The sequence below is a fragment of the Dermacentor variabilis genome, chromosome 1, assembly GCF_050947875.1.
Source record: "Dermacentor variabilis isolate Ectoservices chromosome 1, ASM5094787v1, whole genome shotgun sequence".
NCBI classification, from domain to species: Eukaryota; Metazoa; Arthropoda; class Arachnida; order Ixodida; family Ixodidae; genus Dermacentor; species Dermacentor variabilis.
Window position 1 is genome coordinate 264,349,287 of NC_134568.1, and position 144,179 is coordinate 264,493,465.

The window sequence follows — 144,179 nt, forward strand, 5'->3', positions numbered from 1 at the left end:
TTCACGGCCGCACTTATGCAACGTCGCTCTCAACGAACGCTTCGCCGTAAACGCGCTCTTTGAACGTCCTCTTGCTGCTGTCTTTGTTCGTCTTCGCTGCGCATTCTGAACGGAAGAGGGACCGAAGAGCCTTAACGCCTTACAACGCCTCCCTGTATGTTTAGCGACTCCTGCTCCCAGCATGAACGCATGGCATGAGCGCACCCCACACGAAACGTTCCGCTAAGGCGAATAGTTTAGCGACCATGTTGCGAATTAAATTTTTTAGCCCGCACATTCGTGAAATTATTTCGTGGGGTGTTGATAGAGCTTCAGCCGACAATTCTTCGGCGCAACGCATCGGGTACATGAGCTCGGGCTACTTGATACCGGAGCATTCTTTGCCATTTGCGCCCAGTCAAGCCGGCGGAAAGAGGGGCGTCTTCAGGCGTATGACACCCCCCCCCCCCAACTGGCCCCTTGCACCCGGGGCCCACGGCCCCCCGGCCCCCCCTGTTGCTACGCCACTGCGTCTGTTATAGTGGAACGGCGAAAGCCTAACTGTTTATTCAACTGAAATAAAACGATCGCTTCGCTGCAACTATCTACTGTCAAGTTTCACTTCAGTTGGCAGCGGAGTTTCTCGAGTAAAGCGGGGTCAGCATTTTTTATTTTTTTATTTATGAATGGCTGCGGTCTTGAACACAAGACCACTGCAGGTGGGTATACATATTTGTACATTAACATATTGAAACAGAAATGAAATACATTCAGGCAAAGGCTTCAACAACAGACATACATAGCAGAAACTTGTTCACCAATATGTCATCTTTCGCAACACCGTAACAGAACATTAACTTCAATGCAGCATTTACAAGCACCGAATATGGCTTAACATGCAGACAAAAAATAAAATAACTAATTACTGAATATGCGCCTCAAACATTAATAAGCAATGAAATGAACTGTACCGAGGACTTTTGAAGAGTGAAATGCTCAGACTCTATTCACTTTGCCCATGTGTGTTGCACACCTCATCGCTTCTGCCGATGAAAAGACTCTTCAAGAACAGCAGCTGACGCTGCAGAGGTATGGTCCCTGGAATATTGGCCAGTATTCTATGGACCATAGCAGAGGCATCAAGTACGACGCCATCTTGAAAACGTCGCATGACGAAGACTTTGTTTGCTTCTGTGATTGGCTAGCGGAGTAACAGAACGCCGCGCGGTCCGTATGCCTTGGTTTTTTCCCAACTGTTTTTACAGTGAAGCTGTATACCTCTACCGTCCAAAGAAATTTTCGTGTCGTTGTGGTAAGCAAAAAACTCCCCATACGTGAGCTGATCTCGGAGATAATGCAATGCGGGGCCGAGCCGCGGTGGAGATGAAGCAGGCGTTAAGCACTCCCCATACGTGGGCCGATCCCGAAGATGGTGCAATGCCGGGCCGACCCGCGGCGGAGGTGCAGTTCGCCATTAAGGGTCCCACATACACAGCTTCGCTGGTCATCCTTCTAATAGAGTGGACGGGCAATGAGATTTTTTTAAGTTGTATCCTACTATAGCTGGGACACCATATATATATATATATATATATATATATATATATATATATATATATATATATATATTGTGGGCATTTATTGTGCGCTTCTTCATCATTGTATATTGTCATCATCATGTGTGTGCCCTTCTGCTTCATGGGGCGGGTAGTCGCATCATCATAGTGGACTATGCCGAGGGTCCTTCGCCGCGTCTCTCAGGCTCAATAAAAGTGGTGGAGGAGCTTCTTAGTCCCCCGTGATCTGCTCGCCTGGCCTACTCGCAGGAGCGTCGTTCAGGTCGCCGCTTGTGCCGACTGTCCGCCAGCATGTCGCAGGACGAGCAGCCCGGCGCTTCTACCGTAACCATCTCGACAGCGCAAGCCGCACCTTCTCTGATCATCAGTGGCCACCAGCGTGATCCCCATCTGTTCGCTGGTCTTCGCGGTGAAGATGTTGAGGACTGGCTAGACGATTACGAGCGCGTGAGCTCTGCTAATCGGTCGGATAACCTACTCAAGCTCCGCGAATATCTGTCACAATATATACATATATATATATGCGTGCGTGCGTGCGTGCGTGCGTGCGTGCGTGCGTGCGTGCGTGCGTGTGTGTGTGTGTGTGTGTGTGTGTGTGTGTGTGTGTGTGTGTGTGTGTGTGTGTGTGTGTGTGTGTGTGTGTGTGTGTGTGTGTGTGTGTGTGTGTGTGTGTGTGTGTGTGTGTGTGTGTGTGTGTGTGTGTGTGTGTGTGTGTGTGTGTGTGTGTTGCAGACTTTGTCCTCCCCTGGCACAACAATAATTCGTATGAGTGAGTGAGTGAAGAAACTTTGTTGTGAACGCCTGCAGAACGGTTAGCCTTCGTATACAAATTTTAAACGCTAGGGAGAGTCACCAGATGAAAGTGCCTCAATGCGCACCTCCTCCGGCAAGGAGGACATCAAGACACCCTAACAGTGGAAGTTGGAAGGCACCGTCTAGGAAGTGTTTTACTGAAATATTTTTTTTTCTTTTTTAAATTGGTTCATTATTAGACACATAAGAAATTGAAGTGCCGTGTTACTATGATGGCAAGAAGAGAGCAGTGTGACGGGCGGGTGTAGTAGAGCAGCAGCTTACAGGTTTGTTTTATGCGGACCACATCGTGTTGCTAGCTAACAAGCAAAGTGATTTGCAACGTCTGGCTAATATCTGTGGACAGGAAGGGGAGAATTTAGGTTTAAAGTTTAGCGTTAGAAAATAACGTGTTATGGTATTCAATGAAAACAGTGAACAGACAGTGGCGATACAGGGCCAGGAAATACCTAGGATAAAATAATATAGATACCTTGGTATATGGATACACGAAGGCAATAGGTATATGGAATCACAGGAAAAGCAATAACAGTAAAGGGGAAGATAAATGCAGCCATAATGAAGCACAGAGCGCTATGGTGATACAATAGGTAAAAGGTGCTCCGTGGTATGTGGAAAGGTGTAATGGTTCCAGGACTTATTTTTGGAAACGCGGTTGTTTGCTTGAAATCAGGGGTACAATTGGGACTCGATGCCAACCAAAGGCCAGTGGGACACCTCGCATTGGGCGCTCACGGGAAGACTACAAATGAAGATGTGCAGGGTGATATGGACTGCACTAGTTTTGAAGTGAGGGAAGCTCACAGTAAAATTGATTATGAAGAACGACTGAGGAATATGTAAGAAAGTAAATGGGCTGGGAGAGTGTTGAGGTTATTGTACAGGAAAAAAATTGATTCACAGTGGAGGAAAAGAACTAGGAAGCTTACCAGCAAGTATGCGGCCTGTAGGGTGAACAACACAGCAACGAAGAACGTCAACGGGAAAGTCAGAGAGTCAAATAATTTCATGGGTGGCGGCAATGGAAAAGAAGCCTGCCATGAGTAATTACTTAAGAAGAAAAAACGAAATCAGAAAAGAAACAATTTATGACAACTCAAAGGGAAGCTCATTACCTTTCGTAGCGAAATCAGGGGAGGTATTCTGTAAGAGTCCACCTAGTGGACACGTACATTTCTTCTGCTGTTGAAGCTCCGATTGGCTGGGCTGGGCTGCGCGTCCGCGGCAACCAGACGCCACAACCAATCAGTACTTGAGCAGCAGACGAAATGGACATGTCTACTAGGTTACAGTGTACTAGAATAGTTCACTATAACTAGGTTGACTCTTTCAGAACACCTCCCCAGAATGCCTTAGAACACGCACCTATAAATCGGGATATAAGAAGGAAGAAGCATGTGCTTGCTGCGGTAAAGCTAGCGAAACGATGGAGCATGTTTTATTACAATGTGAAGATATCTGCCCAGCGGTCGATTTAGGCACCACTGGCCTCCTTGAAGCCCTTGGGTTCAGCGAAAGCAGGGGGAAAGTAAACATGTCCGCAATAGAGATTAGTAAGAGGCGATTGGAAGATTCTTGGAAGAAAAGTAGGGAAACGACCAAACACGGAGACGTACAAAAACAAAGTTCACAATAGGGGGTCAGAAAATTTTGTTATGGGAATTCATCGCGGGTTTCTTTTTCTTTCTTTTTTAACCTACAGGTAGGACATTACATAGTATAATAGCAAGAGCTTGGTGTCGCAACCCACCGCCCCCTTCCAAGGGGGACGCTCATAATATCCATCCAACCATCCGCACATCCAGATAAGAGTTGCAATAACTCTACCAAAAGAAACTCTCTCCCCCTTTGCCTCGACTAACGGCCGCTAGCGGCCTTCCTTCCCCGCCTTCTCCCATACGTAGCTATTCGCTAACTGGTACTAACACAGCCAAACGCAAAATAGCTAAACGAAAAGAAGGCGACAATGGGCGACATCGAAAGAGGAGAGAACGGAGATCCAACACGAGGGGGTAAGGAGAGTGTGATGGAGATAACGAGATTTTGAATGGCTGGAGGACAATGGCGCGCTGCCATGAAAACATGCCTGAAGGCAAAATTCGCGTTTAAGCCGTCCCAGCTGACCTTACGGCTAAACGTTAGCGCACGCGCGGATCCACCGTACATGGTGAAGGCGCACCGCGAAGCGGTTAACTATATGATATAAAATTTCGTCTTCTGCACCGCGTTTTGCAGCATAGCTGGATGGTAGCCGCCATGGGTGGATGCCGCTGCAGACTAATTAGCAATAACGCGTTGCTACTGCGAATTCGTTTTATTGTAAAATATTCGTCTTACTTTTTCATTGTGTCCACGTAATTACTACAAAAATAATTTAATCATCATGCAAGAAAATGTTTAAGTTTAGCCGATCGAGGCGACTGCGACTAAATATGCGTCTTATCTGCGTTGGTTGCAGTGGCGTACCAACTAATCCTCGAGTGGGGGGTGGGGGGGGGCAGCAACAAACCATCTGACCTCTCTCCCTCTCACTCACTCACTCTCTCTCTCTCTCTCTCTCTATATATATATATATATATAATTGCTATTACAATAAGTGAAAGCCCCTGGAAATGCTTATGAACCATGGCGGGCTCGAAAAATTATATGAATTAGCATTTCTTGCAACTATATAATATTGCAAAATGATGCAGGGACAAACGACAATGAGTGCCTGACAGAGGTCCCCGATTCCACCCAGTAGCAACAGCACAGCTCACATAAGAAATTCACATTTGCTACGAACAATTTTAATGAATACACAAGGAATTGTACTTGGTATGCAAGTCTACAGCACAAATGTATCACTAGTTTAGGTAATAGTATATTTAGGTTATACACAAAATAGTACAATAATATGGATGACTTGCAATATTCAAAAGAAAGAAAGACGGATCTGTGCGACCTTGGAGAATTACAACCCAATTTCCAGGGAAGCTGTTTCTTTTGGACAGTTGCAATGAAAGTTTCTTGTAGTTATATTGCATATATTTTTATAAACGCACGTGTTGTACTTACGCGCCCTCCCCTGCCACCTCTCCCCTCTCATTTTCACTAGATTTGATATCGGTTTTCACAGTGCTCCCAGGGCAGCAGAATAAATACTGCTTTGTTCGTAAAACATTCATAAAGCTCTGGATTACTAGCACATGTCATAATTAGCCCCCTTTCTTTGAAGTTTTCCTACATATTACCTTTAATGGGCCCTTTAATTTTCGCCAAATATATATGAGTGTCTTGTATAGTTCACCGAGGGCATCGCTGAAACCAAGTAGGAACGTCTTATGCTTGAAAATATAGTACAAAAAATGACAACTCAGTAATTATTTGCAACGCCTCCAACCAGACCAGCAACGTAAAAATTTTTCCCCCAAATTGCACTTACCATGACCCCCCTCCCCTTTCACGAAATATAAACCTGTTGCAACCTTCGGCTATGTCGGGTCACTGCACTCTAAAAACTAGGAAGGGTATCGCAGGAGTGAAGCTGCCGGTTCACTCTTCAAAGCGTCGTTTTACTCTCGCAAAATGTCGAGGAGAGTGAAATGCATTGTTCACTCTGTCACCAAGGAGAGAGTGAAATGTGCTTTTCACTCTCCCCTTCAGAGCTAGAGAGTGAAAAGACTCTTGCGACAATAGAAAAGAGAGACTCTTGCGGCAATAGAAAACAAAACGTAGCGTAATCTTCTGCTTCAACTGTAGGTGGCTGGCCCCGAACATGGCAATGTATCATTCATGCACGCTGAGCAAAGACCACATCGTTTTGCTTCTAAGAGAACAGGCCGCCGCAGTTCAAAGGAACGCGTAGCGAGCGCTCTACTTTTTCCCTCGGAGTGGCTCCACCGCGCGCGCGCGCGCTCAAGATCGCGGAACAACACAGCACCGGAGAAAGGTGACCCGTCCAGCGAGCAAAGGCCAGCCGAGGGAGATTGTGTGTTAGCCATCTCGCGTCGCCACGAAAACACGACAGTCGTTCGTCATGCCTTGGATATAACAACAAATCCTCCACGGTAAGTGAATTCTAACTTAGGTGCACATTCTCCGTATATGTCATGCTATCGCCAGGAAGTCGTCGCTGCGCTTAGCCGACGCGATTGACAAAGGACTAGGCGTGCGCGCTGTCTCTCGATGTCAATCTAAAAAGCCAGTCGTCGCGATAACTGCATGTGATTTTATCACTTTGCCGTTGTCCGTAAGAGCTTTAAAAATCGCAAACGCTGCCAGAACTATGGTATGTTCAATAAGACGCCAGGCGAGAGGACGCTTAAAATGGTTGGTTCACCAGCCCGTGATTCCGAGCCTATGCGGAGCGTGATTAGCGTGCGTTTTGTGTGTTTGAATTTATTCAGTTTGGCAGTCTACTGTGTACGGAACGCTGTTGAACTAAGGAATCACATAACAGAAGGCGTCATTTTGCTGGCAGGATGCTTTTTTTTTTATAAATAAACCGCGCGCTTGACGGTGTCTCGCGCAGGGGGAATCTGCGAAGTTACGTGCAGCACTAGTGCTAGTTAGAAACTTTGCCGCAGGCATTCAGCTGCATGCTGCAAGAGGTCAGTTGGGCGCGTTATCTTGAACTTGCTGAAAACGCATGAGGAATCCATGTTTTATGCTGAAAAAAGTATAAACCCCATATAAGCGATCTTGCGCGCGGCAGCTACAAGCGACGCGACGGAGATGGCTGTCGCGTTCGCTCGTCGCCTACAAGTCGTACTCCGTGCGAGCGACGATTTTGAGCGACGCCTCCCCGGTGTTGCCGGCATGAGGGCTGCAGTCACGCGTGACGCGTGCTTTAGTAATTTACGTTGATGTATTTTACTATAAAAAGTAGCATAAAATATTTCCGGAGGTCTTGCAGTACGTTCTTATCCTTGCACGTATAAAAATTGAATCATTTGCTCGTTCCGCGCGACAATCGGTAGTATTTGAGCGATGTATGTACATCCAGTTCCGGCTTCGCGCTATTGGCTAGTCGCTCATAGCACTTCTGGGCGACGAGCGACGATTTCTAGATTTCCAGAACCGAGCCATCTGTTCAAGCGACGGCCCGTTTTGTCGCTCGAAGCCGTCGCTCGTCGCCGTCGCGCACTAAATCGCTCTCACAGTGTTTATCCCTAAGACTGAACTGTTTTTGCTCATGTTGAAATGGTGTGATTATAGGTCTGGTTTTGTCTCCTGTTGCGGTTTTCGTGCACGGTGCGAAACTGAAAGGATGCTTATGTCTACGAACTCGGTGAATTGTCAAGCAGCTAGTTACGCATCGGCATCGAATATAACGGCTGCTGTGTGGAATTACAATTGCAGGGGCGCTTTGCATACGCTTATTGTTTTGGACATGCCTGTGCATTTGCTAATATGAGTTGGCGTGTCAGAGTTATGTCATATGAACAGCTAAATCAGCCTTCCTCTGGGGGTTACAAGCGTAATGTGTGCATTTTGCTATAGCATGGCAGATCAAGATGTGTTTATCGCTTGAATATTTTTAGTAGAGAAATAAAATATCAAAATAAAATGTTGCTTTAATTCCGTGTTACCAGTCTGTCGTACACAGAACAATAGGTTGGTGTAATAAACTAATAACTGCGGTTTAACTGCAACTTTTACATGCCTACAAGAATCTAAAATGCTAGATTTCAAACTGCAGCAGTAGTCGGGTCTGTCAAAAATGAACTCCACTGCGCACCTCATGCATGAAAATAAGTTCATGCCTTTTAGTAAGCTTAGATGCAGGCCGCAGTGAACTTGTTAGTATTGAAATGTGGGTAAGCTTGCCATAAAAAGCCTTGTTGCCCTTTTTTATAGGCACATCCATATATCCATTGAGCTGAAGGACAATATTTTCATCCCTACTGAGCATCATGTTTGCAGCTATAATCCTCAAATTATGGCTTCAGCAGTGGCACAACCAGGGATGGTGCGGGGGAGGGGGGGCACACTGGGCACTTGCTTAGGATGTGTCACAAGTGGTGTTTGCGATACACCAGACTCATGACAGACCTATGACGTCTGAAAATGACCAATATTCTATTCATTAGCAGGAGTATTCTAACATTCATGAAAAACAAGGATGAACTGTGGTTTATTTGTTTTTTTGCTTAAATCTAAAAATTGAAGTTAGTTTAGCAGTTGACTGTTGCAGTCATTTGGATGTTTTGCATGCATTTCACTAGGAAGACTAAGAGCTAAGACTTTTTATTGCCATGGCCTTGACTGTCTTGTTGTTTTGCACCATGCCCTTGTGTTGACTTTTGCATACGATATTTTTCAGGCACCCGCTTTATATAACGCAAGAAGGCAGCTGCAAGGACACGAGGATGTGAAAGAGCCAGTGCAGCGCGACTTCACGTAGTGCAGAGGAGCCAATGCCAAAAAATCAAAATACATTGGCATGTTATTTGGACAAGAAAACTAGTATGTGGGTATATCGGGTGTACCATTTGACCAAATGTCAACAAAATCAAGATACAGTATGTTACACGAAGATGAAAATTCTCACGTGCTCCAGGCAGTCATCTTAACATGGTATATTTATGTAATGTCTCTGATTGGAAAGTCAAATCAAGTATGCTCTCTGGAGACAAACACATAGCAGCAAGTGTCATTGAAAAGTTAAAAATGTGTTTTAAGAAAGCTGATTAGTTCTGAGAAGTGACTGCTTTTTGTCTTGCCTCTCAACAAATATATCCATGTGATAAAAAATAGTGATACAATGAAATTGCATATTTGCTTAGCGACATGATACATACTTGCAATGAGCACGATGCCTGTGTTTACTATAAAAAGCAACAGTCCATGCTTGGTTAGGTTAGGCCCACTACAACATGCAGGCATGGGTGATTGGTGCTTTTTTTTATTTCTGTGTCGTGAGGTTTATTGACGTGCGTATAGGTGCAGTGGCACGCAGTATGGCTAGTACAAAAGGGGGGGGGGGCAGATATATGTAGCTCACTGTACACGACACAGGGCAAAGGAAATCCGTGTTCAGCAACTATGTTAAATGCCATGTACGTAAATTTTACAACGCTACTCGTTCGAAGCGCGCACAGGTGCATATTGAAGAAAAGTTTCCAGGGTAGATAATTTAGTTCGTAATTTACACTAATTTTGCTCTAACCACGAGACATAATAATTTGAATATACTGCACGGAAAAACCTAGAGCGAATTAAATTGTGTCAGCTTCGTGTGTATACATATAGTCTTTCCTATGCATTAGGTTTTTTGCGTAATGCATTAACACTTGACAGCCTATCTTATGATGTGTACTCTGTTTACATTACAGTTCTTTATTAGTTTACTCGTTTGTTTTGCGACTGATGAAATGCCGGCATATATATATTTTCAACATTTGACATAACCCTGTATGTTTTGCAGGGACAACCCAGAATGTGCATTTCTCAGCACCCAGTCAACTGCCAAAAGTGACTCAAACACAGGCCACCAGTAAGTCGACATCAGTTGCAATTTCACATTATGCAGTTGGCGGCTGCCTTGTACGGAGGCTTTTTTTTTTAATGAGATGGTGATGTCGTTCTAATGTACATTTTGACCACAAAGGTGCGATCATGTCTCACAGAGGCATATATGGTTGCTATTCTCTGCGAGGGACGTGTTCTTGTGTTTGTGAAGCATTTGTGTTTGGCAGTATTGTCGCCCAATGAGTCGGATATAAACACTAACTCGCCACTGCCAGCAAGTAGTTGCGAGAAACGCATTATGACGCTGTAAAGTTATTTCATTAATTCGAAGGAAAGTTTTGCAGCAGGAAAAAAGGTTGCTATTCCAGGTAAACATGTCTTTTTCTCACAGGTTATTTAGCCAAACTGTGGATGCATGAAATTCGTGACTTATGAATAGATTTTAATTTATTTAGTAATGCTTCTAAAGGAGACTAGAAATAGCATGTGACTACCTCTGCAATCAGCAGACCATACATTTACAGTCATAAGTGGCAGTTCCATGCAGTCTCGCATTTTATATAACCTTTCCTTTCAGCAGCATTGGAACTGGTGGCTGCGTTTTCAGTAGGAGAAGTGTACTTGACACTGTATGTGTATGTGTGAATTCGGTTTTCTTTGTATGTGTCGGCTCACTGACAAACGGTGCAAAAATCTGTTGTACCATGAGCCTGACGACGCCTTCTGCTGGTAGAAATGCGGCACTTCGTATTTTATAGTACTGCATGACATTTAAATCAAAGCTACCACATAAAATGGTCAAGAAAACTAACCGATGTTATAGCTGTTTTCCTCAAAGAACGCTTGTCCTTTATGGGCTGTGTTAATCTGAGCTCTCCACCGATGTTTCAGTAGTATTATCCCTTAGTGAGTGAGAGATTGGGGGCAATTAATCGTGTTAGTGTTTAAGTGGTGTCCTAATTATGTGCATTTGTTCCAACAAAGTTGTCTAGATTACTTTATTGTGTAGTGTAAAGCTTATGAAACCATCAGCAACTACTGAGTTGCTAACACGCATATGGATTTGTCACTATACAGGTGGAACTCGGCTGTACCACTGCACTGCTGCGGAAATTGCCTTCACCAGCGGCTTTGCAACAGCTGTTTCGCAGCATGTCGGTATGTGTTAATTTATAATTATGTTGGGATGGGCTAGTATTATGGACCACTGCTACTCTGTATTGTGACAGATCCATATGATAAGGGATGTAATGGGCACAGCGAAAGCCTTTGAATTTTTTACTATGGTACATAAACAGGCTCTCCTTTTCGTCACTGGAGCAGGAGAGAAAGGCATGCAGGCATTCCTGAATGTACATATATTTCAAAACATGAGAGAGACACACACACACACACACACAATTAAACTAAAGGCAGGGACGTTCCATCTTTCATCTTGAATTGAATTGTGCAGCGCAAAAATACAACACAGACCACAGAGAAGCACACATGTTAACAGGTTTGATACACACGTTAGTTCAACAGATTTGATACTTCAAGTGTGCTATTTTACACAAGGGGGAAGGGAAAGGGGAGATAATCTGAAAAAAAAAAGTGGAGTGGAAAAAAAGGAATCGTGCCAAAAAGCATGAGAAGCATCGCGCAGCCAGGATCACCAGCAGGACATCTAAAAAGCACTCTGATAAAATTACATACAGGACAACCTTACGTATAGTTTGTTTCAATCAACTCAGATCACATGCAGCCATTACTGCAATCATGTTGTTTCCTTATGTCATATGGGGGAATGATGTGGGCCCAAAAAACTGTTTAGAGCTGAAGGATTATGTTCCATTCTACCCTCATTGCCTGCTTTTTTATCATATTGTTATGAGCTGCTTATGTTAGGGACAAAAAGTAAGAGTACGAACTGTTTCCCGATTCTCCATTCCACACAACATGTCTTTGTGACTATATGTACATGCAGATGATCCATAGTTGAAAAATATTCAGCACAGAAGAATCTCATTACAAGATGCACTTGGTTGTAAGAGACATCTGAAAATGGTTTGGTTGGTTTTCCGATGTTTGCCACGTTAACAATACTGTATACAAGAGACACCTTTGTTACCAAGGATGACTTTTTAAGTATTCACTACTTCGAAGGGACACAACCCAGACACATTCACTTTGTGCACCTTGTGTGCTCCGAAGGGCGTAAAGATCACGCAATCCTTACACAAGTCAATCGCGCATGTCTCTTTTAGCATGAACCAGAAAAGGAGGGCAACGAGGACAGTGCAGGGCAGAAAGTGTCGGCAGTTGAAGCTGACGAGCGTCTAAGAGCACCTCAAAGGTACTGCGAGCAACAAGGCTTGCAAAGTGAAGCGTTTAAATTCCAGAAGTTGGGAAGGAAGCTAACACAATCTATAGTCACTAAAAAGCTGTGAATGTCTTCTTTAAAGGGCCCCTAAACCACCGAGGTTGAAATTTAGTTGCGGTGTTGCAGTTCTACACAATAAGGCAATGAACAGGTAGCCACGAGAATTTTTCGAAACGGTGCAGTAATAGTGGAGCTACGTGTGTTTGATTATCGAAAAGTAGTCCCCACTCATTTTACTCTTTCATCTGGTACACGCCATATGGACAGTATCGTCTTTTCCTTGCCTAGTACACCTCCAAATGTTACGGGACAGGCCAACACCAATGAGCTCTGTTGCTGCCGCACTGGCCCGTCGTCCTGCGAGGGGTGGCGCTAATACAACGGAACTGTATGGTGACTCGTGTTGAAGAGCCTCATAGGGAGACCCTTCTGTTGGCGTTTCTGTTCTTTGCCCCCATTGGCTGCCCACAATAGCATCGCACGCAACGCGACGAGGAAGAAGGAGTGTGTGTATTTGCTTGCAGGCCTTGCCGGCAGTCGTACACTTTCGTTCGACCAATCGACAGCACCGGAAACTGGTGACATCATCAGGGACAGCCTGGTGACGTCAGGACAAACTGGGGGGTGCAGGATAGGTCCAGAGAGGCGCACGGGGTCATTTTCTTCATATTGTGGTGCTCCGGCAGTGCTACGCACTCTGGCATTTGGCTTCGTCGATCGTGACGGCATTCTGATTTCGATACGCGTGTTTACTTGAAATGTTCAAAAAATGTCGAGAAGTGGTTTAGGGGCCCTTTAAGGCACCCTGAGCATTTATTCCTTCAGATATATCAAAACATACTTTAGTGATGATGCATAATAAAGTGATCTAGTCTGGCTCCTCAGTGTCTCAAAATTTTTGGTTTCGAGAGACATGTTTCCCGTGCCTCTTGAATATCTTCTGATGAGGCTTTACTGTAATATACACAAACAATTGTGTAACTCCTCCTGCAAGTATTATTCATTAAGCCCGGTCACTTATGTGCAAAGCTTGTGGTTAAGTCTTGATGTCCGTACTCTTTAGAGCTATGTTTATTAATTCATGCTGTTCTTATTGGTTCTTCGATGCAGGAGACAATGCCTACGAAATTATTGGCCCTGATCATGAGAGCCCTCAAGGGGCAAACAACATCTCTGTTGCAGAAGTGAGCCCGATACCACTTGGAAGTTACCATGACAGATGACACGGCAGCAATAGATACACAGACTGCCATGTCTACTGCAGCTGCAACAGTGTACGAGGCAAGCAGCAGCGCGTCAGCATCAGCAGCAGTGTCAGAAGGAACCACACCAGGCCTGGTAGAGCAACATGTGTGCTATCACTGACTTTTTTTGTAGTGGATACAACTCATTTGCTCAACATACAAAAGCTTTTCACCACGACTGTGAGCCAGTGTTATTGTGGAGCAAGTACAAGACTAAGTTAGGTGTTATAACACAGTACAAGCATCACTTTAATATATGCAAATGCAAACATATTACAGTTGTTGCCTCCCCAGCCAGCCCACATAGTGACAACAATGTGGAACACATGGTGGGACACACCTCTCCCCCATTACAAGATAGTAGAGACTGTCAGTGTTGTTGCTAGATTGACTGGTCTTTGTAGGCAACTAGAAGGACAACACAGGTGTCATAAGATTGTTGTTGATGTTGTTGTTGTTGAAGAGGTAAAAAAGAAGTTTGATGGGAGCTGAAGTGCCAACTGATATTGAGCAAATCAAAAGCAACCACCTGAGAAAGCAACACTATCGAAATTTGGGTATCTATGTGCCGCCAACTCTGGTAAGAATGGCATAGGACAGAAGTGTGATGAAAATCACACAGACACTGCTGTTGCATCACTGGCCACAGTGAGCAGCAACTTGTAGGGCAAGAGAGTCAACTGAAACTAACATTATGATATAGTGTCATGATCCCATGTGACCACTTTTCAAGTTATTTTGCAAGATACAGCTCAACCTCCAGAAACGAGACTGCAACTTGTCTGTAAAAAAGCTTTCACAAAAAATTATTCATAACACTATTAACATAGCAGTATATTTTTTTTTGTGTCGGTTCGAGGTTCCCGGCTGTCCATCAATGCAAAAATTGAGGAAAAAAAGAACATGTCGTACTTGCACCTTTTTAACAAGTACGAGGGGGACAGAACTTTTCTAGTCATGCATCTTCATCATACTATCAAGTTTTGAAATGCCTTTTATAATTATTATTACCAGTTATATCTGAGTGCATTGTATGCATGTAGCAGGTGTAAAATCAGGTCAGTTGGATCAGATGCCTTATCTGCAAGCGAGCCCTATATTCAAGAAATTTGAATTAAAATAGTTACGTTAGAGACGCAGTCTTTCAGCACTTTATTGCCTGTGGTTTAAGCATTGCTCAATACTTTTGTGGGTGGCAATTTCAACCGGCACAGCACTGCGCTTTGCCAGAGTCACATTTGTCTTCAAAGCGGTTTTTGCCATTTGTGTTGATCTGTTTGTGTATGCATAGAGCAAGTTTTTAATTTATATTTTTCTGCATTCTTGTGCTTGCACTAAGCTTGTATAAGGCAGTTACAACTATAACAAACTGTTCTGTTGAGCTTACACTTGCAAATAATCGTGTTCAGATGGCCGCACTTCTATGCGGGTGCACCGCTAGCTTTGTGTATGTTCTCATGTTTGTATAAAGCTTATATAAGCTAGTTAGAAAATGTATGTCACTAAGCATTGTGATATTCTTTAAAGAACTGCTTGGTTGGTTTTACACTTGTGAATTAGTATTGAGGCGGTGGTATTCCCATGTATGCCCACTGCTAGCTTTCTGTGTCCTCACGTGTTTGTATTAAGTTTCTACAAGGGAGTTACAGCATGTACGTCACTAAGCGCTGTGATATTTTTTAAAGAACTGCTTTGTTGGTTTTACACCTGTGAGTAATAGTACTCGGGTGGCACTAGTCATATGTAGGTACACAGGGACCATTTGTATACATTATGCTCATGTAAAGCAGTTACAAAGTGTATGTCACTAATTACTGTGATATTTGTTGAATTGCTGTGATGGTTTTACACATGTGAATAATAGTGGTCAGGACACAGTACTTCCGGTGTATAGTTGAATTTATACACTGCTAAGACATGGGCTGTATACGTACCAAAAGAAATGTATGTCATTATATTGTTGTGATTATTACTGTTTGGATTTTATTAAACTGTAATAAAATTGTTTCTTGTATCTATTGAGGTATGGCAATTTGTCATGCAACCAAACTGAGGACCTGAACTTGTGCATACAAATAAACAGCTAATTTAAGAGTATACTGCTCATATTCTGCTAAACCAGTTTAACAAATCTTGTACTACAATGCTGGAAAAATGACAGAGCTGACTCGGATGTACAGAAAAAGTTCTGCACTGGCTGAAGGACTGCCCCACACTGGAGTTCGTAATGTTGCGTTTATTGGAGTAGAACAGAAAGTGCACTTCTATTAAAAATGCGACAGTCGGTGCAGAAACATAAGGCAGACGAGCGGATGTGGCACATTTTTTTCAGGGCCCTCCATGCCTACTACTGCATTTCTAGTCTTCCTGTGCTCTGCATATAAGCCCCTGTTCAGCCAAGGTTTTTACTCCATGACAGTTGTTCTACTGGGTTCGTAGCAATATTGAAGAAAAAAATTCAATGGTTTTCAAGGACTTTCGAGGCCCCGACACAGTAACTTCAAGGACCTCGTGCAATGTGTGTAGTAGTTTGGACAGACAATAACTTGTTCAAGAACACCGTTAACTTTAATGCAAACAAAAGAAAACAAAACAAATCGCATTTCAGTGATTTCAAACATTTGAAAGACTGCTAATTTGCCTTTCACTGCCCACCACTAAACGCACACAAGGAAGCATTTCAAGAAAGCGCTCAAAGTTTTTCTGCAATAGCACAATTAACTACTTGGACCTGCAACATTTGCAGTTTTTGAATACTGTTTGGTTTGACAGTGTATGTGATGTCATCTGTTGCCTCAGCTTTTTTCACCATCAAATAAGCAATAGTCATTTCTAATTTCTTTTTATTGTGTCTGTCGCTCTCAATTTACTCTTCACGGCTTCTCTTCGAATGCCTCAACTGTTGAGCTTCCTGCTTCTGCTCCTCCAAGCACATTTGTCGCCGGTTACATGTGCTTAAAACTGGTATCTGCAGCTCCTTTGTAATTTCAACTTTAAGGATGTCGCTTTCCTTCTATTACCTCCAGAGACAATTTTCTGTGACATGCGAAAGAGTGTCACAGAAGGGAAAAAAAGCGCTTGGCAATGTCTGCTAAGTCTAGCCAAGTGTACAAGTTTAAGGACTTTCCAATACTTCTAAAAATTCAAGGGTTTTCAATGCCTTGAAAAATGGCATTTTAGAAATAAAGGATTTTCAAGGATCGCTACAAACCCTGGATTCTAGCACCTAAATAATTTTACAAGCTTATTTTGGCATGGAGTTAGGAAATTCATGCTTTCTAGCTAACGCTGCACTATCTCTGTACAGTGAAGCCACGAGAGCGCAACTATATTGGAGTAAAGAAAAATACTGAAAGCTTTTAATACCACTCTTCTTTTTTTCTATGGAGCTTCGTAATGCCTAGTTAAGCTTACGAATGTGCCTGTTTTTGGCGGGCGTTTCTTCGACATTTTCTGGAAGAAGCAGATGTCTAGCCCCCGTATTCAGAAATGTATCTTAATACAAAGCTCATGCTTGACTTGATATAAACGACGCCTGGTGCGAACGTCCCCGAAGACGCTCACTGCCTTTCTTTTGGTGCGTTCACGACTTGCGTCGTTTAGATCAAGTCAAGCATGGGCTTCAAGTTATGATGCATTTCTGCATATGGGGGTAAGCGTGCACAATTCCGGGCAACGCACTGTGACATTGACACTGAGAGAAAACGGGGAAAACAGAGTTAACCACTTATGCTCCTAAACTTTCGCGTACCTGTGGTATGCGTGTATCGTGGAAGAAGAAGCAGCGCAAACACAAGGACGAAAAAAAGCATCAACCACACCAGCGCTTCGTGGTGTGGCATGTTTTTGCGTCGTCCTTGTGTTGCGCTGTTTCTTCTAAAATGCTCAACCAGCTAGCCGGCAAGTCCATCCTGTGCATATATAAATTGAACACACGCATGACTGTAGATGGTCTTCGAAGCTTTTAGAACGAGCACTGCCACAGGATACGAGCAGTGCACGCGTAACAAGTGGACACATTAGTCATTTAAACATGCGTGCCAATGCATTTGACGCGGCTATCGGCATAAGCAGTCTCCAAATGCTGGAATGCATGCGCTTCAAAACGCTAACGATCCGCTGCTAATGCAGGACAACAGCTCACAGCGGACTGAACCAAACTCCAAACTAATGCACTTGAAAAGAACGCCTACACGGCAGCGTGAGGCACGTCGAAATGCCTGGTACTGGCGTCGCAGTTGCTCACCAGTATACGCGCGAATTAAATTCACATACGTGGATGGTTGGCGCAATACTTTGTATCTGCGTATTTTGAGAACATGGACTGGAGAAGCACTCGATCATGAGCTGAACGGCACATTTGTTATTTTCCTGCGGTGACGACAAGCCGTGAATAGTTCTCACGTTGTCGTCTACGTTGTCTTCCTTCGTTAGTCGTAGCAAGGAATGGAAATGATGCAAACGCACACGTATTCCAGTACACAACAGCACAGCACACTGCAGAGAAACCCCACCCACCGCAGCCGATTCATCAAATACGTTTGGTATATATATAACCTCTAAAGGAACACGACTGGGCGGAGCGGCGCTGTGGTGTAATGGTTATGATGTGTGTTTTGAAGTGTACAAATGCGAGTGTACGCGGGTTCGAATTCACATGATGTATAGAGCATTGTGATTCTTGATAAGTATGTGATTCCCTTGACAATTGTATTCTAATTAGATTGTGTGACTCCTGATTGTGAAATTTGCGAAGATATTTGCAGATTAAGTGAATTCGCTTTTTTTTTCTCCTCAGTGGCGTTCGTGACGCATACGCATAGGCCGCTTCATAGCAGTCACGCCTCACGGTAGGCAGCAAATAGCCAGGAAAAAATGACTTTAAAATCCTGCATAACTTTGCTCACGCCTATTCTGAAGGCCGCTTGGAATCGGGCCAGTGTCTCTGAGGAGCCGCCTACGGAACAGTATATCAGCGGCCCTAATTTGATCTGATTTCCTGCCTGCATGCGTGACCAGGACTTGGCTAAGAGGGTATTGGGAAGAGTACTAGCACTCTGTTCTGAAGGAGTACAAGCACTCTGTTTGGGGGAGTAGAAGTACTCGGTCTGGCGGTGTACTATCAACCCTGCGGGGAGAGTATTAGCACTCTGCAGAAGAGTACTAGCACTCCCTGTGGGAAGAGTATTATCACTCTGCGGAAGAGTACTAGGAATCCCTTGCGGTGGAGTAACAAAACTCTGTCAGGAGGAGTTGACCTACTCTCTCTCAAAGAGGGTCGATCTACTCTCGAAAAGAGAGTGAAATATGGGACAAGCAGCTACTCCCTCAATGAGAGTGCCCGGCACTCCCTTACTTTTTAGAGTGTGAGAAGCATAGCTGATTGCGTCCATATCACATGCTCGAACACCTGAAAAGGAAATTTTTAACAAAGGCGGTGTTTGATCCGACCACATTGAACTTTGCAGAGAGTTTCCATGTCGTACCACCAATTCTCACTAAATTTGGCCTGATGCCTTTTATTGTTCTGCCAGGGCAGCGTGCTCAATTTTTGCGACATGCTCATAGCACTCTATAGTGTGCTTGCATAAATAATTTACTGCGAAAGCCAATATTACCCATCTATTTTAAATTTTATCCGCACATTACCAATTGCCTTATCCTTATAGTTACCAAACATAATGAAGCAATGAAGTTGCCTCCTTCAGTGGAGTCACCACGTAAGCCTAATATCCATTCTTGGGCAGCGCACATAAAAATGAACCATGAGAAATACAGGACAAGCGCTGCTGTATATAGGCATTGATTACACTCTAAGAACAGTTTACACCCTTTGGATTGCCCCTTCTGCCACACAAAAATAATCGTCATCTGCCTTGATGCGCTTCCTTTCTTTATCGCTGCAAACCCGGAACTTTCCAGTGACGAACGGCACGCGCGTTATCAGAAGGGGCACTCCAAAGGGTGTAAACTGTTCTGTGCTGATAACGCGCGTGCCATTCGTTACTGGAAAGTTCTGGGCTCGCAGCGATAAAGAAAGGAAACGCATAAAGGCAGATGACGATTACTTTTGTGTGGCAGAAGGGGCAAGCCAAAGGGTGTAAACTGTTCTTAGAGTGTATGAAAGTAATGTGGACGATGTGCAATATATATATATATATATATATATATATATATATATATATATATATATATATATATATATATATATATATATATATATATCACGTGTAATCATGAGGCTTCAATAATTATTCGTAATGCTCTTAACTCTTTCGCTTTCGTTACCACGCCTATTCAAATAGATCACCGGTGATCGATGCTTTAGATCGCCGATTTCGACATGTTGGTGCCATTTCTTATTAACTTAAGGACATCCAGTAGTTAGTACAGGCACTGCACTTTCAGTATCAGTTTAAATTATATAGCCGGCTTTGCCGTCCGGCAGTGCTGAGCGGTGATAATTAACCGAAAATGACGCCAGTTGGTTCACTATAGTGAGCTTTGGTTTGGAGTCCCGAGTCGTTTTATTCCGCCAAAGTGCATTTCTGAAGGTGCGCCGCATGTCCAACATGTGGACCCGGCAATTTCAACCAGTTTGCAAGAGTTTCCAAGAGCAAGGGGCGCTGCCGGCTTCACTGCGCAGTTATCGAAAGTCGCTTCCACGTTGTCGTCCCGCGCGGCTAGCAGCTGCGTGGCGAGAAAAGCGTCGTGCTCGAAACTGTGCTGCACCCGCGCTTCAACTTAGTGATGAGGACTCGAGTTATGATTCCGAAGATGACAGCAAAGCAGATTTAAGCTCTGATGGCGACGATGTTTCGAGTCAGCATGGGAGACCCGCAGCTGTTCGACGGCGAGTTTCGATCCTTTACGGGCTTGAGCGGTCTCCTTCCTTGTGCGCGCCTATCTGCCGGTCTTTTTGCACGACCTAAGAGCTCCACTGATTATCTTCAGGGTGCATACTTCGCTTGGCTATGATGTGCTGCCATTGGCAGCAAATAAACTTCCGTTCACGCCAAGAAGGCCGCCCGTAGCACATCTCGGTCCAGCACTATATGCGGACCAGCGCAAGACAGTTTACAACTACGTGGGACTTCTTTCAACTCTTCTACTCTGCAGAGGTTATATAGACAATCTGCAAAAATGCAAACAGATATGCTTGGATGCATATTCTTGTAGTTGCCTAGCTACGCCGAGAATCATCGGTCCTTGAAGAGGTGCACGACTCTTATAGACGAACTGGTGAAGTGCGTTCGTTGGACCATCCCGAGAAGATGCCGAAGAGGCGGTACTGCAAAATGTGTCACGAGGGCCGCAAAGTTGAACAAAAACGAGACGTTTTGTGGGAAAAGCGCGGAATGCATCCATGCTATACAAAATCTAGGAACGGCTTCACCGCATGGCATGAGCGATGAACCGGTCTTAGTTTCTTTAATGTTTCCCAAGAACGGCGGTGTACTGTGCATCCATTTTTTCAGACACTATTCCTGGGTTATTTAGCTTTGAAATGTGTATTCTGAATTTCCTTTGATAATAATGTTATTGTAGATATCATGCTTTTTATTGTTTTTATCAATTGGCAGCACAAATGGTGCATTCTAGATTTTTTGTTATACCTAATAATTTTTTTTGGCAACGTATGGTTTTGGAAATAGCATTTCATCATGCACAATATGCCATGCTGCAGTGTGTGGTAGAATAGTTTTTGTAGTGGCGAATATTTTTTCGAGACCTATAAAAACCGACCATTTTCTCGCAGTAACGAAAGAGTTAAATAAGCTAAAGAACATACAACTTGACACAGTGCACTTAAAATACGGTCTATTTCTTCAAAGTATAAAATATCTCAAACGCAGACTTTTCTTGGGTCACGGGGAAATTTAGCTAATAGCAGCGTACGTGATACCTTCACATACGTGCTCGCAGTATTAGAGCACAGCTTTTAGGCACCCGTTGCTGGGTTGAACGTCGGCATCCAATTGGGTGTCTGCAAAAAGTTCTGCGGACGCCCTTGGATCACTCATCTTTTACAACTGCACACAGCTCTTCGTACGTTGCCGGCTCACAAATGTGCTGTAGAACAATGTCCGGTACTTGGGGCAAGATTCCTCCAGCGCCTCATAGTAATGATTCAATCATGTTCCGAATATAATTAAAAAGGAAAGAAAGAGGGGTTGGGGAATAGAGACTGAATACTTCGACTGCCCGATTTCATGATGATGATGACCTTGATTTGTCTGGCGCATACCCACTCACGGGGACTGGCCAAGAGTCGCGCAGACTTCACATATGTGCTCAGGTAACAAATTTATAAATACATAATTTTAATGCATAAACTAAAGCAAGGAAAGTTCAAAACGATTCAGTAGACAGTCATTCAATTAAAAAGTGCTGATTGTTGTCCGGTACTTCAGGCAGGTCCTGGCTAAATTCATCCAGCGCCTCAGTAATGATTCATGTCCGGACTATAATTAACAAAGAAAAAATAGAGGGGTAGGGGAAAAGGGACTGAAGCACCAAATTCAACTTATCTGCAAGACCCAACAGGTGCAAACTTCCGGTGAGCTGATTAACATTTGCATATGCAACAGCCAGCATGGGTGCCTTCCATTATTACTTATTTACACATACTGCAGGCCAATGTTGTGTCCCAAGCAGGAGGGGTTGTAAACTAAATGACAAGTGAATAACAGACAATGTATGAAGTGAATTCATTAAAGGCACTGAAACATGTTTAATGTGTTAATGTGAAAGTATTAAATGGCACATGAGGCGGAAAATTCGGCATTGCCGGTATGACCAAACAATGGTCCAAGAAAGGCTATGAACCCTTGACCTTTGGTTAATTAAGGTATAGTTCAGGCAGTGCAACCCGCGTCCTTTGATGAGAGTCGAACCTTCGACCTTTGGTGTTAAGGTGAAGTTAACTACGGCACAGTGAATTAAGGTAGAGTTAAGGCACTCGAACCCACACCCTCTGTTGGGAGTGGATCCCTCGACCTTTGGTGGGAGTCGAACCCACGACTTTGCATTCTGGCAAAATGCCTAAGCTTCGTGCAGTGGTCGCAATGCTTTCGCATTTATCCACGTAGGGATAACCAAGTGCCTCTTGAATTTTTTCTAATTGTACAACATCACTGTTAGATTATGTCGCCTCACAAATCTCCTGCTGGAAAATTTTTTGAATACTTCCTTCAAGCACAAGCTAGACGTAAATTATTGAACTGATGAGCGCCTTTCTATTTTATTTACACTAGCCAATTGAAGCTGCACAGAGGAGAAGGCAAGGGGGCACAAGGGAGCAATGCACCCCATCGCCCCGCCCAAAGGTTAAGCATGAGAAGGCAGGTGGCGGCCGCAGTATCTACACTGCGCTTTTCATTGCAGAGCCGACGCACAGCAGACGCAACTGTCCTTTTAGACCGGCAGTGCGACTATAAAATATTTTTTTAGAGATCACAGACATACATATTTTTTCATTTATTTAAGTCAAATGAGTCACAATTGTGTCACTGTGAATGTTTTCGCAATCACAAAATTGGGCAACAGCTGTTGAGCATCCAACTGCTTGCAACAACACCGCATGACGACATTGTGGAAGCAAGAAGTGATTTTCACTTCCTTTGAGTCTTGACACGAGATTGTAATTTTCCCTGCTGCTCGCATTGCAATAATATTTGGCTCACATGTTCACAAAAGCATTGCTAACAGATCAACAATGTTTTCTTACTGTGTTCAAAAAGTGTTTCAGGATTCCTTTAAAATGCAGGATTCTTGAGGCAGCAGCATCATGAAAGAGGAGAAATGCAGATGAAAAACAGAACTTAAGAATGAACACAATTTATTTGTTCCTGTTCCCGGAAGACTACAGCCGCAGCCATAACCAGACATCATTACATGAACCACGGTACTGGTGGCTACAAATATGCACCATGGCTACAAAATTCACCAGTCTTCATATCACTCACAATATAGTTGTGCATCAGGAGCATGAATACCATAAAAATGGCCACCAAGTTTAAATACAATGTTAAACTAGAGACAAGAAAGTCCACTTAAGAGTAAAATTCACATATACAATCTAAAACCAAATCAGCAATCTAGCTATGTGAATTAAAGGCAATGAACAAAAGCACCAATTCAACAAAAAAGGCAGAGGCAATGAACAAAAGCACCCATTCAACAAAAAAAAGGTATAGCCAGTGTTCACAGCAATTTTTAAAAATGTTTGTAGCTTTCATATAGTTGGCCCAGCATTCACGACTGCGATTTTTGAACTCCAAAACTGGTTCAGGAGGAACTAGAAAATATGAACATAGAACATTCACTGGACCCTGCAGGAACTTTCAAAACAAATATAAAGCAGCACCTGAAAACTGTAATAACCAAAAGTTGCAAGTGAAAAACAAATTGTAACTCAGTGTTTTGTCCACACAGCTAAAGCTGCTGAACCATGCTGAACCCTGTCCAGCACAACCAACTGGTACATTTGCTGCATTTTCTCACAGCTATGACAAGAAGTTATACAGTGTGTTTAAGTTAAAAGTGTCAGTAATTTAATAAAAGTGCTAGGCTAGCTGACAAACGTTGATTGTACAAATAGTTAATGCATTTTGGCAGACACACTTCTTGCAAGTTAGAGTCCACAAATACAGATTTTTTACAACTTTGAAATTTTGCAATTACAGTATATATTAAAAACTTAACAATATCATTCAAAGATAAGGTAATTTTTTTTTTAGTTTTGAAATGGTCAGCAAGTTTCATAATTGGTACGTTAACAGGGAATCAGATTTGGGGACGCAAACCACACCCAGGTTGGCAGGCGCAAACTCAATTGGGGTTGCTTCGTGCTCTTTTGTGCTCACTTTGCTTTCTTTTATATGCCCTGTGGTGTGCGTCCCCTAATGCTCGGGTGTGGCTTGCATCCCTGAAGCTAAAACTTTCCAATTTCACATTCAGAAGTAGAAGCCTTGAGACAAAGACAAACCTCTCATGTTCATAGTTGATTGCTGGAGAAAGCTGAATCGTCTTGTTTTGCCAGACGAAAAAAGGAGCACAGCTATTATAAGCTCTGCCAGATTTCGAGAGTGGTACGCTACGAGAAATCCATGTTAAATTGAGGGTTTCTCAAACTACTGTTTCTGAATGTGATTAGTGTACAGAGTATAAAATTTGATGATGAATATTCCTTTTCAAATACAAACCATCTAGAACAAACAAAACGGAGTTGTCTTCAAATATGATTGTCCTCAAGAATGAATGGAAGGTGTAAAGGCTTCTTTTAAAGCTAGTCCAGCTTAGATGTCTGCATAAAATAAATAGCAATACATAATTTCAAAAATATGATATATGTTTTTAATGTAAACATATATTGTAGTTGCAAAATTAAAACAATCTTTTAGTTGTGTATATGTTTAGCTTACTTCATGAAAATTGTCTGCCAATGCCCATGAATCACTCATGCAAGCAGCATTTGCATAGCTAGCATAGCATATTTTATAAAGTTACTGACCCTTCAATTTGAAGGCACTGAATAACATTAAACACTGGCAATGACGGCTCGGCAGTGCTGCAACTAAAGAGCATAAAACACTGGGCAAGTTGATTTTGCATCGTGAAGAAAAGCAGTACAAACAACAGTACAAGATAATTTCTGGGAAGAAAGGCAAATGAACTTTAGTAATGCAAATGACAGTATACTTCAAAAATGTTTTTTTTTCGTGTATTACAAATGCTCCAATATTTCTTGTGCACATTGAGAATAATTTGACTGCTACCTTAAAAGAAGAATGCATTGCACTTGCAAGTGCTACAGTGCGATTTCAAATTCTTGCCAGTTTCAAATTCCATTGTGCTGACAAGCTCATGAATCTTGTCAATAATGGACTGCATGGTGTTTTGTCAACGAGGCACTTGACGATCCACTTTCATGCCTAAGGCACTAGCTTATGTGGAGCACTGAAAACAATTCTTAGCAAGTATGATACATTATGCACATACAAGCCCTTAGTGTCATTTTTCCTACTTACTCCTAAGTTGGAGATCCAGACATCTTTGCCCAGAAAGTTGACAACTCTTACCCTTAGGAGATACCTGTAAACATTGAGGTGAAGGTCCAACAGCTAATTGAAGCTGGGTACCACAATGCACATTTTCTGAGCACCTCCTTTCAACAAAACAGCAGGAGTAAGGTAAGAGGAAAAATACTATCTGCAGCTGCTACAATGGACATCCATCTTGATTTCAGTGCCCCAGTTGAGCTTAGCACACACTTCCAGAATGTGGACAGTCAAGCCCAGCCAAACACATTAAGCTGGACACAAAACATACATTCCAACTGCTATTATTAGATATCCCTGCCTTTTTTGCAAGTCATCATCTGTTAGGTGAACAGGGTGCTGCATCAGTGACACTTCAAAACCCACCAGCGCATTGCAAAAGACAACAGGCTGCAATTTAGTCATGCAGTGCCACATTTGCCAAACAATCAATTTCTTTACAATGTGACAATCGGGAAGAGAGTCGCTTAACCAATGCATGTGGATTATTTTAGAACCAACCATTTACCATTCACCAAAAAGGACATAAGGAGCTTATCTGTCCTAGCTTTACTTCACTTTGTGCTGGTATTTGCCTTTAATTTCTCATCAACCTTTTTTTTTCTTTATGTCATGCTGCCTTGTTTCAGGAGGAAAAAGATTTTGCTGCTCGTCACTATAGTGCGAGTTTTATTTTTTGCTCTTTTTTTTGTTTGTAAATCCTACTTTTCTATACAATTGTTCTCAAGAATGAATGGGAGATGTAAAGGCTTCTTTTAAAGCTATTACAGCTTTTAAATGCCCACATAAAATAAATAGTGACACACAATCCCAAAAAGTAATTTCAAGAGATGTAGAAAAACACACCATACACAAAAAAAGCACACATTTAGATCAGCAGTCTTGTACACAAGTACAATCAATCAACATAATTGTAAATGACATCAAGACAGACAGAAAGCTAATGCAACAGATGAAGGAACAATTTATCAAAATAAAGTCTTTCAGCTGATTTAAGGTTTATTAAGTTGTTTGCATTTAGGTCAACACTACATGTCTGATGCTATTAAATTCAAACACGATACATTTCTTCCAGTCACTGTAAAGCAAAGCAGCCTTTTGCAGAACATAAACCATCATTAGAACATAACCACAACCTGAAATTGCAACTGTGAAGAGCAAACCTTTCTGAATATATAACTTTGTTAAGACCTTTGGTAATAAGCTGTTTTGGAACAATGATCAGCCCTGTCCTGGGCATTCAGCTTCAGCAGCCATGGTCAACATTTCTCTCTTGGTGTCAGTCTTCACACGATGAACGATGAACCTGTGCATCAGAAGGTGTTCAACACAGAAAAGTGCCCACGCCATAAGTAAACCAATCAAACAAAATTCAACACAAACATTCTGAAAACTAAGAATTAAAATTTTGAGCTTTCTATTACCTCAAAGCAGGAACACAAGCTGTCATCAAGCAAAGACTTCTGGAAACATGGGTACACTAAGGAGATGCCTTTAAGAGGCCCTATTTGGTGCATGGAAATCATGCAGGCATTTTGCAAGCAAGGATATAAGATTCATTGTAAATGTAACTGCAGTCGCTGGACAGCTTTGTGGCACCGCCACTGACCCCATCGACCTAATACATAAGGACAACCGAAAATTCAGGCACCTTACAGCATGCCATTCGATAATATGGATTCTGCCTGCACGACTGTTGGCTCATTCAGCCACGGAGTTTAGCAGAAAGAGCTATATTTTTGTGTATGCAAGTTGCCGGCACAGTCGCTGGAATGTCCTTGTAATTGAGTGAAGCCTTTTCAATTCAGTGGTCACCAACTTAGCACGAACCATGTGCCAAGCCAAGCCACTCAAATGTAAAGGCTGCATTGGCAATTTGTTGGGCAAAGTTCCAAGCATCCAATGTATGTTCTTTCATGTTAAACAGCAACACAGTCCTGGGCGACTCCTCTGATCACTATTATGCAGTTTTGTCGCACGAATCATCAAGCAGCCTCAAACGATGCCAATTCTACCCTCTATGTCTGCACAGTTGTGAGCAGCAATGAGCAAAGTGCTGGACAGTGACTGTTGTGAAAAGCTAGCAATCTTTGGCTACGGGAGTGCAGTGTACCTCTTTTTAAATTGCCAGGGGATGGAGATTCTGTCCATGTGGTGACTGTACTTTTGTCGATCTGCAGTTACAACACAACAATGGTCGAAGCATGGACTAATAGTCTACCTGTTGTGACGACATGGCAATGTTGAAATATGGACTTACCAAGTCCATATGTGGACTAACGAAGACCAAGTGTATGTGCATGTAACAATGCACTGACTAGCTTTTTTTGGCCATGCATAAAATAAAGACGCTTACTTTCTAGTGATTATATTCTCACATTTATTCCGGCTTTTGGACGGTCCCTGCTGAGTGTGAATTTTCAGTTGGTGACTTAGTTTACTGCTCACAAAGTTGGGAGAAGCTGTTGCACTCTTTGAATTCAATTGTATATTTTGTAAAATAAATTTAATATTTGTACCACGCTAAAATATGCAAATGCCGTGACCATTATTGTTTACTAGTTTCATGTTAGATACAGGCTGTCAAAGTACTTGCTGCCTTTAGCCAAGTTAAGGCCTTTCAATGATGGGTTTTAGTATGTGTAATAAAAAACAAGGGTAAAGCAGCAGTAATATTTAGCTCGTATCTGATTACTGGGAGCAAGGCGGCACGCACGGAGGGAGGGAAAATATTTTCTTTCAGATGACACATCATGGAAAACATAATGCACAGTTTTAAGTTTCCTTTGCTGCCAACCATGGCATTTTTACAGTTCTTGGGCATGGTGCAGGAGTGTTATGCTGACTTGTGCTTTCAGGCTCAGCTGCCAAAACATGATTTGAGGGTGGACACATATAAGTAGCATTCATGACTGTGAAAAGCAGGTGTAAAAAATCACAGACACAAGAGATGAAAAGGGCAACAAAAAAAAAGGTGAATATCCCTTGAAATGTCGCACAAATGAAAGAACCAAAACTATGTGCGCATGCGCTGGCAACAGCAGCGCCAACCTGTCAACTATGGACACACATGTTTATCCTGAACATAGCGGTTCAGGCATTCCAATTCTTTGTAGAAGAAACCCAAAGGCTAGCTGGCACACACGTGCTACTACAATCAGCACTGCTATAATGCACCTTAACCATAAGACACACATTTTCATTCCTGCATCTGAACATAACTTCTACTATTTTCAAATGTGCAACTACACATGCAGCAGTATGAGAGAAGGCTGCACAGTGTTCCGACAAAGACCACTTGTGCTCATTCAATCCTTGAAGTAACAACCTGTTTGCCTTACATAAAAATGACTGCAACTAATACCTTTTCATCTCATGTTCATATTTATTTTTATGCCTGCTTTCACAATTGCTAACTTTTACTGAACTTCTCAGCTTCCTGCATTAAAAGCGGCCTGTTAGCATGTGTAATGAAATAATGTGCTAATGTAATTGTTGTGCTCTATTCTGATGTCACCGTGACACCATCCCTTCCCTCTAACACCACAGAACTTGACTTTTGTAAAACATGTGAATTAAACAACACTTTTATCAAGAACGCTATTTCATAGAGAAAACTCAGGCAACAAATAATTAAGCTTTGCTATTAACACATCAAAGCACACAATGCATGCACCTGCACTTGAGCATGTGATAGTGAAAAAAGATAATAGTGAGAGCATCACAGGTCACTGGTGAAAACATTGAAGTTGTCCTGATTAAAAATTCTTATACATTTTGTCAGTTACTCCATAAAAAAGTTTTCACTGTTATCAGCTGTGTCCAGACTACGTAATCCTCCCAGCGCATGATCTACACATAGTGCCTTGAGGAACAAATCATGCCCAAGAAAATCACAGCAAAAGGAGCATATTACAAACTTTTGTTAGGTCATTTAGAATGAGTGTTATGACCTAGATATATTTTTAAATGGTAAAAACACAAGGTGCTTTCATTCCACATTAGAAATAATCTTCAGGCAACACCTGGGTCATCCATCTCCAACACATCAGAACGCGGTGGTGTGGAGGAAACCGGAGAACTTGACACAAAGTCGGAGACTGAGGCCTGACGCATCATCCGTTGCCGGAACCCATCAGAGTCAAAAGGGGTGATGTGCTAAGATAGGAAGAAAATGAATTATGAAAGTGAAGCCACTAAACATAGCTCTGTTCAGACAGCACCTTATTTTTTTTGACAGACCAACTAGTATATGCCACGCCACTCGTATGCTAGCCAAGCAAGTTCAATAACAAGTATAATCAATATCATCGAAACATTGGAAGCTTGGATGACCATAAGAAAAGTGCAAAACATGCACAGGCCCAACAAACATTGACATGATCATTCGACTATAAGCTCAAAGGGGGACCAGATATGAATTGACAGCAAGCAAAATGTAGCAAAAGCTTGCAAAAAGCAGCAAAAACAGGTTTGAGCCACATGGTGGGTAAGGATAGCTACTAAAAAACAAAGGAGGGGCACATTTCACAATGCATCAAGCAAGTGAGATATTTCATGATGGATGCACTATTCAAGCAAACATATGGCAAACATATGCAGTGGACATGCATGCAGTGTGGAAAAGAAGACTGTTTGGAATTCAAGCACGCCACGTGCCACGATTGCAAAACAATGCCACAGAAGACATGCAGTACAAATGCTGCTACAGGACCTGTATTGGCATGCACTAAAATGATATTTTCAATGATATGAACTCAACGAAAAGCAAAGCAATGCCTGACTTAATAAAATCAAATTCGTATGCCCCGTGATGAACTGCCAGTTATAAAAATCCTATATGCTTCAGCTGAGCACTGCTCAATGCAAGATAGCAAAACAACTTATAACAAACTTGAAACATTTTTATGCTGCAAAATAAAGAGAACATTTTCTAAACTTCACACAATGGTTACAAGTATGGAACGCGAATGTTCAAGCGTTAGCTGTGGTGTGGGTTAGGCGCTTTCGCTCCCAATTTCAAGCTTGCCACATTGCTTGGGGGTCTAAAGGTCCTGCTACCTCCATGACAATTCGGTGTAAAGAATATGTTATAGCATTCTGGTTTAAACTACCACGCTCCTCTATAACGCTTCAGTGCTCACCGGCTTTTTAAGCACATACTGGCGCAGTTGGGCACGCAGCAGCATACCGAGCAAGCCACCATCACTGACACTCCTGTAAACACTACCTCGTTAATGTGATGCTGCATAAAATACCTGTGCCCCCACTGACTCATGAAGACAGAAATTAGGTCTGAACATGACAAAACTTCCACAATACTGCAAGCGAAATCGAAGAGTTCTATTGTCTGGAAAGCACGGAAGGCAAGACCATTGTGTGGTCTTGCAGGGAACCAAATGTTGCATTGCGTGACCGAACTCTCCTCTCAATGGTGGGTGTGCACTTCCACCAATGGAAGTCCCTTTTGGCAAGCTGCTAAGGTCTGCACTGCACTGCTCTCTCTCTCTCTCTGCAGACACCGCCCACATGAAATTGAGGAATCAGCTAACAAAACCTAGATTTTAAAAGAAAAAGTTGACCGCCGTTTCACTACTGTGAGGAGGGGTGCCAGCGAAGCTCAGGATCCGCAGCTCTTCGTTGTTGTAATGGCTTGGCTTTGCGCTCCCTCACGCGAGGTCGGCACTTCGATGACGAGCCCTTTCTCGAGCGAGTTTCTGGTGGCATTCATGAAATGTCGCCAGTTCTTAGGTCAAACGCACAATGCGCGGCACGCTCCCACTGCCATTCCTTCTACTCAGCCAGCTCTTCGGCAAAACGAACCAAACGCGGCCTCCCCATCAGACTGCAGGGCCTGAACTGGCAGTAAATGGTGGTAAACGGCGGGCACGAGGCGAGCGAACACGCGATCACGCCCTTTCCCTCCTCTAGAGGGAGGGGACGCGTGTAATTGGCTCGCGTCTTGTGCTGCGTCTACTTTTTCATGCATATAAAACTCCGCTTTTAAGGATGCGCATGATGAATCGACAGTGGCTTGATCGGTTAGTGTGGTGGTCTCGCAACCCAGAGGTCAGTGGTTCGAATCCACAGCCCGACAAGGACTTATTTTCGCATTTTCGCGCGGGTTGAGTTTTTTCATACGGCAACACCAACACCGATGCCGACACGAGTGAGGCAATACAAGCTTCGCTTGGAAAGTATCCAATAACGACATAAAGCTCGATACCCTACTCTCTTGTGTACAGTACTACAGTTCAATAAAACTGTTTCCTCTAAATCTAAAAAAAAAAAAAAAAAAACGCAGTAGCAATACATGCTCATGTCTAGCTGCCTAAGGAAGTTCTTTCATGTGGTGTTTGCAAAGAAAATTTAAAAAAGGGACGAAGAAAATAATAATAATAAATAATTAAACGAAAGAATGGAAAAAAGCATATAGCAGCAACAAGTGCCTGAACAACACAGAAAAGAACATGCAAGCTAACATATGCATTCCTTAAGCAAAGGCAGGCAGTGGGCAGAAACACACATTCAGGAGCTATGACATATAATAGGCCACAAAACAAGAATTGAACACAAATGCAAGCATTTTCCAAAGTTCCGAGAACGCACATATGCACATTGACTAAAATCTATTGTTGAGCCCTACAGTCACATTTCTTTATGATGACGGTTTTTTCTTCTCCTCTACATTTACCTCTGTTATCAAGATTGCACTTACCTATATGTGATAAACACATGGTATCAGAATGTCATTAGACAATAAATGTTACAAGTCCTAGAGTAGGGAATGTACATGATGCCGGCAGCATTAAAAAAAAAATTTAGTTATTACCATTGGTTGATTGAGAACAAGATAATGCTCTGTAACTAATAGAGGTGTGCGAATATTTGAAGCTTTAGAATAACGAATCGAATAGTGTCTTATTTGATTAATTTTATTCAGCCTTCGAATTGAATAGTCACTATTCATAAATGCAAATATTTTTCGAATACTTTTCGAATATTTCAAAATGTCAACTGCCCCTAATTAAACATAAAATAGGAGCAAAAGTACGGTAAGTTTTCACCCCCGCAGGCATAGTATAGACATAAAACATAAGAACTTGCTTAGTGGAGCAGGGGAGCGGGGGGAGTAGTCTGTCAGTGTCCACCTAGTGGACATGCCCATTTCGTCTGCTGATGAAGTGCTGATTGGCTGTGGTTGCATGTCTCCTTCTGACGTGTAACACAGCACAGCTAATCAGAGCTTCAGAAATAGATGAAATGGACATGTCCATTAGGTGGAGACTTACAGAATAGCCCCTCAGGTACGTCGCTTCGGTAGCCATACTTTACAAGCTATATATACAGCGGTAATTCACACTCTCTGAAGAGTCCTGTGAATGCAAAGAAACAACTTGTTTGCTGCTAATGCTCCATTTGTGCTTTTACTATACTACGCTTCATAAAATATCACAAGCATTTAATGACAGAATGTTGCTAACTTGAAGAATACCAGGATGTAAGCATCATTTTATATAAATTGTGAGCCGTTCATTATTCAAGCACTATCTGAAAGCTATTCAATTCAACTCGCTTCTGGTACTATTTGATTCACACTCGATTCAGCCTCAAAAATCCCTATTCACACACCCCTAGTAAATACCTAAGGAGCCAAAAGCCCACAGTGCCATTCGACTCACTGACTGCTGGCTATGCTGTCAGTAGCGACCACTGCCAAGGTGCCTTGCTTTCGCAGACTAAGGTTCACCCAATTAACATTTCACATACTTTTTTAAAGCTTTTTTTCCTGCTTGCCTGCACCTGCCACTTCCATATAAACATTATGGTGGGTCTCCTGTGGCAATCCAGAAGGCAGTCACCTTCACTTTCCAAGGGTTCGACACTTATGACCATGAAGGAAAATACACAGAAGAGGTGCTGTGCCATTTATGCGTTTTTTCTTTTGTGGTCATCAGTTTCATGCTGAGATTTAGTAATTTATCATCTTGCACCAACAGGCCAAGCAACATTTCTTCAGGTTTGGTCACATGTGCTTTAACATAGGAACTTTCGAATATGAATTCATGTGATAAAGCAGGAGTAATACGAGATTTATATGCCTCAAATGCTTAAAAAAAACATGATCAAAATTGGAACATTTCAAAATGTTCCCACTAAAAAATTTTTAATATTTGACTCTTTTGAATAGTGAATTGAATATTGTCTTATTCAATTAGGTCCTCAAATCGAAAAGTCACTATTTGAAAATACAAATACTTTCGAATACTTTGTCATTGACTGCACACAATCAAACAAGAATTACAGGCAAAAATGCTATATATTTCATCCTATTGACAGTGGATATAAAGTAATGCTGCGTCACTTAGGACTTTTCTGGCTTAACACAATCACTTACAATAAAATGTTCTTTAGATACAACATTTGGCAGTGGGTATTGTTTGGTACTACAGTAAAACCTCGTTAAACCATACCTGCTTAAACAGTAGTTTCGTATTAAAAGTAGTAAAGTCAAATCCCCGACTCAGTGGCCATTGAACATAATGCGTTTTGTATCCGCATAAACCGTACCAGCTTATTGCATAGGTATCGGTTAACACGTGGTGTTTCCACTTTTGGTCGTGCAAACACGGTGGTACTTTGTCTCCATCGGGCGGCCCGGCAGAACAACAAGCCTCAGAGATCTGAACGGCCTCCAAGCACCTTGTGCGTTTGCGTGTGAAGCCGCATCAACATCAACATCATTTCAGCGCCGTCCCAGAGAGTGTTGTGGTGTCATGTAAGCGAGGAGTCACGTCATGCCGAAGCTCTGATAAAAAAGACACCGGGTGCTCAGCATAGATGAAAAATTAGACATCGTTCGTGCTGCCGAACGTGACAGGAAGAAGTTGGCGCTTGCACGCGACATGGGTCTACTGTTGACTACGGTGCGTGGCATTTGGAATGTGAAGAAGTTGCTCGGCAGCGCTGCTGTGACCGCAAAGAGATGTCGGCTGCGAGGTTCGACTTTTCGCCATCGTTGCCACTGTTTTGCCGAAGTGTCACCTAGCGGCAGTGATAAGGATGACATGGAAAGCGACAGCACGGGCGATTCAGGCCCGACAGTGGTAGAAGCTGCGCGTTACATCAGCCTCAGGAATGCAATCGTCGTGACGAGAACAGCACCACGCAATGAAAAGGTGCCCCGCGACTTCTGCAACACTACCACGCCTGCGCACAGAGAATATGCAACACTAACGAGGAATCTGCAATGCGAGTGTTTGCAGAGAAGAAGGGGCTGGTTGAAAAGCTGGCTCGCAGCTTCAGTATGTTTGAGGCTGCTGTCGTCGCTGCTAGGCCGCCGCGGCATCGAACGAAAATAACACTTTTGCCGTGCGAAGTACATAAATATTGGATGTTTTTTCCTCTTTCATCACACTCTCTTTTCTGTTTTTGACAGGTAAGTGGGCAATCTCATGCTATTTTGGTTAAGCAGTACTACTGTTTAGTAGTACTGCTTAACGTACTTTTTCCGAGCTCCGGGCAACTATGGTTTAATGATGTTTCACTGTATTTTAAATTCAGGACCAATGTCCTCTCACCAAACTAAATCAGGATATGTTTCATTGTAACATACTTTATTACAATATTGGCACCATCTGCCACAACAATGTTGAGCTAAGGAAAAGGTGTTTTATTAATTGGTCCACAAGGTTACCTTTATAAACTTCACATGATAATGCATGACCACATATTTTCCGAAGAGCCCCAAGTTAGCAAATAATCTGCTAAGTCATTCCCAATGCTCCCTTTGTGCTTTCATGCATCCTTTATAATGTGCAGTGTAATGGCAAACTTTCTACTGTTCCGATTACCAGGATGTCAAAATTGTTTGATGTACAAATAGTCGATTTCGAATCGAATATTGAACGTTCGAATAATTCGATTCGCGAATCCAATATCTAAAATTCGATTTTTCGAACATAAGTACCTTAGGTGAATGACTTGGCCATGCAGGTCGGTGCCCTGATGCGTGCAGCATTCCTACGGTGCACTATCTTTATTGGTATAAGGTTTGCCCAGGTCGTCCAGACCGATTGAAATGATTTAACGCTACGCGAACAGAGGGCACAACAAAAGCAGCGCGGGTGGAAAGCACGGAAGCATGTGTGAAGATCGGGCCAATTAGTCACCGGAAGGCACGCTGATCGCATTGAATACACAAGCTTCATAGATTCGCACAGTTTGGTGCTTTCCACCTACATGCGAGCACACAGACGAACTTGGCACGCATGCTTGCTGTAGTTGCCAGCTGGACGACCACGGATCCAAACGCCACTTCAACAGCCATGAATCTAACTCGTATGTGTTATCTCATGACTGATCCCTGATAAGCCACCCGTAAGAAGATATTAGCAATGAGCTTTCCATGACGGTTTGCGGCCCACTGTCATATCGGCCGGCAGCAAATTTTCGTCCTGACCACACCATTTCGCCACACTGTCTAGCTCGTTAGGACTAATGGGAGCTTCTGCGTCGTCGGGTGTCGGCGAGTAAAGTTAAGCTACCGAATGAACGCAGATCTATTTACAGTGGTCGCATGATCCTTAGAAAGCCAACAAACTGCCTCGCCAATGAACGCAAGTGCATAAGATGACTGTCAATGTTCACGGCTGCCCTCTTTGAAAAATACCGTACGGTGGGCCCTCATTCCAAACGCCGTTCGTAGGCATACAACGCTCGATTTTTCATAGCTTCGAGCTTTGAATGCTAGCTTTGGATTTATGTAGCTGGCTCGAAAATATTGTTATGGAGCGATCCACATGTGGATGAATGCAAGGCTTGGCAGAGCGATAAAGAAGACGATGAGGACACTTGCACGTGGGCCGGATAAGACATCTTCTCTTGCCCTAGCTTTCCTTGCAGATACGGTGGAAACATATCCTTCGCCTACATCTCGCCTCTGCGCTTGTCCAGCAAGTTTGTTGAGCAGCCATGGTCAGTGGAGCCCTGGAATGCGGACACCACCCACTTGACCTCAAGAGCAACAACCTCGATGGTTGAAATAAATGTTTCTCTCTCTCTCGCCTCCGTCACACTGTAGTGGATGTGCGGGGTACATCATGTCTCGCAACGGAACTCCCCAGCGGTCGTCGTTTTGGGCATCTGACTGCAATGGCAGAAGACGCGGAGCTTACATCAGTGCCTGCCACTTCAACGGTCATGCTGGTGTAACTCTGGGATCATGGCACGTTCTGCGGTTCCAGTGAAGTGAATGTTGAAGACTAGCTGGCAGAGTATGAACGCGCGAGTGCTAATCGATGGGGCCCTACCCTATGCTGGCAAATATTATATTCTATCTTAAAGGCACTGCGAAAGTATGGCTCGATAACCACGAAGCTGAGATCGGGAGCTGGGACATCTGCAAAGAAAAACTACGAGACTTGTTAGGGAAGCCCGCTGGCTGAAAGATCGCACCAAAAAAGATTCTCATGTTACGTGTGCAGATGTCTACAAAACCCAACGTCTTGTACTACATCTTGTGCATAGAAGATGTGTTATTGCTATGCCGAAAGGCCAATGCCAAGATGACGGAGGATGACAAGGTTGGGCATATCTTGAAAGGGATCGCCAATGATGCCTTCAACCTTTTAATGTGCAAAAATTTCTCTACGGTCGACGCTATTATAAAGGAGTGCCGGCGCTCTGAGCAGGCTAAAAGCCGGCACAATGGCCACGCGTTTTTCCGGCTTCCCAATACGGTGGCAACGTCCTCTTGCGAAGACCATTTGGCAGCATAGCCGTCAGTTCCACCAGATCAGCTGACACGGATAGTGCGCCGTAAACTTGAGGTCATGACCCCTGCCCCAGTTCACGCCGATGACTCAAGCTCGATTATGACTCCCCATGTCCAAGCCATTGCATGGCAGGAGCTTGCCAACATGGGCAGTCACTCTCTTTGCACCATAGCCAGCCCAACACAAACTTTATGGCATGTGACCCTATCCTATCGAGAGCAGCGATTTCCTATACAATATCACGACCCTGCTGTGTGGAGAACCTCTGACAATCGACCGATACGCTTTCTCACCTTATCGGCTACATCGGCCGTTACTGCATCACCCAGTGGCCCTCGCTGCCTTGAACGCCGTCAACCCCTTACCGCCATCCAGACAGCAACCGCTTCCCACCTTCAATCCACTCGTATTTCCCCAACACCGATGGTCCCACAAGGATATAGTCACTCGCTGTCACCGCGTGCTCACCAACACCACAAATCCTCCTCTAACGCTGCCGACGAGACGAAGCCTGTGAGACGGTGATGTTGATGGCATCGCTATTTCAGAGCTCATTGACAGCGGGGTGCACATCTCTGTAACGAGTGCAGGTCTCCGTCGTCGCCTTCATAAAGTGATCATGCCTTCCGCCTCCCGCATGCTTCACGCCGCTGATGGAGGGACTCCTGCCATTCTTGGGATGTCCACTGCCCGCGTCTGCATTGCTGGTCATCCCACTCCAGTCCAATTTACCATCATTGAGACATGCCCACGTAATCTGATCCTTGGCTTAGATTTTTTGTCCAGCCATTCTGCCCTCATTGATTGTGTGACTGGTGCTCGTCAGCTTGAGCTGCCCCACATTCTCGATATTCCACCCGGCATACCACCATCGTTATGCTCTTGCCATCCCGTTTACTTGCCGTCTCAAGCTGCTACATGTTACTTTGACGTCTTCACATGATATTCCCAATGCCAACTACGTCTTATCTCCGATTATCAGTGTTCTTTTAGGCCACGATGTCGCCCTTGCTCACACTATTTCCACTGATGACAACACAGAGGTCATTCCCTTTCTCAATGTCAGGTGTTGACTAAGGTTATTCCACAAGGCTTGTTGCTGGCCACCATTTCCGCACTTGATCCCTGCAAGATTGCCGCTTTGGATGCAGATGTTTCACAGCCTTCTTGCTCTGTCAACTTCACTCCTTCGTCGCTCGACGACATTAACAAGATGATTGCTCCCAAGCTGATCCAGGCGCAAGCTTGACATCTCTACCGCGTCCTGGCATTCTATCGCGACATCTCTGATTTTGATGGCTGCCCTATAGCCCAAACATCTGTCGTGACTCATCAAATAAACACTAGTGACGCCAACCCTATACACCGGCATCCATATAGCGTATTCCATTACGAATGTCAAGTCATCCAGAACGAGGTTGACAAAATTGTATGTAAAAGAGATCATCAAACCTTTGTCTAGCCCATCGGTTTCCCCTGTCATTTTCATGAAAAAAGAGGATGGCAGCTGGCATTTCTGTGTTGATTATCGGAATTTGAACAAAGTAACTCATAAAGACATCTACCTCTTGCCTCACATTGATGACGCCCTCGACTACCTTTATAGAGTCCAATATTTTTCGACCTTCGGTCTGGCTATTGAAAGATTTCAGTTGATCCTATGCACCACGAAAAAACTGCCTTTATTATGCCAGATGGCCTGTACCAATTTATGGTCATGCCGTTCGGACTGTATAATGCCCCAGAAACTTTCGAACGTATGGTGGATTCTCTGCTTCGGGGACATAATTGGTCCATCTGTTTAAGCTATTTAGACAATGTCATTGTCTGCTCGCCTATGTTTGACAGCCACCTCACCCGTTTATCAGCCGTTCTTGCCGTCTTCCATCGAGCCAATCTTCAGCTGAACTCTGCCAAGTGTCGTTTCGGGCGACGCCAGATGACTATGCTTGGTAACCTGGTCAGTGCTGCCGGTGTTCAACCAGACTCTCAACAAGGTGCAAGCAGTGCAACAATTTCCCGAGCCGTGCTCAGCCAAAGACGCCTGGAGTTTTGTAGGATTACTTTCCTACTTTCATCGCTTTGTCTGGAATTTCACAGACAACGCCTGCATTATTACTGAACTCTTGAAGCAGGTTCCTTTCGTGTGTGGACCTGAACAAGCAGGTTTGTTTTCTGCCCTCCTCCACCTGCTAACTACACCACTAATACTATACTGGCCCATTTCAACCCCTCATCGCCTAAAGAACTTCCCACCGATGCCACTGGTCATGGAATTGGGGCTGTCCTTGGCCAAAAACAGCACGGCAAGGAACATGTCATCGCCTATGCCAGTTGATTTCTTTCATCATTCAAACGGAACTTTTCCATCACTTAATACGAGTGCCTGGCTTTGTTTAGTATGGGCTGTCAGTGAATTTAGACCTTACTTGCTAGGCCAAACGTTTTCTGATTACTGACCATGATGCCCTCTGCTGGATCTCGTCGCTCAAGGATCCGTTCAGAAGTCTCGGCTGCTGGGCACTACAGCTCCAAGAATACTTGTTTATTGTGCACTACAAGCCTGGAAAATTGCACCAAGATGCAGATTGCTTGTCAAGCCACCCTGTCGATGCTCCCGACCTTACTGACCCTGATTCAGACGCCTGCGCACTGTCCATCCTTGCTTCGGATGATATCCCCACTGAGTAGTGACGAGACACATCTTTACGGCTCACCATCAACTGTCTAACCTCTATATCACCAGACCATTCTGTTCGCCTGTTTGAACAACACGACAATGTTCTGTATCATCGTTATCTCAGCTCAGAAGGCCCAGAGCTGCTGCTTGTCCTACCTCGCCATTTACGCTCCAGCGTTCTTCACCAGCTTCACGACGCATCAACTGCCGGTCATGTAGGTGTCTCGCATACTTACGACAGCATCCGGCATTGGTGCTGACGTAAACAAGCTACGACATGAATGCTTGTGAACGCTGCCAGTGCCGCAGGCGCCCTTCAGCACTGCCTGCAGACCTATTGATATACCTGCAGAGTCATTCTTCCACGCCAGCTTTGACCTTCTATAGGCACTTTCCCTACGTCCACCTCAGGAAATAAATGGGTTGCGGTCGCGACAGACTAGGCCACGCGCTTCGCAATCACCAGGGCATTGCCAACAAGCTGTTCTACAGACATCGCTGACTTTCTCCTCTACGACGTAATTCTCCATCATGGTGACCCTCGGCAGCTCCTCACCGACTGCAAGAGGTACTTCCTCTCAAGAGTGGTAAATGACATCCTTCATGCCTGCTCTACTGAACATAAGCTCACCACCGCTTATCATCCACAAACGAATGGATTGACCAAGCGCCTGAACCAAACACTAACTGAGATGCTGGCCATGTATGCTTCACCTGATCACCGTGACTGGGACAGCACACTACTATTTGTTACCTTCGTGTACAATTCGTCACGGCATGACACCGCTGAATATTCACTATTTCATTTGCTGTTTGGCCGATATCCTGCATTGCCATTCGAGACTCTCCTTCCGTTAGCTCCTCACTTGCCTACTGAATAGGCCAGTAGCATCATTGCTCGAGCCCGTGCAGCTTGTCAACTTGTCCACAACCAACCCTGTGCTTCGAATGAATCCCAAAAGTCCAATTTCGACAGCCGACACAGAAGTGAGCACTTTACAATTGGCTCTCTGGTCCTCTTATGGTCACCATGCCACCGCGTTGGCCTATCAGAGAAGCTCCTCTAGCGTCACACAGGGCCCTACAAGGTGCTGCCAGGACGGCACTTGTGCTGCTGGAGGGTGATGTTGCAGAGCGATCTGAACATGGATGAATGCTAGGCTTTGCAGGGCAATGAAGACGAAGATGAGGATGCTTGCACGTGGGCCTTATCAGATATCTTCTATTGCCCTAGCTTTCTTTGTAAATATTCTGGAAATATAGCCTTCACGTACATCTCACCTGCGCCACAATATCATGTGACAGCGCGCTAACCCCTGACTAGATGCGCTTACACAGATGCCAGATGGATATGGATGACGCCAACAGCCAAAAAAAGAGGGGGGGGGGGGGGGGGGGACATTGCGCAATCTTGCTGTGGGCCTTCCGATTTGAGAACTCTTTGCTGCTGGCACCGATGACCGCGCGGAGCGCTACTGAGCAACGTGATGCGCATTCCCCCCTTTTGTCTGCCATGCAGACACCTTGGCCTTAACAAGCTTACGATAACTGACAGAAACCACCTGCCATGAAGATGTAACAACCCTCCTGTTTTCTGCAATAAAACTGGAAAGCAATACTTTCTAAGCAACAGAAGATTGCCATTAAGCACATTATGGCCCACTATTAAACTGAAAACCCCATTGGTATATAAGGCATCTTTGCTATTTCTTGACCTTCAGAGGGAAAAAAGCACTCAATTCTATTTGACAGACATTATATCGCTAAAAAAAATTTTGAGACCTTTGTATACGAACTGAGTTGTTACCAGTGCTGGCATGCTAATTTGTTGTTCCCTGTAATAAGAGTAGAGCATACTATGCACCTTGACTCGTAGATACCCGAGTTACTGACAGCTAGCAAGATTCTTGTTAAGTAATGTGATTAGCAACCCGAGCACGTGCAGCACTGTGTTTCTTGCACAAAATTTGGAAGCATAAACATTTGTGCTAAATTTCCTGATATTCAACTGGATATTCGGCTTTTTGTCTTGATTTCATTAAACATTCGATTCGAAATCTACTTTGTGTTCGCACACCTCGAATGAATGGTAACAAAACTGTACATTATTTGCAAACTATCTGAAAAATATTCCTTATTCGATTCACTTTTAACACGATTTCATTCTATTTGATTTCGTGTTAAAAAATGCTGTTCACATACCCCTAGACATCACTAAAAGCATATTTTAATATGTCAACTATAAAATGACCTTTCCAGAGTAACGTTAAGGCATGTACAATAATAAAAAAAAGGGGGATGAAAAACCACCAAAGCAATGTTCATATTCAGAAGGAAAGGAAGTTATATTCTTAATTATCTCTTCTGAAAAAAGATATCCTGGTTCGTGAAATGTTCTGTGCTTCCATACTTACCTGCTTCACCATTAAGTTTGCCACTTCAGGGTCCAATGAAGGGAAATCTGGTGGCATCTGTGTGGCAAATGGTGAGTGTGACAACTGAAGGAGAGTGTCTCGCGAGTAGCTCTTGCACTTTGACACCACGTCAATTGGTGCATCAGAAACATCTGACGAAGCAGAGGAAGGCACTTGAGGACGGTCAGCCTGAAGACAAACCAATCGCAAACAAAAGTGAAATCACTAGCATAACTATGCACGTGTTCCACCTACCTTGGCAGAAAACTCTGGTGAGCTCCCAGATCGCTTGAACTGCTTTGTCTGCCCAAGCACCTCAGCAACACTCGACGTTCTGGTGACTGCAAACCATGCATGCATAGATTAGCATGCAATATAATATTTGAAATACTTTGTCAATGTATGGCCAAGTTAAACACACATGCTTTTGCTGACTGCTTCATTGCCACTGCTGCGCAGTTCCAGCAAATGTTTTCATTCTCATGTATCAAGATGAGTGAAGTGAAATGCGTAAAATTGGATGCCTTTTTACAGACGTCTGCAGATAAAATTTCTAAATGCAATAAAACCAGCAACTGCTGCCCGAGTCATCAGTGATAATGCACAAAGGAAAAAAAAAAGTTTCTGAACATGCATACAACAGGAAAAGTTATTCAAAATTATAATTTGTGGCAAATACTATACAAATTCTGATGCCCTGCCACTGCTACAAATATTCACCAGCAAAAGTGACAACATATATCGAATATGCCATTTTTATTAATTAGAGATGGGTGCATGTGTGGCTAGGACACCCTGTGCATGTGTGATGCTGATAATGCACATGTAAATGCACATATGCATGCACGCACACACACAGAAACATGGTCTGTAAGTGCATATTGGGAAAATTTATGTCCCCTGCTTCTTTCTAACATGGACGGACAACTGATTTTCAAGCACTCCCATTTTCTTGGCACAATGGAAAGCCTAGTATCTGAAGTATCTATACTTGCAGCCAACGCCTGGAAAGTTAAAAAACATAATTTCTATCAGCAAAATTTCTTCTCTTGCTGTATACAGGTGCAGGCAACAGTGATAAATGATATCAACGGCAAAAGAAACTGAGTAATTTGAAACATGCACAGGTTTGGTGCTAGAATAGCTCTTCTATCAAATGCTGTGATTACGGCCTTAAAAACAAATGCAACAACTTTGTAATAATGTGAAGATGTTATGGACGTTTTTCTGCTTCGCGAAATTCCCTGTGGTAAGAAAATGGGTCCGACCAATGGACGACCGTGAAGCTGCGTGATATCAGCGCAGATTGAGGCATGGCCAACTCCTCATAGGCGGGTCGGCCATGTACCGGTTGGGTGTGCACCACTGCTCGCGACGAGACAAACATTGCTTATAGCTTATAAATTACCGCAGTGGCACGATTCTACTGCGCCACCGATAGTAACGCGCAGTTATGTTACTGCCAAAATATTCCCAAAAATGGTGCTGTTTCTAATGTGCACATCAAAACCCGAGTCGGCATATACCGGTGTGAAACTATTTTATGGAATATGCAAAGACACACAGACAAACATGCAGCTGAACCTTAGCGGCTAGTCACTATCGGAGTTCGACGACACCTCCTTTTCGTTGTTTACCGACCACAGAAGGTCATCTTCAGTCCGATTTAATGCATTAAAAATGCCACACTTCTTAAAGGCTCGAGCAGCCATCGTCTGCAGGAGGGAATTCCACGCATTATGAACCCATCTTGCGATGTCTCCGAGCGTCACTTTCTTCAGACGACCCGTCCGATGGTAGTGTGGCTAGCTAGCTTGCATTGAGCTTTTTTTTTTTTTTCTAGCAAGTATCGGTTTCGTTTTTGATTTCGAGTACAATTAGTTACGCTTGCAAATTTGAACACACCTTTTTTCAAAAAAGATGCATGTTAGATTGTGCAAATAAGGTAAGTTGGAATTAAGTGAGGTGCGAAGTGGATCTTTTCTGACAAGTGACACCCACTCAACCCTTCAGCATGAACGTGAGCTACCAATACAAGTTCAACTTGGAACTAGCCTCTGGCTGCCGCGGTACACTGCGATACAGTTCGTCGCCTATAGCACCACGGAAATCCACCTATCGTCATTTCTTTTGCGAAATTATGACGAAGAGAAAGTTAAGCGATTTCAAGTGCATGCATTTTGTGAGTGTCTGCTTTTGTTTTTCAAGCGCCGTCGGTTACAAAGACAGTCTGCGGGCAAAAGCGTATCACCGCTGCCAGCGAAAGAAACAGCACCATCAACATGTCTTGCATGCAAAATGCTAACTGCTAAAATAAAGTGTCATCGAAATTATGTCTATCACAAAATGTGACAACTACTGCCAAACACTGCGTATGTAGGGGAGCTACAATACAAGGCAAATTCAACTCGGAATCAACATTCTGCTGGTGCACTGCAAACACAGCATTGCTGCCCAAGTGCCACAGATATCAGCCTACATTCTACAGTGATGTCCCAATAATTCAAGATCACTTAATTTGAACTGACAGATAATTTGAACTGCTCTATTGGTTCCAGTAAAGTTCTATCTAGCATTTGAATAGAAAAAAAACTCCCACACATTCTATGTCTACGCTTCTACGCCCATGGACTGCTTTTTGGACAAACCCGAGCCAAAGGCAAAGCTTCAATGTGTCGCTAGCTAATGTAATGCTGCGTGCTGTAAAGACACATAGGGAGCCGAGTTAAGGCGAGAAGGTTAAGCATTGTCAGAAGTAAGCATTTTATGATTGGCAGCGGTTGACATGTCATCTACTGTGGCTTCAAAGCGAGCGGCACCGTCAGCACCGAGTTGATCGAGTCGACTGAAGCGAGTGGCGATGATCCCAGAAACTCTGTCAGCTGGCCTGCAGACCTGCAGACGCCCAGCATGCCATTGCGGTACAGTCGGTGCAGTACAGGGGCCTGGTTTTGTAGTACACGTAGTGTGAAGCATGCGAGGCAGCGACGCTCCACCAATAAATGGCTCCATTTCTTTGTATACAGGCAGCACCACTTTTCAATAAAACTATTTGCAGATTACAAATATAAAAATAAATACACATAATTTACAATTAGGAAATAAATATTTCTGTGAATTTATAAACATAGCACTTGAAATGAACAGAAGCCTGTATATTTGTTTAGAATTGGATGCGGTTTTCAAGTGTTTAATTACAAGTTTCACCAAAAAGTTGCCCCGCGTCATTTTTGCTCGAGTTTAAATGCAGATTTAAAAACATAATTCCTTACTTCAGGGATAAATGTATGTTTGTTCATATCATAATGTGTTTCCATCGGCACAATAATTTCAAGACACATTCCGGGTGGTTGTCAGTCTCTTTATCGTGATGGAATAATTGTGTCATCATAAAGGTCGTGTTAGTCGAGAGGTTAAGCATAAAACTACGAAAACTTATATGGCCTGTTGATGGGCTTTCAAATGGTATTTCTCATTGTTGATAGACACTGAACCAATTAAAATAAGTATCGCGAAGTAATATTAATATTTTTTTTGTTTTTTGTTTACACATACTGCAGGCCAATGTTTTGTCCCAAGCAGAAGGGGTTATAAACCAAATGACAAGCATGTAACGATGTATGACACACATATGACATGACAGTTGTCACACATTGCTTCTAATCAGGGGTGCAGTGTAATAAATCAAGGTTATTTATCTTGTGTGCATTTCACAGTTGCTTAATGCATATACAATATTTTGATCACTCTTTCTCTTTTGGTCACTAAATTGCACTTCCAGGAGTTAACGCACATCATAACCCCTAACAATCAGTTATGTACAACAAGGCTGTATGACCGTTTTATTTGCACCAAATAGTGTATGTTCATACCTTTGCTCTTTATGAAATTTCTGCAGTAAATTTCAACAAAATTCAATTCATGTGGTGGAAAAATAAAAGCTTAAAGCGAAGCTTTTTAAGCAACATCAATTTGTATAAGTACAAAATGTTCAAATGCAATAATGCAGCAAGAATGCAAACAGGATGCCTCTCGTGGAAGCAGCAGCAAGCCCCTGCAACTTCATACAGTTTGACACAGCTTCTAACTTCGGACCTAAAAAATTGTTTCACCATTTCTTCTGACATACCAAAAAAGGGCCACAGCTAAAATCAGCTGCCAATGAAATTGTAAATATAAGAACTATAAATGCATTTGCCTATGGCTACAGCCTTCCCAAACTTGAGTAACTGCACATCCTGCAGGGCTCACAGGGGCCAAACCATTTTCCCTCCACCCTACAAGAGGGTGCACCACTAAACCTCTTACCAATCATCATCTTGCTTCATTTCATGCATTTCTTTAAGGGCTTAGAAAAACGAAACAAGTTTAGTGGCTTCGATTTCATTACTTCAATTACTGCAAATAGCAGTCTGAAACTCCCGGTAACAACGAAGGTTATACAAGCTGAGCCACCTGTCTGCATGTGAAAATCACTCAGACCCACTGAGATAGCTTAGTGGCTATGGCGTTGTACTGCTCAACTAGAGGTCGCGGCTGCAATCCCAACAGTAGTGGTCACATTTAGACGGAGGCAAAATGCAAAAATGTTTCTGTACTTTAAGATGCACATTAAAGAACCCCCAGTGGTCAAAATTAGTCAGGAATCTGGAGTGCCAGACCACAGCATACCTCCGTCAGATTGTGGTTTAAGTAGGTAAGACACTAGAATTTAACGAAAACCACTCAACTTCCCAAGCTGCAGAAACTCCCTGCAATTTTTAAGGTCCTCCAGATGGGCACATTCAGCTTATATCCTAGCTCATAACTGCTACTTTTTTTTTCTAGTTTCTGTGAGTGCACCACATTCGGTCAGTTATGAAAGCACTCTCTGCTCTTGGACTGCTCCTTGCTGTCCTGAATGACAGTGCAAGGGCAGTTTTCCTCTTCCAGACACTGCAAATCATTCTGCACAGCACAACTTTTGTATTACGAACCTTGGTGTGGAGGCTCAGGCGGCGATAGTTATAAATGAACAAGTGAAGAGAGAATTTCAGTTCATTTCCTAGTTTTCAAAAGTGCTGCATGCAGTAAACTTCAACTTGGATTAATAATTGTACTTTGTGTTACTGTCTTCGGCGCATAGTGTTCTGTCATGCAATACAGTACAGATCAATGGTCAGCACAATGGCACATGTGCATCTAACAATTGTAGCTGATCTGGATCCACTACGGAGCCTGTGCTCAATAGCTAGATGCAGAATGCAGAACAAACAGAGACTTTCAGCTCATAACGGCTATTTTCAGTAAAACTTGCGAGCACCTGTTCCCCAAAGTTCCCGCTCCACTGAGACATACCGATTTGAGCAGGCAAGTTCTTCAATATGCTGCCAGACCGAGAAATGTGCTTCGGAGACAGGCTGGCTTCCTTATCCTGGACAAAAAATTCAAAGAAGTGCATATCTCAATACAAAAATGTGCAGTCATTTTTTTAGTAATCGCATACTTTCAGAAAATACAAGCAAATATTTATAGCCATGACAGGATCAAGAATATATAGACTTTTTTTCTTGGCCAGAATATGCATGCAGTAACTGACTTTCAAGTCCAGTACTCCACAAATGACAGCAAATGGCCAAACTGTCGTACAACAGAAGCATTTCCCAAATAATTGACTTTATTTGGAAAGTGATTCAGTGATAAGTAAAGGTGGACTAAATGTCGCAAGTAAACACATACACGGGGAAGAAGGGACAAGACAAGCCACCTTCTTCCTTGTGAAGGTATTTTCTTGTGCTGTTTAGCCACAATGAATTCGTACTGACTAGCCTGACTTCCATGCTGTCTCCCAGAATTTTTGCTCCGGAGAACGTGTGAAACTCTCATGTATGTGCAAAAGGCTGAACTTGAGCGACTTGAAGAAGTCCATGAAGAAAGGTAGTGGTCTCTGCCCCGAAGTGTTCTTTAACGCTAAAACTCAGAGTAGGCTGCCCTCTGAGAGCTATCGTTTCTGAATGTGCTACTTGACAGATATACCTCCATCTGTTTTTCAAAACAGCGCGGTGCATGCTAACAACTGATGATCCTTTCCTACTTCACAAGTTGCATGCGGTGTCGGAGTTCTTCAAAGATTACAATGAAGAAAAAGGCCTAGCTGTTTTCAATCGACATCAATGACCTACTAGCCCTTGCCAGACACTCAGCTCTGCATTATTGTTAGGAAAGCCATTGACAACAAAGAAGCTTGTATTTCCAGAACTTCTTTGGTCCCAGTAATGAAAGTTTCCTAGACCTAATGAAGTTCTATATGCAGTTCACTATCAACACCTTTAATGAAAAATTTCTCATTGCAAAATGAAGGGTCTGTATTGGCAAGCCTGAATCGATGCCTAAACACTGAACTGCAGGGTTCCGGCATGCACAAAGCTTTTGGGTAAATAGAAGACTTCTTTGTTTTCAAACAATGTGATGCTGATCCAGTACCTCAGATGGCAGCCATTCAAGAAATCTTTGACAAATTATTTTCAGATTCACCCACACCCCTGAACTTGCCAAAGATCACCAATTACGTTTGCTCCACAACAACTTGAAGGGACACTCCTCGATGAGAATTTTTGCCAGCATTATGCGCCCTGCATAGCAAAGGGCCTGCTCCCTTTCACCTCCGCCTACTCAAAACTTGTCAAGCGTGCCAATGCCATTGCTGTGCTCAAGAATGCTCTCAAATGGTCCTGCCATTGCAAGGGAAGATTAAGCTTAAATGCTCAAGTAGAAAGACTGTGAAATGCAAGTTGTCCAGAAAATGTATTTCAAGGCCGAACAGAAAAGCTTCTCAATGAACTTCGCTAGGAATAAAGCCCCTCCATCCACATGTCAACGCCGCTTTTGCTAATTAGTGCCAACCTTTGTTGTGCGCTGCTGTTCCCTGATTCGTCGCTCATACCAGTTCCGCTTCCACAGTTTCCGCTTCTGGGGTTTCCGTTTCCGGTTGTTCTGCTTCCGGAATTTCCGGTTCCTGAATTTTCACTTGTTGTATGCTCGCACCTCTATGCAGAAGTTACGTCGCTTCCGCCTAAATGAGAAGCTGTAACTACGCGAGTTCCGCTTGACGGCAGAAGCTGAGGGGGTGAGCGAGGAAGGAGCGTGGAGGAGGAGGGTACTAGGTTGGCGGTACTTAACCTGGTCAGCGAAAACGTGTATGGAGGGGCTTTAGCTAGGAAAACAGCAACAAGCAGCAAATTGAAGAAAAGGTCTCCAACGAACGTCATTCCGTACATTCACAGCATTTTATGTAAGAGCAAGGAAGTTGCCCGAAGAGTGGGCATTAAAGTTGTATTCTCAGCCCACAACAAGCAGAGTCAATGTGTAGATGCGTAAACACTGAGGTGCCCAAGAAGGCTATGTTTACCACTAGGCACACAAAGCCCACCGTGAAGTGTATTGTCAACATCGTCTATTAAGTTCTGCTCTCCTGTTAAAGAGACTTGCATTGGACAGATGTGTTGTTTTCTCAACCAGTGGCTCAGCGAGCATGCCGTAAAGCTGTCGCCAAAAACAAGGCAGCAACATGGCCTTTTCACTGCAGCGCTCGTGGTTGTACTGCAGGCTTCAAAAAGTGCAAGGTGGTAAGCTGGTATTGTACCACATATGCAGCACACATGTGTATGTGATTAACAAAAGAGGTGATGCACATGTGAACACTTCATCTTTAGCTCTGACTAAAAAATAAATTTGTTACATTGACAGATAAAAAATCTGCGCATGGGACTCTGCATATGTTTTATCATGTGACAATGTTTCTTGCAGTCATGTGTTGGTTGTTTTTCATATTGCTGTATTCACAATAAACCCTGGATGTTGCTAGTGATCACTTTGTAATTTGCGTTTCTTCTCTACTGTTGTCATCATTGTACGCACTGTTTTTACCCTCAAAAGCCACTGAACCAACTAGTCGAGCATTGCACACTGCTATTCTTAGTACTTTGCTGCAAAAATTTTCGTACCTAATGTGGCTCAACCTTGGACTCATTTTGCATGCTCAGGAACAGAACACACAGACTGCAAGTATTTAGGTTTCATTGTAATTTGCAGCAATTTCGGTCATGTTAATTTTTAGGAAACCAATCATGAATTTTCTCAATAACTACAGTCCCAGGTTAAAAATTATTTAAATAATAGAGCTAAAAGAAAAAAAAAATTAAGCTTACATGCAATTATTTGTTCATAAAAAGCGATATAGGTTATTTTATAACATTATCCTAGGCATGAAGCCCTGACCTTACACAAGAGACCCAACTTTTTCCCACTTCCAGGGGTATATAAAAATGACCATACAAGATATTCATAATTTAATATCATATACGAAAATAGGAGAATAAACTCTATATTGTTAATATATAATATAATATATATTTATATTATAATATATAGTATAGCTAAGCATTAATAATATAGTTAGTGATATGATTAATTAAAATGCATCTCTGAGGCGCATCTTCCCTTAAAGCTTGTTGCACATATCTTGAGACACTTCTGATAGTGGCCTGTCAATGCTACGATAGCTGTTTTTACAGTAGTGTAGTTTTTGCAAACCCAAGGTAACCCACCATTTGAAATAATACTGAGTACAATGACACATCACAATCATACTGAAATGATGTGCATTCATGTTCTGAATGGTCATTAATGAATTTTAAAGTATATATTCATGAGCGTGGAACACACACAGTGGTTTTCATACCAATAGAATGGCGAACCGGGCAATGTCATCACATGGATCAGCACTGCACTCAGTCATTCGTTTTTCTCCGCTTGCCTGCAATGTTCACACACAAAACTGTGTCAGGCAACGCTTCTTGTCTTTGTTGGTTACAAAGGCTGCAAGTGCATGCATGCAATGCCTGTAAACTTTGTTAAATTGAATCTGTAGAAGAAAATTAATTCACTAAATCACAGAAGTGCAAGGTTCTCATGAAACATCAAGAAATTAAAAATGAAATATCATTACATTGGAAATCTCATTAAATGAATGTTAGCCATATAAAAACTTAGCTGAGTACATAGTAAATCCTGAGGAACTGCACAAAGAGTGTATCTGGTGAACCTGATCTTAGACAGCACATCGCTGCATGGACTGCTTTGAAAGCCAATATCCTAATGAACTGTATTTCACTTGGGACAGGCAAGCACTAACATTCTAGCAAGGTGAGCTACATGAAAAACCCAACTTCTGACACTGAAAATTATTTGCACATTGCTGCACATGCTCAATGCATTGCCACATAATACTTCACTAACTACCACTGTCATTGCTTTGCCTTGAGAGCAAAATAATTTTTTTTCTTTTCTTGTTTTTATTGTTCCACTCACTCCTAAGTGCACCTTGCACATCACTCAGTCACAACTCTGGTAAGGTAAGAGAGAAAAATGCAGAAATGACGAACCAAATCATCCCCATATTGAATTAATGGAACTATATGAACATTTCATCGATTTAAAATAGGAGACATTTCAGCAACAACTGTCTCAGATTACTAATAATAACAGATTTGTGATAAAATGATTTTTATTGGCACATACTATCAAATTATCTGCCATAGCTGACACAGGAAATTGTGACAATTGCCGACACATTTTGTGTCTAGCTTCACAGAGTTCTTTTTTGCCATATAGTCAATAGCTAGCTTGCATGTGCACCTTGCTGCAGTTTGTTTAGTAACCTTAACACATGATACAGTTGACTCCGGTTAATTTAACCTCGGTTAATTCAACTTTTCACTTAACTGAAATGCACTGGAATGTCCCTGTGAGAAACCACACATTCCTATGGATGGAAAACTCGTTTCGTTCGAACTTGAAAGCAAACCACTTCGGTTGATTCAGCCCCCACTGGTGACCTCTCATGCATGCAGTGGTTACTAAAAGCTTGAAAACACAAGAAATTCCACAGATGATGCTACTGCTTCCCTAGGAGTGACGCTGTTCTAACTAAATTTATTTTTATCCCTTAATGGACAATGCCCCTTTCCACCCATGAAGTCATCCGTTGCCGCTTGCTTTGCCTCATGCCACCCTTTGCCTCATGCTGAATGAGTTGCACTTCAAGGACAAGAAATGAAAAAGACATTAAAACTACTGAAGTCAAGGATTTGATGAAAACTCATCTAGTCGGGATTGCCTTGTTCACAATATGGACTGCGAACAAGGCACCCTTACTGGAGCCAAAACGTCTTATGGGCGTCTTGCGCTGGAGTTTGAGGTATAGTAGCGGCGCCTGGTGGCGACGCGCGAAACGTTATCTGGGTAGTACCGACTTGGTTAGTATTGAGCCCTGGCTGTGGCGAAGCACGTTTCTAGCCCGAGTTTTGCGCCCGAGTTTTGCGTCAATTCGCACTTTTTTCTGCCCTGTTGCAAGTGCGAAAAGGCTCGTCACTTCTCACAGACCACGCTGCGAGCTAGCCGCAGCCTATAGTTTAACGAAAACGGACTCTCCGTGAGACATAATGCTCGAAGCAGAAGGAATCAGCGACGCCGATCTGGAGAGACCTAGCTCAGCCTCGAAAAAGTGTCCCCGTCGTTACTTCTGCGTCGTGGGCTACCATGAACAAGGCCTGAATCCCAACATCAGATTCTACCATTTTCCTTCTAGGCTTCACGAAGCGGAGCGTCGGGCGTGCTGGATAGCTGCAGTTCGTCGTGCTGGATAAGGGAAACTTCGTACCATGCTGGCTGCTTCGCCTGTCTCGAAGCTTGCTTGATTATCTGCGTTCTAAAATTAGGTCTTTTGCACCTACAGGTACGGCAGACCAACATAGCAGCAGGCATGGCTGGTGATTCACGATTTGAGACCCGGCCACAGCGACAATTAACAATTCGACTGGTGCAAGCCAGTGAAGTGACCAGCTGCGTACAAATGACCACAAATGGTCAGGCTGATTCGGTGACAATTCACTACGTACCCCACTACGAGCAGCACAGGTTAGAGAATGAAATGCGCTCATCCTTGACCTCAAGCCAGCACGTTGAGGCCGCACAGCAAGGTAGTATTGATTGCAGCACATCGATGTTCGAGCGCTGTCATTAAAATCTACATCAAGCGAGCAGCGCACGAGCTCGCGCTGCAGCGCAATTCGCACGTACGTTACTGCGAGCTCATATGCATTGCATCAGTTATTTATCAGTTGCTAATGGGACAGATGGCCGCTACTACAGTGCAGGCATAACTACTTGTCTAGCGGCATGCAGTCAACAAAGATTTCAGGAGGCCCGCCATTTCGCGGCATGCTGAAAGACCGCTGCAGTCGCGGCGCGTACCGTCGTGCGCTCGAGGAGTTCCGTGCACATGATGTCTGCTTATCGCTGCTGTGAATTACTTTATAGCAAGCATTTCCTCGCGTTTGTGCACCTGAATCTAGCAGCGTGCAAACGTTATCTGAAGTTCAACTTCGTACGCGACTCGTTTCACTTGCGATTGACACCGGGCTAAAACTTTGCCGTTTATTTCTTGAACGGCGTACACGTATCCGGCATTACATAATTTATTGCCTTTACGCAGCGTGCCACCCCTGAAAAAATATTCGGCGCCCGATATTCGCTGCAAGCCGTGGTACAACAAAACCGATAGTGGCGGGTCCATATTGTAAAAATGCTTTCCGAAGCAGACGATCGAGCTTGGTACTACCCAGTTCAAAACAGAGGGCGCTTTTTAGCACCATTTCCGCAGTGCCCTCTGGGCAATGCAAGAGCCCCATTTACATTTGCGGTCGGCGTACATTTTTACTTTAAACACATTACAGAAAACTTGAAGTAAGATAATGATTTGAATTTGTTCATTTGGCCACAATTTGGTAATTCAACCTTTCATTTCCAGTCCCACAAGAGTCAAATTAACAGGAGTTGACTGTACAGTTAACTGTACAGTTAAGTTGGTACATGCTCAAAATATGCCCATGTAGGAATTCTGACAACAGCATAAGTTTCGAGATATTCCCTGCTAAAATTAGCAACAAATATTTCAAAACTGGTGATAGTCCCAGGATTCTTGCAAAATGGACACACCTTAAACAGTGATCAGTTTCATCTGCACAAGTTCAACACGAGCACTTATGTCAATATATAAAAAGTTCTGAAATTTAGTTTAAAAATTTTACAGTGTTTACTAAACAATTTCAGATGGCTGCTGCTGCTATGAACATAGGCCAGAGAACAGTTTATCCCTAGTTTCCTGTCTTTAACAATATGAGACAGTATAGTAGCTGGTATGGAGCTGGTAGACAGTATACGTAGTAGCTGAAATGACTGGTACAATGCTTTTATCAAACTCAACACAGGACATCTAATCCTGAGCACACGTAATACCATGGGTTGGAATTGACAAATACACTTCCTGTAGCTTCGTCAGAAGCAGGTTTGAAAGCATCATCAAGCCCCTTTACAAACATGCTATAGGTGCACTAGAGCTTACCACAAGTTCTTGTTCAACATCTTCCTTGTACGTCTCCTCGTCACTTGAGCTGCTAGTCTGGCTGCTGGGTGGGCCACTGTCTCTCCTTACAGCACTGGTGGAAGGGGAAGTGTTTTATCTCAATAAGTGCACCTCAAAAATCCCAGTTGAGAAACTAAAAAATAAACCCAATAGACTTCCCAACATCTGTTACCCAAGTTACGACCCACAACCACCCACATGTAAGTGGCAGCCAATTTTACATGTCCCCTAAGCAAGTACAACAGTGCTCTAAAGGAACACAGTGAAGACAAAAAAGTAAAAATACCAATTTCATGTTGTGGTGTCACCAATGGTAAACTACAGTGCAACTTAAACAGATCCACGTTCTCAATGGCATATAAATATGGGGTGTTTGAACAGTGAAACGTTCTAATCAAGCCGACAAATATTCGAGAAAAACTACCCTTCGTATATAAAATATTCCCAAACGTTAGGCGGATGTCAGGTAAGTCGAGAAGCTTGTAAATGAAAAATAAAGAAAAGCACAAATATATCTGGTACATGATGACGGCAGTAATGAAAAAAAGAAAAAGAAGAGAGATATCTGTCACCCCAGATGTATGTCAATCTGACAACTTATACATCAGAGAGAACTAAGCTACATAATCATGTCCTCACACCCTTCGAAAGCACTAGGAGTCTGTTCACTGTATTTGAGCGCAGCCGTAGCTGGCTGCTCTTAGTGACGGCTCTATGCAGGCTGTGTTGCAGCATGAAAAATTTATTAAATTCTGGGGTATTATGTGCGAAAAGCATGACCTGATTATGAGGCACACTAGAGTGGCGGACACCAGATTAATTTTGACCACCTGATGTCCATTAAGTGCCCCTAAAATTACACAAGGGCTTTTACATTATATCTCCATCGAAATGTGGCCACCATGGCCAGATCTGAACCCACAAACTCAAGTTAAGCAGCCCAACACCATAGCAACTAAGCTACTGGAGTGGGTGTTGCTGCACCTTGGCATCCGCTTTCACCGCCGCAGTCATATCAACTTACGGCTTACTTCCAACATGGAGCTGGTATAATGCATAGTGAGAAACATAAATATGAATTACTGGTTAAAAAAAAAGCTTGTGCATAGATTTTGCTGTCTATCTGAATGAGATATATGCAAGGTAACTTTTATTTTATAATCATTGATCATTATGTTTCAAAGTGAATTCGGGGCTCTTACAGACTGTGTTGCGTTTGCATTTCATACTGACCATGCTGGCATACAAAAACTATTTTAGAACTCCCCGTAACAGCTATGCTGTAAAAAGAACAGCACATGTCACATACATGTAGTATAGCGCAGTGCTTGCTGAAGGAGCTGGGGACAATACTACAGTACCGTGCATAGTTTTGAAGGAATCCTAACATGGCAAGATTGGTCAATAAATTGCTCTGACTAAACAGAGACAGCGAATTCGTAGGCTGCCTAAGGTGAGACATGCTTACTCAATGGCTGGCAACTATAGGGGGTAAGTGATCTCCTCCCATGTGTTTGTTTAGGAAATGGATCGTTTGGGCAACAACTGTGGTTCTCCTGCACCATAATTATTCAGTAGTCTCTGTTTGCCTGTTTTCTCTCTACAGGCTGCAAGAATTGTTGTCTTTTATAGTATTCAAATGAAACGAATATTGGACAACTCTGAATAGTGAATTCTCGACACAAATATTAGTCAACTATCAGACTATTCAATTTGAATTCAAAACTTTCAATATTTACCCACCTATAATATGCAGGGTGTTTCAACTTAAGAAAAAAAATTTGTCGATACCAGATAGCACACCTTTAGTCCATGAGCCGGTCTACTCAAGGAAGCAGACATTACGTGTAAAATAAATTGAAATACTTAATCAACTGATTAGTTAAAACCTTAATTAGTAATTTTTCTTAACTACCTTATGGCACATATTGCAATTTGCAAATTATAGTGGGTGAGACTGCAAGGCATATCGAGTTGAAGAGAATTGCGTGGATGATACCATTTACAACATATGCGCTGTCAAACTTGTGGTAAGAATGCACTGTCGGTCCACTTTCTTAACAAAATGTCTTTTTACACTGAAGCACAAAAGTAACTGGAAAGCCAATGCATTTCTCCACAAAGTTCAGGAATTAACATCTCGAAACGGGTGTCATCCTGAGAATTCATTCTTAGTGGATCTGCCTTGCAAACTCCCCGGATGGAATTTGTAAATTGCAATATTTGCCATAAGGTAATTAGTTAAAAACTTAATTAGTGAATTTTTGTTAATCAGTCCATTACGCGCTCCAATTTTTTGGGTAAATAATGTCCACCTCTTCAAGTAGACCACCTCATGGACTAGAATTGTGCTTCCTGCCACAGGCAATTAAAAAAAATGTTCGAAAGTGTTTGCTGAAACACCCGGTATATAATACATATTGTACGAAAGAGAAGCAGAGCTTTCTGACCACTGGAGCACTGTTTAATTCCACTTCCTTAGTTCATGTCTTCAGCTACTTTTTTTGTCACATGGACCTTCATAAAGCAATGAAGTAAAACTCTTTTTGAAATAACCAAAAACGTGTTAAAATTGGGAGTAAATAATAAAAAAATGCATTAAAATTTTCAAGAAGCTTGAACATATTTATTTGGCATGTGTTGAGAAATTCAAGAACAGTAACATTCACTAGGCAAAAGTGCATTGAATTACAACTATCTTCATTTTACAACTTTCGAAGCATCCTGGAGTGAATCCTCAGGACATGCAACATGACAGAGTAAACCTTACCGTTACATTGAATTCTCCACCAAAAACAATGTCGGAGTGTTTGATTGATTAAATTTAATGACCTGAAGCAACATAGAAACTATAAGAGATGTTTAACTTTTATCAACTGGGTTTCTCTAATAGACAGCCAAAGCATGCTACGCAAGCACTTTTGTATTCTACTCTTATTGGAGCAGAATACAAAAAACTGCAACCAGGAATTGTAAGCAGTGTCCTTATGCTCAGCAGCAGATCATAATTAAAACCCCCAAGCCACTCACTATGTAGATTTTCTGAGGCATCAAAGCAAAAAAGAGAAAGACAATAAAAATTCAGAAACCACAAGGAAAATGACAATATACAGAAATTGCAAGTCAGCATTATCACGCAAATAAGGCAGAACCACAGTAAAGATATGAAAGTATTCATAAATCAGAGTAAAAGGTTAGGCACTACAGTAATTCTGCGGCATACCTTTGAAGTGCTAGACATTGCAAGCTCAACTGTAGCTTACAATGGACCACACTAATTTGCCATATATGCACACAAAATAAACTCCAATACATATCGGGACAGCAGCAGGGTTTTTCTGTTTCCAGAAGGGAGGGAGGAACACTTCAACACCGAGTACTCCATGGTGGTAGGAGGGGGTGCAAGCAGATATTTTGAAGGTTCAGCCACCCCTGAATGCAAAAGTGCAAAGCTGACCTTTCCCGGCCCCTTAACCCATTCAAAGGCCCCTAAGTGCAGGGTACAGCTGTGCACCAGTTATGAACTCCCTGTTCATGACCAACCCCATTGTACAATAATCTGGGGCCAGAAAATGCATAACCAGGCACTAAATGTCCACACTGCATGATACTACACCATGCCCAATGCACATCTTATGATGGCGTGCGTCGGCTACCCCAAACCAGTGCTGGGTGGAAGCAGGAAGATGTATGTGGGAGTGCACACTGCTACATGAATGCATGAAGAGCCAGCAGAGGGCAGATTCAGCAGTGCCCTACAGCAACCTTAAAGTCTAAACACAAATGGAGAAGTGCCCGAGAGGAGAACGTACCATACCACACCTTGGTGCTATGCTTTTTCCAAGTACTTGGTGCTGCCCCTTGTGGTCATGACCACTTTTCATGGGCAGACTTGTGACTAGAAATGGTTGCTTTCATGCTTATGGTACTTCATCTCCAACTAAAACTCACTTTTGTTAGAGCAGCGACGCTCGGGGTGCTCATCATTATGTGCCACTTCGTACAAGTATATATGGAATGCACAGAGCAAATCACATGCAGGAATGGTTTTGTGCAATAAAATGTATGTGCCCAGTAGTTGCACAGCAATGTGCCATTCCTCTCACGACAGAATGTAATAGTGCAGACTATATGACAGGCATGTACACACTGTGCAAACATGTGCTGCTGAAACGTTTTCAGGTTCTGGAAGCAAGTATGAAGGGGAGATTTCCTTCACAGATCCATTTTTGTTACCAGAGCTAATTGGATGAAATTTATGCAGAATATAAAGTTTAAATATATTTTTAAAAGCATTTAGTTCCTTCATATTTTATCTATATATTTTCCTGTGCCCCCAGAAAGTGGAAAAGTATGGTCTCTTGTACAAGTTTAGGGCTTCATATTAAGCCCAGGTGAGCATTACAAAATAGCCTATATTACTCCTAGAGACAATTCATTGCAAGATCTCTTTAAAAATTATTTTATTTTCACTTTATTATTTAAAGAATAAAATCCTTAATATTGACTATATTTAGAGAACAGTGATGATTGTTTTCCTATGTTCCACATAACCAAGACTACTGCATATTACAATAAAGCCTAAAATCTAGCAGTTTACACATCCTTGTGCATGTGCATGCAAAATTTCACCAAGATTGGGCCACACTAAGTGTAAGAACTTTGGTGCACAAGCAGCAAAAAAATGGCCGGATTATAAAAAAAGAAAAGCAAAGTTTAATGTTTCTACGCAGTCGTATTACTAATGAAGATGACCAATTTGCATGAAATTTGCCCAGAATGTAGACTCTCCTCTCAGAAGTGTAAAATTTTGAAATTGTACTTCTGCATAGATGACGTCCTCAGAATCCCTGCAACCTTCTTGTAGAAATTCCTCAAAACTTTTATTGCCATATCTCTACAACAGTGAATGAATCAAATCTTGTCTTTGGGCACAGCAACCAAATCTTGCTGTTGAGACTTGGACGCATTTAGGGTTTTGCAAGTCTCTCAAGACGGTTCTCAAAAAGAAAAATATTGCGTTGAAGTAGGCAGTCTATAGGCAATTAAAAGATATAAATGATGCTAAAAAAATTATGTGCAATGATTTCAGTTAGCAGTTACACTTGCACACTCTTATGCATTACAATTCTGTAGTTTAACCCTTATGGGACAAGCAAAATTTAAAAGAACAATCCAAATGTTCCAACTAAAGTGTTCAACATGCATGGGTTCCCTTTAAGACTTCTAAACGGGATCAAATTATAAGGTATGTTAAATTAACTGATGCATCTATATTAGTAATCCCTTTGGAGTTCCATAAGCTGGCTCAACAGTATTAGGATGCTTTTCATAATATAGTATGCATAGCTTTCATAACTAACTGCTTAGTTCAAGCTGATGTATTAATGCTCAATTTCTTTAAATGGGAAATAAATTAAGTTGCATTTTACAATGCAAGTATATTGCAATAAGGGAGCCCAAAACTAAAACACAAGAATGACAAAGAATTCTAGAAACAAATTGTCCAAACTAAGGCATACTATAATTTCTTTACTATCAATATTTTATGCTTAAGCTCCACAACATATAAAAATGGCAGCAAAATTAGAAAAAATTCAAGCACCATCACTTTAGGAAAACAAAGAACCAAACAATTACAACTGAATTTTATTGAGGAAACAACTGGCTGTCTTGGTCAACATGCATATAATAGACACATCATTACAAACAGCATAAACATTTCAATACATTCACTGGCAACAACCGACCAACACAACTTATTCCAAGAAGAAGCTTCCAATAGAAAACACAAAAAGGTCCACTAAGTACATGGACAAAAATATAATATGTGAAATATGCTCTACCAGAACAAACTTGAGTTAACCTCGACAAGGTCCCAGGTCCATGTGTGTGCTAGTTTCACTGCACAACGAACTTTTCAAGCATAAATGGCTAACCTACTCAAAATTCTTTCATGTAGGACAGTCCATAACTAAGTACAAGCGAACAGGAGGAATAGTAACTTAAAGAAATTGACAGGTTGAACACACTACAGCAAGAAAAGCACACACAAACATGTTACTGAATGTCAGTGATTATTAAAACTGGTACCATTTCTTTCTTCTGTTACAGTATAATATAATGGCATGTGAGCTATCCTGAATTTAACATTAAGATGCAAACCTTGCAAAACACAAAATTCCTAAGGTGATCACTACAATGTTAGGAGTGCTATATGAAGCATTCTGGCTACACTGACTGGTTATAATTTGAAAGGAGAATAAGATAAACCTGCCACAGCCCCCCCCCCCCCTTTTACAACAACTATACAAGCAAAACACATCAACCTGAACTTGTTATTAACGAAGTATTTTGTGTATTTAGTTTATACATCTGTTGCCCACAATACAATACCCTTTCTACTGATCACTCCACGAGCTGGAGCCTCCTTGGATCAGAGATGGCTAACTGGAAGCAGTTTTACGATATATAATGAAGTAGCTCCAAATGAAGAAATGGGGACATGTACATGTGGTCACAAAGGCACTTTTCCTTATAGTAGCCTCCAAATTAACTTCAAATGTGTCTATCCAGCTTAAGCAAGATGAATCTACTAAACAATTCCATGTTTTATGTGCAGTCAAACAAGGGTTTATACTTTTAAGGATATTTCTCTTACTCAATAAGAGCTGTTTTGAATACAATATAGATTTAAGTGGGCTCAACTACTTCGTGTGGGCACACTCTTCTTCAAATTACAATAACGTTTTCAAGGAAGGTATAAACTGTGACTAGTTTCTGTAAACAAGCAGAAACTCCACAACATTAAAAATATGCATATATGTTTTTTTTTTCTTGAACTGCCACCATACTGCAGGTGCATTGCAGGCTGTGATACGAAGACAATCTGCATCAATGCTGGCAGATTAAAAAAAAAGGGGCATCTAATATATTTTGTTTATATGACATTTAGCAGAATAGCAGCAATCACACAATTAACTACTTGCCAATAAATTTCAACCTACAAATTAATACCCAAGAGACACATATTTGCTGTCAACGTATCCAGTACACTTTAAATGCGTAGCTTGCATCTTAGTGCCTCCTCTTCCATGCATATGAAACCTCCAGTTAGCAAGCTAAGCATATAAGTGCACAGTTGATGAACAGCACAACAGCTGAAAGCAGCTGCAACACACATGCAAAATACATAGTAATTTCCTTTCTTAATGCAAACCTCGCAGTTAATCACCACTGAAGTAGCAGCTGTCACATGTAATGTGCAAAATATAAGAAGCTGCTGAAGAAAAACAAGCATATGGGGCTTTAAAAGCCTGACTAGTGATCACATGCCTACTACTACTCCCTTTCTAATACACAACTGCAAGGCAAGAAATGTGATCACACTATTAATGAATAACATTTCAGCAACAAAACACTCACAATGCCCAACTAGAAAAAGTTCTACACTTGTATACAGAATATGAATAGCTTTTGAAAATTTTGGTCTCAAATAATGCCTGCTGAAAGTCACATGGTTCGAAGCATAGCTCTGTGTTGTTAGACAATGTTGAACTTCAAGATACAACCATCTCTGTTCAAATCATTTGATAACAGTTAATGCTAGTGACTTTGTACACCTGATCAAAATCATAAGCCATGTCTACCAAAATTTACACAAAGAAGAGTACAAAAACAAAACAAAAAAATCCACAAGAACATTTCTTGTAAAAGGGTATGATGCAAAAGTGGTCACAAGGGATGGCCAGGCATCAAAGGCTTGTAATGAAGTTGTCAGAGCAGCGCCTCTACTTAATGATATTGGTGCACATTATAAAATACTTATCAAGACGACTACAAATGACACCTGCTGTTTACCACTTCGCCTCAAAGTGTAAGGAGTTACATTATTTCTTAAATTCCTCCTTTTTTTTAACTATTTACTGCTGCAGTCATTCCCAAATGTAAGTAACAAGAGCAATCTTGACATTATATGGAAACTGATTTTTTTTTTGTAGTTTAACATTTTATAAGTAGTGTCACATTGAACAACAAAATTAAGTTAAAAGTACACAGGAAGCAAAGCAAAAAGCAAAAAAAAATGTCCACAACTACGTAATATATGAGTCATAATAAAGGTAATGAGAAAACTACTTTTGCACTATACTCATCTTCAGCTGTACAAGACTGAATGCGTGCTACAAGTGGTGCCATTTTTTGAGCTATCATTGATTGCTATTGGTATAGTAAGATTTCAGTAGTTCTCTACAAGAACTCGAAACTGATAGCCCTCCCCCATGTTTCATTTTGTCAGCATGTGACCAATAAATAAAATTCCAGCCACAGAATCTCGTCGCAGAGCTCATGGTACATAGATGCATGAGTGGGCATTAAAAGCACTAGATCAGTGAATAATTTCAAAGTTGACCAGACAATCTGCACCACAAGCCTAGCAGTGGCCACCACCTGCAGGGGTGATGGACAAGGTCTTGTTGGATGCACAGGGCTCAATTTTGGCTCATTTATGGAACCTGGAGCAACCATAAATGGTACTTGTTACATCTACATATTGAAGAAGCTCCGTTATGCATTGCACAATAAGGATCCTAGACAAAAAGGTATCGTCAGGTGTGACTATATTCACCTTCGGTCTACATGTTTAACCGTGATGGAAACTGACAAAAATGACACATTCTTTCGCACTCACCCTGTAACTTTCACCTGGCATATTCGTATATTTAAACTTACTTTGATTTTCTAAAGAACCAAACCTTACAAGAGATGAAAAAGGATGAGATGCAGCAGTGTGTCACTACCTATATTTCCACAGGAGGGGAATTTTGATTCTTCCAGGATAGTAAGTTAATAAAAAAATAAGACAGAATTTTGGAGAAAGATTACAGTCTCCAGTAGAGCATGGCACACTTTTAAGTAATGCAGCATAGGATTTTCAAATAAACAAAAAAGGAAAAAGAAAGAAAAATCCTTAATGTTGATGCCCAAACAATGCCATCATGAATTGCAGACAAATACGTGGCCAGAGGTCACCTTGAAACAAAACCTTGTGTGCTATGCATCGTAAAAGCCTGATTGGTTTGAAGGTTGTGGTACGGAGAATGTAGTATGGAATGTCTTACTTTGTGCTTGCTTGTACTATACTTTTAATTTCATACGCCAGCTGCTGTATGAGTGTGCCAATTTCTATCATTCTTGTGGGATTCTACAAGCCATAGCCATTAAGAACTTTTTGAAGTGTAGCAATTGGCATTAAGAAAGATCACAGGGACTATGTTGCTATGATGAGAACTTCGTTAAGCTACAAGTGAATTTCAATTGTGTTATATTCAACCATGTACTCTTTCGACTGTACCCTCACATAACCTAGCACAATGTACCACAAAAAGAAGCAAGTAGCCAACGATGTGCACTCACAGCCCCTGCCATGATGCTGCTTCAGTGCACATTTCAGACACTCCTCGGTTATTAGAGAGCATGGTTGGCTCAGGAGACATGTAAGATCCTTGGTTTGATGCAGAGAGCATGTCCATAGTTGCCTACAAAAAAAAAAAAAAAAAAAAGTTACGCTAAACGCAGCTGCCAAAACATGATTACCTCCATTTGATGCACAGCAAGTGTGCTACCTTCCAGAGCAAGTGACATGCACATACAAACAACATTGCCAATTTGAAGACTTGAGAACTGCCAGAGGTACAAGCACCATATAAAAGAATAAGAAAACAGCAGAATGTATGCTTATTCAGCGAATGATGATACACAGCTCACCTTGTCAGTGAAGTCACCCATGTTAGATAAATACTTCTCCAGGAACAACTTGGCAGACTGAAAGACACAAGAAAAACCCCCATTGCTTAAAAGGATCAATTTAGGGGGTGTGCAAATATATAAAAAAAATTCAAATGCGAAATTCAATTAACAGAATTTCATACGTACAACATTTCACTAAATAGAGTTAAACCTCTATTTATTGAAGTTGTGAAAATCAGCACTTCCCCTTCGTTACACTGACTTTCTTTTTTTCATATAAAATTTCATTACTTCTAAATACCATCAAACTTTAACATAACAAAATTTCCTGTATAACAAGGTATTCAACTTTTCATAACCTCTTGTTTTTATAACAGGGGTGCTCAAGCATGTTGGTCCCAAGGAACCCTGCCAAGCTCAATGAAGTGCCAACCCCTCCCCCCTAATAGAGAGGCTGGGTATAGCGTGCAACATGTTTGGGGCCAATGGTGGTGTTGGGCAGGCTACTTTGATGGCAATGTACAAACCATGTGGTCGAAACTGGGTGCAATCCTTATGAGCCAAGACAAGACAAGACAGCATCACAACCAAGGCATGCGGAAAAAGGATGAGTTCTCCGTGCTTATCACACGGGACAACTTATTGCCTTTCATCACAAGAGGTCTTAGAACTTTGAACACAGTGAAACATCATTATAGTGGATTTTATGGGACAGAAAAATATGTCCGAATTAACCGAATGCCGAATCAAGGGTATCAAGAAAACAATAAACAACGCTTACTACAACACATTTTTACTTACTGAATGAATAAGCAAATCCTGTTTCTAATTGCCCAAGAGCAGTGCGGAAGCTACAATTCTCATTGCCTCGCGACTGATTAGCGCTCGCAGAAACGAAGGCCTCGCGACTTCCTTCGCAGCACGGCCACGGTGCGTGTCATCATCTGAGACACGCTTTTCAATACCGCGAGCACATCTCGATTATTTTGTTGCCAGTGGGCTGGTCACCAACAAATCGTCTGTCCATCATGACGTAGCAGGTGCTCTTCCTCTTCGAGAGCTTTGCACCGAGTGAAAGCGAAACTACTGTTTGCTGCAACTGCTGCGGATGAAATCGCAGCCGCTATCAACACGATCACGGAGGGCGACTTTGCGGTTTTGAAGGCAGGCAGCTGACGCACGCGCCAAGTCAAAATGAAACTACCGTTTGTTGCCACAAATGCAGACGAAACTGAAGTCGCTATCAACGCAGTCATGGATGGTGACTACGCAGTTTTGAAGGCAGGCAGCCGATGCGCGCCCAGAGTCAAAACGAAACTACTGTTTGCCGCAACCGCTGCGGACAAAACCACGGTGGTTATTGCCACGATCATGGATGGCGACTATGCAGTTATGAAGGCACACAGCCAGCCGCCAACGCGGATTTATGCGCGGCTATAAACGCAAGAATAAAGGCTGTAGGGCACAATTAGGCACGAAGCATTCGGGCGTTGCTGTCAGTCCCGGATTACGTACGATTTCTGCTGATGACTATGGCAATACGGACTCTGCCGCTTCGTTTCGGCTGGATGCTAATGCCATTTTTGCTATTTCACCATGCATTTGAGGTGCTGCGAGTGCGTCGAGCTACCGCACTAGAGCCTGCTGGGTTGTGCCGTGCCGTGCATTTTATTTTTAATCCTTCGACGTATACGTCAGCGTGCACGCTAGTCTGTCTGCAACCGGAAGCTGTGTGCAAACGGCAGAAATGCGTGTGGTTCACTGTCTTAGCCACTTGGCGAGTGGGGAAGCAGGGAAAATTTATCGGCGGCTTGCGGGACCCTGAGTAGGGGCCTGTGGAACCCACTTTAGAACACAGTCCATAGAACATGTATATAATGAAGCGCGTTGGTACGCGATTTCAATATAACGAAATTTCACTGCTGCCGCAAAGGAATGCCGAGACAATAAATGGAAAATTCGGCGGATGCAGATGGTCAAATTATGGAATTACAAGCGGCTGCTTGCAAATGCACCTGATATCGCGCGCCGCGCCAGAAGAAGGACACTGAAGTGTGCTTTAGGTGCGAGTGAAAGTATGCGAAGGTGACAAAAGAAATGGCTTCACGAGTGCCGCCTTCCCGCATGAGCAAAGGGAAAGAGGAGGAGGGGAGCTTGCTCGCGGTAACGCGATCAAACACCCACAAGGGGGTGGAGTGGGGCGTAAGTCGGCACGCGTCTTGATTTCTGGCGTGTGCCTCGGCTACACCACCCAGAGAGCACAAGGCCTTTTCACCCTGATCCAATCTCATGGGGATGCTGCCGAGCATACAACAGTGATTTTGACGTCACCGCTTTCATCATGCCAGCCTTGTCAATGGAAATTTCGGGCCAGGTGGCGTGACGTCATAAATCGGAGTAAACAGGCCTTGTGCTATCTAGGTGGCGTTTGTCTCAGCTGTGGCTGCACATGGCTGTAAGCGCGGCTGAGCGCATACGCACCCACGCACCCTGCTTTAGAGGTAATCTGCTGCGTGTGAAAAGAGTGGGCGAGCCGAGACAGCGTGGCATCATGTGTGCTGTTTTCCTGTGCGTTTAGCATTAGAGGTTGCGTAATCTCGAGTTTCAGTAACCCGTTGGAGCGAGAGGCAGACGAAGAATTTACTCCCTGCTGCCGGCGCTGTTCATGATAGCGTCATCCTAGTGCAGGAAACACTATCAGCCACGGGGGCGGAGTAGACGCGAAAGCATAACTGGCTTCGCTTAATTCGTACCACCGATGTGAAGATAGTGTGGACGTGACATGAAACTGCACCATTCGTCGCAGACTCCCAAATTAATCAAAATGAATTGTTTTCTCACTTCAATGTTGCTTTTTTTCGATTGCCTGATAATTTGTATAATTCCACAGCCCTATTCCTTGTAAGAAAAATCTATCGGCACCTTTACTTATTGCATGAAAGGTAGAATTTCAATACAACAAAATTTCGATATAACAAATTGCAGATTTTACAGACTTCGTTATATCAAGGTTTGACTGTTATTCTTATACAGGCTTCTCTCCAGACATTTCTGAGGGGTGGATATCTTGCGATTGAAAGAGAAGGGGGGTTCCACATGCAACTAAGCATCTTTTTGACTTGAAATGTGTTTCAGTTCGGTCTAGGTGTCACTTGCTAAAACCATATTCAACGAAAACATGTTATACTATTATCGCTTATATCGTTGCAACCATATTCCCCATGTGCGTTACTTTGGTATCATCGTGCAGAGGAAAGAAGCCATCATTCGATCATGCATGTGATGCATGCCCAGATGGCACAGTTCTCACACCATGGTGATGCAATCTGAGCTAAATTTAGCCTTGCACTCGGCATTCCCAGAGCCATAGGTTGGCAGTACTTTTGTCAATACGAGTGGGATTGGTCACACTTGAGAGAGTTCATCAAGCCATAGCAAGTATAATGCATGAAACTAATACCTTTGCTCATTAAGAGTTGTAAGTGCAAAATTTTTTGCAGATTTTTCATGCTTGATCAATTATGGCACCCCTGCCTGTTCAGCATGTAGGGTCCAGAAATGGTGTGGAGAAACTCGGGCCCCAAGACGGAGAGATGCCATTTTGTGCCCACCGCCTTTGACGACGCGGGTAATAGGGAGCAAGCACAATTGCAAGATTAGACTGTAGGACCCCCACTAGCTGTATGATAAGTTAAGCGTGTAAGCTTTCTAATGTGTGAATATATGCCATGAGTGTTACTTTCTTATTGCTGTGTAGAGGAAAGAAGCCATTACGCAATCATGCATGAGTCACGTGTGCAGATGGCGCCGTTGTTGTGCCATGCATTAGGGTGCCTTGATGTCCCTCTTGCCTGCTGCTCCGTACAGGGTGGAGGCAACCGTGGCTTCTACTACGGTGTTGGGCACACAAATGGCGGACGCCGTAGAGACGTGTTGCCAGCGCTTGTGTGCCCAATGCTGTAGTGGACACCACAGTTGTCTCCACCCTGTACGGAGCAGCAGGCGAGAAGGACATCAAGGCACCCTAATGCATGGCACAACCGAATATAAATTTAGCCTCACATGCAGCATTCAGAGGCATAGGCTTGGCAGTACGCTTGCTGATCTAAGCAGGAATCATTGCATCCGAGAGAGCTGAGGATGCTATAGTAGGTATAACTTATCGAACTCTACCTGGTGCTCATTGAGAGTTAAAGGCAACAAGAGTACAATTTGATGCAGAAATTTCACACTTGCTCGGCAATGGTGCCCCTGCATACGACACGTAGGGTCCAGAAATGATGTGAAGAGTTTCGAGCAGCAAGATAGAGGGATACCCAGCCCCTTTGACTAAGCTAGAATGTGTCGGTTTCCATAGGGAGCACAAGCGCATGAGATTGAGGCAAGTACAGGAGCCCCAACCATCTATGATTGCGGCGGGCTCAAGCGGAGCAGGTCAGTCTCGAGTGCCACTAGTAGGGGGGTTCTTTGTACCCTTGTGCCCCCAAACACACTCTGCAAAACAAATAGGCAGCAAGCATGATTGCAAAATTATACCTTACGACACCAACTAGCTGTAACATAACTATGGAAGCTTTTGAATGCATGAATAAATGTAACTTGTCTATTTGGTTACATCATTTCTGTACCCTAGTACCCATACATCCTCTGTAGCACACACAAGATGTTTTATTGTGGCTGGGTCCCTGATAAAGCCTGCCCACTTTTTATTTTAGTCCTGAAAACTCAAGCTCAACTCAGTTGATGGCTAAAAAGAGGCAAAAATGACTCTGAATCACTCTTCTTTACTACAACAAAAAGAATGAGTTCAGAAATCAATATGAGTGTGACTTTTATTTTGTTATAAGAACGAGACACATTATTGGGATGACCATACATGGGACTTAAAACAGGCTCAATTTTCTCAAATAAATAAAATAATGCAACATGTTTTTGCAGTACTAAATTTTACTAGTCCTTGGTGGGTATTCTGTAAAATTTTCATAAAGATGGGTGATGATTACGTTTTTTAATACGTCTCTAAAATGTTCAAATTTTTCCCGTTTTTACAAATTTGGCCTGTTGGGGATTTTATAACGAAATAAATATGTGGTGTAGTTGAATACTCCTATTTTCTTTTAGTTTGCGAGAAAGATTTGAAGAATTGTTGGGAATATTTTTCAGCTTCATCATCTGCTCGTGAGCAGACTACTGTCGAATTTCGATATAATTAAGAGTTACTTACAGTGAAAAACTTTGTTAAATTGTTAATTTTGTTAATTTGGGGTTTTAAAGTTTCAACATTAAAAACACTTCACAACCTCCCAGAGCATTCCTGGTGGAGAGTATCTTGTTAGTAAGCAGTTACAAACAACTTGGATGAAGACTGGGCCATAATAGCCGGGTTATGAGTGCCAGCACGTGTGGTGCAGATTGCGCCGAGAGCAATACATCGATGTGGTTAAAGCATCCAAAATTTGCGGGTTTTGTGTCGAGCGGGGCCTTAAACCTCAGACACCATAGCTAACTGTGCTTAGTGCCCCACAGCCGGCACCCACAAATGAAAAACAGTATAAAAAGATTCGGATATTTGTCCTGAGCGAAAATAAAAGAGAAAAGAAAAACAGAAAAGTCACAGTTTTGGCAGAAAGAAGAGCATTGATGGTGATAGCAAAGAGATAAATGCACGAAGTAAGGTTCGTAGTTTATTGGTGTCACACGTGCTCATGCAAATGAAGGGCCCCTCACCAGGCCACATGGCAAATTTTGGTCATACACTGGAGCTTGTTATGCGCCCTCTTGGGAATGTTCTACCAAAAGAATGTGGCTACTATCCATCGGTCAAGCTGGTGCAGGACAAAGCCGGTCCACATCACATAGCATCGCCTGACTCGAGCATATGAGTGCGAATGAACTCAAGCCCCGTTGTGGACAAAGAAAACGCTGCGCATATGCACTACAGTTGCATGTAGCTGCAGTCTGCTACGTAGCTTAGATACCATGGCCACCATGGGCTGCCGTGACGAGTCCGCTGGCTGAGCACATACGGCTCGCTGAGGACAACCGTATCTGGCTTACGTTTGGTGCGTCGTAGATGCCAAAATCTGTAGTAGTGGCACCTACGTGAACTGCGTGCCATGATGACCATAGAGTTTCTAAATAAATACCCTAGAGGGAAATGTGGTGCTAGTGTCTACGGGGGCTTTCATGAGCGTTGCCTCAACCTACATGGGAATGATGGGAAGTACAGGCTTCGGATTGACTTCGATCTTTAGACTAGTGGCGTTTGCTTGCGGCGCAGTAAACGAAGCTATGATCAAATATGATCGCGTAAAATCTAATTTTATATCCTAAATATGTTACATAATGTACAACACGTTACATAAACTCTGTATGACTTTGAAACTGACGCACGTTTTACTATGGTTTATCACCAGGACACACCAGGGTATGCATTCTTGTGTGATTCTGTTCCTGATTTAACACCAGAGAATAATCATTTATTTATTTTTACAACAGCAATAACAACCGGGCATGTACTTATATAAAAATACTCATCAAGTATTTATGAAAATAAAACTGTTGTATTGTGAGAAAGTGTTGCGCCCTTGAGAGGAATTCCAGAAGAGTCGTCTGCTACGATGCCTGCTCGCTGCAAACGCGAGACTTTTCTCGCAGACAGGCACTTGCGAACTCTCTCGCTCTTTCGAAAGGCTGCGTCGGCTGTCACGATTGCTGAACGTCTTCAAGTACTTTTAAACACATGCGCTGCAGTGCTAGCTAAGACGCTTGTGGCCTCCTACGAGTATGCTTCATTATATTTTATATTGACGTACCGCTTCTGAAGCGTTATGGGGTGGCTTTGCACTTACCTATTTTGTGACACTAGACTACAGCCAGGAAGCAGCAACCTTTCCTACCACAAGTAAGTTTGTGTTCTCAAAGTCCTGAAACACGCATTTCAATGAGCACATAAATGAGCAATGCATAATGAACCCCTAAATAAAATTTGATTGTCAAGCCACTAGAAGTACAACTGTCTATGTCTTGTATCAGTAGTACCTTCTTTTTCCTATTCTGAAGTTTCATAAAGCACGTAACACTACAACGCCAACCTACCAAACTTAACAAACCAAAGTCCAAATGGTCAAACCATGTTCTTTCAACCTTTACGATGCCGTCGCTTTCTCGTCAGGGCTTCAACACCACACAAACATCATCCCAGCCGCTGGCCCCATTGCCACTTCGAGCAACAGAACAAACGCGGAGAGCTTTGCGTTGCACTGTCCCAATGCAGGTTATAGCAATTGCTCTGAGAACGAAACCAAAATTGCCAAAGAATACTTGTAAACTAGTTCGCCAGTCAACAGAATGCCAATCTGTAGCCTGTACTTCCCATCATTCCCATGATGGTTGAACGATCGCAGCGCCAGATTTCCCTCTAATTATACTACTAATATGAAACATACAAGATGATGGCGACATTCAGTAGGCGGAGCAAAGTGGGCACACTCCGCTCCGACGTAGCCTTTGCAGTGCAAGGCAATGAAGGAGCAGGAGCACTGCTAAGGGGATGTTTGATTGCCGATAAACTTCCCTTCTGCTGAATGCATTGAAGTACTTTCTTGTGGCAAAGTATCTCTGAAATAGCCTGTTTTAACTGCAAATGCATTTCTACCCTTCCAATAAAGAGCGGTTCAGGGCTCCTTTAATGCAACTTCCTGTTCCAGCACCCTGCCACTTGTCTTACTATGCTGTGGGCACTAGGGCTTGTGCAGTTTTACATGCTTGTTGCTTTCAGCAGCTGGTAGAGCAATTTAATAAGTGGCAGGTGACTTAACACTACTAAGATAGAACTTTGGCATACACTAATGGTAAAGATTTTATTAGCATACATAGCAGCAAATGTTTTACAAGTTCTATAGTGCGAAGCACAAACTAACATTACCTTAACGCTATCCTAATTATAGTTTTCAATGCACAGAGCACAACGAAGAATGCATAGCATATAAAACTTGTCACGGTGCTAGAAACAGATTGCAAACAGAGCAAAATTGAAAGAGTAACTCACCTTAACCAGGACAGCCTTGTGTCCACTGATTCGAATGGTTTCTCTGCCTACAGTGATGGTGGTGGTGTATTCCCCCACACTAGCATCACCCATGCTGTAACTGTGCACCAGGGAAGGCTTCTGGCAGGACTCTTTAGCCCCCACGCCATAATTGTTGGATGCCTCATCTCCCATTTCCTGCCAAATAAGAAGGCCATCTTTATAGTATTTGCCCTAGCTGTGAGAAATACCATATGCTTACCCGAACTGGAGATGCGTTGCGTCGAATAGTATCTTCGATCAGCTCTTTAGCTCGCCTAATCATAAGGAAAAAAGAAACAAAACAAACAAATCAGAACTTACATGAATTCACAAAGGCCACATAGAAATATTCATCAATAAGAGCTGCAAAGAGGTGAAAAATTAATTTATGACAGTGAATATAGCAGTATGGTTACACTTTCTCTTCACTAAAAGATTGGTTGCTCTAAATGCTGTAAACTAACTGGAAGGCATAAACACTTTGCACTCCAAACTTGAGAATGGCAATAAACATCCATTTACATAAAATACTATACATGAAAAGGTTACCGACAAGCAGAAAAAGTACTGGAGCACTATCATGACAGAAAAATTGGTTTTAAAGGGGCCCCGCAAGTCATGTTAACAACGCTACATGGCATTACACTTCATGAATATCCTCCAGCAAAGTGTCTGAACATCTTGAATACCAATAGAGTTAATGTCAAATCGAAGATTACCCTTCAAGCACTCCATTGCGCTTCTACTCCTTCCACAACACGCACACTAGAAGCTACAAAAAGGTGTGTGGGCATTGACCTTGGTGTTTCACCCACAATGTAATCAGAAATCTGACTAAGTAAGGTAGAGTGCATTGTCTCCATCAGATGCATTGTCTCCGTTTAAAATTTATAAATAGCATTCAACAAGAGATAAAAAAACTGAAAGAAAATGCAGTTTGTCTAATTTTACTGTATTTTCCTACAAAAGAACTCACTTGAAGAACTCCCCCCACTATGCTGGGTCTACTTACAGAAATAAGTGCCTTCATCGTGCAAGCCCCTGTCTGACTCAAAGCAGGTGGTAGCCACTATACAAAGTATATGACCTTGGATGTTGCCAGCATAACTTAGAATCCGACACACGTCACCCCCTTCATCGTAAGCAACTGCGTCTCTCTTGGCATAGAACAAGTGCTGAGGTTTCTTTGAGGGGAATCTAGCAACCGAGGTTGATTCAAGGTTTGCTTTTTGATCTTAAAAAAGTACCTGGGAGCAGCCATTGCTTCGCACAACAATAGGCAGTGTGCACCAACTGTAGGAGTTGAGTTAATGTATATGGCTCCCTTTAGGAAGTCAGAGTTATGCCAAGGTCCGCCATTTAGAGTTTTTTTTTTTTCCTCACTTTCTTGTCGTTCTTTAATATGGAAGTACAAGTTGACCGGTCACCTCACTTTCACGAGCCCGAATTTTACGCTTGCCATACTCAGTATCTAACGATTACTGAAAATGCAGCATGCGACAAACATAAATGGCGCATGGTGGCAATGCTTGTGAACCTTTCCAATTTCTATTCAAAGTTTCACATATAATGGTTGGCTTCTCATGATATGACATACAAGACTAAGTTTTCATAAATTAGCTCCTATTCTTATTACGCATGGATCACGGCTCGCAACAGCTGAAAGACGTGAATGCATGTGTTCAAAAAACAGCACTGTCCCGTCCAACATTCTTTGTGTTTAAGAAGTACGAAAGCTGAATACTATCAAGGTGAATGGTGCGAGGAAATGCATGCACTCATTATTTGCATTGCCCTGCACCACTATGTTTATTCTCACGATTCCAGTGTAGCTCCCTTATCGCATTTTACACATCCCCGACAAATTTAGCCGCGTTATGAATTTAATCTAGCAGACATGTGCACTGACTAAGGCTGCATCGAAGAGGAATCAACAAGAATAACAACAGCGTCTATGTCGATTGCGATTGGTTGGCCAGGTCCTGCTAAATGTTGGCGTCACTTTCGAAGTGTTGGCTATCGAATCCCGGCCACGGCGGCCACATTTCGATGGGGGCGAAATGTGAAAACACCCGTGTGCTTAGATTTAGGTGCACGTTAAAGAACCCCAGGTGGTCAAAATTTCCAGAGTCCTTCACTACAGCGTGCCTCATAATCAGAAAGTGGTTTTGGCACGTAAAACCCCATAATTTAAGTGTTGGCCTCTCCGTAATGCAGTGCAGCCCGTTTTGACCACATGATGGAGCTCGGGCAATAGCGGCGCTGGAATTACTGGAGGCGCTGAGAAACAGTGGCACCAACTCCGGCTCCCTAAAGGGAGCCATATACAGTAACTTTATGTAAGAGCACCACTGAAAGTCGCCTAGTGGTAGATATCAAAATCGCAGACGGCTGTCCTGCCTGTGCTCCAAGGATGGCAAATGCACAGGGCTGCAATTTTCCCTTTGTGAGCTTGAAGAAAAATTATCCTTTGGCAACAGTGTCCACATAGAAAGCTTACTCTATGAGAGTGGACATGCTTCAGACTGATTTGAGATGGCCCAGCTTGCTTTCCCCAGATAGGCATAACAGAGTGTCTGGCTATGAATGAATGGGCTGCTTCACGTATCTTGCTGTTGAACAGCACTGATTTGCTCGCATTATTTAGTTACAGTGACGAGTTTGCTATAGCACATGTTGAATCTATGGATCCAAAAAAGAGGCAGCAGCTGTGCATTAGACACACCAAAGAGAAATAACAAATCAGTTTAGACTAATAAAGCATTCTTGCAGAACTCTATTCACATTAATTTTGTGGTAGCAGCTTCATTATTAGAAAAGAAAATTAAGGTCAGAGTTTCATTTCTTGAAATTTGCGCCACAACCTGAGTGCCGACATGTCAGTGTGGCGCACAAATTTTAAGTTGTCTGATCAGATTTGGGCCATTGTGGCTCAGTAGAGTGCTTAAAACTTGCAAATTGCAATCTTTGGCTGCTTTAGGATACAATGTGCTCCATGTTTACCGACAAAACATTGACTACTTAGGCCTGAGGAGACTGGCAGAATCCATGTCACGGTGAACTGGTGCCAGAATTTGAAGCCAGCGTTGCTACCAGTCAGTCGTTTTTGTCTTATCACACTTCTCCCACCGTAAGAGCGGCTTTTTTGTATTATTATTTTGGTAGTATAACTTTTCTTTAATGTCCCTTTAAATTTGTTTAGGACAGAGTTCACGGAATTGCAAACCTGGCACAAAAGCAACACTTTTCGAACCATTGATAATGTAACCTGGCTAGTTTTTACGAGGGTGTATAGTTCAGGGAGCTCATTTCATAACAATACATTTTACATACCATTCATTTCGTCACTCATTATAGGCTCAGATGACACCCCACAGTTATGACTTGTATGGGACACTTGGCATGATAGATAAGGAAATGTTAAAAGATACAGGCACAGGCTGAATAAAAGCATAGACATTCGCTTAATACACTGTTTCGGGTGATAGTGCCCAATAAGCTACGAAAGCTCAGAGGATAAGAGAAGACAAAGAGAGATGTACACATGGTCCTTTCCCCTACAAGCCCCCGAGGATTTATCTATGCTGAGCCACATGTGCTGCCGAGAAAGTGATCCATTGCCTTGCATATATCCTTGTGCATATTAGTAGCAGATTATACACACATACTCCAATATACAGCATGCAATGAAACCGTATGAAAGTAAGGCGTCAGCGCATATCAGCCTATACCAGCGGTCAGCAGTCAGTAGTCTGAGACCACCTCGGACATTTCCTGTTTTCATTTGCCACACTATGTACTAGTGGAGTGGTGGTCACGAATTTCATCACCTATAGCACTTAGTGGCATAACACCTGATCAACAGTAGTCAAACAGGGAATGCCTCAGGCTCAAAAGCCTGAGACATTCCTTGTTCAGCCACTGTTGATCCCTTCAAGCCTCAATTTTCCTGCCTTGTTTGGCATAGTACCTGCACTCTTAAATCCCATAAGTGTCCTTTTAGGCAATTCTAGATAAAAACCTGGGGCCATATTCTTGATCACTTTCAGGGGTATTTTCAGCTTGCATGATGAAAAATTTCAATGCAATTCACTTTGGCGACAAGCATTTGCTGTTCACACAGATTGCTGCAGCACATCTTGCCAAGGCAGTCGACAACTGTGTGAATAAAATTCCAGAAGCAATATGCACATTCAACGGTCTATTTCAGCACATTCTGTTCCCTTGTACAGCCAATTAACAATGAAGTGAAAGTGACATAATGAAAAGTGATTGAGAACACGGCTCCTGTTCACTGCAGGGCACCCAGTGCAAAACACGTACAAACGGCCACAAGAGAGTGTGTTCCTTACGTTATTGTCTCCTCACTGGGACCTGTTATCTGTACCAGCCTGTCTCGCACACCTGGATTTACTGTAACCACAAGAAAGTTGTCAGCCAGAAAATCACAAATTCAATGCAACAAACAGCAGCAGCAGAAGTGGAAGCCATGTTTCCTAGCAACTTCACGAATACAGCATCCAACACAATTCTAAAATGCAGAATTCAGGCACATTTGCACTTAACTTGGCATGCACTGATGCCAAATAAAAACAATATTTGGTGACATGGAGACAAAACTAAACCCATTCATGCAAATCTATACAGCAAACACAAGCACATCCCTTAACAAAATAAAAATCACGCACACACACGCACGCACGCACACACACATGCACACGCACACACACACACACACACACACACACACACACACACACACACACACACACACACACACACACACACACACACACACACACAAAGCCTAAAAATGAGAGCCAAACAAGGAAAGCCAGCTACAAGAACCACGTGCACATTGTGGCAGATACGCAATAAGACTGCATCGAATGCCCGTTCCTTAAAGGGGCCCTGAAACACTTTTCTAACTAATCATAGAATGGCCGCATTATTAAAGGGTGTTACCTCAAGAATCTCATGTCGCAAAATTTTTTCAAATCATTCAACTATAAGTGGAGAGACACCGATACCAGATTCTGTCTCTCCTTTCATCTCCACTAGCATGGTGGAAGCTAAACAGTGGAGAAGCCAAGAGAGCAAAGTCCGGGCCAAAAGTTGTGTTGTGGCAATGAAAGGGCTCATTGCAGCACCTGGTGGTGACCACTGTAGACTATGCTACGTAGCATGCCACTGCCATTTCGGTGACCAAGCGCAGCAGACGCAGCTACCCACAGTGCAAAGACAAAATGATTTTCGTGTGTTTTTGAGATTGCAGATGTATGTTTTTCATTAACTTAATTCAGAATTAGAAATTATGCATTATTGAGAATGTTCTCACTATCACGAAATTAGCCAATAGCATTTGGTGGGCCAGCTGCTTTTTATGACGCTGCATGACGACACTGCAGAAGTGAGGGCAAGCAATTTTTCACTGTGACAGCAGATTGTAAATTCCCTGCCGAGTGCAGTGCAGTAATATTTGGTTCATATGTTCACAGCAGCCTCTACAACAAATCGGCCAAGTTCTTTTTAGTATGTTTGAGAAATGTTTCATGGCCCCTTTAAGGGACATTAAAGAGAAGGACTATCATCTTAAATCAATGAAGTATTCTCTGAAGTCCATTTTCGTTAATTTCACAGTAAGAAGTTGATTACTAGGAGAAAATTAAGCTCAACTTCATTTCTTGAAATACTTTGTTTAGCGCAATACAATGGACACAAGAAAGGCGACAGGACAAGCGCCTTGTCCTGTCGCCTTTCTTGTGTCCATTGTATTGCACTAAACAAAGTATTTATGGATCCGCACCAACTAGCCCGCCAACGCATTGTGCTGAACTATAGTTCATTTCTTGAATTTCGCACTGAAACCCTAACACTGGTATATCACAGTGATGTTGCAGATTTCAAGGTATTTGCTCATATGTGGGCATTGTGGGTTAGTAAAACTTCGCAACACTTGCTAAGACTTAGTCCATTTTACCAAATAAGAAATAACCAGGCCTGAGCAGATGCCATCAAAGTCCATGACGTTATGACAAGCTAGTGCAGGAACTTCCAAGGCAACGGCACCACCCGTCTTTTGTTTAAGTCTTTTCTAGCTTACGAAGACTCCTCTCAGGGTAATAGTGGCTTTCTTGATACTGCAAAAGCATAATTTACTAATACAGCTTTTTTTCTTCTCTTTAGTGTCCCAAGTTTTTTTTTTTTTTTTTCATGCCTATGTGTAGTACTAAACGAGAAGAAAGGGGTTAACCGAAGCACCCGATTTTATTAGTCATATCATAAGAAGCCAACAAACACTGACACCATGGACAACATAGGGGAAATTGCTTGTGCTTAATAAATGAAATAAAGAAACGATAAATTAATGGAAATGAAAGTGAATGAAAAAACAACTTGCCGCAGGTGGGGTCGTTCCCCACCTGCAGCAAGTTGTTTTTTCATCCACTTTCATTTCCATTAATTTATCGTTTCTTTATTTAATTTATTAAGCACAAGCTATTTCCCCTATGGTGTCCCTGGTGTGTTTTTGTTGGCTTCTTATGATATGTGTAGTATTGTTTTACAATATCAGAATTAACTGAAGGAACTTGAATATATGGTGCAATGTTACAACTAATAGCTTCATTAACTGTCCTTGCCAGGTTCTTTCAGTTGATCTATGTCATTTTAGTGAACTTGCAGACTGATGTTAAAGTGCCTTTTTCTGCTAGATGTTTATATGGCTATAGGTGACTACAGATGCTAGTCTTGAGTTGACCACACAGACTGAAGGGCTGTTTGCCAACAAGTGGGTTTATCTCAACGCTTTAATTTAAATGATGAGTGCTTGTACAGGGAATGTATGAGGGCATGTGTATGGTACATAAATCTTTAATTGCACAAAAAAGAAAAGGCTTTAAAGTTGTAGGTAGCTCAATAAGCAGTGTCTCTAGTGCAGCAATTAAATGGCTACTTCAGTATGTGTGAAACCTGGCTGGCAAGTTTTACAAGGAATCTGCCATTATCTACCCAACTGCTACTTGTTCCAGCTATGCAGATCTGGGATTCAAGTACTGAATCCTCCACCATATCACAGTATGCAATGAAGCAAAAATTTTTTGTAGAGTCGACAAAGGCCACACAGGAGCTCCCCATCACAGTATATTAAAAAAAAAAGAAAGCTGCAAGTTTCAGCTCATACAACAAACTAAAAATCTAAGTCAACTATATTAGGTCATTCTGAGCTATCCATTTATGAATATTTGCGGCACAAACTAATCTCATTGTGGCCAGCTGTGCACCTCAACATAAGCTGGCGAGCATGGATTCAAACCTAAGTTTAAAAAGCAGCAACTTTCCAATGGCCAGGGCAGTGGTGGGTTATCACAAACTTGTGCTTGTAGCTGATACAGCACAGGCTCCAGTGTGAACTTTAAGAATTACAGTCAACGACTGAATTTTCGGATGCCCAAATTTTCAGACATGCCTGATATTTCAGACGTCTTCGCGGCACTGCCACGAGCCCCATAGAATCAATCAATGTATAAAGACATCTGAAGTTTCGGACGCTCGAACCCCCCGCCGTCCAATTTTCCGGACTTTTTGACGCGACGGAAGGTCCTTTGGCTCCTCGTGCAGCGGCCTTGCGCAGGAAATCGACTTGCAGCCGAAGCATATCACCGCTTTGAACCACAACTAGCCAAATCTAGCCGTCACACACCGATTTGGTCTGGCCACGCTGGCTCTGTTATGGGGTTAAAGGAGTTATGGTACCTGGCCTCACATTCGGAAATTCAGTACTGTGCATGAAATCGGAAGTTCAGGCATGCATGGAAACGAGACAGAGAAGTGTAGGCAGGTTGGCCTTAGGAGCACACGGGAACACCCCTAATGAGGGAGTGCAGGGGGACATGGGATGGACGTCATTCGAAGGTAGAGAGGCAATAAGTAAGCTAAAATATGAACAGAGACTCCCAGCACTGGAAGAAAAAAGGTGGGCAGGAAAAGTGTACAAATATTTATACATGAAAAGTTTGAACACAAAGTGGACACTCAGAACAAGGAAGCTGAGGAATAGATACCTACAGCCGAGGGAGGGGGTCCAACGTGGTTCTAGTGTGGGAAAGGAGGTGAAGCAGACGGAAAGAAAAATGTGGGAAGAAAGAATGCTCGGAAAGCCAGCGCTATCTATGTATAGGTCACAAAAACAGGAGATTAAGAGAGAGCTCTTATTTGATAACTCGCGGGGCAGCTCACTATTATTCGAAGCTAGGACGGGGGTTTTGAGAACGAAAACATACAGGGCTAAATTTGAAGGTGGACCTTTGGTGCACAGCTTGCGGAGCCGAAATGGAGACCACTGAACATATATTAGTGCTGAGATGCACAGACCTTCGCCCGACTCTGGCAGAGGGAACAGGGGCAGATATGGAAGGGGCATTGGGTTTTCCCGGGGAACAAGGGCAAATAGACGAGAAAAGAGTGGCAGTAACGAAGGGGAGGCTAGAGGATTGGTGGAGGAAGACAAGGGAGAGATAATACCATAAATCGGGGAGATAATGTTTTCTCTACTTTTTTAGATAGTTATTTTGGGGGGAAAAGGGGAGTGAAAACTAATTTAATGAAAAGAGGATATAAAGAAAGGAAAAAAAATAAAATAGGAGGGGGATCAGAAGGCTAGGTGGCGCCAGCCGCCGCCCGCTACAAAGGGTATAGCCGCCATCCATCCATCCATCCATCCAGCATTTCTGCTTCCGCCTTCGGCGGCGTTTCCGGAACGGCGCCATTTCATTTGTTTACGTCGGCCACATTTTGGCTAGCGTGGTGTGTGGTTGTGCTGTTGTGTCAAGTGTGCTCTGCGACGCTAGGCCTAGGTGCTTCGACGCTCGTATGCAAACTCCACTGTTCGCAACTTGAGGATTTCGCTTGCCTTCGATGGCCGCCACTCCGTCTTCGTCGTCCTCGCCGATGGCATCGAAGCGCGGAAAGCAGTACCGTCGGTTATTGATGGAGAAGAAAGCCGCCATTATTAAGCAAGTCGTGAGCGGCCCATCGCAGGCTGACGTGAGCAAAGAGTTCGGCATGGAGCAAGGAGTCAGGTTGTGGGGGATTCAGAAGACTCCGATGTTGAAGATGAGGAGCCAATGCCTGCGCCGCCTACAAGCGCCGAGTTGACGCGAGCACTGGACTCTTTCATCGGTGTACAGTGCTGACATGACCCTTGCTCAGATCAAGGTGAATATGATTGCATGCAACTTGAACGCCGTCCAAACAACAATCAACAAGTTCTTCAAGCCACTGCAGCAATAAAACCGGCTGCCCGACGATGCACATGTACATAATAAACCGGCAGTTGACTGCATACAGAGTTTTTGAATGCGTTTTTTTATAGCCCTTTCACTGATGCTTTGGCAGGGTTTCGGAAACCCGGTACTTCGTCCTTTACCTCTAGATCCGAGAAAAAAAGAAAAAAAAAAGTGAGTTTTTTGCATGCATTCATTTTTTCAGACTACCTGAATTTTCGGACGTTTTTACGTTCCCTAGAGGGTCCGAAAAATCGGTCGTTGACTGTAATACATGGCTACAGGCCAGAAATTCACAAGAGTAAGTCTATTACCAAGCACAATTTGCATGGTAAATGTAGCTTCAAAGCAATGTTTTTCAAATTCTTGACTGGCTACAGGACAAGCTCCAGTGCAAACTTCAAGAATGAATACATGGCTACAGGCCAGGAATTCACAACAGTACAATTTGAATGCTAAATGTAGCTTCAAAGCAATGTTTTTTTTTTTCAAAATCTTAACTGGCTAGAGGATGTCTACAACAGACCCAGCAGATATTAACATTCACACCAAACACCATAAATATGCATCAAGCCAAAACCATAAGTGCAAAACACAAAGGAAGTACAAAAAATAGGCTGACTTGTGCAGTGGAGCCTTTGCCCTTTCACAGAGAGGTGTATCGTACTTGCTACAATATGCACAACCCATTCAGCAGTACACCAAATGAGCCTCATCCTACACAAGTGTTTCAACACATAGCACTACAGGTAGCTGCTCCATTGACAAGTGGCTTAGCACCAGGTCAAGACTGACTAGCAGCAGTGTGGCATGCCAAGGGTTTTGTCAAAGCATAGCAGGACAAGCCAAAGGTATCAGCAGCACTAGTGTGCAGGCTTGGGCAGCATTCCTGCAGTGAGAGCTCAAGCGCCGGTGGTGGAAAGGGTGAGTGAGTCAGTTCGCAAACTATCACACCGTGCAGTACGTCACCTCGCTGGAAGGAGATCACCGTGTCACTCAGTTCTTCAATCATATGAACACGACGCCCCTTGATGCCCATCACTTTTTCCAATGAGGACAAGCAGTGTGTTTGGAGGCAAAGAAACAAAAGCACATCTACATCAGACAGCTGTAAATGTGTAGAAGAAACACCTGGCTCCCAGATTCACTGCACCCTGCCCAAGCTACTAGGTCAACGATCAGGTGAACACCAGAAATAGTTTCTGGAAGCTGGGAGCTGAGCACATTGAAATTTACTCAACACCATGAAACCCACAATGTCAAATTTACAGGACTTGGAAATTCTAGCATATCACTTGGAGAATGTCCTTCAAAGCAGCTTTCGAAAGCACAGATGAGCATAATTTCAGTAGTCCTGAAGTTCTATTCACTGCATTTCACTGAATACTCTCGCCAATCTTGCCACACTGCTCACTGAAGCCACCGCTTATCACTGTGCAATATATTTGGTTTTCATACTATTTTGCTTCCTAGTCAACTGCACTATTCCTGCGCCTGTACCCCAGAGCTGCACATACATGTCATTCAGATATCTCTTTCTATCCCCATTTCCTTACTTAGAACCAATAATATGCATAGGAGGATAGAAATGTCTACCTAAACCTACATGGCACACATGCATCAATACACACAAATTCAAAAGAACTGCACAACACATCACCCATTGCATGAATTCAGCACCATAGTTTTTAGAGCATACACATGTGTACTTCCTTTTCTTTTGTGGCAACGACAAAAAGTTCAAAACAAGCATTAGCTGAAGTAGATAGATGTCATTTTCCTTTTCATTAACCAATGGAATCGCACTGAACTGTTTATCATGACTTTGACTCTAACATCACAGCAGTTGAGCCAGTATAGCAAAGAAGGAAGGAAAATATGACAATAGGTTCTTTCACTACTTTCATCGCAACATACTGACACTCTCAGAACTCTGGAGAGAAAAGCAGCTCTAAAGTGGCAGTAAACACCAGATCGAGGCCTTTACAAGCTCCGGTCAAGTTGTGTTGCATATGTCTGGAAGTTCCATGTGTATCTGTAAGTCTGCAGTGCACTCATAGAATGCTAGGAAATAATTGTGTAGCAAGGAACACATATACAACAAGTCACAATGACCGAGAAAAATAATTGTGCAAAGGGAGCTTAGGGGGCACATGTATCTGTGGCCACAGCATGAAAGTAGTTCAAAGCAAGGACAGCACACTGCAATATAATACATTTTAGTCACTACTAAAGCGATGAAATGAAAAAAATAATAAGACTGGTTAGCTCCCAGTTAGGGGTCCTGTCACACAAAGGAGGGGGCACAGTCTTTTACTAGGCTTTTTTTACCTACCGATCAGATGTGACTTCACTCACGTGAACTACTAGTCAAATATGTTCGCATGTTTTATACTCCCCACCATAGCTGTTGGTAACAGCCTTTTATTTGTCCAATATAAGTACAGCAATCCTTCATTATAACGAAGTCAGCGGGCCAGCGAAAAAATTTGTTACAAGCTGTAATTTGATAAAAGCGACCACCAGAGAAAAGCTAAAGCAGTTGAGCTTTAATTTCACAACTGCGAGGAAGTCAAAATACTATGTGTTCACTGAAGCAAAGCTTTATTGAGGTGCAAAAAAGGCAGTGAGCTTTGGCTGTTTCAAGTTCTTACCAGGTGCAAGCAACTCCTGCTCTAATTTGACCAACCATTGCATGAGGCCATGGTCGCCATCCATGCATTCAACTTTATTTTGCAGCAGGTGTAGGTACTCTCGCATCTGCCTCATAGTTGACACTTCATGTGGCTCTTTGTCCGCCGGCTCTTCGTCCTCGCCAGGGCCACCAACAGTGTCAATCAGTATCTCCGCATCCGTCGCTGAGGTGACCACGGGAGCAGCAGCGTCAGCCAACGCGAAGATCTCTAAGTAGCCTTCTACCTCTTGGCCAGCGATTTTATGAACAGCCTCATACAGATTGCTGCAAGTCCGGCCATTCAGGCTGGTCATTGTCAGAGTCGCTGACAATGGCGTGGGAAAAACCGGCGCGTGCAAAGCAGTTGGCGACTTTTGAAGGTGCGAGTTCTTCCCATGAAAAGTTCAGCAAATGGATCACACCAAGCAAACCAATGTTGTATCTCTTGCTGGTGTCATACACTGTAGCATCCGCTGCAAAAGAGCTTTGTGGTAGAGCTTCCGGGTGGTCTCAATGACGCCCTGATCCATTAGACGCAGTACCGCGGTTGTGCTTGCAGGCGAAAATTCCACAGCGATCGCCTTGAGGTTGTCGATCCTCAAGTGGCTCGGACAATTATGAAAAGCACTTGCCAATTCTCTGCGTCAAACTGTCTATCCAGAAGGTGCACATAGTCTTGAAAAATGGCAGCAGTCATCTATGTTCGGTTGTTACTTCTGTAGATGCATTCCTTAGAAATAGTTGCATTTCAGGAGCACCGCGGCTTCTCTGCCTTCCCCAGTATCAACAAGGGAAGCTTGTCCTCGCCTGTTGCATTGGCACCAAACAGCACCGTGACATGCTCCTTGCTCTGTTTTCCTCCGGATAAAAATTCGTGAACGGTAGTGAATGTGCGATTAAGTAGCATCTTGTAGAAACATGCAGCCTCATCTAGGTTGTAGATGTCTTTGTCTTCATACTTTTGAAGTAGAGCTTTGAGCCGATGTTGGCGCCATACGTCTACAGTGTCGATTCACGGCTGCGATTTCGCCAACAATCGACTTCAACGTCACGTCATGTCGTTTCTTGAACTGCTCAAGCCAGCCATTGCTGCACTAGAAATCCTTATGTCCCATTTGGAGGGCGAGAGCTTCAGCTTTTGCAGTAAGTGCAGGTCCATGTACGGGGAAATTTGCACTCCTTGCGTTCTTCAGCGACTGTATAAGTGCACCTTCCACTTCAGGGCATTTCAAATCGCGATTCCTTTTTCTCTTTGCCGAGAAGCTCCTCTCAAACCCATCCAGCACAGCTTTCTTGTTTTTCAACACAGTTGATAAAGTAGACGGCAGTATGCCGAATTCCTTCACGATGTCAATTTTCTGCCAGCCGCCTTTTTCCACTTTTTTTATCAGCAGAACTTCCTGCTCCAAAGTGAGACATTCTCGCTTGGAGACTGACGGAGCCATTTATCACTGTAGACCACAAAAGCACAGGCGAGGCACACCTGACGAAGCACTCTGAATAACACACAATCAAATGGCCTGCAGCACGGATCCAAACACATGCGCCATCGGTGCCAAAGTGACTGAATGCGGCAGGCGATGCAGAAGGCAGAAGCTCCAAAATGTCTCAGGGAATCTTGCTTTCCTCATCAGTGCGCAGTAGTGATGGCAATGGTTGCAATGGCAGGCTTGGCATCGGCTTCACATGTAGCGGAAGAAAGGCAATCGGAGTTGTGGAGACCAAGAAGCAGGAACTGTGGAGGGCATCTGTTGGTGGAAGATTGTGCTCGGGAGGGCATGCCGGAACAGGGCAGCTTTGGAGGTGCAGCGGTGTCGAAAATGGCAGTGAGGAGTTGACATAAAGGCGAGTGAGAGTAACTGTCGTCCGAACGGCTTTCAGACTGGAGAGTGAATGAGGAGGGGAAGGCAGTGGCCGATATTATAGGGGGGTGCGGAGGTCACGGAAGACTACGAGAGTATCGTGCTGAAAAGCGCCGCAAATGCCGTGGCTCGAGTCTGAGGTTGTGTTTGCTGTGCTCAAAAAACTACTAGCCGCTCATTGTGGGTATGCAGCGCAATCGTGAAAACTGAACAGTTTTGCAGTAGGGGCTTTTCATGACCACCAGGCAATTTTTTTCCCAAGGTGTGCAGCCGTGAAGTTTGCAAAATGCAAGTTTTTCGGCCCATCGTTGTCGACGACACTGTGCTAATTCTACAGTTCGAATGTCGGTTTTCACGCATCGTCACGTCCATGCCATTGACAAATGTCTAGGAACAAAATTCAATGCCCTTTAGACTGTATGTCTAAAGTCAGGTGGTGCGAATTGAGCATGACCGGCTTGAGAAAATCGCCAGGGAAACACCAGCTTGCGTTGATGCGTTGACCTGCCATGTTGACAGCCGCTGGCAACGCTCGTATTTTCCTGCTTTTGGTAAGTTATTGATCAATTTGCACCGTCAAAAGTGCAACGAACCTAGGGACAGTGTTTTGTTGTGATGCAGGCCGATTATAGTGAGCGGCGAGCAAATTTCTAGACCCGCTTCCCTAAAGTCGTCTTCCTGATTTGTTAACGTAGCTCCTTGCGTCGAACATGGCACTTATAATTGGAGGAACACTTCTTTTGCACTTTTCGGAACATTTCAGTACCAGAAGTGCTCTTTAGAGCGTTAAACTTTGCTCATCGAGCAACCCCATGGAATGCTATGGCGCAAGTCTGCCCGCGGTCTTTTGGCCCCTTTTCGGCATCCACGAGACCACGGTATTCTGGCATCGCGAAGCGCCAGAAAAACTTTATTTTTATGTGGATTTTATCACGGGGGACACCAGTGATGCAACTGCAACCAAGATTAACAGTTTGGGTGTGCTGAACCATGGAATTTGACAGCTTCTGTTCGCTTCGCAGTAAACAACTAGGAGCACTCGACACTCGCTTGGTACCTGTTACTAGGTGGTCATCGGTCGTGGGTTTTTTGGTACTTCTGTGGCCTGTTCTGTGCCTGCATAAGACTTAATTCGTTGGTGGTATTAATTTGACACTGCATGCACGATGCCTCCACTTGCCACTTCACTCTAAGCAGGTCAAGCTCGTCATGCGCTTCGAGTAATACGGCTTAAAATGCATGTGTTTGGGTCGGGACCGGAAGAAATTTCGAGTAAAGCGACTTCGTTATAAGGAGGGATTACTGTACATCACTGCCCGTACATGATACATTAGACAAGAGCAAAACAAATTGCGCATCAGCTGCTCTGATAAGGCATCCACTATCTTCTGGCCAGCCTCAATTTTTATACGGAATTCGGAAGCATATAACCAAGCCCTGCATATAACATAACCCCTACCCATCTCACTACAGCAATGCATGTTCATACACCCTCCCCTGTGCCAGTGCATCTTCCCTGGCACAAAACATCCTGCCTGCCCTTCAATGCAATGCCTAGTCTACTATTACAGGGCTTCCCATAATTTGTGACCCTGGGGAATGCCACCTGCATTCCCAGAGTGCTGCATAACCCCCCCCCCCCCTTTCCTCACACCTAATGGCTGAATCATTTAAACACGGTGGCTCTGTGCCACTTAAAAGAGTCAGCCTCTGGTTGCCTATTGTACAGTTTAGCCTGCATTACATTCACACTTGCAGTCGGAAACTGCTTTAAGCGAAATTTTTGTGAAACTGAAGTTAGGTGGAAATAATTCTACATACCCTCACAACCATCTTGTTGGCTACCATGTTGAGAATTAGCATGTTCAAATATTTCACAAAAAAGATTCAGCCGTTAGTTGCACAATAATTGTCCACGTTGAATGTTTACGTGAGTGAGACAAGAATAACGAAAGCAGCATTGTTGCCATGTGAGCTTGAGGCCCCGGATATTTACGGTTTTGCATGCAATGTTTAATCATCAGGACCATCCCGCCTTACTGAATAACCCATGACAATACATAAACACGGAAAAATTTTTTCCCTCACGCCGCTCCATGCAGCAAAATTGCCGCGCGACTGGCCGCTCGACGCACCTTGTGTGTATTCACGAGTTTCATTCACGCTCGGATAAACACTTTTATGTAGCCCATATCGAGCAACAGAAGGCTGCATCGGGAGCTTTTCATGTTACTCTACAGTTTCCTTATTGACACTATTAATTTAATTAGAATATTTGAGAAGTTGATTAATTAAAACTAGTTGTCTAATTAGGGAGAATGAAAAAAAAATAATTTGAGTATCTCCAAGCAATGCCAAACAACATTACCTTGGTTCTGTCCAGCTACGTGACATTTGCATGTCTTTAATGTTTGGTGCAAGTTATGCGGGACACCCTGCATATTGGCTGGCGCGGACAATCTGTCTTGTGCGGCCTGTTGCAAGTGTAGCGAAGTGTGGTGCCACTGCCTCGCTAATCTGGAGATCGCGAGAGCCAGCGTGTGGGTGATGCGAAGGCGTGATTCACAGCACCACCAGACCTCCCAGATGACGCGTGCTCCTCTGGCGCCATTCCCCCCCCCCCCCATAACTACCATCACCTCACTATGCTTTTCCTCTTAGTCTTCCGCCATACCCTCCTCCTCCCCGTTCCACGTCATGGTTCCGGTGCACCTCATCCTCTGCTTTCCTCCTTGCGTCGTTCATCCCCTGCTGCGCTATGCATTCGCTTTCATCTTTCGCTATGCTCGTTCGCTCGGTTACAAGGGACAACGCTGATGCTCACCACAGGAATTGGCACCTAAGAGCTGCGCTCTAAACAAAGATTGTGAGCAGATGTAGACCAAATTGGTCTGCCAGCCACAGTGTCATGACAACCCAATATACGTGGCAACAATTGAAATTTATTTAGCGCAATGTAACAATATGTGCCAAGTTTGCCCTTTCCTCTTAGTATGTTTCACCTCCTTACAGTGCTGTCTATACTCGAGAAAAGAGCAAATAAAAGTGTATCTGCTTAAAAAAAAAAATCAGACAACAGTTACGAGCGTGTAACTCTTGTTAGGTGTGGCGCGGGCTAGGCCTTTTCGCTCCCGACCTCGAGCTCGTCATATCACTTGGGGGTCTGCAGGGTCTGCATGCTACCTCCGTGACAATTTAGCATAAAGAATAGTGTGTTCCATGTTAAATTACTATGCTCCTCTCCGATGCTCAAGTGCTTGTTGGCTTTCAAACTTACACTGGTGCAGCCAGGCATGCAGCAGCGTGCTGGCGCTCCCATTGCCAACTCCCCGCTGCCGGCACTACCATAAACACAATCTGGTTAAGAGGAAGCTTTAGTTTGGGGGCTCCTATCTAAATACATTGGAAAGTAGAAATAGTTTTTCTCAGCCACCACTGCATCAAATCTGATGAGGTTTGTTGCATTTAAAAGAAAAAGTTAAAATCTAGTGATTGTTTGAAGCAGACATTTTATTTAGTCTGCTCATTTTTGAAAGAAAATGTCAAAAATTGAAAATATTCAGAAAACAAAACTATGAATTTTACAACTCTCTAACTCAGCAATGGATAACGGTATCACAATTGTGTGAAGTGCATCTAATAGCGCACCTAAAGCGGACAAACTTGATACACTACATATGGTTCTCAAATACTCCACTCATATTGAGTGGCACTACTGCAAAACCTTTGCAAACATTGTAACAGTTTCACATAAGACCCAAATTAATATATCACATTTACCCGCTTTGGATGTTCTGATGGATGCAATTTACAGAACGGCAATATCTGTTTTTGATACAGAGGGACAAATTTATAACCTTCGGGCTTCTATTTTCTTAAACACACAATTATATAAAAATCCTTGTAAAAAAATTGAGCCAATAAATCGATACTCCACTTCCAACAGTCACTAGAATTTAACTCTTTCATTCAAATGCCACAAATTTCATTAAACTCGGCCCAGGGGTTACCTCACAAAAGCATTTCTGCGTTTTACATGTATTTTAATAGGTGGTGTTAATAGGTGGTGCTGAGCTAAAGATTCCTCTTAATATGATGCAGCAGCAAACGCCCTTGCTGCCATTGACTTGCAAAGGAAGGGCGAGGCGTGACAACATCAAAACTCCCACGATAATGTGAGCGCAATCGTAAGAGTTCCACCATAAAGTTAGTACACTAACTTTAGAAGAAAAACCGAGTAAAAAAAGTGGGAACCACATGGGGAACCGCAAAGGCGCTGCCATGTTGCTACCTGTCATTCTTGCAACGCTTAACACACTCAAAATGCTATTCAAAAACAAGCGTTTACACATAGCAGGTACGTATGAACAATGGGTAAAGTTCGTTTCGTATATTTTTCAGAAGGATCCGATAGCTATTTACACAATTTTGATGTAAAACTTAGTGCATGAAAATGCGTTTGTAGGTGCCTAAACTAGATGGTGTCAACCATCCTGAGGGAGTCTGGGGATCACGTTGATTGCGCATCTTGTCTAAATCACATCTCGTCGTCTGCCCCTGCACAGATTAGCAACATGGCGGCGGCCTTGCAGTTGCCGATTTCAATACATGGTTGCTATGGAGAGCATTTCCTCCCATAGTTAGATTAACTCCCGAGTTCTACCGCCCATGACACATATTCAAGGGGCTTAGCAACATGTTTTATCTACAGACCTTAGTGATGTGCGGAGGGCTATACCCTCTGGTGATGTCGCAAAGAACCAAGCTTTGCATCATGTGACCAAATTCTCTCTCTCTCTCATTAGTGGAAGTGCATCCAGCATTGCGTGCTTTTCCATTAGTGGAAGCACCCCCTACTTGCACAAACATCCAACGATCTTGGCACACTGCCAAGGTTTGCACTGTGGACAGCGCCGCTGCCAACAACAATGGCACAGAACTGAGGAACTAGCTAAGAAGAGCTAATGCTTTAAAATATAAGTGCTTGCTGCCATATGCGATGACCTATAGGTCTGCACCAGCTGAAGTTCGGTTCACTGTGCAAGTACACTGTTCATAGGTGAAGCTAACCTTGTACGTAGGCTCGTACGTTGTGAAAAGAAAAAAAAAGTTAATGTGAAGCATGGACAGAATGTTACAGCTGATAATGCCTGAACACGTGTGCTCAAATCCCACCACCCTCCTCCGCTCACTGTTCACAAAGGAAGAAAAGTGAAAGAAATACATGTCCAAACACTTCTGCACTTAAATATTAAATGCCAGTGCCCCCCAAGGCAAAAACAGTAGAAAGTTGTGATTGGTTGTTTTCAGCTGTTGAATTTTGCACCCACCTAATGGCCATAAAAGGAACCTTTCAGAAATAGTATAGTTCATTAAACATGTTCCAAGACTGTGTGAATCAAGACTTGCCGAGAATAACTCCAGTAAAGAATACCATCCTTATCTGCGATAGAGAAAACTTTCAAAAAATGGTATAATGACCCCACTAACAATGAATAATACCAACATCAGTAGCAGTTCTAGAGAACTCCATCTGGTAAATATGTAATCAAAGAACAGTGTCCAAACATGAGAGGAGCTTCATTCTAGGTATGTTATTGATACTTAAAATTTGGCAGGCAAGTTCAACATTTACAGCCAAATATGGCAAATCATTTCTGCAGAAGCCTGCAAGGTGGAGGAAGGTTTATGAAAGGAAAAACTGTCATCCAAATACCTGTAGCCCAAAGCTACCAAGGAAACCAATACGAGTTTCTCAGATATAAAACTGCACAAAAGCTTTTACAGCTAAAGGCGGGGAAGAAAATTACACCTAGCTACTAAATGTCGCTAATGAGATTAAATGACTTCCTACCTTTGCCAGAGTCGGAGTTTCGAATAACAATTTCATCTTTTAGAAAGTTGCGGCCTGGAATCCTGAAAAAAAAAAAAGAAAAACGGGACAAAGAAAGCACACATAATCTAATGTCCATCACACCCAATACTATGGTATAATAGTAACAGGCCAAAGGAAGCCGTGCACAGCAACTCGACAAAGGGCTAGAGAAAGAAAACTTGACAAGTGAAACTCACTTTGCTGGTTTGCCAAACTTCCCTGAGCTCTTCAACACTTCCGTGGGCTGCAGCGAGAGTGGTGGAGATGTTGCTGGTGTAATGGGTGCCATTGAGTGCTGCTGCTGAGCTTGCTGTGGCTGCTGCTGTTGTTGAGGCTGTTGCAAATAGGCCACTTGTGTTGGTGGAGAGTTGTACAAGGGGCTGAATTCATGGCCCTTCAAACAAAGTATGTGCACAAAATGTGGTCGCAATGTAATGGAACCATCGCATAGACACAATACAACACTGGACTTCGATCTCTTCTACTATTCACTTGACATGAATTTATACAGGATTGCTGACACCTGAACATTAACCATGGAAGGTGCTGGGGCATTCTTTGTGTGCCCAGCTTTGGAACTGAAAGGAATTTACGTGAATCTTTGTTGATGAACATCTCAACAATGGATGGTGCTTTTAAAAATCATGTATATTGACAAGCCTCTTGCAGTCTCACACTAAATACTGCCATTTCAACATGGACCTTAAAATCAGTAATTAAACAAACAATTTTAGTTCAAAAAGCAATGGACTAGTTTCCATCACACTGAAGAGATAAGTAGTGAAGAAAGTACCCTCATAGTAAAGCCTTTCTTCTATTTTTTTTTAAATTTGTTTACATAAAAAAAAATCTACATATCATCCTATAAAAATGAGGCCTTTTCATATGCTCAGGGGGTGAGAATGCCCAAAGTCGCTTTGTAGAAGATTGGAGCATACAAATTCTGATTTTCGAACAGTCTGGGGAGCACACATATCTCATTGGTGGAGAAACCTGGAGCAAGCAAATTTTAATTCAGTGCATTCATATGATTAAGTAGGGTAAGTCACAAAACCTTGCATACTATTAACCCTTTGTTGCATGCTGTTTACTACATTGGACAAATTTTGGTGATTTTTGGAGCAAGTTTACTGTGCCGAAAATACACCGGGCGTGTGAACCCCTTTTCTCCCCAACTCCCTTCATTTCTGCCTATCAGGTGCGACTTAAAGCGACATGCAACAACAATCGCCTGCCCAGCCATCCCCTCGTTGAGTTTTTATCTTAAAGACACCTTCATCAAATTTCATGATGAATTTTACGTACAAAGACAAGGCATTTGTATTGGCTCCTGTGCTTGTACTGCTGACCGTGCCTTGCACCAGCATTTTCATGGGGGGTGGGGGGGGGGGAGCGGTTGAAAGTCTTTAGGTATGTTGACAATTTTTTAATTGTTTTAAGCAACAATCCATTCCATCATATCAGCCCATTGTTGACAAAGTTTTAGCAGCCTTTTGCCATCTCGGGAAGGGATTGGTTTTTACTCACGAGGTACCCTTTTACAATTTTTAGATCTTAATATCACCTTGCAGACGAGTCACATCTGCTGGCTTTATTCACCTCGGACAACAAAGGAATTACTGCCATATGAGTCAACCCATTCCAAGACAGTTAAGAGGGCCATTGCCTTCAATTAGCTCTTGTACGGTCATGCCCTCACGCAATGCAGACAAGCTTTAGAAATGAACTGGTTCGACTGTGTTTCGCTAGGTTTGCCGAGTCGCTCCTTCAGAAATTTAAGAGCGACAAACACAGGAGAGGGGCTGAGCAAGTGCAGAGAATGGTGAGGCCAGTGTGTACGGCTTGGTGAACTAAGTCGCGCGCAAAATGTGCTACCGGAGTCGTGTACGAGTTTCCGCTGTCTTGTAGTAAGACATATGTTGTCCAGACTGGGCGATGCGTAAATGAGCATGCACGAAAACACGAGCCGTCACTGAAAAGTAAAGACTGAGCATGTTTGCCTAAGCACTGCAATTCACATCTGACTGAGCCACAACTGGACAAGATACGGATTCTTGGCACGTGAATTGTTAGAGACGTTTCATATTAAAGAGCGAGGTCTGTCTTGTATTAGCGACACATCAGTTTTGCATGCAGAAAGGTTTTTGGATAGCCGGCTGTAATTAGGGTTTTGTGCGATTGAAGCTGTTTTGTATGTAGCGCATTCTCCTGCATGTATATATTGCATGTTATACAACAGAGAATAAACAGTTGAAAGTTGGCACTCCCATTGTTCCCTTCCGTCCTTCCTTGTTTGCGCCAAAGTGATCGATCATATTTATGGTCCACTCAGCAATGCGTCTACCTTAACTCTCCTGACATACTCTCAGCCTGCGCACAACACCTCAGTGTTGCATTTCACTACTTTAAAGAGTTTATTTTGGTTTGGATGAGGGGCTCAAGCTTCTTGAAAGATGTGGCGGCACGCTTCCTTTCCCATTCATTCATCAATGCACAGGTCTTTTCTATACTCGTCCTCCTTTCACCGCGCATCTACTCGACGGACTACTTGAAGCATCCTCTTGGTCAGTTGTACAGCGAACGTCCGATTTTTCGGACTTCCTAGGGACCGCGAAAACATAAAAAAAAATCGGGCAGTTCGAAAAAAATGAATGCATGTCTTTTACGCCTTTAAGGGCTCATACCGCCACAGGCACATCCGAAAGGGCCTGCCAGTACACTTATTAAGCATATCGGTGCTTGTACTCTTGACAGGAGATGGTGGGTGGACGCAAGTATAATTAAGGAATACATACCGTGTCCTGTGACAATTGCCCCTTCCCACGCTTGTTACACTTTTACGCATGCTCTACTTTTATTTTTTACACATGCTTCACTGCATAACATTGCCGTATTGAGGCTAAGTTGACTTTCGAGAACCAGAATTATGCAACGCGTTATGCTTTCCGAGCTTCGAAGCCAATCAAGAGGACCACAAAGGTGGAGTCGGTGCCATTGCTGACAGCAGCAAATTCTTTCAATGAAAAACATGGCACCGAACAGCAAGAAGCTTAATAGCGAACATAGAAGCAGCTAGGCCTAGCATTACAGTTGCCAGCGGGTCTGTGTGCGAGAGTGCCAGTTCAAGGCGGTGAGGTAATCAAGACGGTGGCAGTGATTGCTTTGATTATAGCCATTCTGGACCTGCAGTCACGGCAAAAAGTCTGGAAAATCAGACAGTGAAGGGCTCTTGTGTCCAAAATTTCAGATGTGTTTATACATTGACTCTATGGGGTACGTGGTGGCACCCCAAGGCTGTCTGAATTATCGGGCGTCCCGAAAGTCTGTCGTTGACTGTACACTGGCATTTCCTCCAGCTGACGACACGGCATGAAAAATGATTCGTTACGATACCTTTCTGTTACTTGAGTCAGCATTACCACGACTTTCGTTCCCTTTCAATAAAATTACAGCTAATCTTCCCTAATGGAAGCACAAATTCCCTGAGTTTTCCATAAGTATTTCCAGATTATACGAAATCCCTGAGAATTTCTGGTTATCCCTGTTGGTAGACACCCTGATGGGTTTCAAGACATGCATCGTGAAACTTGCAGCAAAAATGTGCTATTGTTCCATTAACTTTTTTTACCAACCACTGTTTCATGCATTGAAGCACCAAAGTAACTGGAAAAACCATGTATTTGTCACACACTTTGGGAATGAATATCTGGAAACAGGTGTCATCCTGAAAACTTGTTACAAGTGGATATGCCTTGCCAACTCACCAGCTGATATTCATAAATTGCAATATGCATCACAAGGTAACTAATTAAAGTTAATTATTGATCTTTTTAATTAGCCAATCACCCATTTTTATTTCCCATGAAAGCAATGTCAACCTGTTTCAGTAATCCAGCTGAATGACTAGAATCATGCTATTTGCAACATGCAACTTTGATAAATTTTGTATGTTCTAAAAAATAAATAACCTGGCATATTAGAAGTAGATATAACAAGCCTACTTGTTCATGAAGAAGAAATATATATGCCAATGGACGTGTACACATTTACCTAAGAAATGCAATTACGCTCAGCCTTACAAGCAGGCTTTCCCAAATAACCCTAGTCACCATGATGTCTCAGACAAGAGGCAAGCTTATACTTCTGGAGTGGGGTTAAGCATTCCATAAACCATCTCAGCATTATGCCCAAAAGTGGTGGTGCCATTGCAGTCTCGCAGCTGTGCACACCTGCTGAGTTTGTCCATGGACTGATTGACCTCAGGTCACATTTTGTTGCAGTCAAAAGTTTGTGATTCCTACACTCAGAGCTATGAAGGATGCCTGCTGCTGAGTTCATTTTAGCCACCGGGGGTTCTTTAATGTCCACTTACAAATAAGTATACGAGCATTTTTGCATTCTCTGCCTGCCTGAATAAACATGGCTGCTGCAATGAAGATAAGATACAACCACCTCATACATGGTAGAGTTCCATAACATAGTCACTACGCTGAATGGAATTTTCTATAAAAACTGGCCTTTCCTATAGATACTTAAAAAAAGACTTGCTTTGTGTAGTGTTCCCCGTGTCACTTTGAACAAATCATAACACACAAGAACATTGCTAGTGTACAACAGAAACTTGGCGATGGAGTGCACATTGCAGCACAGTGAAAAGATGTGCGGACATGTGGCACCTTTTTGTGCTAAAAAAAATGCTGCACACAGTCTGACACTCTTGGGCATAAAGCCTGAACTACAAACAACCATTCAGTGCATTTTCAGAGTGGGTGTCAAACAGCAACTTCACAGTGGTGTCGATTAACAATAACTATGTTGAGCCAAGCTCGCCTGGCACTGGAGTCTGCCCATGCCAGCTAGCAATGCCAACTCCGGGAAGTGGCTCGTAAAGCAAGAGGCAGAAACAAGGGAACATGCGAGACCATGGCACGTGTGATTTCGAAAGCCATGTACAGACCAAAAACCAAATGTTTCACTGAATTAAAAAAATAAGACATCTTTCTAAAACGAAAACGAGCGCCTCAGTTTGTAAAATTAACAAGTGGGATGTTGGATTCACATTTATGATGGCTGGATCTGGCAACACTGTGCCATGCTCAAGGAAAAATTCTGGGCACAGGGCTGCTAAGCAACCTCCTGCTTAGCAGCATAACACCACAGCTACTAAGCCACCCTGGCGGGTGCCACGGTCAAGATACAACAAAGCAGAGTGTATCTTGCGGTTGACAGGCATCACTGAAGATCCTTCCATGTGAACAACAGCCAATGGTCATACTGAATACAGTAGAGCCTTGTTAATACATAACCTGGCTGGAATGAAGTGTAACTACAAATTTCTGCCTTTTATGCGCACTGTCCCCAATCAGGAAAGAAATGCGACACTACAGTAAATGTTATTTAAGTACGTCCTGAGAAGGTCAGTGTGATAAGGACAGGCAATACCAAGCAGCATTTTGAAAGTAGGGTAGAGGAGCATGGCAGCAAAGCAGATGATGTAAGAACTCGTTGAGCCTTCCCCCCGCATGTGTGTGCAGCTACCTACTGCATGAGAGCCAGTGGTGCTTCTTGGAATGACGGTACCTGCTCCCATGTGGTGCCTACTAACCAGAACGATTAATTATGTGTAGCAAGTAGCCTTTAAGTACAAACTGCCCTTTTGCCAGGACACTTGTTGTATACATTCGTGTGAGCATCTATTTCTTTGTGCTCATACCCTTTCTGGTTGTGTGCTCAGTGCACGACTGTGGATGACAGACTGGCAGCACGTTTGGGTTATTAAAAGCATGCAGTACGCTTCCAAAGCAACTACGTATTACACTACATGCACTGCCACGCAGCTAAGTGAAGATGCCTATGGTGATAACATTGGCCAGCATAGGTCATACAGGTGCACCGCCAGTGGCAATGTTCTTTGCTGAGGCGGCCACCATGCCTCCCATACCTTTCCAATGTTTATATAGTATGTACAGTTGAACCCACTTATAATAATATTCAAGTGCCACGAAAATTCCATTATAAGCATCACTGTTATAACCAGGTTGCATGAAAAAGAAATCTAAATAGGGGGATGGCAGAGTTGTTGTGAGAAAACCATAATGGGGGGGGAGGCCAGTGCCTCTCTCCACCACCTTCCTCCATCCGACTGCTGACTGTGGTCACTCCATAACTGTTAAACTCTGCTTCTTGCACGCTCTGATCACATGTTAACAAGCCGCGGCTGTCAGCATTCACGAATGGCTCTGCTATAACAATTGCAAAGAGAGTTCAGGGGTGGCAAGCGACATGCGAGCTCCACTGAGGCATCACTTTGGCGGCCCCAAAAGGTGCCTTTTAAAATATGCGAGAAGGTTGCCACAGCAGCCTGTCAACTTAAGAAATCCAAAAGAAACGCTGGCGTGAGATGGCCACAAGCATCTCACCACGTGCTCACTGGCTTGCATGAGAAAACCCTACGTCCGTCAGCTTTGCTTGCTTTACATGAACCTTGCCGACATCCTTCTCCAAGGCATCTAGGTACTCCACCATAGTGCAACGGAAGGTCCCTCACGAAAATGAAGCTCAGAGGGACTGAATCATCAGCAGGGAATCCTGCAAGGACAACGACGAGGCAGCCAGCCCTACCACATCATCACTTCCATCGTTGCCGTCGCTATCCAATGCAAACATGTTCGCGACGATTGCCTCATCAGTTTTCAAATCTTCGTTTCAAATGTAGAAAGCACACTAATGTAGATTTGAAAACTTCGTTTTCAAATCTACATTAGTGTGCTTTCTTTTCACCAGCAATGTCGTGCACTGCCAATGATCAGTGGGTGGCTAGAGCTCATACAATAATTTTGAGAGGGGACTCTGGCACAAGTACCTATGGAGCTGCAATGGGGGCAGTTCAGCCAGCATGGAAATTACAGGAAGTATATGGATTTGCCTAAACTTCTTCCTTATGGCTTCAAATGGCTCCGCAACTTTGTGAATTCGTCATTTTCGACAAAGTGCTGAGTAACAAATAATTAAATAAACATTATTCAAATTGTACAATGGCAGAACTCAAACACAGGACCTCTAGCATAGAAACCCAATATTGAAACCATTACACCATAGACACTTGCATCGACAAACGACAAACACCCTTATGAATTTATTGCGGGCAAGCCAGTGCCCTGAGAAGCTTGGCACTTTTCGATTTGGCCACACTGACAAGCTGAACCGTAACAATTAGTAGCGTTTGTGTGTTTGCAGCATCTTCTGAACTTCGAAAAGTATAGACTGCTCTGAAATTTATGACAACGAAGACATATTACGCACAATAAACAAAACCACAAGAATGTCTGAATCCACAAGCACGAAGATCAGACATATCCGTGTACTATTTCCCACGATTCCCATCGTCGTTGAATGATTGCAGCGCCAGAGTTTCCACCAGTAATAATTCTAGGAAACTCTATGGAGGGCGGATCTGCCATCTTCTATTTCGGCGGCGAGTCAAATGAGGCTTAGAAACCACTTGGCCAGGAATGACTTCAACGCAAGCAATAAAGACAAGCACGAGCAACTTAATCAGTTGGCAGAACTGCACAGAATGAGCAGACAGCAAGCAATCTGGGAGCAGCGCAGTGCTGTCAGTGCCATTGGTGCGGTCTATTCGTGTTTTGAAAGGTGGTGCGGCATGGAGCTACGGGCGCAGCCCATTCGTGTTCGGAGGTGTGGAAGGGCAACGAGAGAGAGGCACGTGAGGCTGGCGATGCGGACAAGACTGGAAAATGAGTGCACAGCAACCATTGAGCGAGTGGTGGATCGTGCAGCAGCTCAAACTTATCGTTTTCTTTTTTCTTTTCAAGGATTTCGCATTTGATTACCTTTCGACATGGACACCCAGCAACCACACTTCATTGTTATAACCGATAATGAAGCATGGGGGCATTGTAATAAGCGGTTTATTTCACATTAGAAAACATACAAAAGTTCACAGTGCAGCAGCTTCTTATAATTGATATATTGTTAAAGCCGGTATTGTTATAAGTGGGTTCGATTGTATAAACATCCTCACACTCGCAACAAAGCCGCAATCATTGGGAGACCAGTCTCTGCATTTCCTGGAATGGCAGAAGGTCTTTTCAGGGGTGGAAATGGCCAAGGAATTTTTGGACCAGCTTCGGGAGTAGCGAATTTGCCATTTTGGAGCATGTCTGGAGCAGAATTACCTATTTCAGAGCAGAAGATATTGTGCATTTTGGAGCAGCTTGATAAAGCTCAACATGAGTGAAATACAGGCAGCTTGAGAAAATATGTTTTTCATTTGACTTTGCATAACAGTAGAATGAAGCTACATACAGGCTGTGCCATGCAAATGCGGCCAATAAGTAAATAAAAAAGGATGGCTTTACTCACTCTGTTGGTAGGTGCAGTTCATGCTAGTCATAATTATTTTTTTTGTGCACAAATAAGTATATCATATTCAGGTCTAAATATTAAGTTTTATTAACTAACTTAACTGATAATGTGTCAATGTAAAGGTTTGACAGATAACTGCGTTTAAAGCAAACTAGATTTTTTTTCTGTAACATTTTTTTTTCTCTGGCCGAAAAAAACAAAAACAAAGAGCCTATGAAACTTTTTAAAAACTGCACATGACAATCTACCCACGCGTCAATGATACCGGCAATCTCAAACGTAAACCTTGTCATCTAGTACACTGTGCATCTTACAAACATTCGAACCACAACTTCGTGTTTGATGAGGACCGAAGATACATGCAGTTACTGGAGCTATGGGAAAAGAGAGCGGTCGCTCATTCCCAGTGTGAGAAACACGGCCAGTGGTTGACGAGGTTTACATTTGAGACCACTGCAATCTCAGGAAAGTGAACTCATTAAGATGGTGTAATAATAAAAAAAAACATCTTTTATTTTGTGGGATTTCTTTGTCAACAGAAAAAAAAAGAAGATTTAAGAATTGACGTCAAGGGTTTTACGTGCCAAAACCATGATCTGATTGTGAGGCATGCTATAGTGAGGGACTTCAATTTTGACCGCCTGGGGTTTTTCATTGTGCAGGCACACGGGCGTTCTCGCATTTTGCTCCCCTCAAAATATGGCTGCTGCATCCTGGATTTAACCAATGACCTCGAGCTCAGCAGCAGAACGCCATGGCTACTGGACTATTGCAGCGGGTCAAAGAAAAGGACAGCACAAGGCCTATAGCTTGCTTTACATGCAATTATCAGTCATTTCTCTAGATCCTTCAGAACTACTGCAGTGATACCAGATCGATAAAGAAAGTTAATAAAGGTTAGTTAACCCCACAAAGCCTAAACATCATTCAACACTAAAGAAAATTAAAACAACTCGTTCACATTTATTTCTGGTCATGGAAAGTATATTAGTATGAAGAAAACTGTTGAAATGATAATTTGGTAAAGTTATGGCAAAGTAAAATTATGAACTTACTTAACTAGGAATTGATTTTCTGAACTTTTTACAACTGAAAACACCCTCCAACATATCAGAAACAGTATATGGGCTTTACATGGGATTCCAGAGCTTAAATCAGAACTTTTAGGCATCAAATCCAGCATATCAAAAATGATACGTTGGACTTTGTGGGGTTAAAGGGACTGACAACAAATTGCCATGGTACCATATTTTTTTTTTGTTTTTATAGTCATGAAGTGGTAATGCGAAAAGCGCCGTGGAACATTTTTTATCAGAATTTTTCTATATGCAGTGGGGATGTAGTCATTCACTAGAAGCATGCTGAAAACAGTGATAAACGAGCGTGATAGCAATTACACACCAGCATTTGTGGGAGCCAGAAGATAAGTGGGGCCATAGCAGTGAGAAAGTATTATTTTGATTATCAAGCCGATGTTCTTGCGATTCATGTTTTTCAGATTATATCTACAATAATACCTACATGTTTTCGCGGTTTCCTGTCCGACTGCTTTGGTGATTAACCAGTCAAGAGTGTCTTTTAGCCAAGCCTAGTTGAGTTGAGTTCTTGAAAGCGAAATGATCCTTTTACATGTTATATGCAGTTCAGTGTGTCGCCGTAGCCATGCGTGTGCTAATATTGTAGTGCTGGTACCTATTTATGGCACAACTAGTCAATGGCGTATTGTATTTCACAGGAAGAGCACACAACTCTGGATACTTACTCACAAACTTGTGTGTACAACAGTATGTGTGCCGCCATGCATTGTGCCGCTCATAAGCGTGGACTTTCTTTACTTCGTAATAATAATAATCATCATCATCATCAGCCTGGTTACGCCCACTGCAGGGCAAAGGCCTCTCCCATACTTCTCCAACAACCCCGGTCATGTACTAATTGTGGCCATGCCGTCCCTGCAAACTTCTTAATCTCATCCGCCCACCTAACTTTTTGCCGCCCCCTGCTACGCTTCCCTTCCCTTGGGATCCAGTCCGTAACCCTTAATGACCATCGGTTATCTTCCCTCCTCATTACATGTCCTGCCCATGCCCATTTCTTTTTCTTGATTTCAACTAAGATGTCATTAACTCGCGTTTGTTCCCTCACCCAATCTGCTCTTTTCTTATCCCTTAACATTACACCTATCATTCTTCTTTCCATAGCTCGTTGTGTCGTCCTCAATTTGAGTAGAACCCTTTTCGTAAGCCTCCAGGTTTCTGCCCCGTAGGTGAGTACTGGTAAGACACAGCTATTATATACTTTTCTCTTGAGGGATAATGGCAACCTGCTGTTCATGATTTGGGAATGCCTGCCAAACGCACTCCAGCCCATTCTTATTCTTCTGATTATTTCCGTCTCATGATCCGGATCCGCCGTCACTACCTGCCCTAAGTAGATGTATTCCCTTACGACTTCCAGTGCCTCGCTGCCTATTGTAAATTGCTGTTCTCTCCCGAGACTGTTAAGCATTACTTTAGTTTTCTGCATATTAATTTTTAGACCCACTCTTCTGCTTTGCCTCTCCAGGTCAGTGAGCATGCATTGCAATTAGTCCCCTGAGTTACTAAGCAAGGCAATATCATCAGCGAATCGCAAGTTACTAAGGTATTCTCCATTAACTTTTATCCCCAATTCTTCCCAGCCGAGGTCTCTGAATACCTCCTGTAAACACGCTGTGAATAGCATTGGAGATATCGTATCTCCCTGCCTGACGCCTTTCTTTATTGAGATTTTGTTGCTTGCTTTATGGAGGACTACGGTGGCTGTGGAGCCGCTATAGATATCTTCCAGTATTTTTACATATGGCTCATCTACACCCTGATTCCGTAATGCCTCCATGACTGCTGAGGTTTCGACTGAATCAAACGCTTTCTCGTAATCATATGCATATTACTTCGTAATATGCATAAAATAAAGTGCAAGTGTGTAATAATATACAAACTGCAATTTCAAGTAATAAGTATGCTGTACTTAATAACAGCCAACTTGCGTACAATAATCTCATATAGCACTACATCTGGAGTACCAAGATTTCACCACCAGGCTGTGACACTTACCAGTTTTCGAGACTTTCTTTGCAAATTTAAAAAGTCTCTTTAAATTATAATTAAAAAATTATAATTCCTACTTAAATTGCGAACAGTGTGCTAGAGTTTATCACTATAATTATGGCCATTTAATTTCCATCAACATCTTACAACATATTCTGCACAGTTGTCAGCCCCTTTAAGTAATTTTCACTTGTGTACAAATAAATACCTATAACTAGCATGAATAATGTCCATCGACATAGAGTGATAACCGTTTGCATAAAGCAGTATTATTTTTTATTCATGGCGACATTTTGTTCGGACAGCCGTTATTAACACATTTGCAGAATAAATAAGAAGTTACTTTATCATTGCAGGTTTGCCAGTTTTGCACATCCCTTGCAGAGGAAAAAAATTCGCTTATTTTTTTATGAAGATAAACTGGGAGAAAAGTGCACTGGCTTTTTTCTCTCGGTACACACCTGATATCATGGGCTATACAGTTGCAGATCAATCTTTCAGAAAAACTTGGGGACTTATTGATGGCCATGGGCCCCATAGACCCAATGTACAATAGTGACCAATACTTTATGAGTTGAACTATAGTTTGTTGAATTTAAACAAACTCAATATGCGCAAGTCACATCGTGAACAACATTGCCGCAACACAGCTTTTGCCATTTGCATTTTCTGCAGCTTTTTACAACAGCCATTTGGCCACTAAGGAACACTAAAGCCATGAAAACAAACTTTAGATCTCTGGCTTGCGTTCTGCCGCTGCAAAAGTCCAATTTGGCAGGGTGCGGTCATGCGCAAAATGAAGTAGACAGAATTCAAAGTTGGGTGACCATCACTGTTGCCACTGGAGATTTGTAGTCGAGAAGCTTCACGAGAGCAAGCAGTTGTTTTCTCGCCATGCCACACTATCCAATTAGCGACCAGACTTGGTGCATGGCCGAAATAGGTTTGGGATGTTACGTGCATGGTGTTTGCCATTAATTGACACAGATTTACCAAAAGGGCAAACAAGCAAGCTCTAAAATGAAGCAGTATAACTGAACTGGTGAGCTATGTGCTGAACAGATTATATATGACTTTTTCCCTCAACTGACACTGCAATGACAAAGCACCAGTGACAAAGAAAGAGCACCAGTCGAAATCATCTTTAGCTGGTCCACATAATACATGAATGCATAAGAATTATAAACATGCACAATACACTCCCCATTTCTCCACAGCCAAGTCGCAATGCACCGCCTAACCCCACTTCAGATGTTGCAGCTAAAACTGATTGCCTAGGCTTGGAGAACAGGGCTAAACGATAACCAGCGCATGGCTATGGCCATGTGGTTGCCAGTGAATGTGCATATCCAGCTAAATTTAATGACTTCAATTGAACTTTCTGTTTTGGAGCTGGCTGTCGCAGCTCAGAGGTTTGGCGCAGGATGGCGCAATTGGCGCAAGACTTCTACCCCTGTTTGTGACAAAGCACAGCGGTGGCCACACTGCAATTTGAGATGGCACAATTAGTTTCTACCAGACAAAAAGTGGTTGTGGCACGCACTAAGTGGTAGCCATACAATAAGCCACAATGGCATAAGTGGCCAGCCAATACATTAGGCTCTAGTGAGACTGGGTCGGGGATTCATCACAACTATGTTTCAATCATTAGTACTTTTTAAAGGGTATGCATAAAGAAGGTTTTACTTTATATGTGGATGACTTAATGCAACATTATATTCTATGCAGTACTTGGTGACTGACATTCGCAGGTGTTACGCTGCACCATTCAACCCAGCGGTCCCTCATCCTTGGCCACAGTGGCGGACTAGCAACGCCTCTCAGCTCAAGAGCGCATGCCTCCCTCTTCTCATGACCACAAATGGCACTGTGGTTTTGAAAGTATGAGAAAAGTTAGAGTACTTGTAGTCCTTTCTCGCATCTTACTTTTTTGCTAATGCCCTTTGGCACAAACTGGGTGCAAATTATTCTAATCTAGCATAAACCTAGGACGTGTAAGGTTTAGCTTCTTTGTACAGCTTGGCAGAGCAATCACATCATTGTAACTACTAAACTAAGCAACAGACTACAAATTAATTTTCTTTCTTTCAGTGTGAAAGAGGCAAATTTGATGCTCCTGTTATTCATGACGAAGGGAAAGTGGAAGGAAGGGCAATATGCAATCAGATTTTAATGCACAATCCTTGCATGACACATGCAGAAAGTTATGGTGGCAGTGGTCCTGCTTCCACTTTCATGGGTATTCATGCATTGTCAGCTACAAGGCCTAGGGGGCAGATTAAATGAAATAATTAAACTGAGCGGTTTCGCCATGCAGCCTGTAAAACAGCGCAGCACTGCTGGTCAGACTTACTAGTGCAAACTGCAGCCCTGTTTCCCAGGCTGCATGACCACGCTTCATGGGTTTACCGCAGGCCTGCACAGCATAAATATGTCATAAATGATGACACCACATGAAATGCGGTCTTAGGAAATGGCAAACAGATGTTTGTATGCTGCCTATGTGCAAATATTACCAGGCTTTTTATTTTCTGGCCCAATTCTTTATGTTAGTAAGACTGTTCTGAAGCTTTAGATACTTCACTCCCCAAACATTTTCCCCATTGTTAAGTAGATCTTACGCACAATAGGAGATCACACACCTCAAGTTCTGCGAGCTTGCACTTGAAATAATCAGTCAAAATATCATTGCACTTCCATCCAGAGGCCCGCAGTTCAATCACCTCAAGGAACCTCAAACGGCCTATTACATCTAGCCTCTCGTCACGGGACGCATTACGTAGAGTCACAAAGTAACAGTCCAATTGATCTGGGAGGAAGGGAAAAAAACAACACATCAGCTAGTAAGTACAGGATTCTGATTAGCACATGGAAGTAGCTCTCAAAGATTGACAGCACCTGCTAACAGAATAGTATGGCATGTAGCACATGTAGTTCCAAAAATGACGTTACAGACAAAGATATTTTTCAACAACACATTATTTGTGACTACAGTTCCCAGAATTTAAATGACATGATTTAATTATGTGGTTTTACGTGCCAAAACCACGATCTGGTTATGAGGCACGCCTTAGTGGGGGACTCCAGTAATTTGGACTACCTGGTTTTTTTTTAACGTGCAGCTAAATCTAAGTACACAGGTGTTTTCGCATTTCGCCCCCATTGGAATGCGGCCGCCGTGGCCGGGATTCGATCCTGTGACCTCGTGCTTAGCAGCCAAGCACCATAGCCACTAAGCAACCATGGTGGGTAATGGCATGATTTAGTGGGCTAATTAATGACTTTAGGGAACACTGAAATCCCAGAACTGAAGGCAGTATATAGCACTTGTCCATAAAGGGTTAACAGATACCTAAGGATGAGCACTAGTCAGATATCATCATCAGTGGCATATCTTATGCCCACTGCAGGTCAAAGGCCACTCCAAGCAATATCCAATTATCAGAATTACCACTGGCACTATGCAAATTTACTAATCTCATCCCACCACCTAATCAGTGTTGGTAACTTAGAGACAAACTCACTAAATCGTGCTAGTTTTTAGTCAACCTTAAGGACAACTTTGCCTTAAACTCCTTACATGACTTTGGCTAAGTGCATTCCCTCATTTCAAATTCATTTCAATAGGGATTTACGTGCTTCCATTTGACACTACTTCTAAACACATACTGAAGAGCTTGTTAGTGAGCCACCTAAATGCATCAAAGCTGCTTTTTTACGCAAAGAAAAAAAAAAAGATTTTGGGGTTTTATGTGCCAGAACAACGATCTGATTATGAGGCACACAGTAGTGTGGGACTCCAGATTAATTTTGACCACCTGGGGTTCTTTAACATGCACCTAAATCTAGCTACATGGGTACATGTTTTTGCATTTCACCCCCATCGAAATGCGGCCGCCGTGGCCGGGATTTGAACCCGCGACCTCGTGCTAAACAGTGCAACACCAAAGCCACTAAGCAACCACAGCGGGTGCAAAAGTAAAATCTTGAGATCTATTATTTTAAAAAATCGGGGTGCTATCCGTTTTCCCTAGTAAGACGATGTGTACGAAAAACTAAAACATAAAAAAGACAAAATTATGAGTGTCATCATCACTTAATTGCTTTGATAAATATGAAGTACTTTGGACTGAAAACTGGCGACTTTACCCAAAAAAACATTATCAACACTGCACCTAATCCTATACCATCTGTGATTGCTTTCCTTTCCTTTGGCATTACCATTCTGTTACACACTATAGATCAGTACCTGCTACCCTGCACATTATATGACCTTTCCCGACTTCCATCTCTCTCCCCTAATCTCAACTAGCATATCAACTACACCTATCTGGTCTCAAATCCATTCTGCCACTTTCCTGTCTAAACATTACGACTATCATTTTTTGTTACATTGCTCAATGTACAGTCCTAGGCTGTTTCTGAAACGTCTCCGTAATCATCTAACTTTACTTTCTATGTGACCATCACATCCATTGTGGTAATGTAACTTCATGTTTGAAGCTATGCTGCACTTGGCACATAATTTGAGCAGGTTGCATCAAAAGCTGATGCAACTAATTTGTTCCTCTCTCACGAAACTCAAGCTTGATATCGTAATTACCGTATTTACTGGATTCTAATGCGCCCTCGATTGTAATGCGCACCCGATTTCCATGACCAAAAAAGAAAAAGAGTACAATACCGAGCACCTCATGGTTTCATACAGAAATACTATTTTCTCTCATTTGTAAAAAACAGATTTATTACCAACACACTAAAGTTGCGATGAATAAAAACACAAATGGAAGTGGTGTACCTTGCCGCTAAGGTTTTCACTGCACCGGTACGAGTCATGTGGGGCAATAGATATCACTCGTAATAGCTGTCAGACAACTCCTTATCGCTATCAACAGACCAAAGCATTTCATCCTCATTGCCGTCCATGGCATTCGAAATCCCACATTTTTTAAAGGCCTTGTTGACCATGGCAGACGGGATCGTGCACCATACATCTTTCACCAATCCAGTGAAGTCCTGCAGCAAGGCACGCTTTCTTTTATTGGTGGGCATGCATTCATGGCAGCCACTGACACGCCATTCCATGTAGAACGCCTGAATTCTATCTTTCACAGGCTTGTTCAAACAAACATTGAGCGGCTGGAGCTGCGATGTCATGCCGCCAGGTATCACGACAAGGTCAGTGTTGCATGCAGCCAGCCTGTCCTTGATGGGCTGGTCAAAGTGGCACCTGAACGTGTCGAGCACAAGCATCCCACGCAGACCAAAACTGCCGCCGGGTCTCTACCGCCAAACGTTATCAATCCAGTCAGCGACCAAGTCTGTGGTCATCCAACCTTTTTCATTTGCACGCACAATCACGCCACTTGGAAGCACGATTCCTTTCGGGAGCGTCTTCCATCTGAAGATAAGATATGGGGGCAGTTTGTGCCCATCCGCAGTGCAACAAAGCATTGCGGTGACTCTAGTTTTTTTCAGGACCGGAAGACAAAACGCGCACTTGCTCCGCCCCCTTATTTTTAACAGTTGTGGTGGCAGGCATGTCAAAGTACAGCAGCATCCGATCGGCATTTCCAATCTGTCCGAAGTGGTAGTTGTTCCTATGGCGCAACTTCAAAACGTACCACTGAAAACTGTGCAATTTGTCTTCATATTTTTCGGGCAATCTTTGGCATATCCCTGTCCGCCTTCGAAGAGAAAAGCCTTTCCTTTTCATAAAATTTGATAGCCAGCACCTGCTCACTCTGAAGTCACTCCGCATTAGACCTTTCTGTAGGGCTAACTGCATCGCCCGTACTTTGAGCAGATCGGTCGTCACAGGCCACGTACATATTCCACGAGCAGCTCTTCTATTTCGGCAAAGTGGCCCTGCTTCGGTCCACTGAAACCCTTCTTTGTTGCTTTGCTGGTGAAAATACTCTCCTTCTGTTTGCGCCAGTCCCGCACACAAGTTTCGGGAACTCCGAACGCCTGTGATGCGGCCCAATTTCCATCCCGTCTCCGTGCACATGATAACTTTCCTTTTAAATGTGGCATCATGGTGGACTTAGCGTGTCTTTGCAGTCGGCGCTTCCATGCTGATTGAATAAACACAGAAAACGGGAAGACAGGCGGTAGACTAGGTTACCCCAGCACCTGGTTACACATACAACATGGAGGTACGCCCATCGAGGAAGCTAGAAGCGTGTACGAGGCAGCCATTCTTTAAGTGCCGATGGAGATATGGTAACGCGGATTTAGGTTCGTACTGAATCCTAATGCGCATGCAATTTTTGGACATGTTTTATTGGAAAAAAGGTGCACGTTAGATTCGATTAAATACAGTACTTGGTCGACAGTTATCCATTAAAGAAAAAAATCGTGTCAGACTCCCTTTCAGTTTTAGATATCAACCCACTGCGGTTGCTTAGTGGCTACGGTGTTGGGCTGTTAAGCACAAGGTCGCAGGATCGAATCCCGGCCATGGCGGCCGCATTTCAATGGGGGTGAAATGCGAAAACACCCGTGTACTTAGATTTAGGTGCACGTTAAAGACCCTAGGTGGTTCAAATTTCCAGAGTCCCCCACTACAGCGTGCCTCATATTCAGATCGTGGTTTTGGCATGTGAAACCTCATAATTTAAATTTTAGTTCTAGATATCAAGCTTTCACCCCACAAAGTTCGAACACCCATTCCACGTCAAATAAAATTAACTTGCTCACATGTGTTTCTGGCCACAGAGAGTATAATGGTACGAAGAAAACAGTGAAATTATAACTAAGTAAAAATGAATGAGTATGGTGATTGCTTAATTAGTAATTTATTTTCTGAACCATTCACAACTGAACACTTTCCAGAATATCAAAAATGCTAGTATGGACTGTACATTGGGTCTACAGCACTCAATCATATTTTTCAGCCATCAAATTTAGTGTATCAAAAATGATATGTTGCACTTAGTGGGGTTAACTACAAATAGTTCACACTTATAAGCAACATGGTAGCGACAAGAAGTAATTACAGCAAGGAGTTTTGCCATTTTGAGGCCTAATTATCTGGGAGGAGGAAACCATGAACTCCTGTGCAAAACTGCTGAAAGTTCCTAATGATGGTACAGCACAGATAAACACTAACCTTTCAACAAGTTATTCACATCTTCATACAAGTTTGCTGACAATCAGTGATAACTTCACTAGGTTGATAACTAAACATGTTGATAATTTTATTAAGTTCAGGCAACACATGGCAATTGCAGAATTAAAGACAGCCATTACTAAAAGCACATCCATTAACTAGGAACCTAGAGACTAGCCCCTGTAACAAAATAGCCTTCCATGAAATTTTCAGCAAATGCACTGGGGTTGCACTTAATAGTCTCCTGATAAACTGCCCTGCACTTCTGAAAGAAACTATGTGCAATGCCAATGTATTTTGTCACAGATCTTTAGGGTAGATATCACACAACGAGTACTTGACGCAGGAGATTCTAGCCAGTGAACATGCTTTTCGCAACGAAGATACACCTAGTCTCTGCAATAACTAGCTGGAAAGCCTTAGACGTGCTAATAGCATTAAACACTTTCGCTGTCATTTACAACAGCTTACGCCTGTTACTAAATTGCTACTTGGCAAGCTTGAGCCAACCATTCAGTAAAGTTCATACCTTTGAAGGAAGATTCCATGGAAGCTCCTTTTAGTTTAAGCAGATCACAGACATTGGCAATTAGAGCCAATATGGTTGCATCATAGTTTCCATTGTTCAATGAGACATGAAGTGTTTCAATCTCATTAAGCACATCTTCATCACTCACACTGCACTGTGCTGTAAAAAAATATTTCATTAGAAAGCTTTTGGTTCGTAGAGCAGTAAAAGGCACATGTGGATGACAGTAAGTCATCAACATAAACAAAATATATGCCATGTTTACGCACATCCAATGAGACTTTTGGTACAATCGTAGAGGGCTGCACTGCTGAGCCTTTTTTGCACCCTGTTTTCATAATGTAAGGGCACCCAGGACAGTTACAAGTGCACAACTCTTAACAGAGTTCCATAAGCTGGCAATACTGTGAGCTGGTTTTTGAAGTGTTTAAAGTACAGTCGAATGCCTTTATAACGAAGTGCTTCGGGCCTTTGCAATCATTCGTTATACAGGCCATTTCATTGTAAATGTTGTGCACCGCACAGCTATACACTTTACACTTCACTTAGTATAGAAATTGGAATTTTCTATTTGACATTCAAAGGTCATATTTCTCTAATATTCGTTTTGATCTGATTTGCAAATTTCCCTATTCAAACACCCCTAAATAATGGTAAACAATGGTACCCAGAAATACTGCTGCTGAGAAGTACTTTTGAAGGAAATGAAAAATAGCAATACTAGTGAAGCGTATGCAAGACAAGAACAGAACCCCATGAACACTGCTGCTTAATTTACACATTCTTATCCTGTAATCTTGCTTATGCTATGCTAGTATTACAAGATGGCACCCCAATAAGATCATATCACAACCTTAGAAAGGTAACAAATGCTTCTCTTTTGCATTTCCTCATTTCTTGAGTTCGCAGCCTGGGAGTGAAATGCAATGACACAAAGATCATACATAAACCTTTAGATCGCACACCCCCATCACCCACTTAGTGGTTAGAAATAAATGCAGTGGAGTACACACTAAACAAACTACAAGTAACGTATGCCCATCTGTGCATGTTTTGTGAAATCCTTTTCAGCCTAATGTGCCATATTTTTCCAAGGAAACAGGGCCAATTGGGTCAAGACTACGATGATGGTACCTTATTTTTTACCCTTCTATTAATTAATGTGACTGATCGGGCTAGCTGTTGTTGAAATATCTTCTGTGAAAGTGCTAAATATTTGACAGCAAGACGGGAACACAAATGCACTTGCGTTCCTGTCTCGCTGTCAAACATTTAGTGCTTTCATATAAGGTCCATCTTTTGAAATGCACGATGGATAAGCTCTTTCCTGAATATCATATTTATTACACAAGAACACCGCCCGAATTTCTTGCAGCATGCCATTTCCAAGTTCGCCATGAAACATCCATTGTGGTAGCTCATCTCTTCTAAACACAACCAGAAGCTTGCCTGAATGCAGGGTGCAGGTGACATATTGAGTACATTTTAAAGCATAGCTTTTTTGGTGAACCCTCCTGGCCTTTGCTGACATGGCTGCTGCTGCTGTTTTGCTGAATAGCTCAGACACAGAAAATAAAGGATTACATGTCCAATAGCGAGACTGAACCTAGGTCTCTTCACACAACAGTGATGCTCTAAACCTTAGGCCCCAATTGCATGCACACTTCTCTTGTACCAACACTAACTAGCTTTTTGAGATGATTGGCTTGTGCACCATGTTGTGCAGTACATGCAAATGCACATGCACACATGCCAGTTCTCATTTTCATAATGACAGAGCTGCAGGAATTAAACGAATAAATAGCCAGCTTTACCACTGTCTTTCATGTTGTACTTCTGTCTGTATATACCTCTGCTCGCCATCCTTCCCTCAACCAACATCAAACATTGCCTTTGTCCTTGTGACATCCTTGTGTCATCTACCCGTGTGCATTAACATGACTGCTATTTGAATTTGGGCATAGCTTGTGATTGGTATAGCACATAAACAAACATTGCAAGGCATCAAATTTGTGACCTGTGCAGACATTACACATTGCACAGGATGAGAATACACTTCTATGCATTGCATTTAGTTTTATAGCATGTTATTAACTGCTTCAAGAAAGCTTCACTTCACATTTCAATAGGTTCATTTAATCTACAGAAATTCTCGTTTTAGAGTAAAGCACTGTAGTTTTTTAATTAATTTGCAATAATGTTGCATTGATTACTTACCATTTGTGTCAAGCAGCATAGTCACACTCTCTGCTGGACTGAGAAGAGATGATGGAGACTTATCTGAATCGGAGTTTGACCTCAGTGGACGAGGACGTTCTAGTTTACGCACACTTTTAGTGCTTTTTGTTGACATTTTTTTCTAAATAAAGTACCTAGAAAGAACCAGAGATTATAAAATCAAATTAAGCTGAACAACATGAATAATGTGGAACCTAGACAAGGAGAACTCTGTAGGAAGACAATAAAAAATCAGCAAATTTAGATTACCTTCTCTGCTTTCCATGGCAGATTTCAGACAATCAAAATTCTTATCTTGCTTAGCTAAACAAAACAAAAAAAGACTCCTCATCTGATCAGTAGCCTGCAGGGTCATCAAAACCTGAGACACCCCAAAACAAAAATCAAATGATAAAAACCAAATTTGCCAACATGTGTCAATAAGAAGTTTTAGGTTTTGCAGACCCAGAATTGGGGGATTCAAACTGCAGGATGTACAAAAGAATGCAAAATAAGTACAAAAGAATGCAGGCAAGGCATGGGGCTTAGGGTATGAAAGGACACTTGGGAGCACTATTTTTAAAATTCTCTAATATGACTGCATTTATGACCCAGAACTAAGCAAACATGCCAGCGCAGCCAACAAAAAAGGAGTGCTCTGGCAGCTCAAACTCTGGTGAATGGCCACCTACTACCGACAAACCTGCCAAATGACACCCAAGTGTTAGTTCATAAGGCATGTGCATGCGCTGTCTACACCCTGCCAGAGGATGTGTTGGCCAAGTGGTGCTTCAACAAGAAAGGTGCCCGCACAATAATGCCTTGGATTACAATAGCGTGGAACTAGAAAACCCCAGCATGGAAGTTGATGAAGCCAAGGACTGAGAGGACTATAATGCTCCAGCCCCTTCAACAACAGTCACCTGCTGGACGTGCCACACAGGTGCTAAACCAATAACTAAGCATGTTGTGGGAGAGCCCAAACTACAAAAATATCTGGCACAAAAAAAAAATTAAATTATCGGGTTTTACGTGCCAAAACCACTTTCTGATTATGAGGCACGCCATAGTGGAGGACTCCGGAAATTTTGACCACCTGGGGTTCTTTAACGTGCACCTAAATCTAAGTACACAGGTGTTTTCGCATTTCGCCCCCATCGAAATGTGACCGCCATGACCGGGATTCGATCCCGCGACCTCGTGCTCAGCAGCCTAACACCATAGCCACTAAGCAACCACGGCGGGTTATCTGGCACAGAGACCTCAAGCAGCATGTTGGGACCTTCAATGACCAGACAATACCCAAGAACAATGGCCAACCCCACATGATGCTGCTTGCATGCATGATCCCATGTGATTTTGCATGCAAGGCAGGGATTGACCGTCGTCAGTAACCTTTGCTCTTGCCTCCTCACACCGCTTCCCTATATTGATGTTTGAGCTACTCCTCTATCCTCCTGAGACCCAGCTATGGGGATTTGTCCAATGTATTGGGCATTCATAAATGAGACAGTACTCCTGTGACAAGGCTTTCATCCTCATAAAACTGTGCTGTCCAAATTATTGGACAACCTGCTGGCGCCATCTATGCAGTATTGATGAAAATACATCATTCAAATTCACGCCAAAACAGTTCCACAAAGGTGGCATTCAGTGGCACGGCGTTTTACAGCAGGTGCCAGAGAAGTAAGTACTGTTTCTCGTATTTCTACCTGCTTTCAGGGCATATCTTTGATTTTATATTAAAGTTAATATAAAAGCGAATGCATAGAATACGAAATTTAAAATTTTCGCGCACTTACTTTTTTTTACGCTTTCTTTGATTTAGCATGTCCATTACATTGGACGCTAGGACTCAACCCGGTTATTTTGACCACCCTTTTGCGATGGCCTTGTTATGAACAGCAGACACGTACTGTTGGTATATAGCGGCTTGTGGAAGAAATCGTGTCTCTTTTTTCTTTAGGGGACCAGCCTTGCGTGTCTGACAAGACAGCTGACACAATTTTGCGAAGAATTGCCAAAGGGAACACGTCGGACATTGAGCTTTCCAATAGTGACGACAACACTATCGTGGATCCGAACTTCAGCGCACCCCTTGATGATGCAAGCTCAGAAACGGAATGGAGCGATGATGACGGGCCCTCCACATCAAACGCTAGAATAACTGATAAATCTTGGAAACGCCATCAAGCGTAAGCAAGGAAACATTGCAAGAGCTTGCTTTGTAAATATCGTTAGGCCATGAATACTTCTGAGGGCAATACTGATATTTCATTGCTGTGTTTTTTACAAGCAGTCAGCTTCCAATGTGGACCCCAACCTTCCAAAGCAGCACTGATGAGAGTGCAGAACGGGTTTCTTGGGCACTGATTGACTACTGTGCGCAGTACATTCCAAATGAGGTGTACGAGAAAATGGCATTTATGATGAATACGAGTTACATTCGAGATACAGGAAATTCCTTGAAGATGTCAGTGGAGGAGCTGAAAATCTTTTCTGGAATTTCCTTGACTATGTCATGCCTCTGCTACCCACAGATACGAATGTATTGGCAAAAAAGACAAGAGTACCTTTGTTGCTGACAATATGACCAGAGGCATATATTTCAAACTGCGACACCGCTTGCAGTTGGTTGCAGTTGCAGTCGGACTCTGGCGCATAAGGACACTCGTCGCATTCGTACTGGAGGGCTGCCAGAAGCTCCCTTGAAGAGAGTATGTGCGTGTGGATGAGGAAATGATACCCTTCAGCAGAAGAACACAGCTCAAGCAATACGTTCCTTGCGTGCCAAATCCTGAGGGTTTGAAAAATTTTGTTCTTGCTACACCAGATGGATTAATCCTTGATTTCGAAATTTATCAAGGAAAGAAATCAAGTCTCTGCCCAGGGAGTTCTGGAAGTGCAGAGTCTGCAGTGCTGCGCCTTACAGATACGATGACTCCAGGAACCAAGCTTTATTTTGACAGGTACTTCACATCTGGTCCCCTGCTAGATAAACTTGCGGAAAAAAGGATCGCAGCCACAGGGCCGCTGATGAACAAATACCGAAAGGGGTGAAGCTTTCTGGTGAGAACGAGCTGAAGCAAAGAGGACGAGGATCATCAGAAGCATGGATCCGAAAAGACGAGCAACAGATTGTTGAACGCTGGTACGACAATAAGTCGATAACCTTTCTTTCTTCAATCCATGGCCAGGACCCGCAAGACACCTGTCGCAGGTGGTCTCGTAAGGAAAAAAGACATATCGATGTCCATTGACCAGATATTGTGCGCACGTACAACGTCAACATGGGTGGTGTTGACATGGCAGACCGAATAAGTTATTACAGCATAAAAGCACGCATAAACAAGTGGACAATTAGAGCCATCTTTCACCTCTTCGACATTGCCCTCACAACTCCTGGGTGCAGTACACGTGAGACATGTACTCCCTAAAGAAACAGCGGAAAGAAATACTCAAATATATGCAGTTCCGCCAATCTGTTTTACGTCAGTTTACGTCAATCTGTTAACGTCAGTTTTACTACATGCAGACAGTTGGTAAGTATATAAAGGTGCGAAAATAAAAGATCTTGAAGTCCCTGCACTGCTACCTGCAGCATCCCAGATTTGCATGCAGGCCTACTTGGGAGTAATTAACACATTAATAAGACATTATATATTGCATTATAAAGGAACCAAAGACTCAACCTAAGGAGTTATCTTTCTCTGAATAAAAACGGGCAAAAACGCTAAAGTACTGCGATATCAGTGACGTAGCTGATGTACCAGCACTGTGGTTCATGTGCAAAATTTAAAAGGGAAAACTTTAGCCCTTGTTTTCTCAGCTAGCAAGCAACACATATGGCCAAATAAATAAAAACAGTCTTGAAAGAATACCTCAATTGTAAACCGATTTAGGCGTCCACCTCTTTAGTGTCCCCTAAATAGGAAAATGCAAGCTGTATACGCCAACCATGATAGGCTAAAGTGTAGGGGCATGTGCAATTGCTGCCTAGATTTCAAAAGTGCTCCTTCTTCAGTGAAAGATGCTGTACTGATGCAAATCAGTTACCAGAGTTAGCAATTTTTTTCAAAAGATTGTGGACTTCTCACGCTGACAAAAGAGAAATTATTGATTTAAAAATCTTTGCCTGCTCTGTCCCCTTAAATGCTCACATTGTGACCACACCACTATAATTATGAAAATTGTGTCGACAACAGAGCTCCCCTTCACAGCATAGAAAATATGTCATGCAGAAGGCACAGTCAGGGTTTATCAATGTTTCTATTACATTCTGAACAGCTGGTGTACATGTGAATTATCAAATAACTTAAGAGAATGCCAATGGAATGTCTTTTTTTTTTTATGACATCGTTTCTATGGGCTGCAGTGCAAAACAGACAAGAACACAAGGATTCAGAAACACACACTACAAGTGCTGTATGCTTCTGTATTCGTGTGTTCTTGTCTGTTATGTACTCCAAACCAAATAATGTTCAACCAACTAGCACACCAGCTCACGTTGTATATGTGTGTGTGCACTTGTGTTGTGTGAAGAGAAAAGTGTAAACAGCTGCATCTCACATGCTCACTCCCATTCTTTCAATGAAAGCTCAAATAAAGCCCAAATCTGCGCGCGTGCGTGCGTGCGTGCGTGCGCGCGCACACACACACGCACACACACACACACACAAACGCACACAAATGAGCTGAACCCTCGTATTGGAACCATAGCTGTAGTAACTGAACCTCGGTTCTCATTTACAGCTCCTTCACCGAGCCAATGATCGTGAGGACGTGTAAAAGACAACGTAAAATCACCCAACGAGGAGCGGATGACCAACTCAGTGTGAATGTCAATATACACAATTCAGTGCGGTTTACTTGTTTGCAACTTGTTTGTTAAAAGCTCGACTGCATTTTTGATAGGCGATGCTATACGAGGTAACTGACAATTTTAATACGGGTGTCACACGGTGTATTTCCAATCACGATGAAAACCTATCGGGATCGAATTTCTCGACAGCTATTGGCTCCCTACAGTAGCTTGAGCAAAAAAGCCAATCGTGATCGAGAAATCCATCCCAATCGGTCTCGATCGCGTTCGAAAATGAACCATGTGACACAAGTAGCATAATGTGACAAAGAGGAATTAACCAACGTATGTAGAGGCGCATTTCAAGTTATACGATGTTTTTTTGGTTAGCATGGAAGCTGCAAGTAGTACTAGAACACAGGGCGCTTGCCAAAAAGTATTTCGTTCGTTGAAGACAGCACTGCAATACAAATTTAGGCCTAAGTCCACTGACAGTATCTGCGATCCGACTCGCGGGGTTACAGAAGCTAGCGTCGACACTTGAAACTGCAATTCCCCTGGCATAATTGTATTATTATTGGGATATTTCCTACTAGATAACGTTATAGGCACTCTACACATGTCAGAAAGGCAAGCAAGCACAGCGAAAACAAAATTCTTCTATCGGCGAAATATTACTTATTTCCTTCTCTTTTCAGTTCATTGATAAGAAGTGCCAGATCCTAAGAGCAGAACAGCCATGTATGTCAAAGTCTTGAACCAGTTACACGCACATTGCGTATTATCGGTCGTTGACTCGTGTATATCTTGACACAATGCAAGATTGCGCGACGTTCGCCGCGGCTTCTATGAAGCAGACAAGACGGTGCGACACTAAGCGAAAAAACAAAAGGGTAAACGATACATACCTTCCCAAAGGTACTGTAAATGCAGAACACAATCGTAACGTGGAGAATGGATGACGAGATGGGCGCTTTTCTAATTTCCTTGGTGTCGTGTCGTAGTTGCTTCTAGCAGGTAGCCAGGTAGCGGCGGATCATAGAGAATCAACTCAGCTGGGCGGCGCTGACTGCGCTGCTGCGGATGAAAACGAAACTGACAATATGGAGGTGATGATGATGATATGTGTTATCGGGTTCTACTACATCTATTGCAGTCTAGCATTTTGCCTACATACCTCGCTTTTATCTTGATGGTGGTGGTAACAACTTTATTAACAATCCGGCAAATTCGTGGCCTGAGCCTAAGCCGGCCCCGAGGAGGTCCGGAGATCCTGTCTCCTCGCCGCCTCACGGGCTTGCTGGATGGCCCATAGTTGATTTTCGAGGTTTGAGCTGCGCAACGCGGCCGTCCATCGCGCCGCAGCTTCATCTGGGGAAACTGCATTTTCTTTGCATATAATTTCACATTCCCAGAGAATGTGTCTAAGAGATGCGTGAGCCCTGCTGCATAATTTGCAGTTATCATCTGAGTAGATGTCCGGATATATCCTTCTGAGATGGACGGGGTTGGGGAAGGTCTTTGTTTGTAGCTGCCTCCAGTCTACCGCTTGGGCCCTGTCGAGTTTGGGGTTAGGGGGCGGATAAACCCGCCTTGAGTTTTGATAAAATTTTGTAATATCACAGTATCTGGTCATTCTGTCCCTCTCTGTCCATGCGTCCGTTGGATTTCCAACCCCAAGAGAGGATCCTTCTTCGCGGGCGCGGAACGTGAGACCTCGCGCTACGCGGTGGACCTCCTCCTTGAGGTTGGGTACGGGCGTGTCGGGTGGCGGCGAGGAGTTACGGAGTCGCCATCTATCGGAAGCGCCTCGCTGGCGTAGTATGAGGGATCACGCGCCGCGCTCCTCATAGGTTTTGCTGTCAGCGCTCACTGAAAACACCACGCGCGAGCTATCCCGGACATTTCCGTAAGTACTTTCGAAACGAGAGAAGTTGTTTACTGTCTAAATAATAATCTTGGGCAAACTGAAAGCACACAATCGTTTACAGACGCTATCTCTTTACCGAATACGGACAGTGAACGCCACTGCGCGCGGTCGCCGCGATGGAGTCTCCCGAACCGGCTTCTTGCGTGAAAGGTAGGTAAACGCTGAGAGCAAACTATGTGAAATATGTTCTTATAGTGTTTGTATAACTAAATGGAGCGTAATAGAAAGAAGCCTCAATGCAGCGATCGCGCAGATTCGCAGCGACCGACTGCGCGTCTGCATGCTTGTCTGCGTACTGTTTCGATTTCTCCGCGGGCGCGTTCTCGCACCGTGCCATGAGCTTTAGGCCGCAGAATATGAGCATTTGATAGTATACAAGCAACCATTGTTGCGTGGGAGCTATCAGATCTGTTCAAAAATAACTTCATTGTAGAGACTTCGACGCTTACAGGGACTATGATGTGCCGTCACGACGATTCAATATTTTTTTTTCTTCTAAATTCTTTGACTTTTCAATATTATTTTTCGAGTTGCGTCGCACTGTATGTTTATCGGTGTTCTCAGCGTGCAATTTCCCGCTGCTCCCGCTGCATGACCATATGCCATGCTTTCTTTAAATGTGCTTCTTACCGCTGCCTTTCCACTCCACTGAACTTGCCAGTATCTATAGCATCGACAAGTTGATAAACCAAACCGTCATAACATTAGTCGTGCAGCAGACTCGGGCGAGCGTCTCAGTGCGCGTTTTCAGAACATCGCAGACCGGGCGGCGTAGCAGAAATCTTCCTCGCGTCTGTGCTTGCTGAATACCCGAGTTGTAGCCGATGACTGTTTGCCGGTTTTATGTTTCGCGAGCCAAGCTTCACGCAGCTTCTTGTCCTGCGGCTACATGTGAATAGCCTCCGTTACGTGCGTCCGGCCCTGCGGCACCGAGCAGTAGCCTACCATGTTGCGCGCCTTCAAAGGCAGCCACTACCTATTGTAGTGCTTTCAAGCGTTGTAAAGGAGACACTCGAAGCGGGAAAATTTCGCCACTAAATGAGGACCGCAGCGTACGAGGGAATTCAAACTCGTTTTCAGCTTGCTTCGGCGCTCCCGAAGCAGCCGACGCGGCCGCTATGTCCACGTGATCCCTCCTAGCACGTCACGCCGACGGTGGCGCCAGCTTTTCCAGTGGTGGAGCTCGAGGCCAAATGTGTCGTTCCTCCGTCTCCTCGGAGGTGACATAGTTCGCGTTGGCTTTGAGTATAGCCTCAGCCTTCGGCGAAATTCTGCCTTGTGCATAGTTTCTGACCGCCGTCTGCGAGTCACTGAGTACGTATCTACAACTGGGGTTAACGATAGCTAGGGCTATCGCCACCTCTTCCGCTACCTCGGGGTTTTTTACACGTATGCTACAAGAACTGACCAATTGTTTCTCGGTATTGAGGACGGCCACTGCAAAAGCACGTCGATCCTCGTATTCTGCCGCGTCTACGTACAACGCTTCCTTGTCCCTACCGAAGGCTTTGAGTAAAGCCTTGGCTCTACTCTCTCTTCGACCCTGATTGAATTCGGGGCTCTTCTCTCTTTTCTTTTTTTTTTTTCTTAGAACGTGTGTGCGGCCGAAGTCTTTTGATGTGGCGTGGACACAATGCTTGTGTCGTCGCATGATCTCTGAGATTGGGCGGCGCGCGCTGTCGACAGCGCGTCAATCAATCTCAGGGGCTATAATCGTTTGCTCAGTCGTCTGTTATTTTCCGCTGTTTTCAGTATGCCACCAGGCTAACACCTTACAACGTAGAGCCGAATTGTGCCGAATCACATGGAGCTTCGCATGCACTTTCAAACCCCCTTCCCAGCTGGGTTTGATGGAATTAAGTTACTGTAACCACCTAAATGGGTCCAAATTTCGTAACGGCTACTTTTCTGATTCATTTATTTATATTGGCCGACAGGCAGCTGCATAAGCATATACCATGCTACCCCACGGTTCTTAATTGCTGGTGTACTGAGAAGCCCCATACAAATCCCATGTAAGTTTTATTCGCTTTATTAGCAGCCATTATATGACTGATTGATACAACTGTCACACGGTGCACTTAAGATCGCGATCGAGCCCTATGGGGATCAAATTTGTCGATCCCGATTGGCTCCTTTGCGCAACCTGGGGAAGGGAGGCAACCGCAGTCGAGAAATACCATCGCAATCGGGGCTCGATCATATCGAAAGTGACTGTGCGGTACCCGTATGATTGACTGTGATGAGTAAAAGCTGACAGCTAAGTATATGTCGATTAAGAATATCCCCTTCGGTCACGAATTATGAGGGACTGTACGCAACATGCCAAAATCGCATAATTTTGCTCCGCAGCGGTGCAAACTCCTTTAAAAAAAATGAACTATGACCGTTAATTGTTGATTCTTTATTAGTCCTCGTTATTACAAAGCAACTGAATATCAAATTAGTGCAAAGGCGGTCATTCACGTACCCCCTTTTTTTTTCTGTGGCAGAATGGTAGTGAATATACTGACGCAGGCGCGTTCTATCAGTTTAAGCAGCGCCCTTGAATGAAGTTTTGTCTGCTCACCGCATTGCTTTCTTTTGACCCCGTGCTGCAGTCTGCATCGGTTTTGCGATGGCGTACGTCAAAGCATAGCCTCCTATATTTAGGAGGCTATGTTAAAAGAACAACGCGTGTGCATCAAGTTTCTCTTCTCTAGCTCAAGGAAATATTTTCTTTATCAAAGAACTTGTTCCTTTTAAATTTGTGCCACAAGGTCAGATCAGTCAGCCCGAATTTTTACGTTGAGATGCACAAGCGGTGGCGCGATACAGTTCGAAGAAAACTCCGTTGTCTGTGAAACTCAGGCGAATGCCTTGTGCATAAACGTTCCCGCACACACGTACAAAAAAAAAAAAAAAAAGACTGAGTGTGCAGCACTTTGAGAAAAATGAGACGTAAATGCCGTCTGAAACCACCCTCTACTCCCAATGTCCTGCCTCTTGCGACTTCTTAGTGATAAGCGTTTTCAAAGCGGGGAGGATACACTATTGAAGGAAAAAAAATCGAAGCCCAGACGGTCACAAAAAAAAAAAAAAAAGATTGCAGGAGTTGCTGAACGGCTATGAAGACTGAATAAAGTGGCAGAACAATTCTATAGCATCCAAGACAGGGTAGTTTGAAGGTGAATAATGTTTTTGAATGTTCGAAGAAATAGTCGAAGTCGAATGAAAAAAATAAAATTCTCGGCGTGTGTGTGTATCTCAGCAACCTTCGGTCTGCCGATCACATTGTTCTATTCAGCAACACTGCAGACGAGTTACAACAAACGATTGAGGACCTTAACAGAGAGTGTAAGAGTATGGTTGCAGATTAATATGCAGACGACAAAGATAATGAATAGCCGGGCAAGGGAACAAGAGTCCAGGATCGCCAGTCAGCCCCTAGAATCTGAAGGAGTACGTTTACCTAGGTCAACTAATCACACGGAACCCCGATCATGAGAAGGAAATTCATACAAGAATAAAAATGGGTTTATTGTCAGACAGATTTATAGATAGATGTCAGATTTATAGCAGACATTGTCGGCTCCCGACTGGAAGCTTACCATTATCATCGAAAAGGAAGGTGTACAACCAATGCATTTTACCGGTGCTGACATATGGGGCAGGGACATGGAGATTGACAAAGAAGCTTGCGACCAAGTTAAGGACCGCGCAAAGAGCGATGGAACGAAGAATACTGGGCATAACGTTGAGAGACAAAGAGCGGTTTGGATCAGAGAGCAAACGAGTATAGGCGATATTCTGATTGACAGTAAGAGAAAAAAATGGAGCTGGGGTGTTGCAAGATTTTAGGAGTTGCTGAACAGCTAATAAAGTGGCAGAACAAGTAAGTCCATTGCGTCCCAGAGAGATTACTTTGAAGGGACTATAATGTATTGGAATATTCGAAGAAATGGTCGAATAAAAAAGAAACAATTCTTGGTGCGTGTGCGTGCGTGTGTGTGTGTGTGTGCGCGCGCGTGTGTGTGCGCGTGTGCGTGCGCGTGCGTTGGGGGAGGGGTGGAGGGCACGGTATTTTTTTTTAGTCAAAGTAACAGACAGTGAAGCTAGAGAAAGCATACAGAAAAATAATTGTTAGGAATAGCATCGTAAACGGAACTTAAGCTGACGAAAATATAACCCGCCGCAAGTGGGGATCCTAACCCTCATCTTCCACACTACATCTGCGGTTCTCTACCTATTAAGCCATCTCCGTGCCCATTTTTATCTATATACTTACATTTATTGTGTACTATTATCTTTATGGCTTGGTTGAAACGCGCTTCTCGGCAGAGCAAGGCGAGTGAGCATTACGCGTCCCGAATAACTGAGTTTTTATTAGCTGCGACCCTCTCGAAGACAACTCGGATTGCTCCACGTGCATGCACTCTTGGCACTACCCCTAAAGCGCCGTTATGCGTCGCCACAGTAATGCCCCCTTAGTGAGTGCACGAACAATGGGCTGTTGCCACTGGTGTTTCGTGGCCGATGTGATGTCGAGTTGGTGTCGTGCCGGGGCAGCCATCAGGACAAGTTCACGGACGGAAAAAAAATTGTGTACCTGTATTTACATGTCTGAAGGAACTCAGCGAACAGACACCGGCGCTCATATGTGCGCCGGCTTAACTAGCCCAGTTGGTCCATCCCCCTTTTCCCTTTCTCCACGTGGTGGCCAGGATAGCACCAATCCGGGAACCTTGGTAGGGTCATTATAAGTCACGAACACGCACTAGAACTGGGAGGGCACCTTTTCCCCTCTCAAAGGTCAAGGTCCAGTTGACAGCTCAGAAATGTCAAGGTGGAGTGCTAATAATCAGCGACCTCTCTGATCACCCTTCTAGGAATTTGACAGTTCGTTGAATTCTTCGAACCTGATCGGGGCCGAAGCGTGGAGACTGTTGGTGCGCGGTGCGCTACTGTATACTCCCCGTGCTGTTTTCGGTTGCCGGTGCTGGGCGCCAGTGGTAGGAGCGTAATTGTCTGTAGGGGCGAGGTCACAGCAGCATTTCAAAGCTGCCGGTTTGGCGGTCAAGCATCCTTGTCCAGAAGGGTCCTACGGCACGACAGGGCGCACTCGTAGGATACGCTCTGGTTCATACGTTCATGCGCAACGGAGGTCTTGTACAACGTCCACTCCGCGTGAACCTTTCGACGGCCTGTTTGGCCATTTGGCCTGGTCTGCTGGGGGTCCTTGTGGTGAGGGAGCTCGAGGTGTTGCAGGTACTTCGCTATCGCAGTCCACATGTGCTGGTTTTACGCGGTCTAGCAAAACCACGTCGTGACGGCCACCTCTGTCGATCGTAATGTGCTTGTCTCCACTTTTCACCACCTTGAACGGCCCATCATACGAGGGCCGGAGTGGACGCTGTACGGCTTCGTTCCTCACAAACACGTGAGAGCAAGAGGAGAGATAACGGTGCACGTGAACAAGCCGCACTGCTGGCGGACACGGAGGGACAGCGCGTAGCTTGCTCATGATGTCCTGCAGTCGCAGGACATAGTCGGTGTTTCCCTGGGCGTTTGCGTCTTTACTGTCCGGGAAGAACTCTCCTGGAAGGCGAAGTGTTGTTCCGTATACCAGTTCCGCCGAGCAGCATCCCATATCTACTTTCAGTCATAATGGGAGCAGCGCGAACAAGACGACGATGGAGTGAAAGGACACAGGACGAGCGCTGTCCTTTCACTCCGTCGTCGTCTTGTTCTCGCTGTTCCCATTATGAATGTATACCAACTCGCCCAACTTTCCACTTTAATTCTGCTTTCAGAGCCATCCTAATTCCCAACAGAACAAAAGGCAGTGCCTCCGCCCAACTGTGACTCGTAGTTGCCGTCAGGCTTGCCTTCAGCTGCCGATGGAACCTTTCCACAATACCGTTGCTGATGGGATCGTAGGCAGTTGTTCTGATGCAGGAGGTTTTCAGGAGCCAGGAGCTGTGTGATGTTCGCGAATAGGACAGATTCGAATTGTGTTCCGCTATCCGTAGTCGCTGTTGATGGTACTCTGAACCGAGCTACCCAGTGGCAGATAAAATCGCGGGCAGCATCGTCAGCAGTCATGTCTGGAATGGCGACGGCTTCCGGTCAACGCGTGAAGCGATCGATGCAAGTTAGCAAATAGCTTTAGCTTTGCCCTTGACAAGCGGGCAATGGTCACACAATGTCCACATGCACATGGACACATCGAGCGTCCGGCACAGGGAAGGATCCCAAGGGGGTCACAGTATGTCGCTGCACTTTGGAGCGCTGGCACGTGAGGCACTATAGTGTCCAGCGTCGGACATCCCGGTTTATTCCCAGCCACACGGAACTAGCTGTACACAGCCGCGGAGTGGCTCGAATCCCTGGATACGACAGGCTGTCCAGCAAGTCATAAATGTTGCGGCGAAGATTTGTGTGCACGAACGGTCTGGGCCTGCCTGTGGACATGTCACAGCATACGGATCCTGTGGGTTCAGTCAACCATTGCAGCTTTAAGGCGTTGGTTGTAGAGTTGAGCAGGTGATTCAACTCATTGTCACTGCGTTGAGCCGTCGTTAGTGTGATGAAGTCAACACCGCTCGGCAGACTGACGGCATTCACTGGGCTGCGCGAAAGGACGTCTGAAACAGCATTGTCCGCCCCGCTGACATGCCGTAGTATATCCGTCGTGAATTCTGCGATCTACGACGCCTGGTGGAGCTCCCGTGCGACGTGTGCATCAGTATTCGAGTTCATCGCACGCAACGCGTAGGTCAGCGGCTTCAGGTCCGCGAGTACAAAGAATACTCGCCTTCTACATAGTGACGGAAATGTCGTATAGCAGCGTATATGACCAGGAGTTCCCTATCAAAGGTGCTGTACCGTCGTTCGGACGGGTTCAATTTTCTGGAGAAGGAAATTGGTCGCCACATTCCGCTCAACTTCTGCTGCAATAAGGCTGCAATAGGTGCATCGAAGGCGTCCATCATTACTCAGTGAGGAACACGCGGCAGTGGGTATGCGAACAGAGTGGCGTGTGCGAGAGCCTCAATCTGCTGGAATGCTTGTATGGCTTCCCAGGTAGCACAAAAGAGATACGTAACGTTTTCGTAGCGTTTATCCAAGACGATAAAAACGGGTTAAAGAAGAAACGAATGAGAGAACTTCGGCGGGAAAACGTCGGATATCTCTGCTAATGTCCGGCTTAATTACTTTCTTGAGACGATCTAGAACAGGTCTGCAAGACGTATTCGAAAAGCTGGTCTAGAAATAGGATTGGGAAAGACACAAGTAATCCGTTTGCCAAAACTATTCGTAACCAATTTCTAAACGTTTTTAGGACGTTATCAAAAAGCTGGTCTAGAAGCGGTCTTGAAAGGTTTACGATCATCTGAAGCTAATTTTCGCGGGTGACGGGCGCGATCAGACATCGTTGTTCAAAACACGCGTTTAGTTTCGCCTCACGCGACTGGCCTATGCCGCGCAGACGTCGTCAGCCGCACCCGTTGGCACGGCCTAGGCCAATCGCGTGAGGTGAAACTGATCGGGCGTTTCGAACAACGATCTCCAATCGCGCCCCAGATGAGTAGAAGCGTCGGTGTTGACTGTAAGAACCATGGCGCAGTGCCAAGCACTGTTCCCCGCATGGCCGGCGCATCGTCTACCAAGTCGCACGAAAATGAGCCTGTTAGGAATAATAAATCCTTAATACCGCCTTTAGTAAGCTACGATGCTTACAACCACAATGGGAACGACCTCCTGCAAAGAACAAATGGCCACGTCTTGGCAGGTGGCCAGACCAAGCCCTTCATGCCAAGAGTGCATGAAATGAGAACATTGTGACAAAGCAAGAACACTTTATTAAAATGTAATGCTTATGCAAGGTTCGAACAAACTGTGTGAGAAATGCAAATAGAAATAAAAGTACATCAACAATGACAAAAGTCACAGAAAGGATTCGTAATGAACTCGAAAGTGAACATTCACTAGCACATAAACAAAATTCCAAGTACACATACAAAAATGAACAGAAAAACCTGGAGTGTACTAAAGTGTCTAATTTATCATAGTAAAGTGCGCGTGCTATTAGATGGACTAGAGTTACGCAGAAGTGACATCGGAGCGAATGGAAGAAGTAGACTGAAAAATGCAAGAGTATGAATTGGATGGTAACGGCCTCCAAGCAATGTTACCAGTCATCTAGAAGCTTGAAAAGAGCACAAAAAGAAATACCACCGCATACCATCATAAAACAATCCTGTGACAGAAATAAAAAAAATGGGAACAATGCAAAATTGGAAATATTGCCTTTAGGATATATCAAAGAAGGTAATGGCGAGAAAAATAACCATACAACAAAAAAGCAATAAAGTGAAATTAGTACAGAATACTTAAACGGGGGATTCAGTGTAACAAGTGAACACTACTGTAGTACAGCGAACGATGAGACAGTAATGCTGCATCTTGCCACTCCAGAACGTGAGAAATGAATATGCAAGCCTCATATTAGAAACTTACATAAACATGGAAATAAAATGGAATGCACTGGAAGCTGCATTTGTGTAACAAAGGAAGCAATGGTCATAATAAATAGTAAGTGTTTTATCTAAAAAGCCCTTTACAAGAGGCAAAGTTGTACCTCTCTGGCAAAAATAAAGTTGCAACGAATAATTTGCAAACCAGCAAATACATTAATTAGCACACTGACATGTCACACTTTGCGCACATCTCCAGTCTCCTAAAGTAAAAAAAAGCACTCTGAATGAGAAAAACGTTTAACACATGTAGCCCAGAGCAAATTCTTTGCCAGTTCACTCACACTTTCACATCCAAAAACATTTACCACAAAGTCCAGGCACAGTTCCACTGATGTTTACCAATTCACCCCCACTTTCACGTCCAAAAATATTTGGCACACAGTCCAGGCAGAGTTTCATAGATAAACAGCTTGAGAGCACCCTACTGATTATTGTGCAGTCCCGCTGCTGGAAATAGAACTGCCGCACATGCTGGTAGTGGTTTCAATCTAGACACAATTGCTGCCCTGGACAGGTATGTTCAGATATCTGCACTGGTGCTCCATTTTGTCAAAGTAGACACATTGATGCACTACGCTGGTAATTGAAATGTTTTGAATGCACAAGTATTGGCTTCACCAGAGAGACTTGCCCACATACCACCACTGGCATATATATGCACTTGCTCTTCACTCAGTAGCATTGAACTTAAAGTGTTCCCTATGTGGGAGCCATGTGTAAAACCGGTGTCACACGACCACTCTCGATCGCGATCAAGCCCGATCCGGATCGAAATTATCGATGCGACTGGCTCACTCTCGTAGCTTGCGCAGAGGAGCCATCACGCCCGAGAAATTCGATTTGTAACGGACTGGATAGCCGCCAAAAAGCCCCGTGTGAAACCGGTATCAAATAATGCAAAGACGTACGCTAGGAAAATATGTTGCACAAGGACAAAGAACTGCGACATGCCCTGTTGTGCGAAGCGCGCGAACAGAACACATGTATATATATATATATATATATATATATATATATATATATATATATATATATATATATATATATATATATATAAACTGCGAGAGCGCTTCGCGAACTCCATGCGCAGACATGGCACCCGCACGAACTCGGCAGGCCGCCGTAAAGCGCGAAGGGCGCACAGCGTACATTCCGACACATGTCCCAAACTGCAAACAATCGTACTACCTAAAGCATACAAGTTATTTTATACCAAGGGCATACTCGACTCACGTATGCAGTATGCACAAGCGAGTTATGCAGCGTACATGCTGTATCCATTCGCCAAATAGTAAAATTGATAACAAGCACAAAGCTACAAGGGACTCAATACATTACTACCATTTGAGGCGTCAAATAAAATCGAATTTGGCCGTTTCATATATTGGACAGAATATATGGACACATGTGGTACCCGGTAATACCATGAAATACCCATCACGTGGGTAAAGGGGGCGAAAACACAATCGAGAACCTGAAGCGCAAACGATAAAAGCACGGTATGGTGCACGCAAAATTCTGTCAGTGCGCTGTAGCGCGAGGGAAGAAAATAGGGCGAGCACTTGACCTCACCTTTTGGGATACCGCACTAGTAGTGAATCATTAAAAAAAAAGCCTGTTTGAACCAGTTCCCTTGTCTGCAACACTCTTGCTAAACGGGAGACTAAAATACCACGATGATGGCTCTATTGCGGAGATCGGCAAGGTGCGCACAGACAGAAATTTTGCCGCCTTTCTTCGCATTCTGCAAAATGCTTTCTTGTTAGGATCACGCATAGCGGCCGACCCCGACGCTAGGGACACACAGGCACGATTTCGACCCTCTAACTTTCGTCCTTATACTGCCCTTAACGCCTTAATTACAGCGTCAGTGAAAAGGCGCCTCACATAACATGACAATGAACTTGAAGAGCTGATTAGTGCCCTCCACTCCGCGCCCTCCAATTGAAAACACTACTGATTTCCAAATTAAACTACACAAACAGATCGCACAACCCAAACTAATCACAGAACGTCGTTTTCTTGACGGCAAAACCCTGCAACACTTACATGACAAAGGGCAGCGGCAGCACATTCAGAACAGCCGCTATCATACCACAGCGCAATGCAAGTGCGATAACGTTTGTGCGTTATCGTTTGTGCGTTTGTGCCGGCTCAAACAGATCGCACAACCCAAACTAATCACAGAATGTCGTTTTCTTGACAGCAAAGCACTGCAACACTTACATGACAAAGGGCAGCGGCAGCACATTCAGAACAGTCGCAAACAGACCACTGTGCCATGCGAGTGCGATAACGTAACTATGTCCGGCTTCACGAATAACGTGGCCGCCTTGATCACATAACAATTGAAAACACTACTGATTTCCAAATTAAAACCACACAAACATATCGCACAACCCAAACTGATCACAGAATATCGTTTTCTTGACAGCAAAACACTGCAACACTTACATAGCAAAGGGCAGCGGCAGCACGTTCAGAACAGCCGCAAACACACCACAGCGCAGTGCGAGTGCGGTGACGCGACGACGCCATGACGACGCGTCTATGCCCCGGCTCGCCCGGCTGCCCGGCATCACGAATCACGTGGCCACCTTGGTCACATGATTTGACGACGGTATCGCCACCTTGCGCAAGGTTGGATCGCGTTGATGGGTTGTTGAATATTGTAGAAGCCGCTAAAGAGGCTGACGCGCCGTGGCGTGGCGGTGGCGTTTTGAGTCGTTTGCAAAACGTATTCACCCCTCGTTTTTAAGTTGTCTGGCTTCCAACGTTATCAAAACGTATTCACCCCTCGTTTTTAAGCTATCTTGTTTGGAACGTCTTTGATGCGTCGATTTTGGTCAAAAATCCGTTTCAGACGTTGAATCCCTTAATACGACGTTTTCAAGACTTTGTGTGCTACCTGGGTTGGCTGTTACACTGAATGGCACTTGCATTAGTTCCTGATGCCGCGAGTAGAGTGTGGAAAGGGTGAAGGATGTTGGCGCATTTCGGGAGAAACCTACGGTATAGAAGTTTACGAATCCCAGGAACTCTCGAAGCTGGCGGATGTGTTTCGGCTGTGGAAACCGTCGTACTGCTTCGAACTTGTCCTGCTGTGGTTGTACTCCCGCGCTTGAAATGCTGTGGCCCAAAAATGATAATACGACGGTACCCCAACCACGCACTTTGCCGTATTGATAACAATCCCGTGCTTTGTCAGTCGCTGCAGCACGCAGCGTAGATTCCTCTCGTGCCCTTCGGGAGTGCGGCTAGCGATCAGCAGGCCATCCAGGTATACTTTGCAAAATTCGAGGCCTCGGACAACGCCATGCACGAATCGTTGAAAAGTCTGGCCTGCGTTCCGTAAGCCGAAATGCATTTGAAGAAATTCGAACATTCCAAATGGCGTTGTTATTGCGGTCTTGGGAACATCCTCGGGTGACCGGTATCTGATGTATGCTCGTATCAGATCTATTTTTGAGAAAATGTTAGCACCATGCAGGCAGGAGGTCATGTCGTCAACGTGCGGCACTAGGTAACAGTCTGGTACGGTCACTCGGTTGAGTGCTCGATAGTCCCCACAAGGGCGCCAATCGCCGTCCGTTGATTTGGGGACCACGCGAATAGCTGACGCATATGGGCTGCACGAAGGACATACTATCCCGAGTTCCATCGTGTGGGCAAATAGCTGTCGTGCTAGCCACAGCTTTATTCTCGGTTGAAAGGCGCCGCCGCGCATAGACCGGTGGGCCTGTGGTTTCGATGTGTTGCTGAACCCTGTGCTTCACTTCGGCGAATGCCTGTGCCTATCGGGTCAGCTCGGGGAACTCTTGTATTATGACAGTGAAGTACAATTCTCCGGATGGGTTGAGCAAGGTCGGGCTGAGAGGAGGGTGCCAACACGGCTTGCCTTGTACCGCTCCACGACAAACAGGATCCCGAAGCCACTTGTTGCGGACGTCGACCAACAGACCGAAGCATTGCAGAAAGTCTGCGCCTAATATGGCGAACGTGACATCAGCGGCTATGAACACCCAGTTAAACGTTCTGCTGAAACCGAAGTTCAGCGTGAGCGAACGATGTCCATAGGTTGGTATCACCGTATTGTTGACGGCTTGCAGTGGTGATACCTTAGGGTTCTTTCTTTCGGTTTGTGACTCCGGTATCACGCTCACATAGGCGCCTATGTCGACTAAGAAACGAACTCCGTTGTTGCAGTCGGTAATAAATACCGAGGGACGACTTAAAGGCAACGTAGGAACACTGGTCGCCCTCAGTGGTTGCCGTAGCCGTTTCCTGAGTGCGCGCATGGTGGAGCACAGTAACGCGCAGCATTTCCGAACCGCCGATGACAATATATGTTCTGACGCTGAGGTTGTGATATCGGCGTGTTTGGCTCACTTAATGTTTGCGCCCTCCTGCCTGCGTGTAAAGCTGATAGCGTCTCAGTGAGTCTTGAAATCTCGTAACACATTTCTTGAAGTTCGTCTCGAGACTTTTGCGCTTGCACGGCAGCCAGTGATGTGAACATGGTGATTGCTACCAGCCGGCCGGCAAGTTCGGCGGCCGCGGGTAGACCTTTCTGCTCTGACGCAGGGACGACCATGCGTACACTTGAAGGTAGCTTTTGCAAAAAAAGTTCTCGGAGCAATGCTCCGTCTAGAGTTTGTTGTTTCGCCGAGCAACTGTTTCATGTTCCGCAAGAGCTGACTAGAAGTACGGTTGCCGAAGTCCGTGCCGCGAAGCAGTTGCTGCAGTCGCTGTGGTCTGGAAGGCCTAACTCGGCGGACGAGGATTTCTTTCAGCTTTGAATATGCGTTTTCGGCAGGCGGTGCAAGCAAAAGATCCTTTATTTCACTGGCTATGGCCGGCGGGCGACTGCTTAATACGTAGTGGTATTTTGTAAGGTCTGCTGTGATGCCTCGTGATGCTAACTGCGTTTCGACTTGTACGAAACAGAGTGCACGGTCTGCAGTCCAAGAGGAGGTCAGCTTACCGTCCACTGAGGAGACTGTCGGGGGGGGGGCAGGGGGCGTCTGTCGTGGACGTCGAAGTCATAGTGACGTTGGTGCACTAGCCCAATGCTGCGACTCCATTCCGGGTCACCAATGTTGGAACGCGCTTCTCGGCAGAGCAAGGCGAGTGAGCGTCAGGCGTCCCAAACAACAACTGAACTTTTATTAGCTGCGATGCTCTCGAAGATAATTCGGATTGTTACAGGCGCATACGCTCTTGGCACTATCCCGTATAGCGCCGTTATGCGTCGTCACAGCTTTTTAAGGAAAATCATCAGTTCTTGGGTAAAGTTTACCCCACGCACAGAAATCCCGGGTGCGCTAATGGCGACAGTTATCATGAGCAAGGAAAAACCATTCATTCGCCAGTGACGAGGAAACCGATCTCAGACGTCCAACTTCGCGTGCCTTCAATGAATCTTTCCTTAGAATCGCGTTCTGCACATTTAAGCACCCGCCGGGTTTGTTTAGTGGCTACGGTGTTGGGCTGTTTAAGCACGAGGTCGCGGGATCGAATCCCGGCCACGGCGGTCGCATTTCGATGGGGACGAAATGCGAAAACACCCGTGTACTTAGATTTAGGTGCACGTTAAAGAACCCCAATGTGGTCCAACTTTCCAGAGTCCCCCACTACAGCGTGCCTCATGACCAGAAAGTTGTTTTGGCACGTAAAACCCCATATCTCATTTAATCTGCACACTGAAGCAATATGGAGCCAAACTGCGTGAGCAGTGGGTTAAATTTAAGCGTCCCTCAATGCTTGTGATGTTTCCCTGCACACCACTGCGCGTAAAATAAAAATAAAATAAATCAATAAACAAGCCGCGTGCCAGCATTCCACGCACCGTGGCTTGGCAGCCGGCTACGCGGTGTGAATCCGGCCGCGAGTGGACGCGTCCTCAAGGAGCTTTACGCCTTCACCCGCGAAACGGGTGTCGTCCGTGGATGGCGTCCTTGGGATAAGCCATTGATGGCCCCGGTACATCCATTCTCTTTCGATCCTCTCCTCCCATATTCACGCTTTTCGACTTTTCACTCGCGGTTAACGAAGAAAAGCCTATATATGTGACCGCGTCGATCCACGCTGTGCGCCGAAAATGACTGCCGACGTATTTCTGCCTACCACGACGCATGTGGATACTCTAAACTACTCGGTTTGGTCAACGAGCAAGATATTTCTTACAGAAATGAAAGCGTTGTGAGTGACAGCGGCACGGTAACTATCGAAACGACGTCGACGGGCTGAGCGATGTGAGCGTACGTTCACAGCCACACACAATTAAAAAGTGCATCGCTTTACGCAATAACGTTAGCGCCATATATAGAATGCTGCCGTATGCAGCTGTATTGTTGCTACATTACCTCATTTAACTCATTTTTCAGCTCACGGTTTTGCCGAACGTTGTTTACGACGCGAAAACGCGGTACTATATCTACTGCTAGCCGCTACACGGAATTATTAGAGAGTTCTTGAATAGGGGCTCCAAACGTTTGGGGCCCCAAAGAAATAGCGCGGAAGCCACTACGCATGCGCGAGACGCAAACGTGAGAGGAGATTGCAAGAAACGGTTCTTGACACATATGTACGACAGCTAAATTTATCGGAGTTATATCAGGTTGATGTACGACAATCGCTGCAGCGAAAGATCAGTCGAACGCGCTCGGAGGGCATTCATTTCACTGTGAGTGCCATTTCATTTCAGCTACGCAGCGTGCGGCGCAGTTGAAACGAAATGGCGACTCCACGTAACGCGTGTTCAGATTCTTAATGGTCGTCTTGTTTGACGCTTCTCCGGCTCGCATATGCTGCTGTAATTTTAGCCAAGCAATGCAACCACGTGCCTGATCTTTTGTTTAACTTCTTTGCATAAGAGTTTCCAATCACACTGCGGCACAGCGACGGCACCCGGTGAATGAAAACGCACGCTGTAAAAAATATTACCGATCAGAGCTGTACGTATGGCGTGCAGCACCTGGTAACGGCTACCGTGTATTTCAGATGTTGCGGCGACCCCCGTTACATACTCATATCTCAAATATTTTCAAAGAGATCGGGGTCGGTTATTACATTCATTAATTCATTAGTTCTTTGAAAAAGTTCATATTTCCCGCCCAGTGAAGATTGCACGTTTAGTTCTGCGTTCTTATCTTTCTTAGTTACGCCTTCCATTGTCCACGGGCTTTCTTACTCTTTTCAGATTAGGCAGATGAACGTAAGCAAATTAACTGCTGTACATTAGCAGAGATTTACCATTAATGTTCAACGACTACGTTTTTCACTGTTAGATGGCACCAGCAGCCTTGCTCTCCGATAATTATTGGTTTTTGGCGCGCTTTCGTTAAGTGTTCCTCAAAAAACGCAGAAATGTTTCATGTAAAACCAAGAGAGAGAGAGAGAGAGCAAATGATAACTGAAAGGTAGGGAGGTTAACCAGGACTGAGCCCGGTTGGCTACCCTACACTGGGGAAAGGGAAACGGGGACGGAAAGATTAAAGAAACAAGAGAAAGTCCACCGGGGATATCGTTCAGTCACTCAGTCCGGATCACAGACGCTGACTCAATCCTGTATCTTTCAAATATCGCAGCAGCGCTTTTGTGGCCTTTTGTAGCTGCGATATGCGAGGCCATGGTCCCAAGATCTTGTTCAAGGTGAACGGTTTTCCATCTAACTGGTTGAGAGCTGTGCAGAGATCTTGTCTTTCATTTTCAAATGATGGGCAGTAGCACAGTAGATGGTCTATAGTTTCTTCGACACCGCAGGCATTGCACTCGGCGCTATCAGCCATTCCAATTAAAAACGTATATGCATTCGTGAATGCGACGCCTAAGCGTAAGCGGCACAGCATTGTTTCCTCATTACGCGGAAGCCCTGGTAATAGCCGCAGTTGCATAGATGGATCGAGGGAATGCAATCGATGTTGAGTGAAATCAGGTGTGTGCCACTTCTCCAATGTCATACGGTGCGCTAGCTTGCCTAAGTGTTGGGCTGCGTCAGTACGCGATAACGGTATAGAAACAAGGGTTGCTCCATCGCGTGCTTTCTTAGCAGCTTCGTCAGCGAGGTCGTTGCCGGAGATACCGCAATGGCCAGGCAGCCACTGAAACACGACGTCGTGCCCTTTCGCAATCATGCGATGGTGCATTACTCGTATCTCCGATACGAGTTGTTCACAGGACCCGCGACGAAGAGATGACAGAAGACATTGTAAGGCCGCCTTTGAATCACAGAATATTGCCCGCCGATTAGCCGGTTGGTTGTTAATATAATCAACGGCACCTCGGAGGGCAACAAGCTCCGAACAGGTCGATGTTGTCAAGTGAGAAATCTTGTATCGGATGCTTAGTGATTGTGATGGTATAACCACTGCCCCGGTGGAGCTGGTCTGGGTGGAAGAGCCATCCGTATATATGTGGACTCGGTCAAAGTAGAAAGTGTGCAAACAATCCACAGCTGCTTGCTTCAAGGCCAAGGTAGGCAGGTCGTTCTTCTTTCTTATCCCTGGAACCGTAAGACGCACTTGAGGTTGTTTTAAACACCACAAAGCTGAGGTTGAACGTGCTGATGGTGTAAACCCCGATGGTAGGGAGGCACGATGCTTGCTGACCTCGTTGGAGAAGGATGCCTGTGGTCGTCGTTCTGGCAGACAGGCAAGAAAGCTTGATTGAATCCGTGAAATATGACGAACATGGGCCCTAAGCGAGTCGGTGCTGATGTAAGTCGTGATCGGATGGTCTTGAGCCATTATAATAGTTCCTGCTGTTGAGGCGCTCCGCGGAAGGCCTAGGCAAACACGTAGTGCCTGTGCTTGCACGCTCTGAAGTTGTCGAAGATTTAACTTGCTTGTTTTAGCAAGCACGGGAGAACTATAGCGTAGAAATCCGATAAACAGTGCTCGATATAACTGTAGCATGGAGCCCACTGACGATCCCCATGTTTTGCCGGCGATGAACTTGAAGATGTGAACAATAGATGTGAGCCTCTTCTTCAAGTGGGCAACCTGAGGGCTCCAAGAGAGGTCCCTGTCAACAATGACACCCAAAAACCGATGATTTTTCTTGTGGCAGATAGGCTGGCCATTGATGTATACTGGATAACCAGACATCGCTTTTCGCGTAAAAGCGACTAACGCACATTTTTCTGTTGAGATGGTAAGGCCTTGTGTCCGAAGATAGTCAGATGCCTGTGTTGCTGCTTGCTGTAGCCTTGCGCGAACCTGCAGGCGAGTGACCGCTGATGTCCAGATGCAGATGTCGTCGGCGTATATTGAAACACTCACTGTTTCCGGTAGGGATTCAGCCAGCCCAAGAAGCGCGAGCTTGAAAAGAACAGGGCTTAGAACACCGCCTTGGGGAACGTCTCGGCATGTGTAGTGGTCGGTAGTCGGACCATCTTCCGTACGCACGAACAAGGACCTTTGTGTCAAGTAGTTTCTGATCCATCGATATACTCGCCCTCCTAGTTCAACTGTCAGAAGTGCGTCTAGAATGGTTTGATGGGAAAGATTGTCGTAAGCGCCTTTCACGTCAAGAAAGAGTGCGACTGATAATCGCTTCCGAGATTAAACCAAGAAGTGTCACAAGTATGCGCTTCCGAGATTAAAACCAAGAAGTGTCACAAGTATGCGGCTTCTGACAACAGCAGAAAGTCTACCCATGCATGCTTTCTGCATTTGCTGAGAAATTACCGCACTTTCGTAAAGTAAATGGCCCGCTTCTCTACGAATAACACATAATATCATATGCAACATATAGGTCATCACTAAAGCTGCGTACGAGCACAGGGCCGACGAAGCATCTCACAATTTCTTCGCGACTTAGACATGTAGCCTAAAATGGTAGGAGGCTGCACAGAAGCGCTCGTGGACTCGGAAATAAGGCTTTTTTGTTGACACCGTTGTCAGCACGGCCGCCCATTTCCGATCGAGCGGTTGCGGTTGTCGGTGTATGGCGCCCATGTTGAAGTTGACTTCACGGAAGGCGCAGTAAACTGGATGGTTCTCAGTGCCACGAGATGGCATAGGCACGCGAGAGTTCTCAAGTAAAGTTAACAAAATGACTGTAAGAAATTATTACCAACCTCTCGGTCATCGTAGTCTCAAACAGACTCTAGATTTATGATGTAATCATAAAACAAATCAGCAGATAGCTGATACGAAGTAAGGATAGTAATTTTATCGTTCGTGTAAACTCACAAACATTCTCCTACTAACTAAATTAACAAGCATGCTGTCATGCGCGCACAAGCACACGTAAACACATCTCACCCGATGGGCGCGGACGCTCGCTGCCAAGACGCTGGCATGAGGAACAGCGTCAGGAGCATCGAGCGAACTGATCTTTGTGCTGCCTCTCGCTTCAACACGTGAACTGCGAGAACTTAGCGCACACGAAGCTACCAACCCTCAGCTCACCGAGACTGTGTACTCATCGCAGATCGCTTTCGAGATAGGGCCGGCGCGCCCGCGTGGCTGACTGTGTACTTATATTGCAGTTCACTCCCAAGATAGGGCACGCGCAGTCGTGCTCGGCCACGCTCAGCGAGAGCCATGCCATATACGCAGCGGCCGCCAGAGAAATAAACTGCTTTTTTTCAGGGAAGCAACCTTCGCCGTTCGAACCTTCAAATATCCGGTGCTTTAAGCACGTATAGGCTTTCTTACTGTGACCTCTAGTGCTCCAATTAATCGGTGGCTCTTTCTCAAGTATATATCACCTCACATTCTCCCAGGTGGTGGAAACGTACGTCTTAGTCTTAGTCCGGTAACATCGTAATCTGATACCTACACAGCACACAAAAGAAAGAGACAAAAGAAAGAAAGAGAGAGAGAGAGAGAGAGAGAGAGAGAGAGAGAGAGAGAGAGAGAGAGAGAGAGAGTAAAAAAAGACATATTATTTATACTGATAAGCCAATGTACCCCTATAAGCATTTGTATTAACTTCTGTGCAAAGAAAGTTGCACACAACGATTACAGAACACTGTATAAACTGTAAAATTCTTCGGAAAAATTCCATACTGGTAAAACTGGCAAATGAAATGAAACGAAACTGTGAAGGAGATATTGCCGTTAAGAAAATGCACCACCGAGCGCGACTCGATCAACGAGCGCGCTCCTAAATTTTGAGCGCACGATTTTCTTGCAGTTAAAAGGGCTTCATCGCCTCGTAATGATGCGATGGAGAAAGCTTCTCTCGACGCATCATATGCATTCTCCCATTGCCGCGACTAAAGCCAGTAATTGCGAAAATATTCCTCCCTTGCCTTCTAAATCTTAGTCGAGGGCCCATGTGACGTTTACGTCACAACCGCGTGCCCTCCAACTTTTTATTTCCCTCACTGCACTTTGGTGCGCGGCGCATATCCGGCGGCAGTTTTGCATGCTGCGCGTTTCATGAGAATCCTTGCTTTTCCCAGGAATCCCCGTGTTTACGTCGCTGCTGGCGTTGGGGCACACCACCTTCCCTGACGTACATCAAACTTTAGCTGAAGCAGGGATAAAAGCTTCCCGACAAGTAATAGCTTTTGTTGACTTTATGTTTAGTCTGCTTAAGCATGCACCGTTTTCTTCAATCACTTATATGTTTAGATTTCTCTAACCCTCTTCATCATTCACCTGAGTTTATCGCAGTCGTTCTCAATTGCATCAACAATCTTATATAGTATAAATACATAAGCTTTGTATATTTCCGCACCTGGCATATGTATTGCAAGTAACGCACGATACAATTAATTAAAAAATGTATTGAAGGACATTCTTATATTCAAGAATCTCTGATGGTAGTAGAAAAAAATTCAGCTTTTCAAAAATTTACATCGCTTGAAATATAGTTCCCATATGAACAGTAAAAACATATTCAACACTTCGTAGGATCTATAAACGTTATGCATATAATAAAAAAAACTTATTTACTTAGGTTGAAAGTCAAAAGTCGCCTAACTAGGGCAGTGACGCTAAGTAGCGACAGAAAAGGTTCCTTTCACCTTCTTTTAGACCAAACTAGAGGTCCGCCCTGACCAAGCCAGCCGTAAGAACAACAAAAAGGTGCCGTTAAGATCAGCGCAGTTCGCGCTAGGTCGGGCGTCAGTATTATTCAATATGAATTGCGACAACATTCCGAACCAGCATAAACACGCAGGTGAACGCTACGCATTATAACGCGTAAATGCTACCAGTGAGTTCACAAACATCGTAAGCGTAAATATAGGTTCTAAATCTTGAGCACGTAATGCATTCGTGACCGCGCGATAGAGAGCTTGAATGTATTCACAGCGCACACATAATTAGGAATAAGGGCAGGCAGAGTGAAAGACCACTGCCCTCTTTCACTCTGCCTGTCCTTTTTCCTAATCATGTGTGCCTGTTAGCACATTCAAGGTGAAACGCTATCAGTTCGCCCTATCTTTAACATTTGGACAGAGAGCTTACGTGGCGTACAAAAACGAAGGACCGTATTCACAAACAAGTTCTTATGCTAGAACAGTTCCTAAAGGCAGATGAGAGCCAAACGCGGCCGGCCAATGACAATGAGCACTTACGAACAAAAACCTTCGCGAATTCAGGCCCACTTATTGCGCTACGCACAAAAGAAATAATAATAATAATAATAATAATAATAATAATAATAATAATAATAATAATAATAATAATAATAATAATAATAATAATAATAATAATAATAATAATAATAATAATAATAATAATAACAGTATGTAAGCTTGTTCGCGCGAAACACTGCGAGCAGACCCCACTGGGACACTGCCGTGGCGAAGGTGCCTTTAGTCGGTCACATAAGTTCAATAGTGACGCATTTATTTTGAGATTTACTGAATAGACAATGAGGTTACTTACTCTCGACTTCGTCTTCCTGTTTTTGACGTTACGCCTCTCATTTTCCGTCACATCGGTCGTTGCGAAGTGTCTAGCTTGTTCTCAAGCTTCTGCAATTAGTACACAGACAGTAGAGGCAAAATGCGCTGATTCAGTACTTTCAATGATAGCGGTAAGATGCCGTTTATCACTTCGCAATCGCTTATACAGCTTTGCCATCCACGACCTGCTCAATGTCGTACACACGGCTCGAGCGAACGCTCTCTTTTCAGAAGGTTGGCACCGCGGAAATGACTGTCCCTATCTCATTTTTTTATTCACGTTAGAAACGACGTGGTTTGTTTTAAAAGTCACACGTGTGGATAACTGCCCCCGCATCGCAGCGCGAGACGCGCATGAAGCGAATGAACGTGCAGTGTGTTGTGCAGGCCGAGAGCTACGCGATAGCGACCGTCAATTTATTCAACAGCCCAAGAAGGCGCTGGCGTATCGCGCCCGGCAGCAATACCTGACTATGCTAGGGTCACGTATAGTATCATAAATGGGCTGTACCATGCTCGCACTAGCTCACTCTTATAGTTTGCCCTATTTACATCCCACATCTGTGAAGCGTGCACCACTGCAAGCACTCTATTATTGAGGCGAAGTTAACATACTGTATAGAGTGAGCTGAAGGTCAATTCTTTAAATGACGCTCAAAAATACAGGAAAAGAAACTTCAGAAAGTTGTTTTTTAACGCAAGAGCGTTAAGGGCCCCGTGTTGCAGAAAATCTGGTGTTGGTCTCGGCGGAGTTTTCTGTGGGCGAAAATTCTCATGCCTTGCTATGGGACATGCCGTATATGCTAGTGATATTGCTACACTTTTCTATGACTAAAGTTGCCCATCCTTGGCTTACATTCTTGACGAAGTTATTCTCTGGAATTCTGAGAATGACAGCGCACAAATAAATGTTATGAAAGAAAACACCGATAGCGCGTGCCTTTTATGTTATCTCAGACTTAAATATTAAAAGTGCTAAACAATAACAGAAACTTGAAAATGATGTACTTTCTTTTGGTGCGGCGATGAGGGGGGGGGGGGAGCACAACCTCCAAGATCGGCCGGCTCAAGAGGCCGCGTTTCTACCAGAAAGCTCGCCTTCTTGCATAGCGCTCGCCACCAGCGTTTCTCGGCAAATATTCCGGTTACATAAGCTGCAGTTGCCGGAAAGCGTGAGAAGCAGTCAGGGACCTTTAAATGCTATCGTGTTCCACTCTTAAAGGTGAAGCTTAAGCATCGTCCAAAGTTGTCCTTTTTCCGGCCTTTATAGCAAATTTATAGCCAATTTCGATATATGTTTGAAAGATTGGCCCAATATCTTTCTCTTCTTTTTTTTTTATTTAGGTGATAGAAAAATCAACCTTTCTGAGGCTCCTCATAAACGCCCACTGTTATTCAATTCATCTCCAGCTTCCTGTGACCTCTGCTTCACTCGAACCTCGTGCTGTATAGCATGTATACCAATGAAACCTTGACGCTGCGCCCTGGTAACCTACTACTGGGGGGAAATAGCACTCTCGCTACAGAAAAAGAAAGCGAAATTGTGATGAAACATCTACGAGAAAATGGAAACTTACTGCAATACTAAAGCAAAATGTGCAAGAATGCCTCGCTACTGGCAATAAAAGGAGCAGCATAACATGCATACGAAGGATATTCGTCCTGGATTTCGCGAGAAAGTTTTTTGGGGAAGTGAATCTCATCTTTGTGTTTAAGAGAGACACTCGCCTATAAAGAACACAATCTTAGGCGGAAATATTGCAGAGTTCTTCCTTCAGTAATATAATACGCTTAAAGTGAATGAACGAATTTTCTGCAAGCGTCACAGGTTACGTCAACCCAAGGTGCTCTAAAAGCGCTAGTTAAAAAAAAAAGCAACAGAACTGATGAAAAAAACTGCAGTCGCTGTAAGTTCCATTCACCGTGTTTGTCCGGAGAGATCTTCCTATCTTCTGTTCTTTTCTGTTCATCTTTTCAGCCGTTACCCCGTCACGCCGTGCAGAGTAGCCGACCGGACAATTAATCAGGTTAACCTTTCTGCCCTTCAACTCCTTTCTCTCGCTCTTCTACAGGCGCCTAATTCTCTTCTACCTTTAACGTATCGCATGATAAAAACAGCTATTCTGATGCAGTTTCTCCGCCTTCCCCAGCTGTATAAATCACAATCAAGAATTCATAGATTATTATTATTTCTAAGCAACGTTCGATTTATGAGAACTCTCAGTACTACCTAAGAAAAGACAGTCAACACCGGTCTATGCCGCATCCCTCTCCTAATTATCAATATGAAACATTCAAATAAATACTGTCCGTACCCAATAAGCTGGTATAAGATGACACCTCCATTTGTATAATTTATTGCAGTATGCCAAGAGCATT

At 43.6% G+C, this 144,179-nt stretch overlaps 3 protein-coding genes across 10 annotated transcripts; 1 reads left to right on the forward strand and 2 right to left on the reverse strand.

Moving 5' to 3' along the window:
• The first annotated feature begins 6,321 nt into the window (after nucleotides 1–6,321).
• On the forward strand, nucleotides 6,322–15,452 carry LOC142563856 (uncharacterized). Of its 2 annotated transcripts, XM_075674528.1 has the most exons (5): nucleotides 6,322–6,418; nucleotides 8,677–8,819; nucleotides 9,781–9,849; nucleotides 10,902–10,982; nucleotides 13,297–15,452. In XM_075674528.1, the coding sequence occupies exons 2-5, from the start codon at nucleotides 8,771–8,773 to the stop codon at nucleotides 13,407–13,409; spliced, it is 312 nt and encodes a 103-aa protein (XP_075530643.1). In that variant the 5' UTR covers nucleotides 6,322–6,418; nucleotides 8,677–8,770; the 3' UTR covers nucleotides 13,410–15,452. The 2 variants fall into 2 exon arrangements, with proteins under 2 accessions (XP_075530643.1, XP_075530651.1); XM_075674536.1 differs by lacking the exon at nucleotides 6,322–6,418 and having other exon boundaries at nucleotides 6,955–8,819.
• A 7,802-nt stretch (nucleotides 15,453–23,254) lies between these two features.
• Nucleotides 23,255–119,540, reverse strand: LOC142563869 (eukaryotic translation initiation factor 4E-binding protein Mextli-like). 7 transcript variants are annotated; one of them, XM_075674551.1, is made up of 20 exons: nucleotides 119,386–119,540; nucleotides 113,677–113,831; nucleotides 111,460–111,618; nucleotides 106,459–106,625; nucleotides 106,170–106,232; nucleotides 92,537–92,673; nucleotides 92,319–92,380; nucleotides 82,898–82,969; nucleotides 76,997–77,057; nucleotides 72,865–72,919; nucleotides 72,624–72,800; nucleotides 64,592–64,648; nucleotides 64,241–64,362; nucleotides 54,806–54,899; nucleotides 51,083–51,157; nucleotides 47,701–47,776; nucleotides 42,619–42,704; nucleotides 42,364–42,552; nucleotides 29,518–29,650; nucleotides 23,255–26,798 (listed from the first exon to the last, which is right to left on the reverse strand). In XM_075674551.1, exons 2-20 carry the CDS (start codon nucleotides 113,810–113,812, stop codon nucleotides 26,779–26,781), a joined length of 1,941 nt encoding a protein of 646 aa, XP_075530666.1. In that variant the 5' UTR covers nucleotides 113,813–113,831; nucleotides 119,386–119,540; the 3' UTR covers nucleotides 23,255–26,778. The 7 variants fall into 7 exon arrangements, with proteins under 7 accessions (XP_075530666.1, XP_075530661.1, XP_075530702.1 ...); XM_075674546.1 differs by having other exon boundaries at nucleotides 92,537–92,733; XM_075674587.1 differs by lacking the exon at nucleotides 106,170–106,232.
• Nucleotides 119,541–125,535: 5,995 nt separating this feature from the next.
• On the reverse strand, nucleotides 125,536–126,036 carry LOC142566214 (uncharacterized). The gene has a single exon (XM_075677081.1). It carries the CDS (start codon nucleotides 126,034–126,036, stop codon nucleotides 125,536–125,538), a length of 501 nt encoding a protein of 166 aa, XP_075533196.1.
• Nucleotides 126,037–144,179: the final 18,143 nt, after the last annotated feature.

Bases quoted from the DNA above. Each gene is read 5' to 3' on its own strand.
- LOC142563856 (XM_075674528.1), top strand. From the start codon at position 8,771: ATGCCAAAAAATCAAAATACATTGGCATGTTATTTGGACAAGAAAACT. The intron at 9,850-10,901 runs GTAAGTCGACAT...GTCACTATACAG, and splicing joins GACTCAAACACAGGCCACCA to GTGGAACTCGGCTGTACCAC. The intron at 10,983-13,296 runs GTATGTGTTAAT...TCTTCGATGCAG, and splicing joins AGCTGTTTCGCAGCATGTCG to GAGACAATGCCTACGAAATT.
- LOC142566214 (XM_075677081.1), bottom strand. From the start codon at position 126,036: ATGGGATGCTGCTCGGCGGAACTGGTATACGGAACAACACTTCGCCTT.
- LOC142563869 (XM_075674546.1), bottom strand. From the start codon at position 113,812: ATGTCAACAAAAAGCACTAAAAGTGTGCGTAAACTAGAACGTCCTCGT. The intron at 82,970-92,318 runs GTAGGAAGTCAT...CATTGGAAAAAG, and splicing joins AAACTCCGACTCTGGCAAAG to TGATGGGCATCAAGGGGCGT. The intron at 54,900-64,240 runs GTGAGTGCACAT...CCCTTCCACCAG, and splicing joins GCAGCATCATGGCAGGGGCT to TGCTGTAAGGAGAGACAGTG.